Raw genomic sequence first — 144,179 nt, 5'->3', positions numbered from 1 at the left:
TTGGATGACACCCTGGGGTCATGTCTTTTGGGGAGAAAGTATGTGCAAGAAACATACACAGGAATATTCAGGTGACAAAGAAAGAAGGAAAGAGAGAAAAGGAAGGAAGGAAGGAAGGAAGGAAGGAAGGAAGGAAGGAAGGAAGGAAGGAAGGGAAAAGGAAGGAAAGAAAGGAGAAAAAGAAAAAGAAACAAAATAGTACTTTGTGCCACAAATAATGTTTTTTTCTCTTTTCTTAGGAAAAGTAACTCTCAATTTTAGTGGAGCACAAGACCACCTTGAGTAAATACTACATGGCCTAGGATTCCTTGCATTCACATGTGACCCTGTGACCACGTCCCAGCTAATAAGAAGAGGATACTATAGCACTGCGTGTTAAAGATGAATGCTTTAGGCCGGGCACAGTGGCTCATGCCTGTAATTCCAGCACTTTCGGAGGCTGAGGCGGGTGGATCACGAGGTCAAGAGATCGAGACCATCCTGGTCAACATGGTGAAACCACGTCTCTACTAAAAATACAAAAATTAGCTGGGCATGGTGGCATGTGCCTGTAGTCCCAGCTATTCGGGATTCTGAGGCAGGAGAATTGCTTGAACCCAGGAGGCAGAGGTTGCAGTGAGCTGAGATTGCGCCACTGCACTCCAGCCTGGGTAACAAGAGCGAAACTCCATCTCAGAAAAAAAAAAAAAAAAAAAAAGATTAATGCTTTAACTTCTATTTTTTGTAAAAAGGGATTTGTCCAAAACATTCTGCTGGCTTCTTTGTTGCCTAGAGGTGTGTGGGGAGGGAGGGGCAGGCTATTGGTCTGTAAGTTTGGAAAGAATAACTGTACATGTCTGGCTTGATTCTAGCTTTCTTTCTTTTTGGAATAAGATGACCCCTGCTTCTCTACGGGGAATCCGCCTGTGGTCTGGTGTGAAGGTTCAGTATTGTCTGTGGCCACCTGACCAACACGTATGCAGTCAGGATTCTCTGTGCCATTAAAGTTATGTCAGCTTCAGTCTGCAACTCCTTTGAGTTCTTTCTAAATTCATTAAAAATGGTGCAAGGAATAATGTATTAGGTTTGCTTCATAGAACCTAAATTATGTGAAATTTCTAGGATGTGTCCTTAAAGGCCAGAGGGAAATTTGTATATTTCTTCATCTCTTCTTACTTCAAAAGACTACAATGCATATTGGGTGGCTGAATTCACTAAAGTATTTCAGCTCCTGAGGAGAGTTACAGTGTGAGTCTTGAAGATCAAGAAGATGGGAGTGGTAATAAGAAGACAAGAGCAGGCCGGGTGTGGTGGCTCACGCCTATAATCCCAGAACTTTGGGAGGCCAAGGTGGGTGGATCACGAGGTCAAGAGATCAAGACCATCCTGGTCAACAAGGTGAAACCCTGTCTCTCCTAAAAAAATATCTCTACTAAAAAAATACAAAAATTAGCTGGGCATGGTGGCGTGTGCCTGTAGTCCCAGCTACTTGGGAGGCTGAGGTAGGAGAATTGCTTGAACTCAGGAGGCGGAGGTTGCAGTGAGCCGAGATCGCACCATTGTACTCCAGCCTGGGTAACAAGAGTGAAACTCCATCTCAAAAAAAAAAAAAAGAAGAAGAAGAAGACAAGAGCAAAAAGATGGCAGAGGAAAAGATATGGGAGGAGCGAGGAGATGAGGGGGTGAGGAGGTGGGAGGAGTGAGGAAATGGGAGGAGTGAGGAGGTGGGAGGGGTGAGGAGGCGGGAGGGGTGAGGAGGCGGGAGGGGTGAGGAGGCGGGAGGGGTGAGGAGGTGGGAGGGGTGAGGAGATGAGAGGAGTGAGGAGGTGTGAGGGGTGAGAAGGCAGGGAAACAATGAAGTGGGATGATTGCGAAGGTGGGAGGGTCAAGAGAAGGGAGGCGTGAGCAGGTGGCGTGGTGAGGAGATGCGAGGAACCCGTGCTTCTGATTACTGTAGAGCAGTCATGTCAATCCTGGAGTCTTCAAGTTTCCATAAGGTCAAAAAAATGTTATTTTGCTTAGGCCAATCTTGTTTGACTTTTTATTCTTCTTCAGAAATATTGCCAACTGTGATACAAAAGGAAAACTGAGCTTCTATTTGGACAAATTCTTTTTGGACAAAAACTCAGCTTCTCTTTGTAAAGAAAATGGAGATGTTGAGTAGACAGCTGGACATAGACTGTTTTAAAAATCTCATTTATGTCTATTTTCTTTACCAAATTGTGGCAAATGGTTGATATTATCTATTAACAAATCCATTGCATATATATAAGAAGTTAAGTTAAATACATATGACCCAGGAAAAAAAATATTTTGCCGCTCCCCAGAATAAATTATTAGAAGTTTAAAAGTAGTCAGGAATGAGGACTATATAGCAGTATTGCTAGATGTTGATGGTCAGAAATATCAGGACTCTGGGTGTTCAGAGGTGGGAGAGGGTATGTACAGATGCAAAGTGGGTGACCCTTCTGGTGTACTCTGCAAAAGTCAGTATCAGAAATCTAAGGGCACACACTACACTGTGGATGAAAAATGTATCAGTGAGAGTAACTGCCAACCTAAAAATAAATGTCCCAGAGGAGGTAACTCTGCAACAGAACACAAGGCTATTTCATGTTCCAGGAATATTCTTGAGCGGTACCAAGACCAGGGCTAGGGGAAAGAGAGAGGCAGGATACGCTGTCTTGTAGACATTTGAGTAATTCAGGCAGAGGGAGGCTCTGCCATCTTTGGTATGTGGTTTCCAAAGTGAATGTTTTTTCTGTATCTGGTCTATGGAAAGAGCAAAGCATGGCATATTATAAACACAGGATGCAGGCAGGAAAGGTCCAGGCACAAGAGAAAAATAAATGTGACTTAAAGACGGGCCATACCCTGGCTTATCACCACCAAATGTCAGTTTCAACTTTTCCCCTCAGGTATTGAATGTAATCGCTTTTATTCAAGGGCGATGACCAGAGTCCCAGGCAGTCCCTGTATTCAGATCAAAGCTCAAGAATCTTTAGAGGATGTTCATTGCTCTCCAGAGTTCTCAATATGGTTCCCAGGGCTCAGTGACCTCAAAGTTCACTTATCTTCCCAGCGTACCCCTATGCAGTGTAAAAAGAGCAAACAGTGATAAGGAATTTCTCTTTGCAAAAGAGAAACCATGACTGGGGAATTGAATGGCATTTTTACCAGGAAGACATATGAAGAACCCCTGTCTGAAGGTGGGGGGATGCCTTGATGGGACCTCGACTTTGCCTTCTGAGATGAACTTTCTTATTCGCCAGGGTTTTCTAGGAGGTCCTGCCTTTGGCGTTTCTCCCCACGGCCTCCTCTGTTTTGGGGATTGAAGAGTGTGCCGTCCTTGGCTGTTGCCTGACTTCTGTAGATTGTTCTCTGTCCAATTTTGGATTGGGTTTATTTCTGAGGCTAACAAAACTGTTAGAGAATTTTTTAAAAAATCAGCCTCATGGTTTCTTTGGCAACATTTCCTCACAGTCTTTTCACTCGTCTAATCTGTTTGCTTCCTGTGAGTTCTGTTGCCAGTAAACACAAAACAAACAGAGTGTGTCCTTTCCTTGACATATTTTCAGGTCTGCTTTGTTAATTTAGTTCTTGCCATCCTGCTGCCGTCTCCGTTTAGCGGAAACTGTCTTGCTGAAGTCTGCCTACATGGCTTAAGTAGGAAGGCTAACTCCTTGAAAGACTTTGCTACCACGCCTGTAATCCCAGCACTTTGGGAGGCCGAGGAGGGTGGATCACGAGGTTAAGAGATCGAGACCATCCTGGTCAACATGGTGAAACCCCGTCTCTACTAAAAATACAAAAAATTAGCTGGGCATGGTGGCACGTGCCTGTAATCCCAGCTACTCGGGAGGCTGAGGCAGGAGAATTGCCTGAGCCCAGGAGGCGGAGGTTGCGGTGAGCCGAGATCGTGCCATTGCACTCCAGCCTGGGTAACAAGAGCGAAACTCCGTCTCAAAAAAAAAAAAAGACTTTGCTACCAATCTCTTTAAGTGAGAGGTTTTAGTGAGCAACCCCACTTGTTTTTTTCTTTTTTATGTGAGTTTGGATTATTTTCCAGAACTTATAGGCCCCGATCTTATGGACTATTTTATTCTACTCCCAAACAAGGCGTATTTTTCCTGAACACCTCTCGTCCTTGTAATCTCGTAGTATTAATACGCACAAGCCAGCATATGCTCTGCTCCCTTCCCTTGGAACTGAATTATTCATAGACATATTCTGCTTTTCTAGTTCTCATTGTGTTCTAAATGTTTTTCTAGGTTTAGATACACCTCATTTCTCAGATGAATCTTGTCAAGTATTTTTTCTCAAACTGTGGCTTCGCTTATTATTTTTTGACAGTATATTTTGAAGAGCGAATGTTTTTATTTTTGATTAATTTAAATGTATCACCTTTTGTTTTGGGTATCATGCTACCTTGTTTACAAGTTTTGCTATACATAAACATGTATCAATGTAGGTAGGAATCGCCTTGTTTTTTTTTGTATGAGAGATTTACATCTGCAAGATAAATTTGAAGATATTAGATTGCTGGTACAAAACATGAAGGCAATTCTGTTTTGGTTTTCATTTTGTTTTATTTATTTAATATATGCTGCCAATTGCCCTTCTTAGTAATACAGAAGTTTGTGTTCCCACCAGGATTCTGTAAGAGTATATGCTTTGTTTTTACCTTACTAACAGACGATGTTGTCAAGTTTTTGTAAATTTTGCTGATCTAAAAGGAAGTAAGTGGCATTTCAGTGTAATTTTACATTTCCATATCTCTTCGTCTGAGTGGCACTGAGAATGAGAAGTTTCTTGTGAATTTTCTGTTCATAAACAGTTTGCATATGAATTTTCTATGAAAATATATGTTCTTACTTGTATCTTACTCTTCTGAGGTGCAGAAATGTTATCATGGAGATATTATTTCTCTTTCTTCTGGTTTCGTGTGATCAGCCAAGAGTGAAGATCTAGCCCAGAGGAGAGAATTGCCGATTGCATTTCTGCTGCTTCTTAGAAGGCGCTGCTTCCTGCCACAGGCTTCCTTTAGCTCCCTGTGGGGCACTTCCTCCACCACCCTTCCTGTCTCCCCCTGAAGCCCCGCCCGGTGCAGGGTGCTGCCTCTGGCTGAGTGCAGCTGGCTTCCGGTACCTGAGGCAGCTCTCTTTTCCCTGCACTTCCCACCACACCAAAATGTCCCTGCGTCTTCTTCTGCGAATTCTGCCCCCTCACTTTCTTTGGCAACACTGGGTAACAATTTGGAGTTTGCATGTTTTCTCAAAAGTTTCCCCAAAATTTCAGGTGGTTGTTCTTCAGTATATTTCTCTAAATGTTTCTAGGAGAAAACAAAAAACTATTTAGAGCTTAACAATTTAGACCATCTTCCTATCAGCTGTGTAACTATATGTATGTATATATATATAATACACACACATATATATGCATATACACACATACATACATAAACACATATATATATACACATATGTATACACAGATATATATGCACATACATACATATACACACACATGTATATCTTAATTCACCTATAAATCATTTATAAATGCACATGCCATGTTATATTGCTTTCAAGAGGTTTGAATACCAGAGCTGGAGAAATAGAAAAATAAACATTTTTTTAAGTGCAATGATAAATTTTGGGGGGAGAAATAAAAATTTATGTTAAGAGAGTTAGGAGATGAAACACAAAGTTCTTAATGAAACTGCTCTTTAGAATTTCCCAAGATAATAAAGCTACATATTTGTTTCCCCTTTCAACTAGGATGTTTATGGGGAAATAAAACACAAAGTTGATTCTTTATTTGGTACATAAGACTTGTAGGCTTGAAATTTTGTCTTTTGCTTTAATGAGGACACAACGGACTCCAAGGTTTGGAATAACCTGTGATGAACCCTGGAATTAGGACTGCAAAGCCCTAAGTGTGAAGGACATCTCTGTCTTTTTTATGGATTCTCTCTCTGGTTATTTTCCTTTACCCCATTGAAGAAAGTGGTGTCTGATGAGCTTAACTCATGCAGCACTTGTGCTTAGCTTTCACTGGGGGATGTCTATGCACAAGCAGAGGAAGTGACTTTTACACCATTGGTGGGAGTGTAAATTAGTTCAACCACTGTGGAGGACAGTGTGGCGATTCCTCAAGGCCTTAGAAATAGAAATTCCATTTGACCCAGCAATCCCATTACTGGGTATATACCCAAATGATTATAAATCATTCTACTCTAAGGACACATGCACACGAATGTTCATTGCAGCACTGTTTACAATAGCAAAGATCTAGAACCAACCCAAATGCCCATTGATGATAAACTGGACAGGGAAAATGTGGCACATATACACCATGGAATACTATGCAGCCATAAAAATCGATGAATTCGCATCCTTTATAGGGACATGGATGAACCTGGAAACCATCATTCTCAGCAAACTAACACAAGAACAGAAAATCAAACACTGTATGTTCTCACTCATAGGTGAGTGTTGAACAATGAGAACACATGGTCACAGGGAGGGGAACATCACACACTGGGGTCTGTGGGGGGGAAATAGGGGAAGGACAACAGAGATCAGGAGCAGGGGAGAGACAGCATGGGGAGAAATGCCAGATATAGGTGTTGGGGAGGAAGGCAGCAAATCACACTGCCATGTGTGTACCTATGCAACCATCTTGCATGTTCTTCAAATGTACCCCAAAACCTAAAATGCAATAAAAATAAATAAAGAAAGAAGCATGGGTTAAACTTACCTGTGGATGTCACCTGGAATGCAAGCATGTGAGTGAGATTATATTTACATAAGTTTATGCAGTGGGTAAAGTTTGTGGAAAGTCTCTTCTAATTTCTAATTTCTCAGAGAAATAAAAACTCATGTCATCAGCTGAGAGTGAAGAAAAGGGAGAAGGTAAAAAGTTGAAAATGAGATGTATTTTCTCCATGCCCTTATATCTCTAAAAGACCTACCAAGAGTGTTAGTGATTGAAAGGGTAAGCAATCCACCCTCTAGTCTAGGTAAGGTAGACAGAGCATCAGCCTCTAAGCTGTGATCCCCAGGCACACATCCAGTTTCCTGATTACCCCTGAGCTGACAGCTCCGTAGGTTGGGTGTGGTTATACAACTGTGAACTGCTTAACTCTGGAACCTCCATTTTCATTTTAGTCTATTTGGTTGCTGTCCTTTGGAAGCTGTGTGATGCCATATGCCCAAATCTGCCATGCCTAAGAAGAAAAGATTTATGGACGTTGGGGAAAGGGTTGAGCTGAGGATGCTGAGACTTTCCCTAAACTCTCCAATCTGGTGAATACAAAACATTTGCAACTTCCCTTTGGTTTTTCATCAGCTTTCTTTTCTCACTGTAGTAGTCCATTTTCACACTGCTGATAAAGACATACCTGAGACCAGGCAATTTATAAAGAAACAGAAGTTTGATGGACTCACAGTTCCACATGGCTGGAGAGGCCTCACAATTATGGTGGAAGGTGAAAGGCATCTTTACATGGCAGCAGGAAAGAGAGAATGAGAACCAAGCAAAAATGGAAAGCCTTTATAAAACCATCAGATCTTGTGAGACTTACCCACTACCACAAGAACAGTATGGGGGAAATCTCCCTTGTGGTTCAATTATCTTCCACTGGATCCATCCCACAACACATGAAAATTACGGGAGCTACAATTCAAGATGAGATTTGGGTGGGGACACAGCCAAATCACGTCACTTACCTACAAAAGATGTGACGTTTCATGTTTTTCAGCTATTGAGCATGTCCAAAGCAAGACTTTTATTTTGGGGTTTGGTTTTGTTTTTCATATTTCCCTGTTCTGGAGAAGAGACATTAGATTAGAAAATGTTGAGGTTTGGTGGCCTGGAGCTGTGTTGATCTTTGGTTCTGACATTCATCTCTTCTAAGGCCATGGGCAAATGATTCTGTTGCCAGGGTTCTTCACTTGTACATCACAATATATATCTACTCTGCAAGATTGTGAAGATTGGATAGAATTTACATAAAGTGCAAAAGGCTAGCATAAAAATGGTGCTAAACAAATTGTAGCTGATACAAGTTAACATTTATTGAGTGGTCACTACGTACCACATGCTGTGCTAAATAATCTGCACGTGCAGCCATGCACCACTTAATGAAGGAGATGGATTCTGAGAAATGCACCAGGGAACATCATGGAGTGCACTTATACACACCTAGATGGGACAGCCCATCTCACACCTAGGCTCTTTGGCATAGCCTGCTGCTCCAGGCTACAAACTTGTACAGCATGCTACTGTGCTGAATACCGCGCGCATCTGCATCACAGTGGTAAGTACTTGTGTATCTAAACATAGGAAAAGGTCGATAAAAATATGTTATAAAAGAGTTTTGAAAATAGCACACATGTCTAGGATACTTACCATGAAGGAAGGTTGCAGGACTTGAAGTTGCTCTGGGTGAGTCAGTGGGTGAGTGGGGAGTGAACGTGACAGCCGAGGACATAACTGAACACTACTGAAGACTTTATAAACACTATACACCTACGTTACACTAGATTTATACGTTTTCATTCATCAACAAAAAGTAACCTTAGCTCATTGTAACTTTATTGCTTTATAACTTTATTTTTTTAGCCTTTTAGACTGTTGTAATAACACTTAGCTTAAGACACAAACATACTGTAGAACTGGACAAAAATTTTCTTTCTTTATATTCTTATTCTCTAAGCTTTTTTCTATTTTTAATTTTTAAGCCATTCTGTTAAAAAAAAAACTGAGATATAAACATATACATCAGCCTAGGCCTACACAGGGTCAGGATCAACCATATCACTTTCTCCCATCTCCACATCTTGTCCCACTGGAAGGTCTTCAGGGGCAAGACACACATGGAGCTGTCATCTCCGGTGATCACAAAGCCTTCATCTGGATACTTTCTGAAAGACCTGCCTGAAGCTGACAGTGAACTTGTTTTTTAATAAACAGACTCTAAATAACAAGTGTAATATAGTAAACACATAAGCCAGTAACAAAGTTGTTTATTATCATTATCAAGTATTAATGTACTAATTGAATAATGCACTATAGCTTTTTAAGACTTGGAAGGGCAGTAGACTTTTCTACACCAAGTAACATGAGTAATGCGTTACGCTATGACGTTGAGATGACAATGTCACTAGGCAATACAAAATTTTTAGCTCCATTTTAATCTTATGGGAACACTATAGGATGTGTGGTTCATCACTGACTAAATACACATGGGATGCTTGTATTGAATCATTCATACTGGGCAATCAATGATACATGTACTCTTATAATTGTCATTTTACAGGAGAATAAATTCTTACAGGAGAGGAAGTATCACCTCCCTTATAGCTAGTGGTAGTAAAATTAGTTTTCAAACTCAGTTTGACTTCAGGGTCCTTGAATCTTACACATATGCATAGGTGCTACTATCTCCTTGGCTTCTGTCAACAATGCTTGTGCCTGCTTTGGTTTCAAGGTAATGCGGTCTGAAAGTCAGCAAGAAAATAATGCCATCAACTGAAGTTCATGTTCAAAGAAGAACAGCATTTTCATGAATGCCATGTGATTTTATAATATAAGAAATTCAGTGAGAAGCAGTATAATCACAATTTGAAAACTGCAAATTTCACTTTCTTTTCTTTTTTGCTCTTTCTCAGCAGAATCAAGCAAACTTTATTTTAAATTGTGAAACTGTTACATTTTTAAATTTCAAACTTGGAAAATGAAGCTCTCAAACAAGCAAATTATCTTTGGGTATAGAGATGAAAGGAATCAGGGTGAGTTGAACAAATTCATGTGAAATTTTAAAAGCAATCATTAATGTTTGTGGCAATAATTCTTAGTCTGTACATTGTAAATACATGCACAAAAATATCCAACTACAGGAGGGCAAAAGAAAGTATAGTAACTTTGGTTAAAAAAAAGAAACAAGTGCTATGAAACTTTCTTTCTTTTTTTTTTTTTTTTTGAGACGGAGTTTCGCTCTTGTTACCCAGGCTGGAGTGCAATGGCGCGATCTCGGCTCACCACAACCTCCGCCTCCTGGGTTCAGGCAATTCTCCTGCCTCAGACTCCCGAGTAGCTGGGATTACAGGCACGCGCCACCATGCCCAGCTAATTTTTGTATTTTTAGTAGAGACGGGGTTTCACCATGTTGACCGGGATGGTCTCGATCTCTTAACCTCGTCATCCACCCTCCTCGGCCTCCCAAAGTGCTGGGATTACAGGCGCGAGCCACCGCGCCCGGCCCGTTATGGAACTTTCACAGGCTTACATAGAATTTCTGGAGAGTTCTTGAATTTTTAAAGCTGTTTACAAAGTAAAGCTAAAAGGTCTAAAACCTGTGTCCTCTTAGTATTCCACCAAGGCTGTGGGTGCATTAAATAATGAGTTAGAAATTTGCAGGAACCACTTTGTGGCAATCGAGAAGCATAAAGCATATTTAATTAAATTAAGTAATCTCTACTTAGATGAAAATAAATCATTTTAGTGCTTCCTGTTTTTAATGACTCAGGCCATCATTCAAAAAGAAAGCTGATAAACTACTTAGAACTCCATTTATGTGGCTTTTATAGCAAAGTACTAATGGGACTTTTCTTGCCAGGGAATGCCATATTTTATTAATAAACTATTCTCAAACACTCACAATAATTAACAGTGTCTAACACAAAAAATATGCCAAGAAAGGGGAAAAGAAAACCACAAAGATATAAGCATTTTTGAAAGTTTGTAGTACATTTTAAAATCATGCTTATTTAATCAATTTTTGAGTAAATTTCTAGTAAGAACATGAATAAAAATATTTACTAAGGTCTCTCATTTTGTATAACACAATTGATGGCTCAAGACTTTTGTTTAACAAGGCTATTCGTAGACCCCAGAGGTTATAGACTTTTTCATATTTGGGAATTTTATCATGTACCATGTTGAACATATCCATAGGCAATACCTGACTTAATTTTTCTCTAAAATTCTTATTATATTTTATAATTTATCATTTAAAAATTAGAAAATTTAAACTGGCTGTATTTCTTCAGCATTATTTGTACATACTTGGAAATTCTTGAAATTTAAAGAATTAAAGAAACTGATTATCTTCATTTATAATAAAATTTTTATGAATATCATAATTTATCCACTAATGAAGTTGATACAGTACTAAGTTTGGTAGAAACTTAATGTCCATGTCTTGGCTGGTCGTACTTTTATTTCTTAGTTTAGAGATAATAATTTTTTCTTCAGATCTTAAACACCTCTGTAGTCCTCTAATAAACATATAGGTTTAGATGCTGCACCTATATCTGGCTTATACAATTCTCTTCTTAATTTTGCAATGTTTTGAAGATAAGGATAATGACAAATACTTCTTTGATCATTTTCTTGTAAGACATTCTCAATATGTACATGTTAAAATAGTAAAATGTTTAGATCATATGGTCCAAAGAGAGTCCTAGAAGCTACCAGAGATTCCAGAATCTATAGCTTCTCCACCTTCCTTCACTCTAAGGAATGTGAGCACCTGGCATTTTGGTTAATCTAATAGTCTACATGAAGATGATGATGGCTACATTGTTGTGAACACCTGAGACATTTGATCTTTTTCACCTTAGCCATCCTATTGAGCATAGACTACATTATGATTTTAACTTACATGTGCTATTGACATGTGATGTTCAGCATTTGTTCAAAAGTTTATTGGCTGTTTGGATCCATTCTTTGCCCATTATTGTCTGTCTTTTGTTTCATGATTGGAAGAGTTTGTTATACATTCTGGATATTTTCTTTTTGTCATAAATGTCTATTGCAATCCACATTGGTTGTTCTCAGCCCTTCTAATTTCCATATACTTTTAAAATCAGCTTACCAATTTTTATTTTTAAAAACCCTATTAAAATTTTAACTGAGACTCAGAAACTATAGATTAAGCTAAGGAAAAGAAATAAGTTCAAAATACTGAATTTTATAATATCTATAAACATAGAACATCTTTCCATTTCTACTTTAGTCTCAATAATGTTTCACAATATATTTTGTGCATAAAGATCTTGAAATATTTCATTAGTTTTCCCTAAATACAATATATTTTAATGTCTTAATAAATGCTTTAATATTTAAGGTTTTTTTGACTCTTGATGCTTTACAGAAGATTAATTCAAAGCTATATATTGATGATTGTATTAGTCCATCCTCACACTGTTATAAAGAAGTGCCTGAGGCTAGGTAATTTATAAGAAAAAGGTTTAATTGATTAACAGTTCCTTTTGGCTGGGGAGACCTGCAGAAACTTAAAATCATGGAAGGAGAAGCAAACACATCCTTCACATGGCGACAAGAGAGATAAGTGCTGAGCAAAGGAGGAAAAGCTTCTTATAAAATGATCAGATCTCATGAACACTCACTCACTATCACAAGAACAACATGAGGGTAACAGCCCCCACGATTCAATTACCTCCCACTGGGTCCCTCCCATGACACATAGGGTTTATAGGAACTACAATTCCAGATGAGATTTGGATGGGGATAGAGCCAAACCATATCATTATGCCTCAGCTTCTCCCAAATCTCATGTTCTCACATTTCAAAACACAATCATGTCCTTCTAACAATTCCCCAATCTTAACTAATTCCAGCATTAACTCAAACATTCAAATCCAACGTCTCATCTGAGGCAAAGCAAGTCCCTTCTGCCTATGAGCCTATAAAATCAAAAGTATGTTAGTTATTTCCTAGATACAATAGGAGTACAGCAATTGGATAAATAGAACCATTCCAAATGGGAGAAATTGGCTAAAATGAAGGGGCTACAGGCACCATGCAAGTCCAAAATCCAATAGGTCAGTTATTAAAACTTAAAGACCCAGAATGATCTATTTTGACTCCATATTTCACATCCAGGGCATGCTGATGCACGAGGTGGTCTCTCATGGCCTTGGGCAGCTGTGCCTCTGTGGCTTTGCAGGGTACAGACCCCCTCCCAGCTGCTTTCATGAGCTGGCACTGAGTGTCTGTAGCTTTCCCCAGAGCACAGTGCAAGCTGTTAGTGGATCTACAATTCCAGGGTCTGGAGAACAGTGGCCCTCTTCTCACAGCTCCACTATGTAGTGCCTCAGTGAAGACTTTGTGTGGGGTCTCCAAACCATCATTTCCCTTCTGCACTACCCTAACAGAAGTTTCCCATGAGGGCTGCATCCTTTAGCAAACTTCTGCCTGGACATCCAGGTGTTTTCATACATCCTCTGAAATCTCAGCAGAGGTTCCCAAATGTCAATTCTGGACTTCTGTGCACCTGAAGGCTCAACACCATGTGTAAACTGCCAGGAATTGGAGCTCACACCCTCTGAAGCAATGGTCTGAGCTGTACATTGTTTTCTTTTAGCCACAGCTGGAGCTGAAGCAGGTAAAACAGAGGGTACCATGTCCTGAGGCTGCATAGAGCAGGGGGGTCCTAGACCCAGCCAATAAAACAATTTTTCCCTCTTAGGCCATGAGCCTATGACAGGAGTGGCTGCCACAAAAGTCTCTGACATGCACTGGAGACATTTTCCCCATTGTCTTGGTGATTAACATTAGGCTCCTTGTTACTTATGCAGATTTTTGTAGCAGGCTTGGATTTCTCCCTAGAAAATGGAATTTTCTTTTCTATGGCATCGTCAGGCTGCAATTTTTTCAAACTTTTTATGCTCTGCTTCCTCTTGAATATTTTGCTGCTTAGAAATTTTTTCTGCCAGATACTCTAAATAATCTCTCTGAAGTTCGAAGTTGCACAGATCTCTAAGGCAAGGGCAAAATGCCACCCATCTTTTTGCATAGCAAGAGTCATTGTTACTCTAGTTCTCAACAGGTTATTCATTTCCATGTGGGGCTACCTCAGCCTGAACTTCATTATCCATAACACTATCAGTGTTTGGGTCAAATTCCTTCAACAAGTCTCTAGGAAGTTCCAAACACTCTCACATCTTTCTGTCTTCTGAGGTCTCCAAGTCTCTGGGAAGTTCCAAACTTTCCCACATTTTCCTGTTTTCTTTTGAGCCCTCCAAACTGTTCCAAACTCTGCTTGCTACCCAGTTCCATAGTCATTTCCATATGTTCAGGTATATTTACAGTGGTGCCCCACTCTCTGTGGTACCAATTTACTGTATTAGTCCATTCTCATGCCGTTATAAAGAACTGCCCAATACTGAGTAATTTATAAAGGAAAGAGATTTAATTGACTCACAGTTCAGCATGGCTGGAAAGGCCTCAGAAGACTTACAATCATGGCAGAAGGGAAAGCAAACATGACTTTCTTCATTGATGGCAGGAGAGAGAATTGCTGATCAAAGGAGTAATAACTCCTTATAAAACCATCAGATCTCAATGAAATCTTACTCACTATCACAAGAACAGCATGAGGGTAATCACCCCCATGATTCAATTACCTCCCCCAGGTCTCTCCCATGACACATGGGGATTATGGGAACTATGATTCAAGATGAGATTTGGGTGAGGACATAGCCAAACTGTATCAATGATATATGCGACTAACTTATTAAATTAACTTATTAATTCTAATACTTTGCAAATCTTGTATTTTGTATATAGAGCATAAAATCTTCTGCAAGTGATGACATGTTTTATTTTTACGTTCTAAACTTATGTGTCAGTAATTGGAGGAAAAACTGCTTATCTCACAGTGTAGTTTGAAAATTAACTTAGATATACTTTGATATTACTACTGTTACTTCTAAATATAATCTTCATTCCCCAACCTTCACAATATTTCCTAGTATTAAGGGCATATTGAAGGCCTTACTCCCTGAGATATTCTGGTCTGACTGTAGAGTGGGCTATGATCCCCAGCCTTGAAACTTACAGCTATTGTTTTGAGTTGCTCCCAGGATGTTTCTTACAGCAAATGGGGCAATGACTCTTTCTAACTTGTAAACACACAAGGGTTTTTGTTGTTTCTTAATTTCAAGGAGAGACCACATTTGTATACACAAGACTTGTAGAGTGTGTGTTTGTGTGCGTGTGTGTGCATCTGTGTGTGTGTATATGTGTGTGCACGTATGTATGTACTCTGATATTTTCAAAACACAACATAAGAAATATAAATCTAAGCTAAGAATGATGATTACTTATTAGGAAAATAGGGCTAAGGTGGATGGGAGGAAATGAAGACATTGCTGTGTATACCTTAAATGACAGCATGAGAAAATATCTGTATTAATAAAAAATGCACCTTTTCTTTAAGAAAACTGGCTTACTCTCCATAAAAAGTCACTATCATGGAAATACAGAAAGATAGGAAGCATAAGCATACAGTGTAAAAATCCTAAATGTAGAATTAAATTCAGTTTGATAAAAAAAGTTATTAAAATACATTTTTATAACAAATTTGGAAAGTTAAATATAAAGTAGGCATTAGATGACTAATAAGGAATTGTTATTAGCTTTTGCAGCATAATGGCATATTTGAAGACAAATGCTGAAACATTGAGAGATGAATGATTGCAATGCCTGTAATTGAATTTCAAATTGTTTATGTAAACAAACGTATATATTAGAAAATAAATCTCCTAAAATGCTAACAATTTTTAATCCAATGTGTTTATGTATATTCATTGTAATATTTTTCAGTTTTTCTCTGAGAATTTTTTCATAATAAAAGTGTTCCACATGCTCAATCTAAATACATGCATCCATAATGACCCATGAACATTCACACTTGCATACGTTAGTCACTGTTGAACACTGGAGTATACCACACATTCATCCTGTATTGTGATGGGTAAGGTGCAAAAACGTAAAGTAACTCAACTGCAAAGTAGCATTATTTCAAAATTAATAAACTGACAGAATGGGACCGTGCAGTTTCTCATTCAGGAGTGCCAAGGATAATTATAGGTTTCCCTTTGTGATAACTGGAGCTGCTTTCATCATTTAGTTTTGGAACATTAGGATGGTGGAATACCAGGAATGGGGATTTGGGATTAACTGCCATCTCCCTTTCCAGCATTGGACTGCTCTTCATATCAATACCCATAAGAAGATACAAAATTTGGTCCCTGCATGAGCATGAAGATGGGCAAAATATAGGTGCCAATCACCATTGGATTATATCTAGGGTGGAGCTGTAAGTATAATTAGACAAGTTAGTCCTTGCCTTCTTTTTTTCTGGATTTAAAGAGTTTATATTTTAAAATGTTGATTCAAATACTTTTGAAAAGTTCTACAGATTCTATTAGTTATTATATAAGAACACTATAGATTTTTCTGTTCATCATGTATGTTTTCAACATTTATTTATTAACAGCAATAATACACATTGTAGAAAGTCCAAAATTATCTTTGCCTAGAAATCAACAAGCACACCAGCAAAAATGATCAAAATCAACATTTTCAAAATTATGGAGATGAACTGAACTGAACAAAAAACTTAAAAGAAAAGGTTGGAGAGTGAGATGAGATGTTCATAGGGGGCTTTGAAAAGCTCTAAAATATTCCTAAGAATCTAGAAGGCCATAATCACTTGTTCAGCGTGGCACATGGACAAGGCTGTGTATACTTCTAAAAAGACCTAAGGAAGCCCTAAGCTTTCACCTGCAGTTGACCTTGAAGCCTTGTGAAAAAAAGACAGTGAGCACTCAGGTAGAACTGTAAACTGGATGCCTGACAATTGAAGGAGTACCCTACTGTATATACAGAGCCTCACAGAAAAGCTAATTCTAGGCAGTTCTCTGTCTAATTAGCTGACAGTTAAGTTCAGTTCTCTGTCTAATCAGCTGACAGTTAAATTTCACATAAAAATACATATTAAATAATTAGTTAAAACTCATAGCAATAAGAAAAAGAACAACAATAACCAACAACTAAAACAAATCCTGAGAATAAAGGGATATGATTATCAAAGTTGGTATATATTATACAGAAAGTCTGGCTTCAACAAAAAATTATGATATATCAAAGAAACAACGTATACGGTTCATACAAAAAAAATTAGAAACTGTCCCTAAGAAGGCTTCAGCATTGGACTTATTATACAAATAATTTTAACGCATATATTTTACATATTTTCAAAGACTAAGGGAAACATTTTCTAAAGAACTAATAAAACAGTGTCTTACCAAAAAGGGATGATCAAAAAAGACATATAAATTATTTTTTAAAAGTGGTAATTCTGTGGTTGAAAAGTACAATAAATGAAATAAAAAATTAACTGTAGGAGCACAAAAGTCAGTCTGAGCTGGCAAAGAACAAACCTATGTTGTTTTAAATTAAAATGTTAATTACAGTAAACAAGCTAATACTAAAAAAATCTAAAAATAGAATAAAATAAATAATGAGGGAATAAAATGCCACAAGGGAAAATATTTATTTAACATAAAAGATTAGAATGAAGAAAAATAGGGAAATGAAACAAGATATAAGACATATTGAAGGTAAACAGCAAAATTAAACATGTATAGCTAATCTTGGGTAATTATATTAAACGTAAATAGATTAAACCCTTTAATGAATAGGCAAATATTGACAAAACAGAATAATAGAGAAACCTTTCAAGTATATGCTATCTACAAGAGACATACTTTAGATTCAGTGATACGTTGAAAGGAAAAGATGTACCTTCAAACAGAGCTGGTCTAAAGTCAGACAAAATAGACTGTAAGACAAAAATTGTTGCTAGAAACAAAGAAGCATATTTTATAAAGATAAATGGGACAAATATTCAGTAATATAAAAATTTAAAACATATGTTCATTTAAAAACAGAGGCCCAAAATGCATGAAGAAAAAACTGACGGAAGTAAAGGAGGATAAGGTATTCATCAACAGTGTTAGGGAATTTAATACCCTACTTTCAGTAATAAATAGAAAAACCAAACAGAAGATCAACGAAGAAACAGAAGAATGAACAATTCTAGAAACAATTAGACCCATCAGGCATTGACAGAATATTTCACCACAAAATGAAAGACTACACATGCTCTTTAAATGTGCATTGAACATTCTACAACGTAAACCACAGATTAAGCCATAAAACGAATCTCAATCAATTAAAAAGGACTTAGATCCTTAAATTTTGCTCTTTGGCCACAGTGGAATAAAACTGGAACTAAAAAAAAAAAACAGAAAATTCACAATATGTAAAAGTTAACATAATGCTAAATAACAAGTGGATCAAAGAAGAAATCAAAAAAGAAATTTAAAAATATTTTTACGTTAATAAAGACAAAAAAACAAAATACACACAGTTATAGGATGCAAAGTAATGCTTAGGTGGAACTATATAGCTGTAAATATCTGTATTATAAAAGAATAAAGATCTTAAATGAATGACCTACTATTGTATCTGAACAAACTAGAAAGAGAGAAGAAACTAAATAACCCAAGGCAAGCAAAAAGAAGGAAACAGTAAATAATTAGGTGGAAATAAATGAAATCAAAAACAATAGAGAAAATCAATGATACCAAAAATTAATGTTTTTGAAAGATCAACAAAATTGAAAAATCTTTATCTAGAAAACGAGGAGACTCAAATTAGTAAAATCAAAAATGAAACTGTTACAATTACCACCAGCCTTACAGAAATAAAAAGAGGTGGAAGTTATTATTCTGAACAATTATTTGCTAACAATTTAGATAACTTCAAACAAATGAACAAATTTCTAGAAGACATAAACCACTTAAAGTGACAAAAAAATAGAAAAATCCCAGTAGACTTATAAAAATAAAACAGATTTAATGACTAATTAAAATCTTCCTCCCATACAAAGTTCAGGCCCAGTTGGCATCACTGGTGAGTTCTACCAAATGAGTAAAGAAGAACTAACACTAATCTTACAAATAATTCTAAAAAATAGAAGATGAAATAATCCAGTTTATTTTATGAGGTCATTATTGTCATCTCAAAGCCAGACAGATACCACAAAAAATATGGAATCACAAACTGTCTTCAACAAAATTTCACAAAATTAGATCCAGCTGCATGCTGAAGCCAGGATTATACTCCACAACTACTTGGTATTATCCCAAGAATGAAAGGTGTATTGAACACACAAAAATCAACCAGTATAATTTCCCCCATTAAGAGAAAAAAGAAACAAAAACTAAATTCTACATCAACCAATGCCAAAAAGCATTTGAAAAAATCCAACATCTTTTCATGACTGAAGAAAGATGTTGCTAATTATATTATATGGTTTTCAATTAGGTCAATTAAGAATAAGAAAAATAACGTATTTTATTTTACCTTTGTACATTTCTTCTTCCACAGTCTCTCTTTTTAAAATAAAAATTAGATACAATTCCCTGGCCTACATAATATTCCTCTCCTAAATAATTTTTAAACGTCTCTTTCAAGACAGATCCACTGGCAAGAAATTCTCTCATTTTCCAAGAATGTGTTTATTTTTCCTTTATTTTTCTTAATAGGTTTTATATTTTGGAGAAATTTTGCAGGTTCACAGCAAAATTGAGTGGCGTATATATTCCCTGACCACCCACATGTATAGCTTTCTCTGCTATCACCATCCCTCACCAGGGAAGTACATTCATTACAACTGATAAACTTACCTTGGCATATCTTTATCACTCAAGGTCCAGAGTTTACATTAGGGTACACCCTTGATATTGTACATTTTATGGATTTGCATTACAAATTAGTAAATTTGTAATGACATGTATCCACCATGGTAGGTTCATACGGAGTAATTTCATCGTTCTAAAAATCCTGTGTTCCACCTATTCATCTCAACTTTCCTCTTACCCTCTGGTTCTGACTGATCTTTATACTGTCTCCATAGTTTTGCTTTTTCCAGAATGTCATATAGTTGGAATCTTACAGTATGTAGCCTTTCAGATTGCCCTTTTTTACTTAGTAATATGCATATAAGTGTTCTCCATGTCTTGTGGCTGAGTAGCTCATTTATTTTTACCCCTGTATAATATTCCATTGTCTCGATGCACTACTGTTTATTGATTTATCTATGAATTTACCTACTCACGGACATCTTGGTTGCTTCCACGTTTTGGCGACTATGAATAAAGCTGCTATAAATGTCCACGTGCAGGTTTTTGTGTGGACATAAGCTTTCAGTTCCTTTGGGCAAATAACACAATTCCTGGATGGTGTGGTAAGGGTACGTTTAGTTGAGAAAGAAGTACAAGCTGTTTCTCAAGGTGGTTGTGCCATTTTGCACTCCCACTAGCGAATAAATGAGGGTTCCAGGTATTTCACATCCTCATCAGCATTTCATGCCAGTGTTTTGCATTTTGCCCATTCTAACAGGCGCATAGGAGCATCTCATTTTAATTTGCCTTTCTCTGATGACACATGATGCAGAATATCTTTTCATATGTTTATTTTCTATCTGTATACCTTATTTGGTGAGGTATTTCTTAAGGTCTTTGCCCCATTTTTTAATTGGGTTGTTCATTTTCTTATTGTTGGGTGTTAAGTATTCTTTGTATATTTTGGATAAGAGTGCTTAAGCAGATACATTTTTAAAAAATAATTTTTTGCCAGTTTGTGGCCTGTCTTCTTATTCTCTCATAAAGAATAAAATTTTAATTATAATGAAGTCCAATTTATCAATTTTTCATGGATCATGCCTTTGGTGTTGATTTTAAAGTCATTAACAAACATTAGGTAATCTAGATTTCCTACTGTCTTGTCTCCTAGGAATTTAGTTTTAGTCAATTTTTGTGAAGAGTATAATGTCTGTGTCTACACTCACTTTTTTGAATGCGGATGTTCATTTATTCTCATACCATTTGTTGAAAAGACTATTTGTTCTTCAGTGTATTACCTTTTCTATTTTATCAAAGGTAAGTTGATTATATTTATGTGGATATATTTCTAGACTCTATTCTGTTTCAGAGATCGAATTGCCTATTCTTTCACAAAGATCACATTGTCTTGATTAGGATAGCATGACCATAGTAAATCTTGAAGTCAGGTAGTGTCAGTCCTCTGACTTCATTGTTTTTCTATACTGTGTTATTAGTCAGGATTGTTTATATCTTCATATAAACCTTAGAATCAATTCATTAATATCCACAAAATAACTTACTGGAATTTTCTCTGGGATTATGTTAAATCTACAGATTACATTAGAACAAATTAACACCTTAACCATATTGAGCCTTCCTATTTATGTACAGGGAATATCTCCCTATTTAATTCTTTGATTTATTTCACTGGCATTTTAGTTTTTCTGACATAGGTTTTGTACATATTTTGGTATATTTATACCTAAGTGTTTCATTGCTGAGGGGGTGCTAATATCAATTGTAATATGTTTTTAATTTCAAATTCCACTTACTCATTGTTAGTATATAGGAAAGTGATTGACTCTTGCATATTAACGTTGTATACTGCAACCTTGCCGTAATTGCTTATTAGTTACCGGTATTTGTTTGCTTTTGCAGATCGTTTCAGATTTTTATCATAGACCACCATGTCATCTGTGAACAAATGGTTTTATTGTTCTTCTTTTCTTTTTCAGTAGGGTTGTGTGTGCACGTGCGTGTGTGTGTATGTGTGTGTGTGTGTGTGTGTGTTTAAGTTCCAGGGTACATGTCCAGGATATGCAGGTTTGTTACACAGGTAAATGTGTACTATGGTGCTTTGCTGCACTTATCAACCCATCATCTAGGTATTAAGCCCAGAATGAATTAGCTTTTTTACCTAATACTCTCCTCCTCTGCCCACCCCCTGCCCTCCCCGACAGGCCCCAGTAAGTGTTGTTCCCCTCCCTGTGTCCTCTGTACATGTGTTCTCAGTGCTCAGCTCCCACTTATAAGTGATAATGTGGTGTTTGGTTTTCTGTTCCTGAGTTAGTTTTCTGAGGATAATGGCCCCCAGCTTCATCCATGTCCCTGAAAAGGACATACCCTCAATCCTTTTTATGGCTGCATAGTATTCTATGGTTTATATGTATCACCTTTTCTTTATCTATTCTGTCAGTGATGGGTATCGGGGTTGATTCCATGTCTTCACTCTTGTGAACACTGCTGCAGTGAACATACGCATGTATGTATCTTTATAATGGCATGATTTATTCCTTCGGGTATATACCCTGTGATGGGATTAATGGGTCAAATAGTATTTACAGTTTTAAATCTTTGAGGATTTGCCACACTGTCTTCCACAATTGCTGAACTAATTCACATTCCCACCAACAGTGAAAAAAGGGTTTCTATTCCTCCACAACCTCACCAGCATCTGTTGTTTCTTGACCTTTTAATAATCACCATTCACTTTTCCTGGTAGCTAAACATGATGTACTGGGTAACAGGAACTGCTGTAAAAAGGCCTTCAATAATATTGTAGTAAGTTGCCAGGGGTAATCTTTCTATAGGACTATGATCAGGACTCAGTCTTCCCGGGAGACTGTATCACTGAACTGTGAAGTTGATAAGCGCATCTCTTCCCACCCTTCGGTGGAACAGGATGGCTGGCACGGGCTGGAGTTGGTCGGCACCCTTCTCCCAGGTCTGTTAGGCTCTGACAAACCCCAGCAGGTTAGGCTCTCAATAATCCTTTCTCCCGAGAGTGGGCCTTTGTGTGATGAACCAAAGACTCTTGTGAATTTTTTAAATGATTTCTTTTCCCCTCCCTCTCTCAGATAACTTGAGGGGATTTTTCTCCAATATTCATTGGAAGACCTTGAAAAAACTCCACAAGGTCAAACTCACAAAGCTGAGGGTTTCTGCTAGGGACTGGGTCTCCCTGAAATTCTAATTTCCTCAACTTGTCCACCCTGGACCTCCAGCAGTTTGTCAGTTATAGTTTAGGTTTTTCTAGCCCAGCATTGGTCCCTAAGGAGGTGTATTAGTCTGTTCTCACATTGCTGCGGGGAACTACCTGGTAATTTATGAATAAAAGATGTACAGTTGACTCACATTTTCTCAGGCAGTACAGGGAGCATGACTGGGAAGGCCTCAGGAAACTTACAATTATGGTGGGAGATAAAGGGGAAACAGGCATTTCTTCACATAGCAAAGAGGAGAGAGAGAATGGCGAGGTGCCACACACTTTTAAACAACCAAATCTCATGAAAACTCACTCAGTATAATAGAAACAACAAGGGGAAGTTCAACCCCACGATTCAGTCACCTCCTACCAGACCCCTTTCCAACACTGGGAATTACAATTCTACATGAGAGAGCCAAACGATGTCAGGAGGTTTCTGCTCATGGGTATCTATTCTGGACAGTTGTCATTCTCTGTATTTACCTGTCAGTCTTTCCAAATGTGGGGGCAGGGGGTGGCCCTGTGACCTCACTGACATTAAAAACCTAAGAATAAGTGTTAATATGTTAGCTTGTTCAGCCTTTTACTTGTTGTTGAGGTGAAATGGTGACTTCCCAGCTATTTACATGCTAAACCAAAAACGGAAACTCTCTCACTTTGAATGGATAATCTTCATAGATACATAATTCTAGGTGGGTGATTTTTATCTTTCAAAATGTTAAGTATTTTTCTCTACTCTCTTTTGGCTTGTTTGATAAAAGGGAATCTGATTCTCTATATGTAGGATTTCTCATTCCTCTGACCTCTTTCAATATTTTGTCTTTGATTTTTTTTAAGTTTATACCTGTGTTTGTGAGTATACACAAACTACATTTGTACACACGTAGTATATGCTTTTCTGTATAATCTGTATTTATCCTGCTTGTTGTTCTCTATGCTTTTTCTATGTGTGATTTGATGTCTTTTTCTAATTTTAGAAAATTTTCCATATTTATTACATCAAATTTGTGTCTGTTTGTTTCTTTTTATGGTGTTAACCTTATGAATATTTTACAAAATTTGTAATTGTCTCACAATTCTGGAGTACTCTGTTTTATCTCAATTCGCTTTTGACTTTCACTTTCGGTAGCTTCTATTGACTTGTCTTCCAATTCTCTGAGTCTTCCCTTGTTCATGTCCAGTCTATTGCCGAGCCTATCCAAAGCATTCTTCATTTCCATTACAGTGTTCTTTATTTCTACCATTTCTGTTTTGATTCTTTATTATAGTTTTTATCTTCATGCTTACATTTCCCATCTGTTGTTTTTCATGGTGCTCACTTTTCCATTAGAGCCCTTAGCATATTAATAGTTGTCTAAAACTCCTGGTCTGACCATTCCAAAACTCTGCCATGTTTGGTGGTGGTGCTTGTTCTGTCTCTTCCAGTTATTGCTCTTTAGTCTTTAAATACGCCCTTGTAGTTGCTGATCGAAAGTAAGCCATGACGGCCGCATTAAATAACTCAGGTAAATGAAGCTTTAGCATGAGGTTCTGTGTTTAAATGGCTGTGAGTTAGACAGTGTTTACTCTTTTCTGTAGCTGCAAGTGTCATAGGAAATAATTTCCTCTTCTGTCTTTGTTTCCGTCTCCTGTGTCGTGCTTGGGTTCCCTACAGACTTCTTAAATAAGGTCTGAAACATGCACTTCTTTCTGCTGTATTCCCCCTGGTACCAGTTCCAGTAGCAGCTTCTGCTTCGGTAATCTGTGGTTCTCCACCTGTCTCTCTCCTCTCTAATTTGGGAAGCATTAGTTTGTCCTGTGACCTCAGTTCTCCCATGGAGCCAAGAAGAGCTGTTGATTTCCAGTTTATTCAGCTTTTTTTATTGTTATGTAAACAAGATTGATGACTTTGAAGCTTCTTACATGCCAGATCAGATAAGGAGAAGTACTGACTATTCAGCAGAGATTATTCAAGGAGTTCAACCCCTAATTTGAATCCTATCTCCAATTCTTACAGTTAAACCCAGCTTTCTAAGTACGCCTTTTCTTTCAGAGAATAACTATAATAATTTAATAATAAAGCTACAACGCAACTTTTCAGGATGTATCTGAATGATCTTTTCTTGATTTTTCACAACAGACTCAAATATTCTTTTGTCATATTATACTCACCGTAAAATCAGACTTTCAATAAACTTTGGAAAAACAGAAGATATAAAAACATTATCATCAAGCAAGTTAAAAAGGGGTGACATAGCATGTTAAGTCCCACTTTCTGACTTATGTGACTCCAGTTACCACTATGCGTGACCTATTCTTGGATTAGAAGGCAGAGTCCCTTGTGAAATCAGAGGGGTGAGTAATGGGACGCTGGACTTGAGCCCTGTGTCACGGGTTTTACATTGCTGTGTTTGCTGAATGTTTAAATTTTAGCCATGTATTGAATTGAGACAGTATTCATGAACTCTAACTCAACTTTAATATTGCCATTTCTCCAATAAAATTAATTTCAAATCTCATTTATGATAATTACAATTCATTTTTACAGTGGGTTTTAAGGACTATGTGCCATTTCTGATGGAGCTGATTTCTGATTAGAGTATTTTTAAACCTTGACCAATGGTCCAATGCAGTAGATTAAATTTGCACACACACATTTCAGTGATATGGACAGGAGACAGGGAAATACTGTGTAGAACAGGGTGGTTCCCTGGCAAAGGCCCCACCCTAGAGCCTGAAGACCCTGGCTCTAAATCAGGACAGGTATTTCTATTTTTATGCCTTTAAGCTAAAAGTTGCCTTTTGGCTTGCCACACTCCCTATCCTGCCCCCTTGTAAAACTGAGATCTTAATGGGCACACACACAAGCAGCTATACACTGGGACCAGCGTACTAGGGATGTGGACCAACATGGCAGGGAAAGAGAGAAAAGGAGGGACATCTGGACCCCGAGGTGAGTTGAGCCAGGGGTGGTCAGAGAAGAGTCCAGCTACTGGGTGGCCTGATTCCAGGGGAAGACCACCTTCCCACTCCATTCCCCACCTCTGGCTCCTCATCCATCTCCCAGAGAGCCACTTCCACCACTCAATAAAACCTTGCACTCATCCTTCAAGCCCATGTGTGATCTGATTCTTCAGGTACACTCGGCAAGGACTTGAGATACAGAAGGCTGTCACACTTGCCCCCTGCCTTTGCAATAAGACAGAAGTTTCATTGAGCTGATTAACACACAAGCTGTCTGCAGACAGCAAATCAAAGAGCTTGATAACACATACCCACTGATGCTTTGGAAGTCACAGACTCCCTCCCCTAGATGCTGTCCTGGGGCCAGAGCCCAAAAGAGCTTGTGCTGGCCTCTGCATCTGCCTGTCTGCATCCTCCCCCTAGGGGTTTGAGTTGTGGGGCGACCAAGCTGGGGACACCGCTGTCACACATTCTGCAAGGAGAATCAGGGAACTCTCCTGTTTCAACAGTTTGCAGTGAGGTATTTGATAACTAGTTTCTCAAAACAGGTTATAAAGGCAGTAGAATGTGGAAGGGGTAAGGATGATAGATGAGGAGCAAGGAGAGAAGGCTCTAAAGACAAACCTGATGGTGTTGCCAGGGGCAGGCTGGTGCCAAAGAGATGCCATCCCTCACTGTCAGTGCAGCCAGTTATTCAATGTGGTCATCCTTCCTACTGGAATAAGGTCTCACACTGGCCCTAGGAGTCTTGATGTCATTTGATGAGGTGTCTTCACGAAGCATGGGCATGCCATCACTTGTCTCATTCACCCTCTGGCTGCCCCTGGTGCCCACACAAGTTGTCTGACCTGATTTATTCAGCTATGGAGGGAGAACAATGACAAACGAGGGCAACGCTAACAGTGGTTCTTAGTGTAGAGCATTGGATGCTCTTCGGGAAGAGAAAAGACTGTGATTTGGGGGTGGGTAACAGGTAGCTGGAAAAAGGTTTCACTGATTTTCTTCCCCAAATGCTATTTTTAGATAAGGTAAGATTCAAACACTAGCTTTTGTAATTATATGGCAAATGATAAAATGAGAAAATAGCTTCATAAAAACGGAACATAGAAGCAAATCAATATGAAAGAAGATTACTTATTTTTGTCTTCATATGTTATTCAATTATAAGCCTCTGTTTCCTCACTCAAATTATGGGTTCAAGAATCATGATAAAAAAATGTTTTATAGCACAAACAGTTCAATTTTCAAGTTATATTCAGATGTAGCTAATAAAAATCACATACCTGGTGGATCAACTGGGTTATATTATTACACACAATGTTTATAATGATTGAATATTAAAGCAGATGTCAAACATACAAATTAAATTATCTCTTAAAATTGTATTACTTCCTCATTTACAACATTGTAATATACTTATTTGTTTGAAATTCTGTTTTTTACTTAAGACTTGCATTGCTCTAAGGAAAAATTTATTAATTTTCCTAAAAACTATTACAATTTTATGGAAAATTACCTGCCTTGAGTTCCAAAATGTCACATTATTTTTAATTAAAATGTATTTACTATTCAAAATCAAAACACATTAAAACTTGGCTTAAATATTTTGAAAATTTTACATACATTTATAATGATGTGAAAACTTTCTGTTTTAACATAAAACACCAATGTAATTTTTACTTAGTACAATAAGGCTTTGGAATACACTTACATGCACATACCAGAGAGGAAGAGAGAGAAATAAAAAGAGAGACAACATTTTAAGGAACATTTAAGCATAATAGAAAAAATATTATTTTATTAAATAATCTAATAAAGGGTAGATTTTAATATGCAGACATACAATTAAAATAATAAAGTGAAAAATTATAAAACATCACTAATAGAAAAGATATAATTATATGATTAAAAATACTTGATTACCCTAAAAGAAGATCAGGAAGGAGGAATAAAAAAACAAAGAATAGATAAGACAAATATACAACAGATAATGAGATGAAAAAGGAAACAACAACAATATTAAATGAAAATGCACAGGCCAGGCACAGTGGCTCACGCCCGTAATCTCTACACTTTGGGAGGCTGAGATGGGCGGATCACCTGAGGTCAGGAGTTTGAGACCAGCCTGGCCAACATTCTTCTACTAAGCATACAAAAAAGTTAGCCAGACCCAGTGGCATGTGCCGGTAATCCCAGCTACTAGGGAGGCCAAGGCAGGAGCATCACTTGAACCTGGGAGGCGAGGGTTGCAGTGAGCCTAGGTTGCATCATTGCACTCTGGCCTGGGTTACAAGCGTGATAAACTCCATCTCAGAAAAGAAAAGAAAATGCTCCTCACGTTGAAAAACAAAGCATTATTCTTTTAATTGGTAAACCTACATAGAAATTTATAAAATTGCTGATTGAAATTGGAGGGGTGAGAAACTTTGAAAAACAGAGGTTTGGCAATTATCCAAAGAAGCCAATGAAGGAATATGTGAATCAAGAATCTGAAAACTTGGGAAGGAAACTAGGATAAATAAATCTGTGTCACCCATGTCCGGAAAGGAAGGTTTCCAGGAAGTGGGGGAGTTACGAAGTACCGAACGCTGCTGAGACATGGCGAAGATGAGGACTGAACCGTGTCTTTTGGAACTGGGATCATGGTCTGTTCATTTGTGCCCTGATCAAGAGCATTCTTTTTGGAATCTGGGAGAAAACAATATGTACATTGAAGAGCAAAGAAGAATTGAGAAAGTGAGAGAAAAGTTCATTTGTAACACTTTCTAGAATTCTGTACAGAAAAACAGATAAGCGGTGCAGCACCAAGAGGGCTTGAGAAATAATGGGTGATTTTGTTTTTTCAGTGAGAGATAATGGACCATGTGCTTTTACATGATTTTTATGGAAGCATAATATACATACAGAAAAATGCATAAATAACGCATACAGATAGGCATTGCCTAAGTCTTGTAAATCCTCCACTCCTTTTCAAGACATGCACCAGTGCAAGAAACTTAAAAATATGTCCCCATTTCCTACTGCTCTTTACCCCTTCCAAAAGAAAGAAATTGGCAGATTTCTATTACTATGACTTTGCTTTGCACATTATTGAACTTGATGTAAGTGAAATCATACAGCACGTGCTCACGTATGCGGGACTTCCTTCACTCAGTCTTCTATTTATAACTCTTGTTGTCACCCAGTATAGCCATTTATTGACTTTTATTGCTATGTAGTATTCAATTTTTTTTGTAAAACACATTTTCTTTGTGTATTCTTATTTGATAGTCATTAGGTTATTTCTGGTTTTATTTTATTATGAATTAAAATGGTTGAATAGTCTGTAACATCTTTTTTTTGTAGAAAATGTGTTTATTTTTCTTGAGTAAATATCCATGTGTTAAATTGCTGGTAAAAGTTTACATATGTTCTTCTTTAATAGACACTCGCAAACTTTATTTTCTAGGTGGATGTACATTTTACATTCCAACCAAAGGTATGATGATTCCAACTACTTCATGTCGTTGCTAACTTTGGTAGTGTATCTGTCTTTGTTCACCTTAGCTCCCTAATGGTTAGATAGGAATAGCCTATGATCGTTTTAGGTTGCATTCCCTTACTGACAATAAAGTTGAGTGTATTTTTATACGTTGACTGGTCATTTGAATATCGTGTGTGTGTGTGTGTGTGTGTGTGTGTGTGTGTGTGTGTAGTGAAGGATCCTCTCAAATCTTTACTGAAAAGCCTGGTCTTTCTACCTATTCCTAGGAATTTGCACCTTTAGTGTAAATCAGGTGACCACATAAATGCATGACTCTTTCAAACCTTCTGTTCCCCTATTCTGTCTATTCATACGACAATATTAACGTATTGTTACTCTGTTAACGATTGCAGCTGTATAAGTCAGTCTTGATCTCTGGCAGCATAAGACTCTCACTTTGCTCTTCTTGTCTTGGAACTCTGTGTGGCCATAAAAATGTTTAAACCAACTTGTACATTTCCATACTTTTCCATAAAAGATCTGCTGGAATTTTGGTTAGAATTTCCTTGAAAAAATAGGTCATTTTATGTTCAGTTACATCTTTACAACATTAAACCTTTCAATCCATTGAAATCATATATCACTTCATGTGTCTTCCTCAATTATTCTCATAATATTTTGAAAATTTTAGAGCAAAATGCATGCCCATCATTTGTAGATTCACTGTGATATTGTAAATTTTGGGGATGCTGTTGAATAATTTTTAAAAACTTACTTATATTTTATTTAAATTTGTATATTTATTATATAAAAGTATATTTGCCTATTTCTGCTATAAAATCTATCATTATTATATTGAACTTGTATCCAGTAACATTGTTTGATTCATTCATGAATTATCGTAAATTTATCTAAATTTTTAAAAATTCTATGCATACAATTATTTCACATGCAAATAATGACAGTTTTCTTTTTTCTTCCTTTTCTATATCTTATAATACTGTTATTTTCTTTGACATGAGATTTAACTTTCTTTTGGCTGGCAGGAACTGAGACTGAGGCTCAGTTTGGAGTCTGAGTCTCCTGCTTTGTTATGCTGGTATTTTTACTTGGCTTTTACTAAATGGCAAATACCATTCAGAGGTCTTAACAGAAGGCTGAAGGTGATACGAGGCCCCTCCTCTTCCAATAATTCCAAACTCCAATTTTTGTTTCTTTATTTCTGTGAGGAGGTCAAAAGCTCTGCTTAAGGGTTTTAACCTCTTAGGAATGGGTTTCTCCTCGGTTTCTCAATCTTTAACTCCTGAGCATCTAAGGATTTGGCCATGGCTTCAAGGGTAAAAGCCTTGGAGAACACAAGTTATAGGGGTGGAGTTGGAGGTTCCTCCTTCAATAAAACGTTGAGTGTCCCAACGGGAAGCACTAAGAAAAAGGGGCACATGCAAGCAGCTGCTTCTGTAGTTGTGTTGGTTAAAAAGTAGACGGCAGTCATAATGAGTGCTTATTCGCAATAAGGAAGGAAAGCCATCACCTGACATCAGGCTGGAGAAGTTGATAGCAAGATAAAGTGAGGATGCAAGATCATTTGAACAGAAAGGATAATACTCATTAGCACTCCTAAAACCGAGAAAACGTGTATCCTAGAAAAAGGCTGGCGAATTGCCAGGCAAATTACGTAATTGTTCTGTAAGGGAATGTTCTCACCTGCTTTATTTATCCAGCCCATCTTGCAGGGTTGATGCAGCCTCTTAAGAAATAACGACTGCAAAATGACTGCAAAAGCTACAAAGTGTTATAAAATGAATAAAGTGCAAATAAAAAGTAATGATCAGTAAAAGAGGACCAAGAGGTGGGGAGATGTCCTGGGAAGTAGAGTACTGAGTAACACCCAAGTTCTTACTGTCGACCCCCGGGAGAAACAAGGAGACCTGATTCAAGCTATCTGGTTTTAGAAAGGCATTCCCGTCTTTAGCGAGGAGGAAGCGGGAGGTAGGGAGGCTTAGTGGCATCAAGTCCAAGAAGCTTGCTAGTGTACCAGGGAAAGGGTTTGAGCCTAAACTTCTTGCGTGCAATTTTAAAAGATTGTCCATTTTCTGTTTTTATTCTTCAATAATTAGAACATCTGAGCAATTCCGCATTTCTGAAGCAAAGACAAGATGGAAAAACAACAGTTAAGATTCATTACTGTTATTATTGTTATTGTATTTTTTAATAAATGCAGATTCAACCTGCTATCCCCAAAGAGGTTCTGCAATCATGAGGCATTCAGCCAGTCATGCATTATTCATAAGGATGGTTTGTTACTTTAAAAGATCTTCACAGGCTCCTACAGTTGCATATTGCCTCCAACTCTCGGAAAGCATCTGCAAGCCAATGTTTCTTGGACAATTCTTTCCATCTTGAAGCCTTAAAACACTTGGCCCTTACCCTTACGAGGCTTCTGTGATTCCTGTGGCCCAGCCATGTGTGTTCACACTGCAATGTGTCATAGTCAATATTTTTAACAACCAATACAACCACACTGATTGCTGAATACCAATCTTGCCGGAGCTCCCTGTACATAACTCTACTATTGTATGAATCACTTTTGTAAGCTTGTCTCTCCAAGCAGCTTTTGTGTTTATTGAGGACAGGATCTGTAGCTAAAAGCCTTGGAAGGATTCAATATTTTCCGAAAGTTGCCAGTTATGTCCCAGGTATTCAGGCAGTAGGGTTGATTAGTGTTTTCCACAGTGAATGGGGTTGAAAACTATTTGGTTACCTGAACGACTTCTTCCTCGGTCTGGTAATAAATCATCAAGCCTAGTTTGGGCAACATATATTGAGTGGATACAATCTGCAGTGCTTGGTGCTTCTATTACACTTCTATTAAGTCAATGGAGTAGAAAGCATGGTTCATCCCCACCAGTAAATTTTAATTCATTGAAGAGACAATAAATGCATGTTAATAATAATAACTCACCTTGTGGAGAATTTAATATGTTACAAAGAACTTTAATCACATAAGAGCCACATACACCTCTTACAGAGTAAATAAAGCAAGTTCTACAATCCCATTTCAAGAGCACTGAGAAACTGAGCTTCAGAGATACATATACTAGTGAATGGCAGAGCAGAGGCTTCAGTTAATTCCATTTGAATGATGCCCCTGATTTGTGCAGCCAGGGGGCCCTGTCAGTGAATGCGTGAAGCAGCGCATGCTAAGACCCAGTTGTGGGATCGATCCTGGTGTGGCTGATGTTCTGCAGTCCCCATGATTTTGAAAGCAATGGAACCTTGCAAAATAAGTTTGGCCCTGGACTCAGAAGATGGTGTAGGCTCACTGAAAACAAAAGTTGGAGAAGATATGCTAATAACACAGAAAAATGTGAGACCGAGCTTTCAGTCAATACTCGGCTTGACATATCTGATGGACCACCCAGGGCTCTGCCTAACTGAAGCTGAGGTCTGGGTTTTATGTAGATAGAAAATTGGCTAAGAAAACAGTGGGTAAATGGAATTGAGCAGACAATGGGGAGTCATTGCTAGATTTAATCAAGGAATTGACACTGTCAAGAAGGTTTTAGTCTATTCATTGAAAGACGTTTCATTGGAACTTTTGGGGAAAAAAGTGGTTATGTTTATTGTGTCTTACATAGATCATGATACATTATTTTTATAGAATTGTAAAAGTATCTTTTAAATCACCATCTTAGTAGAGGTGTAATTTTACTCAAAACTAGAATAAAAAATGAAACCCCTATATATACATATATTTATCTTAGAAAGATGCAGCTGGGCTTCAAAATTGGCCTCATGCATTTTCCTTGCATAATTTGGCAAAACTATAGCAACCTACTCTCAAACATTGGCCTCCTTCCTTGTTGTAGCACAATGGGAGCTTTCACATTTCTTCCAAAAGGCTTATTCACAATTATACAACCCTCTATGGGAGCTTCCTACAGAAAACCACACAGAGTGATGCAGGCACCCCGGTTGTCTGGGTTCCTGCTGAGAGGTAGCAATTTGATGAAAGCAAGAAAACCAGCCCACATCGTGAGGAAGATTTTAATGCGTGAGCCTGGCATACTAAAAGGGTAACAGCCCTGCTCATAACATTCACCTAAGTGAAAATGCAGTCAGTCTAACATTCAAATGCACTTAATTTCTAAAGTACTCCCCGTTCACACCCATCAAACAGATGCTATGCACTGCATTTTATCTTTTTTGTGTGTATGAACCTAAGATCATGGGCCAAAGATAAATATGCTTTCTGTGCTTCAACTTAAAAAAAAAAACTCCTGCAAATTGCAATGAAATATCATATTTCCATTCGAAGAGACTGAAAATTATTCAAAAATATATATTTAAATAAGACTAGCAATGAAGCATGAAATATTTAGTTTCCTGAGACAGCAGTGCTAACTCTCTTTTACTGTTTTGGTAACATCCTATGAGAAGTTGCATTTAGAAAAACAGTTCAACCCCTTTAGATTTGCTGACTGTTTACTTCAATATTTTTCAATAATTATGTAATTAGCTCATCAACTCTTTTACACTCGGTATTTTTCTCCTAGCTGCTTGGTTTGTTTACTTTAGGGACTGTCTGAAGTTCTGTGTACAGAATTAACAAGTGGAATAATTTATCTCTTTGCCTTTTGCAAAGAGTCATTCTAATTCAGAACACCTTTACCCACTTAAAGTCCATGAAGCTTTGAGGATGTTATGGTTCTTAGTCGTTACTGAGCCAGGAATCAATTTAAAATGCAGTTCACTCTTTATTCTGCTACATTTGATTTCTTAACTAGTAGGTTTTGTATTTGAAGTCATTTCTAAAGAAACTTCCAGTTGAGGACATTCTTTACTAATCAAAGGTTCATAATATGTAAAATATGGAATTGGTGCTGATTTGGGACTGAAAAAAATGAGAGGAACATAGTGACATGCTTCTTGAGGGGATGAAAGCAGAAGCAAATAAGGGGTTCCAAAGTTTTCAAGGAGAATTGGTAGCATTTTTTTTCTTGTGTTTTTCGATGTACTAAGGTGCAGCACAGCTGGGCAGGAACCCCATTCGGCGAGCTGGCCTGAGCAATGCAAGTGGTGAGAGGGGCAGCTGAAGAGAATGAAGATGGGGCTCTGTCCCCTCTGAATGGAATGGGGGTCTCAACAGAGATAATTGCCAAGTGATAAGAAAGCAAGAGGCTCTTAATGGATGTGCCCAGGACTGAGGTCATGGGCAACAAGACAAGAGTCAGGTCTAGTTATAAAATCTACAAAATAAATCAGTGGAAAAAATGCACATAGATTTACTAAGATTCTCCCAAGATCTGGGAAGCCACACTAAAGAAGTACAAAGAGGTATAATAGAAATTCAATGGAAATAGATTCCTTAAAGGAAGAATGCTGAAATAATTCAAGCTGTTCTAAAAATATACTGCCCTAGCAAGGAAAAAGCTTTCTATGACTTAAGGTGTTCAAACACAATTTACCACCATATCTTGGGTTCATTTAAGGACGCACTCAGATGTTAGCTGTATGATTATAAAAAATTACCTAAAAGTTCTATTTTAATACTTAATCCATGTTCTAAACTTTTTTCTTTTACTAACTTACTTTGTAGCTATTAAAAAAATAGACACTATCTTTGCTAGTGTTATAAGAAGGACATAAGAGTAGTCTTCGATTTTGCTACAGTACCATACTTCCTGGCTTGTAATGTAACATTGTTTTCTGTGATATTATTCTGACCCAACAAAAAAAATAAAGAGACCACTTCTTAAAAGCGCGTTTAGACTAATAATTGCTGAAAATGCAGGTGTGACAACCTTTTTACCATTTAACTTCTGAACTCAAGCAGATAATATGAATATATTTTTAGTAGCTATAGCGCACACATCCTAGTATGCAGATGAAAGTAGAGAGAAGTGGGCCTAAAATCAGCATGAAAGGTAAATAGGAATAATAAATAAATGAAGCAATTAAAATATATAAAAATTCCAGTACAGCGACTGGCGCATAGCATGTATTAATGTATGCCATTATCCTGTTCACAACCATCCAATGATAAATCCAAGAATAAAATCTTAAACTTTTTAAAGCAAATAAAGGAGAAAAATATATTCATAGATTGTTGTATTTTCATTCAGTTGTTTATATTGTTTTATTTTCGTTGAGACACTTTCTTTGACCTATGGACGAAGTATGGGTTTAATTTCCAAGTGTTTGGAGATTGTCAGTGTTGTCTGTCTACTACTGATTTTTAGTTTGATTCCATTACAGTTAGAGAACATAGTCTGTGAGACTTATTTTAAATGTGTTGAGATTTGTTTTATAAACCAGAATATGATCTGTCCTGTGACTGTTCCATGGATAATAAAACAGAAACGTGTTTATCACTGTTTTTCTTGGAGTGCTCTAGAGACGTCAATCGGACCCTGCCGACCGATGTTCATTCACAGACTACTGAAAAGCTCCCCTTTTATTATGTGTCACGACTTTATGTCGTAGATGGTATCACTTGTTTAGCTTTTATTTTTAAAAAGTGCAAAATACGTTGCATTCTCCATATGAGGCTGATAGTCTTAATTACAGTGTAGATTCCCACAAAGGCGACTCTCAAATACTGTTTCAAAGGACTTTAATCGTTGCTTAAAGGATTCCATTGTTATGAACAAAGGATCCCATTATAAAATGCAGAAATAGGCAATGTTAAGAGCTTTGCTTACTCCAGTAACTTGTTAGAAATATCTACGTGCTGATGTTCTTATTAGCATGAAAAGCCCCCTCCCCCAGTGACTGCATGGTTTTTTTGTGTGTGTGGTGGTCCATGTAAGGGTAGCAACTTACCTCTCACTTTTGCAGACATATTCTCACATGTACAGCCCAACGGTCACCTAGAACCGGCTCTTCAAAACTTTAAGGGGGGAAAGATGGGAGAGGATGTGTAAGGGCAAAGAAACAAGCTGATATCTCAGCTAGATGAAGCATGCCACGAACTTCCGTCTACCACTGTTTCTCGACAGCAGGAGCTGAAGGCATTAAATGTGCATGGATGCTGTGTCACGCTGGATCATCTCCAGGAGCAACGCTGCCATCTGTGATGAGTGTCTTGCTCTTATCACCTGTGACTTCAGATGGTTTTCTCCTGCCTCGTGATCTGGGGGCTTTTCCTTCCTTTATTAATGCTCAGTAGGCCAAGAGCAAGTTACATGTGTCTGTCCCTTCCTGTCCTCTTTTTGCTTCAGGTCTGAGAAGTGGGAAATGAAGAAAAGAATAAGAACATCTCTGAGGTCTCTCACCTCAGGTCACGATTTGTGACTCTTCTGCTCCGCAGGCCTGTACTTGTGTAAGGTGTCTAAATGTTGAATGTACCTGAAGCACTTCACAATGTGTGAATCAGCAACTTCCCACACAATACCACGTAACAAATCATTTCCAAAGCTTAATGACATAAATAGAAGCCCATCTCATGGTCATGAATATGCAAGAGGAGTGAGTGCCAGTGGCTGATGTGGGAGTGCCTGGCTGGTTGTCCCACCCCAGGTTGTAGGTTCCTACATGTGGCTCCAGTTGCGGTTCAGGAACTGCATCCTCATGTTTGGTCTTGGTCCCAGGCTGAAGATACACACACCGCATTGGGGTATGAATTCCCGTAGTAGATCGTTATAGCCCCGGAGCAAAGCCTTACAGCACAGTATACTTAGAGCCTCTGCTCACCTCACACCCACTAATATCCCACTGGCCTAACCAAGCAGCGTGGCCAACCTCCACGTCAAAGGGCTAGAAAGCATCATCTGCTCTCAGTCACAGGAGGGAGAAGGTACTGAGTACCTGCCGAATAATAATCCAAACTATCATGTAAGCTCCGAGCTGCCCCCTTATTAATAGTAATGGATTATAAGAATACTGACTTCGTGGCCAGGCGCGGTGGCTCACGCCGTAATCCCAGCACTTTGGGAGGCCAACGCGGGTGGATCATGAGGTCAAGAGATCAAGACCATCCTGGTCAACATGGTGAAACCCCGTCTCTACTAAAAATACAAAAAATTAGTTGGGCATGGTGGTGCATGCCTGTAATCCTAGCTACTCAGGAGGCTGAGGCAGGAGAATTGCTTGAACCCAGGAGGCGGAGGTTGCAGTGAACCGAGATTGTGCCATTGCACTCCAGCCTGGGTAACAAGAGTGAAACTCCGTCTCAAAAAAAAAAAAAAAAAAAAGAATACTGATTTCGTAAGTGTATAACATATGTACTTACAATCTTTTTTTCTCCAATACAAATAATGTATTTAAGGGAATCCAAGAAACAAAAATATTACAGTTAAATAGAGAGAGAAAGGGAAATATATAAAGTCTTCTTACAGTGAATATTGATTTATTTAAAACACAGACAACGAATTGACGATAAATGAGAGTTGAAATAAGAATAATAGTTGGAAGGAATTAGGGCACAGATAATGCCCTTCCAAGAGAAGTAACTAGGAGAGCTCGGCTGACTGCTTTTCCTTTGTCCTAACTTGTGGTAAGTTGACTAGGTTAGTGGAATAAGAGTGAAGCACAGTGCTAAAGCAATAAAAACGCCTCTGGTGTCAAACCCATGTGTGCCCGTCTTGTTCTTCTCCTCTGGAATGTAATTTGAATTGTTGAATTCTTTTTTAAGTGCCTTTAGTTAATTTCTTAAGCTGAAATTTGCTCCTGTGTGTTCATTATTTGATTGAATTTACTGCCTGAGGAAAAATAGGTTATAAAAATAACACCTAGGTTGTAACATTTTTAAGTTGTGGAAAGCAGGTAATTTTTTCCATAGAAAGTAATATATGGATTGCTCACGGTGGGTGAATGACTAAGCTCATGAATCCACAAGTCACTTCCTTGCATAATTTCTGGATATAGGGGGAAGAGAATTTTTAGAAGAATAAATAAGAACAAGGGAACACAAAGCACCGCTAGCAGACTCCAAATTATAAGCAATTTCTGAAAGGTAAAAGACAGCTGAAATATGCATCAGGAGAGACCTGCAGGAGGGTCAGGACTGCTTGTGGGAGGAGCCTGTGGGCAGCAGGACCCCCTAGGCAAGAGGCGGCATCCTGCGGCCATTGAGAGTCACGATGTGTGTACGTTGTGTGTGTCAAATCTAAGTTAGTAAATGTATATGGCAATGTGTACTATTTTAGTTTCTTCATAATGTATACATAAAACCTTTTTTTTTCAGACAGGGTCTGACTCCCATCATCCAAGCTGGAGTGCACTGGTGCAATCCTGACTCATGCAACTTTGGTCTCCCAGGATCAAGCAGTCCTTCCATCTCAGCCTCCCAGGTAGCTGGGACTATCAGGGCACACCACCACACCAACTAACTTTTTGTATTTTTAGTAGAGACAGGGTTTCACTGCGGTGCTCAGGCTGGTCTTGAACTTGGGGTATGTATTCCTGTAGCAGATCCTTATAGCCTCAGAGCAAAGCCTCAGAGCATTACTTAGAGCCTCTGCTCACCTCACACCCACTAATATCAATCCTTCCATGTCAGCGTCCCAAGTAGCTGGGACTACCAGTGCACACAATTCTTTTTTTAAGCACCTTTAGTCATTTTTTTAAGCTGAAATTTGCTCCTGTGTATTCATTATTTCATTGAATTTACTGCCTGAGGAAAAAGAGATTGTAAAAATAACACCTAGGATGTAACATTTTAAAATTGTGGAAAGCAGGTAATTTTTTCCATAGAAAGTAATATATGGATTGATCAGGGTGGATGAGTGACTATGCTCTACTGAGGGCCTCCCAAAGTGCTGGGATTACAGAAATGGGTCATCATGCCTGGCCTATAAAAACATTTCTAAGATATTATGTTAAAAACACAACTGATATTAGAATAATAATTATAGAGGGAACTCAGTTACTTTTAATCACACAAAATGATGTATTTGTTTGAATGTAAAATTGAAGTCAGATGCATGGAAAAGATCTGAAAGGAAAATACCTGAGTGAACTCAGACATGAAAAGTCAAAATTTAAGTAATAATTTCACACTATCTATATTATATTGATTCTTAAAAGTGAGATTGGTTTCACAAATATCTTATGTAATTAAGAAAACATGAATAAAAATAAATCAATGCAAACCATTAGAGTTAATACTTCGAAATATAGACAAAGGAGGGAGAAACCCATCGTCTATCCCCACTGCTATAGAAGAATACTCTATTTTGAATGGGTTCTTTATTATGTGAAGATTTTATATAATTTAATTTGTTTTAAAGCAGAGACTGTGCTTTTTACTTTTGTTTTTGCCACTTCCTCAGCCTGTCATGCTTATGATTATACTTGTACCTCTTATTTATTCAACAGTTTTTGTTTTTTACCCCCTTTTCTGTTTAACTTCAATTTTGCCAATTAAAAATGTTTTAAAACCTAACTATGATCACACTAATCCATAGGCTTTTCTTACAAACCATCCGATAATACATGGATTTGTCAGCAATTAATTTATGTGCCAATTATCTTGTCATCCAATTATATTCTCTTGTGAAGTTTTGGCTATATGGAGAGACAGAGAGAGAGAGAGAGAGAGAGAGAGAGAGAGAGAGAAAGCATTATTTTTAAACAGAAGACTCTCAAAACAGGTTCTGTTCTCTGGCTTTTTTAAAAGTTACAGCACCTGGAAGGGACAGAATAGACCATTCTTGATGAGAGCACAGAAGAAAACAAAGAAAAAAAGAAGAGAAGAAGAAAGGAGGAAAGGAGAGAATGAAAAAAGGTGAAAGAGAACTCTTTTGTTTTTTATTTGTGTGTGTGTGTGTGTGTGTGTGTGTGTGTGTGTTTAAGACAATCAGTAGATCACCTTGGTTGTTCATGAGGGTCTGAGGGCAGCAGTGTCAACATACATCCTGAGAATATTTTCCAGGTCACTTGTCCCATGCTATCTGAACCAGAGAATAACGGCATGGGAACCTTACAAGTTTGAAGAAAAGCTCAGAGGTTATTCTCATATTCACTCTCATTCTTCTTTCCATCTTCTCTACCTTATCTACCTTCTCTATCAATATTTTAATGAGATAGGCATACAAAGAAAAATCGATATACAGTGGTTGAAAGGGCACCCTGGGGAGAGAGGATTGTGTTATTCCCTTTGCTCTTTGCAAGAAAAAAAAATGAACAAACAAAAAAAAAACCCAGAACTGTGCTAATTTCTCACAAGAACACCATCAACCAACTTCATTCTTACAGATCAAAGTATCTTTTTCTGTCCAAAATTAAACAGCCTCAAGACTCAGTGATAAAAAGATATCTAAGTAGCCTCCAAATACTTGGAAACCAAATGACAGAACTCAAGTCAAGTCAAAGTTAAAAAGAAAAATTTTAAAAATATTTAAATACAAATCAAAATCTGTCAAAAATATTAGGAGTGAAAGAAGGGATATCATATCAGATACGCAGATATTAAAAGGATGACGTGGGAGAAATTATGAACAACCTTCTTCAATTAAACTGGAAACATACATGAAACAATATTTTGAGGAACATAAATTTCTAAAGTCTACTGAAAATTTTTGTATGGAAGGAAATCATTCGAACACTCCATAACTTTGAATTGTAGTTAAAAACCTTCCCACATGGCATGCTCAAGACTTAGATGACTTTACTTATGAATTGTACTAAATATTTAAGAAGAAAGAACAAAAGTTATAAACAAAAGTTATAAGAAAACACAGAAGAAACAGGCTTTAACTCATCTATCAGGCCACCACTATAGCCATAGCAAAATAAATGACATTATAATAAAAAAAGAACTACAGATGACACAGCTTCTAATAAAAATTAGAAAATTATTCTAAATGTAACATGGCAATATCTATCATGACCACCTGGGTTTTTTTTCCCCAGAAATGCAGGGCTGATTTAACTCTTTAAAAAATATAATTGATCTTATTAAGAAACTAAACAGAACAAAACTTAAGATTATTTCAATAAATGGAAGCATAACAGTTGACAAAATTCAAATCAATTCATAATGAAATTGCTGAGAACGTAGAAAGAGAAGGGAATTTCCTCATCTTAGAAGAAACATTTATTTACCCAAGAGAAATGAAAACATGTAACCACCCAAAGAACTTTTCAAAGCAACTGTACTCATCAAAGCCAAAATCTAGAAGGAGCCTAAACTTCCAATTGGTAATAGAGAAACAAATTTTGGATTTTCTGTACAATGAAATGCTATTGAACAATAAATGGAATGTGGTGTTGAATCATGCGGAAGATTATACAATAAGGAGTACTGCACCCCTGCAGCCGTCTTTCTTCTTAATCTCTCTCTAAGGTTTATGAACCAGATAGTCAAAAAAGCACAACTGAATAGTTATTTAAGCTATTATTTTATCACAGTCACAGTAGGTGCTTCATGGAAAATACATAATATGTACATTATAAAGCATAATAAGGCCAATGTGGTTTCCGGTATGGCTTTGCTGAGACGTTTAGCCCACGTTCTGAAAGATCGATAGGAGTTCATCACAAGAAAGTGGAAGAAAGGTTTTGGTGAGAGGTCTTTAGTATCATTTCACATGCATAGGTCAGGACAGAGAGAGAGGGCTGGTGCATGTAAGGAACCAAAAAGGGGTCAAAGAAGCAACAGCAGATACGAGAGCACTAGACTGGAACAAAACACTTAGGGCGTCTTATTTATTTATTTTTACACAAAAAATGGGAAGCCATTATTTTGTTGTAAGAACAGCAGAGACAATTTTATATATATGTGTTTTGAAAAGTCTATGGACATCTTGTGAATGGGGTTGCAAAGTGGACCCCTTAGGAGATGATTGTGGTAGTGAAATTCAGGATGGAGTGGCGGCACTGGGGACGAGGAAAAGGGTAGGTTGTAAAACAAGTCTCAGCCTGTCATCTTCACAGACCTGTTATTAATTAAATACCACTATTAGATTAATCGAGGACTTGCTTTTTTTTCTTACGTTTTGTAATAACAACTTTTCAAATGTACAGAAAAACTGAAACTATTTTACAGTGAGCATCCATATATCCATTGCCTGGATTCTATATCTAGATTTCACTTTTCCACATATCCATTCATCTTTTCATTCATCTCCCCGTCTATAAACTATTGCTGTGTTTTGAAGCATCTCAAAGTAGGTGCAGAAATCAGCACACTTTGCCACAAGTACTGCAATATACATATCATTACCTGGAATTTAATACTCTGAGAAAATTTTTAGGAATAAAATTTGCAAGCAATAAAAGCTATAAATGTTAAGGTACCGCTTGATAGGTTTTAGAAAATGCATAGGTCCGTGTACCCCAAATCTTTTTCAGGACAGAGTGCATTGTCCTTACCCTCTCAGTCCTCACCCTCAACGCCGTAGGCTTCTACTGCCGTTACAGGATACACTTATCTGGATGAATGGTAAGAACTTTCACAGAGTCTTATTTTGCCATTTGTCTATCATCTTTAGTGAAGTGTTGTTCAGAAAAAAACTGCATTGGGTATTTTATTTTTTAATATTGATTTGCAGAAGGTGTTGCTATATCTTGGCTATCAGTCCATTGTTAGCTATTTATTTTATGAAGATTTTCTCTCGATCTTGCCTATTTATTTTCTTAATTATGCTATTTGATGGATAGTAATTTTCATTGTTTTATTTATTCAATTTAATAATTTTTTCCCTCATGGCTATTGTGTTCTCTATCTTGTCTGAGAAATGTTTGAATACTCTCAAGCAAAAAAGATATTCTGCTATATTTTATTGTAAAATATTTATTCTCAAGGTTTTAGTTTTTATGCTTAGACCTATGATCTGCCTCTAATCAATTTTTGTGTGTGGTGAAAGGCAAAACTTGAGCCTCTTTTTTTTTTTTGACATAGGTATGTTGTTATTTCAGTACCATTTCCTGTAAAACCACCCTCTTTCCACTGTAGAGTTATTTGGTACCTTTGTCAAATATTGAAGGACTCTATAAATATGGGCCTATTTCTGGACTTTCTATTCTATTCCGTTGGCAAACATTAGATTGTCTTGATTGTTTTAGTTTTAAAGTAACTCTTAAAGTCTTTGGTGTGAGTCTTTCAAATTTATTGTTTATTGAGGTTGCTATGGATATCTCATGTCCTTTGCATTCCAGTATAATTTTAAAATTAGCCTGTTAATTACAAAAACAAAGAGGGCTAGCGGGATTACAAATGGGTTTATGTTGAATGCGAAGATCAATTTGAAGTAAAACGGCTTCTTAAAAACACTGAGTTTGCTGACTCACTGAGTTTGCTGACTCACTGAGTTTGCTGACTCATGGTGGCCTGCTCATTTCCTTGGATCCCCTTTAATTTTTTTCAGTAATATTTTACAGCTCTGAGGTACTGAAGGTCTCTTGCTAAATTTATTCAACAGCATTTAATATCTGTGATGCTATTATAACAAAATATTTTTAAACTTTCATCTTCTGATTGTTAACATAGAAAATACAATTTTTTTGTTTTAATCTTCTATAACCAAGCTAAATTTAATCTTCACTTTTGGTTTCTGTTTGATTGTTCAGGATAGTTTACGTAAAATTATGTATATGTAAAATAATATACATACATACATACATATTTCTTCTTTCTGAACCTACCGCCTTTTATTTATTTTTATCTTATTAAAACTTCAGTATTATATTGAACAAAAGTAGAAAGAGTGGACTTCCTTAAATTTCCCCCCATCTGAAAGAGAAAATATTTAATAGTTTATTATTAACCATGTGTTAATGGTAGGATTTTATAAATTTTGTTTCTCAAGCAGAGCGTGTTCTCTCCTGTGACTAGTTGCTGAGAGTTTTTAAAATCATACATGAGAGTAGAAGTTTGCCAAAAGTTTTTTCCTCTTTGTCAAAGTCATGTTATTTTTTCTTCTTTATTTTATTACTTGATGAATAATATATAATGACGGCCAAATGTTAAACAAACACTCCATTTCTGGGATAAACCCAGAAATGGTTTGTCCAAATATATGCCTTTTATATACAGTTATATAAAATTGGATAATATTCTACTAATGATGTTTCAATTATTATTATGAAGATTATTAGTCTATGATTTCCTCCTTCTACAATATCTTTATTAGGTTTTGAAATTAAGGTTATGTTGGCATCATAAAATGTGTTAGAAGGCCGAGGCAGGTGGATCACGAGGTCAAGGGATCGAGACCATCCTGGTCAACATGGTGAAACCCCGTCTCTACTAAAAATACAAAAAATTAGCTGGGCATGGTGGCGCGTGCCTGTAATCCCAGCTACTCAGGAGGCTGAGGCAGGAGAATTGCCTGAACCCAGGAGGCGGAGGCTGCGGTGAGCCGAGATTGTGCCATTGCACTCCAGTCTGGGTAACAACAGCAAAACTCTGTCTCAAAAAAAAAGGAAGTGTTTTTATCCCTATTTTCGGAGAGAGCTTGCTTATGATAGGTCTTGTTTTTTATATAGCCATTCACATTACCTAAGCTGTAGAAGATGTTGGCATAATATTATCATTACTCCCTTTTATCTCTTTGGTGTCTGTAGTCAAACCTGTCTTTTACTCTTGATATTTGTGTTTTAGGCATCTCTTTTGCGTCTTAATAAATCCAGCTTGGAAGTTGTCCATTTGTTGATCTTTCAGAAGAACTAAGTTTTGGCCATGATAATTTTCTCTCATTTTGAAAAGTTTTTTGTCTTTGGCTTTTGTCTACAACTCATTAAGTTTGTTCTTTCTACTGACATTATTTTATTCTTTCCACTTACATTAAATTCACTGTGCTTTCCTTTTTCTAACTTCTCTAGTTGCAAGCTAATATCAGTAGAAAGTGTAAATATTTATTCTCATCAAATATGTACATTTAATGTCCTACTCTCCCCTCTAGGCTCTCACTTAGCCACCTCCCACATTAGGTTGTAGTTTCCTTTCAATTTTATTCAAAATATTTTCTAAATTTCTTCATAATTTCTCCTTTGACTTATATATTATTTAGAAAAAGGTCGTTTAATTTCCAACTATTTTTGGAAATTAAAAAATAAAAATAAACAAAATTTTGAAATAAATACAAATTCTGATTTTTATTTATTTGTTTATTTAATTACATTGACAAAACAGACTCCGTATAAATTAAATCTATTACACTTACGGAGGCAAACTTTAGGGACAAGGATATAATCGATCTCAGTAAACATATCATGTGCCCCTTGAAAAGAATGTGTACTTAGCAGTAGTTTTGTATAGCATTCTATAAATAACAATTAGCTCAATGTGCTTGATAATATTGTTAACATTATTTATGCCTTTACTGTTTACGTAGTTTTCTATCATCAGTTTCTGAGTGAGGAAAAACATTAACTTTCACTGGAGAATATTTGTAGCCTATGGTTATGCAATCATATTTATTTACATGGTGTTCTACGTTTTGTTTTTCCTAAAATATATATATATATGTATATCTGTATGTATGTGTACACATACATACAAGTAAATATACATGTATGATATATAAAACAATATCTAACAAATATACACATATATGGTTAGTACACATAATTTAGGTAATATTTATGACAGAATTATTAAAGAAAACCAATTTATTTCTAGGAAAATGGCAAACATGACTTCATTTTCTTATGTTCTTTCTTTCTTTCTCAGTTACATAAATGTTTGAAAAATCTTGCTGGTTAGTCATGAAACCAGGGCTCTCAACTCACCAGGTGGCACTCTCCAAAATTTCACACCATTTCTTAAGAAATGATCAATCTCCTAAAATCAACATGGCAAAATAAAATCCAAGAAATGATAACAAAATACAATCTTTATTAATTTTCCTCTCAAATAAAAAAATTCATATAGTTTTTCATAACTAAATGCTCCATATCAGAGGTCTTTATTGTGGCTCAACCCTAAGTGACACGATGTGTATTACTCAGGATGTTTTCTTCGTGTTTTAACCATTGACATCACCACACTTTGAATATGTTTTACATGAGCTGATAGCTGTTTAGCAGTGTTATTCATTATTATTAATGTATGAAAAAATATAGTACATTTAATATTCTGTTTATGACCAAATTAAATTTCATCTACTTAAAGATATTAATTTATATACTGATTAATTACGTCAATTTAAAAAGTCATAATTTAGGAGAGCATTCCAGTGGCTTTGTTCTTCCTCTTTTACTTTGAATGGTAGAGGCAGAAGGTTAGTTGAAAATTCTGTATGCAATCCTGCTTTTGTTTCAGACTTAGGGCATTCTTGTTATATATTAGATGTGTTTATTTTATGTCTCTCTGTGAATGATGTAGCTCAGCAGTGCTTGGCCTCTGGGTAAGAAGAAACTATTGAGTTAGTCCTGGCTATCAATTGGTACCAGTAGGATGGACAACTACTTACATTATTATATTATTTTTCATAAGATGCTGTACTCTGAAGTCCTTCCCATTTATCAACCTAATAGCTCAGCGGGTATCTCCTGCAGCCTTTATTGTCTGGGTCAGTTAGCTCTGGAGGTTAGAGTGGTGATTATGAGGGCCAGGCTTGTGGTTTTAATCCCTATATGGGCCCGTTAGTTTCTCAGTTAGGAAAAACCCTTGTGCACAGCAATCACCTGCACTTCTAACCTCTCTGTCTTGTAGTTGAACGCCAAGGGTTATGGAAATGACATGTCATGGGAATGTAGAAGACATGGTGCAATTCATCTTTACTACTAGAGAAATAAATCAAGGCACATATTTCCTTGACTAGATGTTTCTTTCATCCTTAAGTGGAGGAGCATACACATGGATTTGAAGCTATATATGCTTGTGCTTAAATGAATTTTTTTGTTAAACCAAATATAAACTCAAAAGCATCATTGAATTTGAAATATTAAAAGATAAAGCAGCTCAATGCCTGAACTTTGGAACCCTTTGACAGCTCACAATGCAGCACATCCAAACCTCCAGAAACGTATTTTACTAAGCTCAGAAATTCCTTCACAGTAATTTGTCATGTTTTCCAGTCTTTCACAATCATCACATTTGGCCTTTCCCCAGGTGCATTTAATGTTTACCCTTGTTTGGATCGATGGCCCAGTTCTCACCTGTCTAGGGTGGTGAGCCTTGGCACAGCTTGGATTAAATCTTCCATCTCTCATACAGTTCCAATTTGCTGTAAGGATCCACATTCTCTCACCAACACTCCTTCATAATGGAGTCCCCTTTTGACTTCGTTATGAGGGGAAAGAAATTGGGGTCTTCACTCCTCATCTTCCTCCATCCATTCAGTCAAAAATATCTTTTGGCTATCTGCTTTCTTCCAAGTGTTGTATAAGAGGGAGGAAAAAATAAATGAACTGCTGTAAGAAACTTATGATTAGGATGAAAAATAGGAAGTGGGCATACTTAATTTTAACTCAATAAAGATCATGGACCAATGAAACAGTGTGTCTGAGAAAAGTAGAAGCAGGGCTGTAAGAATACTTAAAATCCCGAGCTGTGTTCAGTGTTGAACTTCATTGTCCTGAATTGTATTCACCCCATAAAACAAAGTGAGATTTGAAGGCTAGTGATATGGTTTGGTTCTGTATTCCCACACAAATCTCATCTTGAATTATAATCAATAGTAATCCCCATTCATTGAGGAAGGGACCTGGTGGGAGGTGATGGGATCATGGGGGCAGTTTCCCTTATGCTGTTCTCATGGTAGTGAGAAAGTTCTCATGAGGTCTGATGGTTTTAAAGTGTGGCACTTCCCCTTTACTTGCTGTCTGTCTCTCCTGCCACCATGTAAGACATGCCTTGCTTCCTTTCTCCCTTCTACCATGACTAAGTTTCCTGAGGCCTCCCCAGCCATGTGGAACTGTGAGTCAATTAAACCTCTTTTGTTTATAAATTACCCAATTTCAGGTACTATCTTATTTTATTTTATTTTATTTTGAGACAGAGTCTCACTCTGTCACCCAGGCCGGAGTGCAGTGGCATGAACTCTGTTCCCTGCAACCTCCACCTCCCAGGTTCAAGCAATTCTCATGCCTCAACCTCCTGTGAAGCTGGGATTACAGGCATGTACCACCAAGCCTGGGTAACTTTTGTATTCGTAGCATACAAATTCGTAGAAACCTCAGGGTTTCACCATGTGGGCCAGGCTGTTCTCAAACCCCTGACCTCAAGTGATCCACTCAGCTCAAACTTCCTAAGTGCTGGGATTACAGGCATAAGCCACACACACAGCCTCAGATAGTATCTTTATAGTAGTGTGAGAATGTGCTGATACACTTAGTACAATTATTTTAAAATTGTTCCTTGCCACTTTAAGTTATGTGATTTAAGTTACTTAACACAAATCTTATGTTTTATCACCCACCTGCTTTAAAATAATTTTTAAAAACCTATTTCAGTTATCAAAGCCTGATTTTCTTATCAATATCTCCTGCTATTCCTCTTTTTAACAGAGCAAAAGGAACTCAAAAAACAACCAACTCTACCTATTTACTTGCAATACACATCCTAAATAACCTCATCGCTCACGTGTAATGTGTAGATGGATGGAATCAAAACGTTAATATTTACTAACTTTTGTCATCAGAATTGTCTTTATCATTTGCTGTGGTTTACCAATATTTCTCTCTGTACAGCGTTAATTCAGTTTTTTCTTTCTTTCTTTGTTTAAAAAAGAAAGATAGAATTAATTTTTCCTTGAGTTTTCCTGCCCCAATGATATATGTTAATTGCTGGAAAAATACATTTCCAACTATATTTGTGGTGTAGTGGGTTAAAGTTTGAAGGAGCAATTGTTTTCACACACTTTTTCCTCGGGACATTTTCAGCACTGAAATTCAGGTCATGGAGAGATAAGTTAAAGTGCTGTTTTAGGAAGACCGTCAGGGGACAGATGCAGTGTTTCTTTCGTATGCTTCCCACTTTGTGTACACAGCACTGAGACATGCATAGAAGAGCTCGCCAAGATTACCGCACCTGTGGAAGGATGTTAGGAAGAGAAGCTTCATCTCAGTCGGTGGGAAACCATGCCTCTATGTCCCTGTATGCCTCTTCCAAACGCCACCCAGACGTGCTTGGTTCCTTTAAGAGAAGCAAATATTAATACCTCTCTTTCGTTCCATTTTCTCTTCATGCCCTGTGTCTTTTTGACCTCTGCTGAAAGCCGCGTGTGCCTTGGCTCTCTGTTACAGCCATCATACTTGGTGGTGTAATCGTTAAGGTCACATAAAGAACCAACCTTGAAAAAGATGACTCAAGCTGGATGTTTTTCTATGAAAAAGAAGTGTATGTTAATGGACTCAGAGAAAGAAATAAACATTGTGTCTGATCCTGTGGGGTGCAGTAAAGTTTTTATGCCAGGAGCTGGGAATAATCACATCACTCATCTGTGTCACAAATATGAGTGAGCCAGGAAGGTTTTCTCTGTCAAATTGCTATAAAGCTTTTCTCGGTACTGTCCCAGCCCATTCCAATTTTTATTTATGACAGGTGTTATCTCCAGTTTACTTTCTTTATTTTTCCTTTTTTGTTAAGTTGTGAGCAATGGAACTTATATGCTTAACCTTGATAATGTGATAAAGAATACATAACTAACGTGGAAGCCTGGTTATTTGGTCATTTCAAGGGATAAGAGTTGGGTAGCATGACGGAAATGTAAGGGAGACAATGAGTAGCTAGAGGCACATGGACTCACTGAGTTCTGACTGGTCTTTGTCTGACACCATGAAAGCCAGCATATTTCCAGTGTTACAGCCATTCATTGGCATCCTATGGGGAAGGTGTCTTTGTTGGGATGAAGGGGTATTGGGTCAAGAATAGGTTTATGACAGAATGATTCTGAATCCTCGGAAAGATGTATAGGCAATAAAGGAAGTTTAGGAAACTAAGAAGATAACGCTCTGATTCTTTTATCATAGAAAACATATAATTAAATGACAATGGTAAAAATAGTAAAATGCCATAGAATTTTTGTTTCTGAAAATAATAGAATATCAGGAATTAGATTTAAACTCTTGTCTTGAACAAGCAGAATACCAAACAAAATGTATTAAACACTGGTTTTCAGTACCGGAAACAAACCACACAAGACAATGATACCTGACACCAGACAATGAGTGAAGTGAACCCTGTGGCTGACTCAGCTTACAACCTCAAGAGAATTGCAGGCTGCAGTACAGGGAACCCCTACAGTGCCTGGTTGCCTCTCTAAGTTGAGAAGGCAGAATTTTTAGGCTGATAAGGCAGAATTTATTTATATAGGAAAGTCAGGCAGCTACAAACACAATGTAAAATATTAGCAAAGAGGTAGCTATCATGAAAACTTTGGAGTTTTAAGGATGAGTCGCCTTAAGAGTTCAGCAGAATACAGAACAGTACTTATAACTGGGAAAAGATATCAGGCAAGCAGAACTATCCCAGGAGCTGACTCTGGGCTAAGAATAGTAGCGTGTCCCCCTAGACAGAGTGAGAAGACCCACTAACACACGGAATGGCACTTAAGGAGAGTTCTCAGAAGGGTATGACCTTAGTACTCTGGTCAAGTTCTCTCTAGATTAAGGGCTTCTCTTTTCCCAGCTAAGCATGTTTAAAAACAAGCCTAGAAATAATTGACCGATTCAAAGAAACTTAATTGAATCTTAGAAAATAGCTGAAATATAGTCAAAGATATAAGGGGGAAAAAAATCACCCGACAAGATTCCAATGTTAAGAATCTAATAAAAAATTACGAGGCATGAAATGAAGCAAGGAAAATGACCCTTAGTGATGAGAGTAATCATTCAGTAGAAACAGACTGCAGGAAGTGGAATTATTAGACAAGGATATTAAAGAAGCTATTTTGAATATGTTCCATAGGTTGAAAAAGTAGAGGAATATCTGAGCATTTTGAGGATGGATATGAAATGCAAAAATACTCAAATGAAAATTATGGAGATGAAATATACAATGTCTGCCATAAAAATGTATTGAGTGAGATTAACAGCATATCAGCATTGCAAAAAAGCAGGACAAACGAACTTGAAGATCTAACAGTCAAGACTATCCAAAAGGAAATCCAGTAGGATTAATGATGGAAGAAAACATGAGCAGAGAATCAGGGGGCTGGACAACATCAAGAGGCTAACAATATTTATAACTGAAATCCTTAAGAAATATTTGAACAAATATGACCACTGTTTTTCAAATTCAGTAAAAGCCTACATATATAGGCCTAAAAATTTGTATGAACCAAAAGAAGAAGAAACATTAATAACAGAACAAGGCTGATCATAATCAAATTGTTTCAAATTAGTGGGAAAGAATCTTAAGAAGAAGCTGCCCCAAAAGTTGCCTTATGTATAAAGGGCAAAATGAAAACAGCATAGGAGACTTCTCATTAAAATGCGCTAGCTGTCAGTCCATGGAGTTGCACATTTACAGTAATCGAAGGAAAAATTATCAGAATTCTATATTCAGTAATATTTTAAAAATTTAAGGTAAAATAAATATTTTTGGAATCTATGAAAGCTGAACAAATTCACTTCTGATGGTCCAGCAGAAAAAGAAGAATTAAAGTCCTTCAGTCAGAGGGAAAGGATTCCAGGTAGAGATACTGATCATATGAATGAATGGAATGAAGAATGCTGAAAATAGTGTAGCATTCATTCATTCATAATAACCTGAGCATCCGAAGCATTTTATTAATGGTATTTTATCTCTTCTCATCAGGTAAAGTAAACACTAGAGTAATAAGAAAGATATATTTCCTTATTTTTAAAAAATTATTTGAAACATAACTGAAACATGCAGCCATAAAAAACGATGAGTTTGTGTCCTTTGTAGGGACATGGATGAATCTGGAGGCCGTCATTCTCAGCAAACTGACACAAGAACAGAAAATCAAACACCGCATGTTCTCACTCATAGGTGGATGTTGAACAGTGAGAGCGCATGGACACAGGGAGGGGAGCATCATACACTGGGGTCTGTTGAGGGGAAACAGGGGAGGGACAATAGGGGATGGGGAGTTGGGGAGAGATAGCATGGGAAGAAATGCCAGATATAGGTGATGAGGAGGAAGGCAACAAATCTCACTGCCATGTGTGTACCTGTGCAACAATCTTGCATGTTCTTCACATGTACCCAAAAACCTAAAATGCAATAAAAAAAAAAGAAAAAAGAAAAAGAAATAACAACATAACCGAAAAAACTCAAAGGAGTAACCAAAACTCTCACTTCAAGAAACCAGAAAGGATATAAGAAAATAAACACAAAACAAGTAGAAGGAAGGAAATAATTAAGATTAATGCAGAAATTAATGAAATTCAAAACAGAAAAACAATTTTAAAAAATCAATAAAAGCCAGCTGGGTGTGGTAGCTCATGCCTGTAATCCCAGCACTTAGGGAGGCCAAGGCGGGTGGATCACAAGGTCAAGAGATTGAGACCATCCTGGCCAATATGGTGCAACCCTGTCTCTAAAAAAAAAAGGAAAAAAATTTTAAAAATCAATAAAACCAAAGCTACATTTTTGAAACAATCAAAACAATAAATTTTTTACAAGACTGACAAAGAAATCAAGAGATCAGACACAAATTGCTAACATTAGGAACTGTGTAGAGAGGATACCTCTAGAGACCACAGAGGTATTAGAATTATGGTACTACAAAGAACTATGTGTACATAAATTTGACCAGTTGGATAAAATGGACTAATTTCTTGACAACTACATATTGACAAAGAACAATTCACCAATAACCCCATTAATACCCAGGTGATTTAATTCTACTGAATAATGAAAAAATAACAATAATCTGAAGCAAATTCATTCAGAAGTAGAAGATGGACACTTCTCAAGTCATTTTATGACACCAGCTTTACTTTGATGCTGAAAATAGAAAAAGATAGTACAAAGAAGACAACTTCAGAACATCGCACATGAACACAGATACATCACACTTCAGCAAAATGTTAGCAAATACAATCCTGTTATGAATGTATAAATCTATCTTTCCATCCATCTATTGAAATAATAATGTATTACTAACAAATCAGATTTCTTCCAAAATTCAGAACTTGTTCAACTTTTAAAAATCAGTTAATGTAGTTCATTATATTAACAGTCTAGAGAAAAGGGAAAACACACACTAGTATTAACAGACACAGGAAATACACTTCATCAACTAGCCATTTTCTTAAAACTTTTCAGTGGTTTCTGATAGCTCTTAGAGTAAAGGATAAATTCTGCCAAATGTACTACAGCTCAGTTCTGAGATGGGCCCCTATAATCTCTGTGGTCGTACTCTCCTATACGCTTCTGTGAGCCATACATGCTTTCTCAGGGTTCATGGCTGATAAGATCTTTAATGCCTTGTGTTATCCTGTCAAAATTGTCTCTGCTTTGAAAAATTTTCTCCACCTTTTAATTTCTCCCAATCACTGAGTTTTGGCCTGTGTGTAATATAACCAGTGATACTTTCATGGAAAGGCCAATTCATATAAATTCTTATGCTTTAACAACTTTTTATACCAATTCCTATTTGTGATTATGTTCATATAATTTAAATTTTATCTACACATGTGCATGCTTACTGTTCTCTTCCATCTAATTCATATTAAGCCTTCATAAATAGTTAATAAATGAGTAAATTATCTGCTTTCTTTTTACACCTTCATAATGACTTGATCATCAGAAACACTCTACTATTGGTATTTCATCTCTTCTCATCAGGCAAAGTGAATGCTTGGGAGAAAATAAGAACATGCTAAAAGTATCATACAACCCATTTTATTTTATATTTAAATAGTTTTATTATTTTAACTTTAATGGTATAATAAATGTTTATTAGCATTTGTCATTTATTCATTAAATGAACATTTATTGAGTTCCTTACATGGCCACACACAAGTGCTGGACGAGTGAACCAGACAAACCAAAGCCCCCAAATCTATGAAGGACACAAGTATGTGGGTCTCTATTATTGTTGTTCCTTTCATTTTTAAGAAACACAATGTAATGAATTAAAAGAAAAAGCAGTTTTTGGTCTTCCTCCTTCAAATGAATAGTAAGAAAGATAACTATTCACATATAGTTAAAACATTTGAACCATTTAAGAAGAAAATACATAAAAAGTAAAAGAATCTATCCTCACTACAGCCTTCAGTTTATCTCACTAGAGGTGACTGGAGTTCGCCCAAATACCCTGTGGAAGTGATGTTAATGTTTTATTTCAATAAACATACAAGTTGATCTTCTCAGTCTTAAAATTGAGAAAGTTACATTTGTCTTATCTGAGTTTCTTTCTCAGGAAACCAACCATCAGGTCTCACAGAGAGCTTCAAGGAGCTGAAATGCATCAGGTCACAGCATCTGAACAGTGAAATGCCAGACCCATTACCCTCATGATTGCCTATTTACCAACTACTCTTCCTTAACTATCTCTAATTCCTGTTTTCCCACATACAGTTACATTTCTTCCCTGCTATCTAAAGCCCTAATTTTATAATAGTTGGTCAGGGAAATGGATTTGAGATAGAGCTCCCATCTTCTTGGCTACAGCACCTGATTAAAGCCTTCTTCCTTGGTAATACTTGTTGTCTCAGTGATTTGCTTTCTGTGTGGTGAGCAATAGGACCTAGACTGAAACCCTAGGGTTTTGATAACATAACAGCCATTTTTATTTTTTTATGAATCTTACTGAAAAAAATAAAACATGTATATGTTTATTCTTATTTATTTATAAAAAACGATGCTAATAATTCATCTGTTTTTAACAAATTATACTTTACAATTTCTTGTATGAGCACATGCATATGTAACTCACTTTTGTGGCAATGCAATATTACAAGCATAACATAATTAATATAACTTGTCCCCTACTGAGTAGCTATAATTTTTTATTTTTTCTACTACAAAAGCATTTTGATAAATATGTAAAATGTAATTAATGTTTTCAGTGAGGAATGTCATAGAATGATATTTAATGCATTCCAAAAGAAAAAATAAGACATTATAATATTGAATGTTATTCTGATCTATGACCATTCTGTAAAGGGGAGTCCAGTATTTCAGTAGCTGTTGCTTCCCTATCTAATGAAGGTCAGATTCGTTAAGGACTGACCTTCTTGTCATTCTCCCTGAGACAGGGAGTGACTAATTACTTACTCAAGGTCAATCTCCCTGAGACAGTGAGTTACTAGTTACTGAATCACACTTGAAAAATACTAGGATTTTAAGCAGTTTTCCTCTCTTTGGAGCAGGGATAAGGGTTTTTCCATATGAATACCCATTTTAAAAAGTCACTATTCCAATAATATACATATGTATAGTAAAAAAATTACTGCCAAATGTTTTGTAAAGCTTGTATAACAGTAATGGCAATTTCTTTTGACTGACAATTTGGAGTAAAATTTGGAAATTGCTACTGTCACATCTTTGAGAGTATCTATATTTCTTATGGAGGTATTTTATAGAATATATAGCAGTGATTTCACTCAAGGTAACATCTCCTGCTTCCAGAGTGCTGTGAGAAACAAAGACAGTCCATGAAATTCATCACATATTAGCAGACTGACAAGGAAAGGAGAGCATCCATCTGAAACAACCCAACAGATGCTGCCATGGTATCTTGTCAATACGGTTCACTTGATTCTCTCAAAGCCTTTCCTACAATATGGTTGTTTTGTCTTGTAATTGTCAAAAATACTCTTGTATTGGCAGGCCCAGCAGGTATTATTTTTTGAGCTTTTTTTCTTTTTTTTTCTTCAAAACTCACATGATCTCACAGATTTAGTGAAAGACTGATAAGACTGATCAATAAATCACACAGCCAACCCTTGTTGTTGTTTAAAAATTATGCTAGAGACACAATAAAAGAAACAAATAGTTGGGTCAGTTTCTAATGCATTGCTGCTTATACTGCTTAGTTTCTCCTTTTTCAGAGGTTAGTATTATGAAGTCATATATTTTCTTTTTTTTAATAGCTGGACGATGATAAGGCTAAATGTATTGCATTTGGTCCTTAAACCTGAAGTATTTCTAACTGAACATCTCTTTAAAGGTTGAAAGTAATGTTCTCAGAAGAAGAACACTTCAAAGCTCAAACGATCAATTTGTGGACATAACTGAACAAACCGTAAGACTTAAGTTATAAAAGAGAAGTATCCAACAAACTGAAATATCAGCAACATTGCCACTCGACTGGATGTTGACCTAAAGCAATATTGGCTCAAAATGTGTCAGAAAGTTTTTTTTCTCAAAAATAAAATTCATTTTCTCAGTAGCTAGATTTTTTAAACTTTAAAATTGATATAGTTTAGATTTAAAAAACGTGGCAAAAATAGTAGTGTTCACACATACCCTTCATCCAGCTTCTCAGAGATAACATCTTCCTAAACCACAGTACATCATCAGAACCAGAAATTTGACATTGGTATAACACCAACATATGGGCACACCTAATCCCAAACTTAAACCTTGGCAATTATGGAATTGTCTTCATTATTGTAATTTTGACATTCGAAAAATTTTATAAATACTAAATGATGAAGAATGCTATTTTAACAGGTTAACTGAGATATAATTCAGATCATGAAATTCATCCCTTTAGAAAAAACAACTCAATAGATTTTGATATATTCACAGAGTTGTGCAGCCATCACCACAATCTAATTTTAAAACATTTCTTCACTCCAAAAGAAACTCCATACCTATTACCAGTCAGACTCATTTACCTGACCTAAAACCAACATAGCAGTAGACAATCAAGTGTCTACTTTCCAGCTAGGTATGGTGGCTCATGCCTGTAATCTCAGCAGTTTGGGAGGCCAAGGCAGGAGGATTCCATGAGCCCAGGACTTGGAAACTAGCCTGGTCAACACAGCAAGACCCTGTCTTTATCAAAAAAAAAAAAAAAAAAAAAAAAAAGAATGTACTTTATGTCTGTCTCTGTGGAATTTTTACTCTAGATATTTCAAATGAATAAAATCATGCAGGTGGTCTGTGATGACTGACTTCTTTCTCTTAACAGAATGCTGTTAAAGTTCATTTACATTTTAGCATGTTCAGAATTCCATTATTTTTATTGCTGAATACTATTTTGTGAATATACTACTTGTATTTATGTATTTATTATTTCATAAAAATTGTGTTGTTTCTGTGATTTTACTATCATGAGTAACAGTACTATGAACAATTAATTGTGTAATGCTTTTGTGTGCTACTCAGTTGTTGAGTCATATGGTAACTCTATATTGTCATGTGGGCAGACGATATCTTGCTTAGCTCTGCATTCCAGCTTTTTGTGTGAAGATGTTTTCATTTCTCTATTATAAATACCTAAGAATATAATTTCTGGGTTCTATAGTGTATATTTATATAGTGTATATTTAACTACCAAGCCTGTTCTCCAAAATGGCTATAACCATTTTATAGTCTTGCAAGCAATGTGCTGAGATCCAGATTTTCCACATTCTTACCAGAATTTGGTATTGACAGCATGTAATTTCTTTTTAAATTTTAGCCATTTGTATAAGAGTGTACTGGCATCTCATTGTAATTTTAATTTACACTTCCCTAATGAGCAATGGTGCTAATATCATTTCATGGGGATATTTGCTATTGTATATCCTCTTGGATGGGTGAAATGTCTCTCAAGTCTTCTGTTCATGTTCTAGCTAAATTGTTTTCTTACTGTTACATTTAAACAGCACTTTCTATATTTCCAAAGCAAATACTTTGTCAGGTGTGTGATTTGCTGATGTTTTTCCCTGTCTGTGGCTTACCTTTTTATGTTCTTAACAAGGTCCTTCCTGGAGCAAAACGCTCTAATTCTGGTGAAGTTCCATGTTTCATTTCTGTTTTTAATGATGGTGTTCTTGGTTTCGTGTCTAAGAACTCTGTCTAATATTAGGTCACAATAACTTTCTCCATTGTTTTTGGAAGTTAGTTACATATTTTAAATTTGAATCCATAATTTAATTTTTAAATAAACTCTGAGGCTCAATGAGTTTTTAAATTTACTTGTTTAGATTTTGCCTGTGGATGTCCATTTGTTCCAACAGCATTTGTTTAAAAGATGAGACTTTCTCCAATGAATTGCTTCTGAAAATTGTTGAAAAATCAGTTGGATGTGTTTGTGTTCACATATTTCTAAGTTCTTAACAATGTTGAATTTTACCTGAGCCCTGTGACCCTGGGAAAACAAAGATGAAGGATCCGTCTATTCCTGACCCTGGAAAACAAACGCGAAGGATCCGTCTATTCCTGACCCTGGGAAAGCAAACGCGAAGGATCCGTCTATTCCTGACCCTGGGAAAGCAAACGCGAAGGATCCGTCTATTCCTGACCCTGGGAAAGCAAACGCGAAGGATCCGTCTATTCCTGACCCTGGGAAAGCAAACGCGAAGGATCCGTCTATTCCTGACCCTGGGAAAGCAAACGCGAAGGATCCGTCTATTCCTGACCCCGGGAAAACAAACGCGAAGGATCCGTCTATTCCTGACCCCGGGAAAACAAACGCGAAGGATCCGTCTATTCCTGACCCCGGGAAAACAAACGCGAAGGATCCGTCTATTCCGTGTTCTGCAATATGGCTCACCCTAAAGAACCACCCTTCGAATGTGACTGCAGTGGAATCAAGGATGCCACTTGTTTGACCTAGAACACGGCTAGACATGGAATCCCCAAATTCCTATTCTTTACTTATCAGTGACGAGCTGAACTTCATGTCCCCACCAATCAACGGGAACAAAATGTTTCTTAAGAAAATTTAGTTAAGGTTCCCTTGAACTTTGGCGCATCCAGCCTCAGCCAGTACACCAGTCTTCCTTCAGGACCCCCTTAGAAAATAGACTGACATCAGACTAAAACATGCTCTCATCTACTGTCTGAGCACTTTCTTTCCACTTCCCCATACCCAGTTCCTTCTCATCTGTTTAATCTGCTCTATAATCCTTAAGATGCTTGCTGACTTTAAGATGAGTGTTCTCCCTATTACAATAGCTCATCCCCAAACAATTATTTCTAATAAGCTCATTCCTTACTGAGTCCAAATGTGTTTTTCATTCACTGTATATTCTGTTCTGTTGATCTGTGTCAACACCCCCAACAATATGGCATTGTCTTGACTATGGTAGCTGTATTATAGCTCCAGAATTTGGTCGTGTGCTTCCTTCAACTTTATTGTTCTTTTTCAAGATTGCTTTTAACTCTTTTATTTCCTTTGCTTTTCTATATAAATTATAGAATCAGCTTGTGTATATTTACAAAAGCTCCTGGCATAATTTTGATACTAATCGGATTAAATTTATAGACTGATATGAAAATAATTTTTTGACATTTAATTTAATTTTACATTCCAGGACATAGAGGCAGAACATGCAGGATTGTTATATAGGTAAATGTGTGCCGTGGTGGTTTGCTGCACCTAGATATTAAGCTCTGCATACATTAACTATTTATGGAGAGAATCGACATCTTTACTTTGTTGCATTTTCTAATCTTTAAACATGATGATTTTTTTTTTTTTAAGTTTTTCTCACCATTTTAGTTTTTGACATACAGGTTCTGTACATGTTGGTTAAATGTATAACTTTTTTTTGGAGTCGTTCTAAATGTCACTGTGTTTCAAATTTTGGTTTTCAATAGATTATTGATACAGATAAACAATTGATCTTTGTACATTGACCTTATATTAGTTCTAAAGAGTTTTGCTTTTATAAAAAAACTTAGTATTTTTCTACAAATGATTATTTGCAAGTAAGGTAATATCATTCTTTTTTTCAATCTACATTGTTTTTATTTATTTTAGTGCCTTCTTACACTGGTTAACATTTTAGTACGATGATTGATGAGAATGGGCTTGCTTGTGTGCTCCTAATTTTAAGTGAAAAGCATTCAGTCTTTCACTATTGAGTGTGACGTTTGCTGCCTGGCTTTTTAAATGGATGTTATAACGTTAAAGAATTTTTCTTTATTCCTAGACTAGGGAAGGTAAAATACAGTCATAATGAGATGTCATTTTGCAACCAATACAATGACTATAATTTTGTTTCTAAAACCATGAAAATAATAAATTGTAGCAAGTATGAGAAGCAACTAGAACCCTCATACATTGCTGATGAGAACATATAATGATGCAGCATTTGGAAGTTTATTTAACTTTAGAAAGTTAAATATACACTTACCATATGAGCTAGCAATTCTACTCTGGAATATTTCACACAAAAGAAATGAAAACAATAGATTTGTCCACAAATATTTGCTGCAGTGTTAGTTTTCATAAACAAAATGTAGAAACAATATAATTAGCCCTTAACTGGTCTATAAATGAACGTCATGTGGTATGTCTCACCAATAGAAAGGAACAAAGTACTGATATGCCAAAAACATGGATGAAGCTCAGAGACATGCTCAATGGAAGAGGAGAGACACAAAGATTACATATTATATTATCGTTATGTAAAACAGTAGGAACATAAGCCATAGACACACAAAGCAGACTTTGTGTTGCCTGAGGCTGAGGGTGGCAGGGTAGATACATAGTGCATAGCCAAGTAGGACATTTTTGAGGTGATGGGAGTGTTCTAAAGCTGAGTCAGTGTGAACGTTGCATAACTGTACACATTTTCTAAAAGTCATTGAACCATACATTGCAATCGGTCAGTGTGCAGTATGGTATGCTAATCATACTTCAATAAAACTTCAATAAAACCTGTCTAGAAATAAAGATGTAGACCAAATAGTTCCGGGATCCCTCCTGTCTCACGCATTCAAAATACTAATAATAACAATAATAATAATTATACTTCATGAGGAGAAAACAAAGTCAGCGAATGTTTTCCCATACCTTTGAGACCTCCAATGTATCCCTACAGACTGAATGTTAGTTCATCTCTAGAAACAGAAGGCAGGGAAGACTTGTGACCAGTTTCCAGCTGTACATGGAGAACAGGCAAACAGAAAGTGTCCTGGCCTGTGGCCAGGAAACAAAGGAGCTGGGCAGCATGGTGACTTGAGGTGAGCTGGACTGGGACTTCTTCTTGAAAAAGTGGGAGTGTTGAGGAGATGTGATAAGGGAAGCAGAGGATGCTGGGAGAGTGTTGTTGGCTTTCAATATAGAAAAGAGACCAGGTCCAAGGAATATGGGTGGCCTCCAGAAGCTGAAATAAGCAAGGAAATGCATTCTCTCCCAGAGCTCCCAGAAGGAATTCAATGGTACCAACACCTTGATTTTAGCTTGTGAGGCACATTTTGAATTTCTGATACCCAAAACTGTAGGATAATGAATGTGTATCAATTTAAGCCACAAAATTTGTGCAGTCTATTTTAGCAGCAATAAGAAACAAATGTCACATCTATCTGGTTTACCTCCACCGAAGTTTTTATATCTAATATATGTCTGATAGTGAGAAATTATTGCTTCTTGAACTACTTATTCGTACAACTATTTCATTGGAAGTTCAGACTTGATCCTGATTGACAAAATTGCTTTCTCATAGATACAGAGACAATACTTAATTATAGATAAAATTAAAATATTCTGTAGTTAATAAATAGTGTAAGTGCACACATTATTTTTTCTATCTTAATACCGCACTGAAATATTCACCAATTTGGTATTTGTTCCTTTTTTTTCTCTGAAATGGGGTCTCACTCTGTTGTCCAGGCTGGAGTGCAGTGGCATAATCTCAGCTCACTGTAACCTCTGCCTCCTGGACTCAAGCCATTCTCCTGTCTGAGCCTCCCAAGTAGCTAGGTTTGGGTGCCTACCACCACATCTGGCTAATTTTTGTATTTTTTAATAGAGACAGAGTTTCACCATATTGGCCAGGCTGGTCTTGAACTCCTGTCCTCGGGTAATCCACCCACCTTAGCCTCCCAAAATGCTAGGATTACAGCCGTAAGCCACCATACCTGGCCTCATTTGTTTTCATTTTATCTCCCAAAGTTGATCATCAAAAATAAAATCTTGAGCAATTCCCAACAACACAGCTGTGGGGAGTGAAATGGGAGTGACACTTCCTACTTCCAGCAGCACAGGTGACTCTCAGGATCTGGAGGGTTGGCTGAGTCATCAGGTTTCACCCTTTCTGCTTACAGATAACATCAATGAAATTGTGCCCAACAGAAGACGCAATATATGCAACAGGGAGCTCTTCCTGTCTTCTGTGCTCTGAGGCGTTTTCTGACACCTGTATGGAGAAATCATTGTTCATTTATGTGGACTGCCATACAGTTCATACATCCCACTTTTGTAGAAAATTGCATAATGTGTAATCTTTATTTAATTACATTACTTTTAGCCTGAAAGATGGATTAAGCATATGGATATCACTTAATTATATTTTTGTATTTTTAACCCTAACCATAATACCTTAAATGTAATAGACACTTCATAAAACACCAAACTGCATACGACAAGGCAGTGTCTTTTTGAGCACTGCCTTTATCTGAACAGAATCTGAAGTTTGACAATGGAAAACCATTGAAAAGCCATTCCACCTGCTAACTGCATAGCTTTCGTCAAATTATTAAGTCCATCTTTGGGTCAATTTTTACATCTGCAAAATAAAGATCATAACAGTACCTGCATTGTGTGATCATGTGAAATACTATATAGGACATTGCACATAAAACATGTAGCCTAGCACCTAATATGCTGTTTTATCTTCAAAAAAGCTAGCTAAAGTTATAATCATTCTCAAAAATCAAATTATTTGTAGTTAAAAAAGTTGATATTATTTATTTTCTTAAATGCAAATATTAAAGAACAAAGTAAACTATGTCACCGATAACTTTTTACATTAGATGCTTAATTGAAGGCAAGAGAAATAAAATATTAATTATTTAACCTGACGAGAAATGTACTAAGACAACATGGAATGACTTATAGAGACTCTAGGAAATTATAGCAAAAAAGATTTGGAAGCTGCATAGAGAGAAACAAGACCAGCCTGGCCAACATACTGAAACCCTGTCTCTACTGAAAATACAGAAAATTAGCTGGGCATGGTGTGTGCCCCTGCAGTCCCAGCTACTTGGGAGACAGAGGCGTGAAAATGGCAGAGGTTGCAGTGAACTGAGATCCCATCCATTGTACTCCAGCCTTGGAGACAGAGTGAGATTCGGTCTCAAAAAAAAAAATAAAAGCAAAAACAAAAACAAACAAAAACAGTCGGCATGTGCGGTTACTTGGAGAATCCTGGATTGCATGGCCTGCCTTACCTGCAGGATAGCCTGCGAAAGGGAAACTTGGGCATTCTCAGTTTCTACAGGGGAAGGTGAAGCTCGCTTCCTAAGATGCCATTCCTCAATCACAAAGGAGGTTCTAAAGCCAAGAAGCCAAAGAAACTGTAAAAAATCCCTCTCTGTCTCAATGTGTATGAAATGCAGAATTCATATTATATCAAATAAAGGAAAACATAAGTTCGATAAAGGTACTAGCTTGGGTTTAATCACAGATCAGATTTAATGCTTTTTTAAAAAGATCTTCTTATCACTAAACTAGTCCTCTTCCTCCCAAGAACCAAAACGCCTTTTTCCCTCTCTCTGTGTTATAAATGTTTACCATCCTAATGGTTTCTTCTCTTGGATTGAAACTGTGACGTGGTGACGGGAGTGATGGCTGAGAGTAAAGTTTAGTGATTTCTGGGCTGTGTGTGGCAGGAGAGAGGCATTTTTCAACTCTGTCATGCTCTGAAATTCTCAGAGGAAACTCTTAAGACCAATTCTACATGTGGAGTGTGGCTATTGTATTACCTCCCTTTTGTTCTATATTCAAATTGTCTCTAGATTTTACTTAGAATACAAGCAAATCCTACCTGTGTCTACTAAAAAATAAAAATGGAGCTTCCACCAAACACGCTCAGCAATTGAATAAAGCTTTTACTTCTACAACTTGCTAAAGCAATCCTTTAAACTTTATCACTTGCCTTTTGTATTTCCCAGGGGCATCTTCTTGAATGTTGTTCCAAAGAAATTATGTTTCTGGGTTGAACATGGTAAATGTGTAACTAGAATGGATGTGAAACCTTAACAAAAAGGATTTCTCATGAGTGTTTCACAAGTAATGTAATGAATTCTCACTACAGTCTCCATAAAAAGGCAAGTTTCTTACGATCGTAAAGTATTTCAATTCACTTGGTGTTTGGGCAATCAGGAGAAGCGCGATATTTAAATATGTATGATTATGTGTGCATATAAATATTCATATTTGTACAGTTTATTAGTTATACCCTATGTTACTAAGCCCAGGGGTACAGTAATATAATTTAAAATACACCTTCCACATGTCCATGTTTAAAGCATTTAAAGTCATTATAAAATATCTAGTAACTAGCAAGGTTAATATAATTTTCTCTTGCAATAGTTGTGTGTATATTAATATTTATATAAAATATAACATTTTTCTGTTAAATACGTTCTTCTAAACATGATTTCTATTCCATAAATATCAAGACCATGTTAAATGTCAAAGAAGAGTAGATTGAACTCATTCCTAGTGAGTTAAAATTTAAGCAAAGATGTAGAGATTCTTACATAACATCCTGGCCAGAAACAAAAATAAATCAGGGTGATCGAAGACTGAAGTCAGTATTTTCCCGAGGAATATATGCCAGTTTCTGGTGGCTTAGAACACATTTATAAAGCTGCATATGAGAGACAGGAGGCAGATCCAAGTCACAGAGTAGGGTGAGAAATTTCACTGCTGAAACCTTCCTTCAAGTAAGGACCTCTGATAGGTGGCATAGTTAGTGAATAAAATAGAAGAAATCTTGACTTCACACCCAAGTAGAACATTTAGTTTATGGCAATATTAGATTGGTTAGTTCCACCTGGCTCCTAGAAGAAGAAAAAAATAAATGAAAGAGAGTGTGTACATGAGAGGAGGACAGAGAGAGAAAGAGGAAACCCATTCAGAGGAAGCACTCTTAACACTCAGTTTTTGACTAACAATGTTCAAGGAAGTGAAAATGCCATATCAAATCTTTAAATATAAATGGAAAGAGTCTACAATTGCTTTAAGACATCAGAAAAGGAATAGCAGAAACCCACAATGACTATGAATGCTAGAACCATCAATACAGTGTGTAGATTAAGTACATTTGATACCTAAAGAAATAAAACTGACTAAAAATATGATAAAGAAAAAAGAATATAATGTGTGAAAATAAATTTAAATATGAGTCAAACACAAATTCTACAAATGAAATGAAATGGCCACACACCAAAATAAACACAACAGAAGAGAACGCTGGTGACAGATACAAAGAATGATACAAACAGTGTTAGGAAATTACTCACATGGAAGAGAGAGAGTCCATATTAAAGAAAAACAAAGAGACACATAGGATAGTGTGAGAAGGTCAGCACACGTGCAATCAGAACTTCAGGAAGAAACAGAATTGCAAAGAGAAACAAATTAGAAAATGTGGTTCAAACTTTACAGATTTGTTGAAAAATAGCAATGTGCACATTGAAGAGACTCAGTGAGCCTCCGCCAGAATGTATTAAATATTCATCTAGACATGTCTCACCGAAATTACAGAACACTGAAGACAACACAAAATAATAAAAGCTGCCAAAGAGAAGATCAGCCTGCCTAAAAAGTAAGCCAAAATTACACTAATGGCTGCCTTCTCAGCACTAACAATAGAAGGCAAGGACAGATGGCTGACACCCTCAAAGTGCTGGGAGAGCGCACTGTCAGTTTCGAATTTTGTGTCCAGCAAATCTATCTTCAAAGGAAAATATAAAACTGATACATTTTCAGTCAAGCTAACTTGAAATTGTTTATTCTTCACCTGCTCTCAACTAGAAAAACATTTGAGAGGAAGAAGGAATATTGTCACAGAACAAGTGTATAAGAATGTGAATAGAAGAAGAGGAAGGAAAATCATAAATTATATGAGTGACTCTGAGAAAATAAATACTGACAATGACAATAATATTTAATATGAGGGTTAAATTATGATATAAGTAAAATATGGACAACAATATCATTAAGCATGGGTGGTTATTTTAAGTTAAACATTGAGAGTTCTTACAGAGTTTAGAAAAAGGATGAATAAATTGATTAATTTTGGAATTCAATAAGTAAAATGGAATGGAAAAATGGATTGATTAACTACTAAAGGAATTGACAACACGGTGAATATCTTCTGAATAAATGGAGGGGAAAATGAAGAGGAAAAATTTCTAATTATTTCAAGAGATATAAAGAAAGAGAAAATATGAAAACCAACATATAAACAAAATATAAATAGGATGCTTCCTCCCAATAATTCAGTAATCTCAACAGTGTATTGCAATAGACTCTTCATTAAAACATAGATGAGAAAGAAACATAGTGGTTTACAAAAATTTATTCTGCTTAGAAAAGAACTGCCTCAAACAAGAAACAAATATGTAAAGAAGGATAGGAAAACATACACTAGGTAAACATCAATCAGAAAGGAAACTGGAAATAGAACAAGGTGTCTGCATGCAAGGCAGCAGCAATAATGAGAGATTGATTACTTGCAGAAGAGATCGAGCCAATAAGTAAGTATGTTGGGAATGACTGAAGCCAGGTTTATCATTTTCAGAAAGAAACATTACAGATATGAAGGGGAAGAAAACTAGAATGAACTTTTATTATTAGTTTGGATTTGGAAATATATTGAAGTCTTGGTTTTAGTTATATATGCTTACAACTACTGTCTCTTTCTCTCTTTCTCCCTGTCACACCACACACACACAAACACACACACACACACACCTAGCTTTAGTTATGTCCACAGAAAGGGCCTGGGTACAACAACACTTCAATGTCTGTGAGCACTCCCAGCAACTGCTTCTGTGTTTTCAAAAACCCATTTCAACCAAAGGTTACCAGGATCAGAAATGCAAATTCCAGGACTGGGGGATGGGGCAATATAAAGTGAGGCTGAAGTATTTTATTATGGAAGCAAACAAGGAAGTAGTCAAAAAATGATGGAGCATGTCTAAGCCCCATTGAAGCCTAATTTAATAGTGTTCCCAGTGGCAAAATCCGGCACAATTTGAGCATCAAAATCAATAATAATGGTAACAGTTTATAATCCATCATTATCTATACTGACAAATGAATAAATGAATACAAAAAAGATAACTGTTTTTCCCAGAGTATAATGCCAAGCAATAAATGCAGTAAGAATGATACAGTTAGAAAAAGTACCACTTAGCAAATATCATAGCAATAATATTTTTCAGCTAAGGAGAACTGAGGGATGTTAAAACTGGTAAGTGAATGTTTGAGGTGTATATCAGTGTCAGCCAGGATTCTGCAGAAAAATAGAACCAACAGAATCTGTGTGTGTGTGTGTGTGTGTGTGTTTGAATTGACTCACACAATCATGAGGACCAGAAAATCTGAAATCTGAAAGATAGGGTCATAGCCTGGAAAATTTTAAGGCAGAATTTCTTCTCAGGTAAAACTCAGATTTTGCTTGAGGGCCTACAACTGACTGGTTGGGGCCCACCAACCTTACTGAGAATTATTTCCTTTGCTAAAATAAACTGATTATAGATGTAACAAAGTCTACAATGTAGGAAAACAATAGAGAAAATAAACACAACCAAATATTTTAAATGTCAACCAAATTGATAAGTTTTTTAGTAACTGTGACCAAGAAAAAAAGAAAAGACTCAAATTACTAAAATCAGGAATGGAAAATTAAAATTACTCTTGACCTTATAGAAATGAAAAAAAAGTCAGGGATTACTCTAAATACATGTAGGTCAACAAATTACACAATATACACAAGCTTTTAGAATGATATAAACTACCAAAATTGATTCAAGAAGAAATAGAAAGCCTGAATATGTCCATATATAGAGAGAGATTAAGAATATTTTATTGAATAGTTAAACTCAATATTTATATGGATATATTCCAAATAAACATAGAAATTAAAGATGATCTAAATATATGAAAAGGCTTCTTGTTTGTCGGTTAGAAGACTCAGTATTTTTAAGAAGGCAATACATCCCAAGCTGACCTACAGGTTCAGTGCAATCCCTTATAAAGTGAGTTGGAGCAATTTGTAGCACCAGAAAGTAAGCAAGTGCTAACTTATATGGGTATATTCCATATACATATAGAGACTAAGTACCCAATAAAACATCCCACAAAGAAAAACCCAAGGCCACATGATTTCACTGTGAGTTATATCACTTATTTGAATAAGACTTAAAAGCAACCTAAGACGAAAGAACACTTTTTAACTCATTCTTTGAGACCAGTATTACTCGATACCAATTATCACAAGAAAAGAAAATGATAAACCATTATTATTCATAAACATAAATACAGAAATCTTTATCAAATTACTAGAAAGCTGAATTCAGTAGCTTACTGAAAAGATTACACAGCATGACCAAGTGGGATTTGTGGCAAATTGAAAGGGGAATTCCACATACAAAAATCAATCAATGTAATACACCAGATTAATGGAATAAAAAATAAAATCATCTCAATAGACACATAAAAGTTTAACAAAAGCTAACATTCTTTCATGATTGAAATACTCAAAAACTTTCTCAACCTGATAAAAAGAAACTACCGAAAAAACAAAACCTATAGATAATGTCACATTTAATGGGAAAATTCTAAGACTTTCTTTTATTACCAGTAAACAGACAAGGATGTCCACTCTTACCACCAGCATTCAGTATTATACTACAGGCTTTATCTTGGATAACCAAGCAAGACAACAAAAAGGCAATCAGGTTAAAAAGGAAGAAGTAAAATTATCTCTGCTGACGATATAATCTTAGAGCTAATAAATTATTTCAGCAAAATTACTGTATACAAGATCCAAATACAAAGATCAGTTGTATTTCTGTTTACTAGCAATGAACTTCTTAAACATAAAATTAAGAAAACAGGCTGGGTGCAGTGGCTCACACCTGTAATCCCAACACTTTGGGAGGCTGAGGCGGGTGGATCCCAAGGTCAGGAGTTCAAGACCAGCCTGATCAACATGGTAAAACCCCATCTGTACTAAAAAGAATAAGAAAATTAGCTACACTTAGTAGTGCATGCCTGTAATCTCAGCTACTCAGGAGGCTGAGGCAGGAGAATTCCTTGAACTCGGGAGGCAGAGGTCACAGTGAGCCACAAACACACCACTGCACTCCAGCCTGGGTGACAGAATGAGACTCAAAAACAAAAAACAATTGCACTTACAAAGCATCAAAATAAAAAAAAATACTTAGGATTATATTTAACTAAAGAACTGCAAGACTTGTACATGAAGATTATAAAACACTGTTGATAGAAATTAAAGAAGATCCAAACATATGGGACGGCTCCTTGTTTGTCTGTCAGAAGACTTAATACTGTTCCGAAGGCGTACACTCCAAATTGATCTACAGATTCAATGCAATTCCTTGTAAAATGACCTGGAGCAATTTGTAGCACCAGAAAGGAAGGAAGTGCTAAAATGTAAATCCCAAAATAATGGGAATATGCCAAAAGACACATAAATCAACTGAAAGTTTCATAAAGCCTAAACTAGATTAATTCAAGCAACAAGATTAAGTAGTATTGGATTATAACCCAAATTATGAAATAAATATTCAGCACTCATAATGTGAACAGATTAATGGTTTCCATATGTTTTGGAAAGGAGCAGAAAATGAATTGCCTCTGGCTTTAAAAGTATAGCATAAGAAATTCTTCTGATGAAACTGTTTTGTATTTTAACTGCAGTGGTTGTCACGAGTCTATATATAAGATTAAATTTCATAGAACTACACACACACATATACATGAATGAATGTGAAACTGGTGAAATCTGAATGAGGTTAATAGATTGCTTCAATATCAATCACTTGGGTTGATATTCTACTATATACATGTAAGATGTTATAACCATTAGAAAAAATGAACTAAAGGATTACAGATTTTTATGTTGTATGATTTCTTACAACTTCATGTAAATTTCCAGTTATCTCAAAATGCAAAATTTGAAGAAGTCAGTAAACAAGTTAAGCAACAGTTTGGACATTGTACAAAGGGAATGAAGAAGGCTGAATGAAAATCAATAGAAAACACAGAAATACATAAAAGAACATATCTAAAAATTAAAATAAATCATAAAATAAATATAGGGTGCATTCAATAGCTTTAATATATGTGACACAAAATCTCAGGAAGAGAAGAATAGAGAAATGGGTTAAAACTAATGTGTAAAAAATTGGTGGTAAAGAATTTTCACAATACAATAAAATAAATCTACTCTTTCCTATGTTAAGTAAAACTATCCCGAATACAATGAACATAAAGAAAACTATATGTAGGAAGAATCATTATGTAACTGATTTTAAAAAAATAACAGCAAAAAGAAGAAGACACTATCATCAATGAATGCAGTAGGACTTAGAACAAACCTTGATAGGCATAATGGAAGCCCTTAGTCAACGGAACATCTTTCATGGCTAAAGTAAAATTCCATATCCATATAGTATTTAAACATGAAAATACGTTTAAATAGAAATAAAACCTGGAGGTATTTATTTATTTATTTATTTATTTTTTTGAGACGGAGTTTCGCTCTTGTTACCCAGGCTGGAGTGCAATGGCGCAAACTCGGCTCACCGCAACCTCCGCCTCCTGGGTTCAGGCAATTCTCCTGCCTCAGCCTCCCGAGTAGCTGGGATTACAGGCACGCACCACCATGCCCAGATAATTTTTTGTATTTTTAGTAGAGACGGGGTTTCACCATGTTGACCAGGATGGTCCCGATCTGCTGACCTCGTGATCCACCCGCCTCGGCCTCCCAAAGTGCTGGGATTACAGGCTTGAGCCACCGCGCCCGGCCTGGTATTTATTCTTAACAATTCTTAACTAAAAAACAAAAAAGCAGCAATAATGTTAAAAATGTTCTTCAGTAACAAAGAAAATGATTCTGTGTTGAAAAGAAAGCAACTCCAGGAGGAAATAAAGATAAAGGAAATCGGAACAATGTGAGTAGACGCAGTATGACTGTTTGAAGACAGTACTTGCACTGCCATTTGGAATTTAAGTTATGTTTAAAAATCAAATTCACAACAACAATAAACACAAAAGTTGAGAAAAAAAATGTGATTAGACCAGGCATGGTGCCCGATGCCGGTAATACCAACACTTGGGGAAGTCAAGGCAGGAGAATCATTTGGGACCAGCCTGTACAGCATAGCAAGACTAAGAGCAACATAGCAAGACTCTACAAAATTTTTCCAAAAAAATAAAGTGAATGTTGTATCACACACCTGTAGTTTCAGCTACTCAGGGGGCTGAGGAAAAAGGATATCTTAACATCAGGAGGCTGCAGTGAGCTATGATGGCACCCTTGCACTCCAGCCTGACTGACATGGTGAGACCTTGTCCCCTCTACCTCTGCAATTCCCCCCAAAAATAAATGGAACTCAAATATCCTATGGTTATAGTTGCATCAAGAACTGGCAAAATAGTAAGTTAATTATGCAATAACTGTTAAAATAGTAATGATAAAATACGATTACAAGGAAACAAATAAAAAATGCTGAAATCAATAACAGAAAAATAACTGGAAATTTTTCAACCATTTAGAAACTAAATAATACATATTATAAATAGTGAATGGGTCAAATGGAAATGATGATGTTAGAAAATTGATTGAATTAAAATAAAAATACAACATAAAGCGCATGAGATGCTGCCAAAGCAGTGCTGAGAGAAAAATCTATAGTATTAAATTCTTATATTTAAAAAGAATAAATGTTACAAAACTTTGATTTATATTTTAAAAATCAAAAGGAGAACAAAAACCCTAAACAAGCAAAAAAAAAAAAGCAGAAATCAGTCAAATTATGAACAGAATAATAGAAAAAAGTTAATAAAACCAAATGCTGTTTGTTCTAAAGGTTTACTCAAATAGAGTAAATCAGAGCAGACTGATGAAGAAAAAAAGACTAAAATTACCAACCTGAGGATTAAAGGAAAAGAGCATCACTACAAGATCTGTAGTTGTTAGCTGTGTAATAGGGAGTATTATGAGCAGCTCTATTCCTACGGTTTCACAATGAGGATGAAATGGAAAAAAGTTATCACAAGGATATAAACTGGCAAACCTAACTCCAGAAAAATAAACAGAACACCCCATATCTCTTAATTTGTAGGTAAATATCTGCAGCAACAACAAAAAAGATCCAGATTGGCTCATGCCTATAGTCCCAGCACTTAGAGAAGTACCAAAGCTGGAAAATTGCTTGAGGTGAGGAGTTTGAGATCAGCCTGGCCAACATGGCAAAACCACATTCCTACCTAAAAAAAAAAAAAAAAAATTAGCAGAGTGTGGTGGCACATGCATGTAATCCCACCTACTTGGGGGTCTGATGCATGAGAATCACTTGAATCCAGGAGGAGGAGGTTGCAGTAAACCAAGACTGGGCCATTGCACTCCAGCCTGGGTGACAAAAGCAGATCTCATCCCCCCACCAAAGAAAAAAAAAAAAAATTCTAGGCACAGATGGTTTTGCTATTGAATGGTAAAACAAATTTATATATGGCTTCATATGAAGATGGTATTTTAGAAGAGTTAGCAGTTTTTTTCAGTAGGAATGTGGTTTTGCCATGTTGGCCAGGCTGATCTCAAACTCTAATCATATTGGGACATGCCATTGCTACAAGAAGAGAACATTGAGAGAGAAAGAGAAAACAGAATTTAGATAAGTAATAAAAGATAAATAATGTTTCACAATTTTAGAAGTGATAAAACTAAAGCTTAAGTGCACTGATTCAAACTTGGCAATATTTTCTTTTTCATTTCTATTTATTTTGATCTTTATTCTTTCTCTTGATCTAGCTAATGCTTTGGTGATTTGTTTTTAACTTATAAAAAGCCAAGTTTCTGCTTTGTTGATTGTTTTTGTATTGTTTTTCTGGTCTCTGTTTTAATTAGTTCTGCTCTGATCATTATTATTTGTTTCCTTTGAGTAATTCTGGCGTTTGGTTTGTTCTTGTTTTTCTAGGTTTTTTATGAGCATTATTAGGTTGTTTATTTCAAATTTTCCATTTTTTTAATATGGGACTTATTGCTATAAATTTTACTTCTACTACTGATTTTGCACTAACTGTTTTGGTATGTTGTGTTTCCATTTTCATTTGTTTCAACAAATTTTTTGATTCCCTTTTTAATTATTTTTATGAACCCATTGATTGTTCAGAAGCCTGTTAATTCCCACATGTATACAGTTTCCAGAGTTTCTCTTGCTATTTATTTCTGGTTTTATTTCCTTGTGGCCTGAGAAGATAATTGATAAGATTTTGATTTTTTTATATTTGTTGAGATTTGTTTGTGTCCTAAAACATGATTTATCTTGGACAATATTCCATGTGCTAATGAGAAGAACGTGTATTCTTCAACTATTGGATGCAATGTTCTGTAAATTTCTGTTAGGCCCTTTTGGTCTATAGTGCAGTTTAAGTCTTATATTTCTTGATTGATTTTCTGTCTAGATATCTGTTCAATGCTGAAAGTGTGGTGCTCAAGTATCCAACTATCATTATATTATGATCTATCTCCCTCTTTAGCTCTAATAATATTTGTTATATATATCTTGATAATTTGTGGTTGGGTGCATACATATTTATAATCCTTATATTCTTGCTGAATTGATCCCTTTATTATTATAAAATAATTATCTTTGTCTATTTTTTTCACTTAAAATCTATTTTGTCTAATATAAGGATAGCTATTTCTGCACTCTTTTTGTTTTTCATTTACATGGAATATCTTTTTCCATTCCTTCACTTTTACTTTGTGTGTCTTCGCAGGTAAGATAAGTTTCTTGTAAGCAGCATATAGTTGGGACTTGTTTTGGCAGCCATTCAGCCAGTCTATATCTGTTAATTAGGGAATTTAAACCATTTATGTTCAAGGTTGGTAGGTGAGGATTTACTCCCATCATTTTGTTAGTTTCCAGTTGCTTTGTGTATATCGTTCATTCTTATCTTCCTTTCTTATTATTTATCTTTGCTATTTGTTGGTTTTTCTGTAGTGACAACTTATTCTTTTCTCTTTCTTATTTTTATATCTGCTCTAACAGTGAGTTGTATACTTTTGTGTGTTTTCATAATTGCAGACTCTATACTTTTTCATCCAAAGGTAGTACTTCCTTTAGTATATCTTGTAGGATTGGTCTCATTGTGACAAATTCCCCCAGTTTTTGCTTGTCTGAGGAAGACTTTATTTCTCCTTCATTTCCAAAAGATGGCTTTATTGTATATAGTATTCTTGATTGACAGTCTTTTTTTCATTCAGGCCCCTACCATTGCTGAGACTTACTAAGTTCATATTTAATATGTATACTTATTAAAAGATTACAACTCAAGCCACCAGAATGTTACATAAAATATTCTCTATCCTTCTACCTTAAAAAATATATCTTCCTAACAACTAGGGTAAAATTGAGATTCCTCAGAGATTTTCCCCAAGTCAATGGTTTAACACAAACTTGTCTTATTTTCACATTTCAGCTGCACTGTAAGGAGTATTATGTGTGTGCACATGGAATACGCACCTGTATACCCAAGCTGACCCACCGAAGAGTCAAGCACCAATGGAACTGAGGTGAAATCCGTGAGTAATATGGTCTGCCCTTAGGAGAAGAAAAGGCCCATATTGGCAAAACAATTAGGCTGTGGTCATTTGGTGAGGGCTGTGGTCCTGGATACATGGAACATGGACTACAGTAAGGAGTAATGGCCCTATAAAAGGATATTCTTTTACTACCCAAGACTCATTGACAGTAGACTGAGCTGTGGTTACAGAAGGACAATACTTTTGTCCTTTTTGGGCATAGCTGGCACTCTAAGGTCCAATTGCTTTACATGCTGCCACTGTTAGTCCTGTTTGCTCTCCCAATTAACCTCTTGTATTGGGGGTAGGAACAAATTCATATAGTATATACTTTAAAAATTATAGTTTACTTGCTTTTGAAAAAGTCAATAAACGTGATATGGAATTCATTTAGTTGTAGCAACAAGGCTTAATGAAGAGCATTGAAGTACAGGTGGGAAAGCGAAAACAACTGTTAAGGTTTTCAATTTGTCTCCAACCAAGTTTTCCCAAAGTAATAAACTAATACATGTTTTTGTAGGTTCCTTTTTAATGAAGAATGTTTACTGTCTTTAACCAATGTTTCTATATCATGTGAATATATTCTAAAATAATAAAAACATATGGCTATGCATTTCTTATTTTTTTAAATATGCATAACATGTAATACATTATTTTATTTATGTAAAGATAAGTTTCACTGATAAATAATTCAGTTTATGATTTTTTTTGAAAAGAATAACCACTTAATATTACAACTTAATAATAAATGTAACAGTCAAATCTATAGTGCTGTATGTGAAAAAACCTTTTATCTTTCTTACTATTCTTATAAAACACATAAAGAGGAAAATGATTAACACATCACAAGAAGCCCATTATTTCTACAAAGTTTAAAGTTGAAAATGAACTAAAAGTATAGCTCAACTTAAAAAAGCAACAGCTGAAGTATAAAAGTGTATGATTGCTTATCTATGTTTTTGACTCCATACTATATTAACAGAAACTTAGAAACATTTCTCAGATACGGTTAGGCTAATGTATTCTCTGTTATTTTATAAGCATTTTATTACATATACATTCATATATGTTATGAGTGCTTCATCCAGAAGAAACTGTAAAGACCTAAGTTAAAGAGCTTTAAGAATGAGAACGTAGTATGGGAATCTACATCTTTGAAAAAATAAAGTTAAAAAAAGACCATTTTGGGTAACTGAACATTGAGAAAATGTATCCCCAAATAGACTGGATACAAGACATACTGAAAACAGTTATTCAAGGAAAATTATACCAGATTGAAAACCCAGAGCTGCAGGCAAAACAAAATAAAAATAGTCATGTATGATATGGCTTATGATATGTGAAGAAGTAAAATACGCATCAATAAAAACAAAAATTATCAAGGAAGTTAATGATAAGTAACTATTAGCATAATCAACTATAATCAGTTAAGTATGTGTATTGTAATCTTTAGGACTACTATTAAAAATATAATGCAGAGGTGAAACAATAATGCAAATAGAGAATATTAGAAATGATACCAAAACAATTCTCGATTTATCTAGAGAGAATGTGTAAAATAACCAATAATTGCATTAAAATTAATGGACTAAATAGCCTGAATAAAATGCAGACATTTTTAGCCTGGGCGAAAATCAAAAGAGATAAAACCAACGAAACACGAAGTGTAATTTATAAGAAGCATTTTTAATATAAGATATTGGAAGGTTTAAAGTAAAAGAGTGAAAAATTATATGACATGCAAGTATTGAGCCTGAGAAAACCTGGGTAGCTGTCATGAATCTCAGACAAATTATAACTCTAGATAAAAATCATCAGAAATAAAGGGGGCCATTTTTTAATATCATAAAATTGCTAATTCATCAGGAAAGCATATAAACAATAACCATTTATTTATCAAATTATAGAGCTTCAAAATAAAGAAAAAATAAAACCCTAAAGGAGCAATAAACTAAGTCAATAAATTTAAATGATTGAATTAATACTGAGAGATTTCTGGTTTCTGGTCTGGAATGTCAGAAGTTTGAAAGTCGTCACTGCAATTTCACAACAACAAAAAGTTGAGAAAAAAAATAAAAAATGACCACTCCTCTTAGAACCATGAGGTGAGGATACATGAGGTCACAAAGTGAAAAACTGACTGAAATGTTGAAGAGGAAGATAGGTAGATGTAGAGAATCACGGGATCCTGGAGCAGAATCCCAGGAACAAAACTGTGGGATCCAGGACTGGGGGTAGAAAATCCTTAACTGCAGTTGACAGATTGCCGGAGGTTCACTGTGGACAAGTTTGAGAGTTAACTCTTGCTGAGGGTACTGGAAAAACAGGCAGATAGGGTACACATTGTATACATTCCACTGACATCTATCCTACATTCCATTTATGCTAGAACAGGAACGATTCATCTGTGGTGACAGAAATCAGAGCAGTGGCTATGAGAATTGGGTGAACTAACTAATTAGACAAGCTCATGCAGGAACTTTCTAGGGTGAAGAAAACTATAAAATTTATCATGGGTGTAGGTAACATGGGTGAATATACTTTTGGCAAACTTATTAGTATACTTAGGATCTTTGCATTGAAAACTATATAAGCTGTACTTCAGTAATAAATTTTTAAAAATTAAATAAATACACATCGAACTGTATTACTGCTTACTCTTTCTATAAGTAAAAATGTTAATTAGTCAAAGGCCTAATTCCACAATGCATTACCCCACATGGCTCTATGTAAGTGTATGTATGTGGTTGTGTACCTGTGGAAAGAGAAAGAAAAGGGGAAGGAGGGAGGGAAGGAGAGAGAGATGGGCAAGGAAGAGACAGGTAAAGAGAGAAATATACTGTAAATAGAAGAAAATATTTAAAAATAGAAATGTAAAACAATTTTGTCATATTGCTGAACTTCAGGAAAGTTACTTAAGTCTTCATTCTCCCACTGGGGAAAGGCAATGTACTTATTAATGAACCCAGCAGTACTATCCTTTTCAATCAATATAGCAAAGCAGAGAAATACAGTCAGAGGTGAATGCAGAAACTAAAGGTAAGGAATGTTGAATTCGAAATGCAGGGTAATTGACCAACATAGTGAAAACCCGTCTCTACTAAAAATGCAAAATTAGCTGGGCATGGTGGTGCATGTAATCCCACCCACTTGGGAGGCTGAGGTAGGGGAATTACTTGAAACCAGGAGGCGGAGGTTGCAGAGAGCCGAGATCGCGTCGTTGCACTCCAGCCTGGGAAACGAGAGCGAAACTCCGTCTAAAAAGAAAACAAAACCAAAACCCACAAGAAATACAGGGTAACTGATAATACTCTCCACAAAATACCTGAAAGCTTTGCACCAGTTTCCCTTCCATTTTACGTGATCTTCCTCCTTTCTGTAACAAGATTTCCCAGCTAGATTTTAAGGAAACAAGGCACAGCGGAAGTTGATAGCTGCATTAGCTTTTCTATTTCAAGCTGTCACAGCTGCAAAATTGTTCAATGTAACTCCACAGGGAGTGCTACCCAGCTATGCAAATGAATTCCAAATGTGACATTTGCCAGCATGGTGGTGGTGGCTGTGAAGGCTGGGTGACTGCCATCATTCTGTCTGATGGATTGACTCATATCACTGAGGAGCCAGCCATCATTGATTTCTGCCTTTCCATCACATCAGAGTGACCTTCTCCCTGCAAGGAAGGAAAGGAAAAAAAAAAATGAGTGGACAACATAAAAGAAGTACAGAGTCAAAGAGAAAGTTACAGTGTTCCTTCCTTCATTTATCTCTCCTACTCTCCAGTGCTTTCATTATTCTACTATTGCCCTGCCCCAAGCCATTTCATTTTACCCTCACCATATTCCATACTTTTACAGTAGTAGAACCAGATTAATAACTAGCCCTCATTCTTCCTCTGTCCTTATTAGGTGATTTGGTTTATCGTTGTTTAATTTGTATTTTTGTCATATTTTTAATGCACTGATTAAAAAATAGAGATTAAGCAAAGAATGATATTCTAGCATGATATGAATTCTAAACCATGTAGGTAGAAAGATAAAAGTATTGTCAGTACTCTTTCACCAAGAAAATTACCCCTGTGTTATGTTACTTTCGCTTTTGTCAGAAAAAGCCCACTTCTGCTAGTAAAATAATCTCTGTTACTGCATGAGACTATTTGGTGGATGGGAGGTGACAGGAGAGAGGAGGTAGTGTCAGAAAAGGGGATAGAATTAAGGGATCAAAAATGCCCCAAAGAGGTTGATGTACCTAGAATCAAAAGTACAGTTTGTTCTAAATGTTTTTGTTCTCTTAATCTTCTCTATCTGAACTGGCCTAGGTCATCGTCCTATAGAGAAATATATTTTTGTAGAAAAATTGTACAGCATAATAGTTTAAGAGTTATTCTTTCTTATTAAAGAGTTACAGAAGAAGGCACTAATTCTATGTTAAGTCAGGACAGATGTTCAAGTACATTTCGGCTTTTTCCTTGGAGATTTACACCGATGCCTATGACTCCTTTGAAATTCTTGACTGGGTTTGTTTAGAATATCCTTTCCTCAGTGGTGTTCAGTTGGTAAGTAAAATATAGTAACAACAGGTAACACTTGGGGTAATTTGGTTTGAGAATTAAATTTTAAAATATTATTTTTTTTTATTTTTCTTTTTTGAAACAGAGTTTCACTCTTGTTACCCAGGCTGGAGTGCAATGGCGTGATCTCAGCTCACCGCAACCTCCGCCTCCTGGGTTCAGGCAATTCTCCTGCCTCAGCCTCCTGAGTAGCTGGGATTACAGGCACGCGCCACCATGCCCAGCTAATTTTTTGTACTTTTAGTAGAGACTGGGTTTCACCATGTTGACCAGGATGGTCTCGATCTCTTGACCTCGTGATCCACCTGCCTCGGCCTCCGAAAGTGCTGGCATTACAGGCATGAGCCACTGCGCCCGGCCAAAAATATTTTTATGCTTAGAAGATTCTCTAAATAGAAGAAGCATTCATGTACAGTTGAAATGTGGTTGTGGCTATAAGATACACGTTAAAGGACTCAAAGACGGACAGCAGCGCTAAGTAGCCTCTTTCAGCTAGAGTTATCAAAAGGGCTTCCAGGAATCATTGGGCCTTGTCTGCAACCATCTCATACAGGACCAATTCAAAGAATCTACTTCAGAAAGAATTATGGGTCTGGCTTTGGGACATCATGTGAATTCTGATCAGATTCATAGGAAACTCACAGAGATTTTATAAACGTTGTATGAAAGAAAACTCCACAACTAGCTTGAACTAAAAGGGACAGAGATTGTTTGTAATAAAAAGGAGGGTCTGGGCCTTCAAACTTTTCTTGTCAGGAAGCAAAATGAGAGCACTCAGTGGCAAATTTAAATTGTTTTTCCATCTTTGTTTTTAATCAACTTTATTGAATGTGTATGTATATATAAACGTGTATGTGTGTATATATGCCCCTTATACTTGAACAATTAACTGAATGTTGTCAACAGTATAGACCCCTAGAACCACCACCACAATAAAGATACAGAACATTTCCATTTCCCTAAAAGTTTGTTTTTGCCAGGTAATCTTCATCAATGGTGAATTAGATAAAGAAAACATGGTACATGTACACCACTGTCTACTATGAAGACATATAAAAGAGTGAAATTATGTCCTTTACAGCTACATGGATGCAACTAGATGCCATTATCCCAGGCAAATGAACACAGGAACAGAAAGCCAAATACCACATGTTCTCACTTATAAGTGGGAGGTAAACATTGAGTACACATGGACACAAAAGAGGGAACAATAGACACCTGAGCCTACTTGAGGGCAGAACGTAGGAAGAGAATAAGAGTCAAAAACTCATTATGGGGTATATGCTCACTACTTGAGTGTCAAAATCATTTGTTCATCAAACTGCTGTGACATGCAATTCACCAATATCACAAACCTGTACATATACCCTCTGAATCTAAAACCATAGCTGAAATTATTAATAGATTAATAAGTAAAAACAAAAAGGTAAGTAAATAAGTAAATAAATGTTAGCATATACAATCAAAAAAGTCCAGTTTTCAAGGACCATAGGTTGAAAGCCTACTCTTTTCCCCATTAAATTACCTTAGCTTCTATCCCCTTAAATATCTTTGAGTGAAAACACTTGATCACGTATATGTAGGGCAACTTCTGGGCAGTCTTTTTATTAAAATTAATTGACCCATTACATTTAGCTCTATTTCTGAACTCACTAGTTTTGTTTTTCCATTGGATTACTTGTCTATTCTTGGCAATGTAACACTATCTTCATTACAATAGCTTAATTTTGTTGTTATCCTAAAGATTGTTTTTCATACATTTTGTACTGAATCTCATAATTTCTTTACCAAAACAATTGCCTGTTGGGGTTTTAAAATTTTAAAACGCCATTTAATATTTACATCTATTTGGTCATAAATTACATCATAACAGTTTTGAGCCTTCCAATACATGAATATAATATATTTTACATGTACTAAATTCTTTTAAAATTTCTCATACCAATATTTTAAATGTTCATTGTATACAACTAATAAAATTTGGTCAACACATTCTAATATGTGTAAGTTTTTGAAGTTATGATAAGTTATCTTCAATTCTATATTGTTTATTTTTAGTATACAGAAATACATTTAAGTTTTGCATATTGATCTTATAACATGATTCAGCTAGAAATGCATTTATAGCTGTTTATAGCTGGCTATAGCTGTTTATGTGTTTGCTAAGATATTCTACACATGTACACATAAGAGCAGTGAATAAAGAGCTAACTTCTTTTGTAATCTGTAAATATAAGGATTTTTCTTTTCATATCACACTGATTAAGAACTCTAATACAATGTTGTATGGAAGTGTGAACATAGACATCTTGCCTATAAAATAGAAAAAAATCATTCAGTCTTTATAGTATGATGTTTCATACAGGTTTTGTAGATGAATTTTATCTGGTTAAAGACGTGTTTATTTTTTATCTTACTGAACTTTTATGTAATAAATTCATGTTAAATTTTGTCAAATGTATTTTCTTAATCTGTTCACATTATATTTTTCTCCTATAAGCTTTTATCTTGGTGATTTGCCTTTATTGCTTTTTAGAACATTGAACAAACCTTGCATTTCTATGATAAACTGCCTTGATTGTAATATATTATCCATTTTATGTATCAGTGACTTCAATGGGCTAACATACAGATAAAGATCTTTTTCTTTTATGCTAAGAAGTCATCTAGGCCTGAAGTTCCTGTGTAATGCCTTTATCTGGTTTTAGAGTCAGAGTAATATTTGTTTTATAAAAAGAATGAGAAGTGATTCCCTCTATTCTCTCTTCTGAGAAAACAAAGAATGAAAAAATTAATACCTTTTTTCCTTAAGCATTTAGGATAATTCACCAACACCTCAGCTTAAAGTTTATTTGGTAGAACAATGTTAATTACTTACACAATTTTCATAGATATATGGCTATTTATTAACAGATGTTGACTATTTGAAAGCTTATCTTTTCAATAAATTCGTCTACTTTATCTAAGCTGTTGAATGTGTTGTCCTAAAGATTTCCATGACATTTCTCTTTCTATTTTTGATATTCATACAGGCTACAGCAATATTCCAACTGTAATTCCTAATATTGGTGTCTTGTATCCTTACTCTTATTTTCCTGATCAGTCTATACAGATATTTGTCAATTTTATTTATCTTAATCGGATATTAACGAAAACTGTGCTTCTTTGTTTTCCTTATTTTTTCTTTTCATTTCTTTGACTTCTGCTTTTATATGTTTATCCAATCACTCTTTTTAATTTTTTTCTTCCTTTTCTTATTAGGTGGAAGGTTAAATTATTGTTCTAATGCCTTCATAATATTATATAACTATGATGAACTTTGAATTAATTTTATTGCATAATGTGCAAAAAAGTCAAGGCTTCTTTTTAAATATTTTTCTATGTAAATGTGCTGTTTTCCAATGACCACTTTTTCCCCTCATTGCTTTCTTGGCTCCTAGTGAAAAAAAGCTTGACTCTATATGTATGGATAGTTTCAGTTGTTCTATAGGCAAGAACTGTACTGTGTTTATGGAAAACAGGTCCACCTAAAGAAAAATTTGCCTTCTAAGCACGCAAGGGAGTCCCTGTTTTTTGGCATAAATCATGTCAGGACTCTGTCTTTTCTATTCTGATTGTTATTCATTTCAGAGTTTTCAAACCAATTTTTTTTCTTCTTTCTGTACCACATAAGTTGAAATCTTCAAATTGTTTTAAGAGAGAGAATGGTTGTGTCTTTGATATGGGTGTCTTCCTGTAATGTGACTAAGTATGCATAGGCAGTGGGAATATTGCTCTAAATTTCTGGCCCAGCCCTCAAACCTCCATAGGCCCATCCCTCAGATAATGTTCCATGGAATACATTATGATGCCCTTGGAATCTTTTAGATTTTAATTTGCCACTTTGCTTATAACATTATCAAATGTTATTGTTATTGTATAATATGAATGGTATCATTTTGCTTAATTATTACCCTCGGTGACTACATATATAGTTAAATATATCATTTTTGTCATAAACACTACATAAGTGAAAAAAGACAATAAAATTGGAAGACATCAATTATCTGAAGGATAACTTACCCAAGAGCCTAAATTTTGGTAAATTTTCTATTTTATAAAAGCCCTCTGCATCTAGTAAAGAATAAAGCTAACAATCTTGTACATCCACATGAGACCCATGACCTCTGAGCCACAAAATAAGTGTTACAGTGTAAATTCCTTAGAGTATATGCACTTTACTTGTATTTTTACTTGGCTTTTTTTTCCACCCAATTCTAGTTGGTTTACACATATGTTTGAAAGCTCAGAGTACAACTGAAGTTATAGTTTAAAAGTAATTATTCCTATAGCAAGAATTATAAAAATAAGAGCTACCAGAATCTGATATTAGCAAACTGAAGACTAAAATGCCCCAGCCCTCACTCCCTTACAAATTCAATGGTTTAACAACTGTCCATGGAAACAAATAGCTCTGAAAGAGCTCCAGTATATAATCAAGAATATGTTTCAATTCAGTGAAGCATGAAAATCATAGATGGTGACATAGAAAAGTATGTAAACAAAAATTATCTGTGTTACCCATCCCCCAAAGCTGGAGAGCTCAGTGCCAAGAAGGATCCCCTCAATTATGACTCACCTTTATGGGAAAAAGGAAGATCAGGAAGACCCTGGCACCCTCTGCAACTGAGTATCCCAGAAGCAGCTGACACCCCCAGGGATATTCACAGCCTTTGCCATTGAGGTCCTCAACATTTTTTGCTAATGCTGATTTCAGGTCATGAAGATTTCCAGAGTCCATGAAACTGTACCACACAGAGAAAAAGACACCACTGTGCTTCCTTGGATCCAGAAACATGATTGAACATTTCCCCTTCCCCAGTGCAGAAGTTGCCACTGCACTCCTCAGAGACAAAGCCACACCAGTAGCCCACATACACCAGAACCCACTGCCATGCCCCCTCAAGCTGTAAATGCTGCAGTGCCCATCTGACCTTGGAATTGATGCTGCTGTGCATCTTGTGGAACCTGCAGTTCCTCTTGTCCCTGAAACTGGCATTCTTGTAAGCCCCTGGAACCAACATCCCTGTACATCCCCGGATCTGACTGTAGACCTGGCACTACCACAAACCCAACTCAGCTGGAGACCTTTTATCCACTATTAAGTGAAGGTATTTTTCCACTGAAGTCAGTACGTAAACACTGTAAGAGGTCATGAGTCCTTTAAACGTGCAGACACTGACACAATGCAACAGCAAACACAAAAAATCAAGGAAACATGACACCACCAAAGGAACACAAATTTCAGGAAACTGGCTCCAAAGAAATGAAGATCTATAAATTGCCTAACAATGATTTCAAAACAATTGTTTTAAAGAATCTCAGTGAACAATCAGAGAGAACAGATATAACACTCAATAAGATGAGAAAAAATCCATAAACAAAATGAAAAGTTCAACAAAAGGGTAGGAATTATTTAAAAAGAACTGAACAAATTCTGGAGCTGAAAAATGTAATAAATGAAATGAAAAATGCAATAGAGAGGTTCAACAGCAGACTCAGTTGAGTGGAAGAATCAATGAACTAGGATACAGGACATCAGAAATCATCTAGTCAGAGGAGAAAATTTTAAAAATAATAAAACAATAGAGGAAAGGCTATACAAGCTTCATGGGATACCATCAAGTCAACCAATGTACTGGATTCACAATGTTTCAGATTCTGGAACATTTTAAATTTTGGATTTTCAAATTAGGGATGCTTAACCTCTGCTAAAATAATGATAACAATTTAGAAAAATTGCTTACTCTGATTGCTATACATGGAAAAACTATTATTTAAAAATGAAGGAGCTTGGGGGTAAATGGGGAGGGCCAGTGGGAGGGGGAGGTGGGGAGGGATAGCCTGGGGAGAAATGCCAAATGTGGGTGAAGGGGAGAAAGGAAGCAAAACACACTGCCATGTGTGTACCTATGCAACTGTCTTGCATGTTCTACACATGTACCCCCAAACCTAAAATGCAATAAAAAATAAAAAAATAAAAAATAAAAAAATTAAAAAAAATAAATAAATAAAAATGAAGGAGCAATAAAGTATTTTTCAGAAACAAAACTGATGCAATTCATCACCACTAAACATGTCTTACAAGAAATGCTGAAGAGAGTTCTTCAAATAAAATGAAAATGCACTAGACAGCAATATAACAGCGTGTGAAATCATGAATCTCATTAGTAAAATAAATGCATAGAGAAATACAAAATAATGTGATCATATAATAGTGGTGTATAAATTACTTTTAACTCTAATATGAATGTTAAAAGATAAATATTTTTAATGGATAACCAACATAAAAAGAAGCCAACTCTCATGGCAAGAACACTAATCACCTAGGGAGGGCATAAAAGTGTAGAGCTTTGTATTTGACTGAAGACAAGTTGTGGATAACTTAAAATAATGGAATATAACTACATAATATTTTATACAATCCTCGAGGTAACTTCAAAAAATCCATAATACATACCAAATAGATAAACAATAATCAAAGTAAGTCTACAAAAAATCATCAAATAGTGAAGAAAGCAAGAGAGGAAGAGAAAAGCAAAACAACTGGAAAACATGCAGAAAACTAAATACATGCATGTGAAAATCCTTAATAAAAAATATTAGCAAACTAAAGCAAACAATAGCACATTAAAAGCATCATACAACTGCTAAAAAGGATTTGTCCCAAGGATGCAAAGATGATTGAATACATGAAAGTCCATCAGTGTGACATGCCAGAATAACCAAATGGAAGAAATAAAAAAGACATGATCATCTCAATAGTTGCAGAAGAATCACTTGCCAAAACTCAATATTCGTTCATAATACGTATGTAGAACAAAATAGGTACAGAGTGATTTACTCGACATAATATTTGAAAAAATCCAGTTATAAAAAGACAAATACTGTGTGAACTCTTATTTGTGGAACATTAAGTAGTCAAATTCACAAAAGCAGAGAGTAGACGGGTGGTTTCCAGGAGCTTGAGACAGGGACATATGGGAAGATACTGGTTAAGGGCACAGCATTTCAGTTATGCAGGATAAATACTTTCTAGAGATCTATTGCACAGGATTGTGACTACAGTTATAGGTACTGTTTTATATTCTTGCAAATTGTTAAGAGGGTCAATCCTAAGTTTTTTTTCAACCATTGTGTAAGACAGTGTGGCAATTCCTCAAGGATCTAGAAATAGAAATATCATTTGACCCAGCAATCCTATTACTGGGTATATACCCAAAAGATCATAAATTATTCTATTATAAAGACACATGCACACGTATGTTCATTGCAACACTGTTTACAATAGCAAAGACTTGGAACTAACCTAAATGCCCATCCATGATAGATTGGATAAAAAAAATGTGACACATATACACTATGGGATACTATGCAGCCATAAAAAAGGATGAGTTCATGTCCTTTGTAGGGACATGGTTGAAGCTGGAAACCATCATTCTCAGCAAACTGACACAACAGAAAACCAAACACCACATGTTCTCACCCATAAGTGGGTGCTGAACAATGAGAACACATGGACACAGGCAGGGGAACATCACACACAGGGGCCTGTTGGGGGGTAGGGGGTACTAGGGGAGGAATAGCAAGGGGTGGGGGAATTAGGGAGGGATAACTTTAAGAGAAATATCTAATGTAGGTGACGGGGGATGGATGCAGCAGACGACCATGGCATATGTATACCTATGTAATAATCCTGCACAATCTGGACATGTACCCCAGAACTTAAAGTATAATAATAATTTTAAAACAAATGAAATAAAATGATAATTGTGAGCTGATGGATAAATCAAAGTATGGAGTGGTGATTATTTCACAATGCATATGTATTTAAAAATATTAAGTTTGACACCTTTTATTGGTTAAACATACCTGAATACTACTGGGAAAAAATAAAAGCTGGCTGGGCACGGTGGACCATACCTGTAATCCTAGCGCTTCGGAGGCCGAGGCAGGTATATCACCCGAGGCTGGGAGTTTGAGATCAGCCTTCCTAACATGGAGAAACCTTGTGTCTACTAAAAATAAAAAAGTTAGTTGGGCGTGATGGCACTTGCCTATAATCCCAGCTACTCAGGAGACTGAGGCAGGAGAATTGCTCGAACCCAGGTAATGGAGGTTGTAGTGAGCCAAGATCATGCCACTGCTCTCCAGCCTGGGAGACAGAGCAAAACTCCATCTTAAAAATAATGTTAATAATCATAATAATAATTAAGAGCTTTTATTTATTGTACATCTACTGCATACTAGGCTCATTGCTTATATTATTCTCATTTAATTCTCCCCTAAGGATTCTGAGGTAGGAGTTCTTGAAAATGCAAAAACTGAGGCTGATAGATAAGAAATAACCAAGAACACAAAATAATAGGCATACTAGGCTGACAATAAAGGAGAGTTATAACCCTGACCACAGAGCACACTGCCTTGATTCTTGTAGTGCAGGAATCTAGGGTCATTTGCTGTGGGGTAGCAGCTCCCTGCTTTTCTGTTGAACTCCTAGATGCCTCAGTTCAGTAATTTTTGTTCATACTAATGTGCCTTAAAATACTAAATTAAAAGGTAAAATTGTATCTAATAAGTCAGAAAACTATGAAATGCATTTTGGAAATATGTAGTTATTTTCAGAGTGCTTTGCTTGTATTATGTAGCAGTTAATTTTAAAAATCAATCTCATATGTGAAAAATAAAAATATAAAGTAAAAGCAAAGTCAACATGAAAATATATCCAACTTTGCAGACATTAATAAGACCAGTATTACTTTTTGTGTATTTTCTGCAAACTTTCTATTTGAAAATTAGAAGAAAATTAAGAAAAATAAATTTTCTTTGAGTTAGAAAAAGTAAAGTGCACTTATAAATATCTCAGTTTATCATTTGACATCTACTGGTAAGACCCTTGTGCTTTTTAAAACAGATATTTTGTCCAGATAATTGTGGTATGACTTTTCAATAACTCAATCATTATTGATCATTACAGTTTATAAATAAAATTAATAAGACTTTTAATTTTGTTTTACAGAATTTTTCATGACAGACTGGGTGAAGTGGCAGCAACCACCAAGTCCACAAAATCTCAGTGACTTAATGTCAAATGTACTTCTTACTCATAAGAATCTGTGCCGATTGGGTTCTCAGTACCTGTGGTCTCAGCATTATAGATTGCCTTGATTGATCTTATGGTACTTCACGCCCAACCCTGCTCCACACAGCACAGGTAAGAGCACGCTGGGGAGTCCAGCCCTGGAGGTCAGGGGCACTCACCAATGATGCCCACTTTTCCTAGGTCAGCGCAAGTCACTGGGATGTGCTTTATCTTGGGATGGTGGAGAACTGCCACAACCTTATGGGTGGAAAGAGTTGAACAGAAAATATTGGTGAGTAATATTAAAATCTACTACCAATATATATTTGAAAAAGTAAGTAAAATGTTTTACTTTTTCCTTACAAGTAAAGTTAAAACTTTTACTTACAAGTAAAATGATTAGTGATTATTTTAACCTGTCAAAATGAACTATGCTGGGCCAGGAATAGCTCATTTCCCCAGAAAGTAGATTTCACAAAAACACTGAGAACTTCATTCTAGGGCTACTGGTATAAAAATCAAGTACTGATTATTTAAAACATTCATTGATTACATTGATGTATCATATGCAATTATTGACTTAATTTACATGATAATATGTTAGTTAATAACTAAAACTAAAATAATAACTGATTCGATTCTTTATAGAGTAAAATGTATATGGCTATTATAAACCATATTATAATAAATAGAAATTTCCTTTCATATAAATATTATATAATATTCAGTGGACTAGAAAATGCTTAACTTGATTATTTGAGGATCTTAAAAATATAGCAAATGTCTACAGTTACTAACATGATGAGAAGAAGTATTTATAGTTTGGCAAAACAACTCACTCCCAATTTTACATGCATGCAATATTGAGAAATATTGCTCCAGTTATTTAAAGACATAATAAAAATAATGTAAGTGGCAAGTATTGCACCATTTTGAGTAATAATTCACCGTTCTAACTTTTAACTTTACTAAACTAAGTAATAAGCTTTAAAATACCGTTTGGAATCATACACTAAACAGATAAATTAAAATTTGGGGAATCTTTCATTTAAGATAAAATTTCCCAGAATTATAGAATGTATTTTAATGCAATGATAGTTTGAATTAATTGACATGTTATTTTCAATGAACTGAATAGACCCAACATGTTCTCATTTTCTGAACTTTTGCACTCCAGGGATGAAAAATAAATGCTGAGGCAAGAGCATTGCAGGGATCAGAAACAGCAAGTATAAAAGTAAGGAGGCAGTCAAGGGTTATAAGGTTATATTCAAAGCAGCAGAGGAGGCCCTAAGGAGTAGATCACAGGAGTGAAGAGAGGACGGGGCTCAGGGCAGGTAAGGTCAGCCGGAGCCGGACTTGCAAGGGCTTGCGGGTTTAGCAGCACATTACAAAATGTCCTTATCATATTTACAATTCTTTCTTTTATCTTAACCTTAAACAAAAGTCTGCCTGCCTGCATTATCTTGCAAATTATAATCACCATTCCGACACAGTTGGAAAGAGAACTATTGAAAGGGAAGACTTGCTTCTGAGACTTTGGGGAATAAGCCAATGTTGATACTGCATTACCTTGTCTTCAAAACACTGTGCCAAATTAGGGGGAAGTTATTCAAGGGATTTCGTATGGTATAGAGAAGTTTGATTTTAGCAGCGTTTCCTGAAGGTCAAACGAAGACTGTCCTTTTCCAAAAGAGTGTGTGTGAATACACACAGCGAATGAACAAGCACATTTAAACTTGCATAGCACACTGAATTTTTGGTAGACATCAAAGCAATTCTAATGAAATATGGATTTCAACTGTTTTAGAGAATAGAGGGTGTGGTAAAAAAATTAAGGAGAGTCTATGTGTATTTTAATAGTCATTATTACATTGATAAAGAGGCAATTGTATCTCTGTTCATGTCTGTGTCCATCTAATAATAATAATTAAATTTTACATGGTGCTTTCTTTGTGTGAGAAACTCTTACACACTAAATACAAGTTGCCATGGGCTTACATCGTGAATACTATTATGATTTCTGTTTTATAGACTCAGAATGGTTTTCACGCTTTGCTGATATTAATTGTTGCAGCTTAATTTCTATATCTCAATATATTAAGTACTGCAAATACTTGGAAACATAGGATTTTTATAAATTTATTACTGTCTTTTCACTTGTTTGGTAAAATAATTTTCTAATGGGATTCCTTTTTAATCTATTTAGTTGTCCATTGGTAAATTCATAAAGAGAAAAAAACATAAATGCCCAATTTTAATAAAAAATGAATGCTTTCCTAACATTTTCAGAAGGTGACTAAATCATTTTATTTAATACCATTCATCATTTGAGTGTATTCGGTGGGCCACAATCCACTGCATAAATTATTGTTATCATATTTCTAATTGCCCCATTTTGGGTAGTGAGTGCATTTCCAAATTAGTCCTTTGTTCTTTGGATATGAACCTGACATCAATATGAACCTAACAATATTTTTATTTACATGTTCTCTTTGCACATTTTTTCTCAAAATCTAGATTAATCTGTTTCATCAAGAAGCTCTGATTGCTTTAGATTTAAAAAATGGTATTTGAAGACCAAAATCAAAACTCTATGGGAATAAATGTTGACCATTGCTTCTTGGCTTTTAATTCTAGGTCTTTTTACTGGCGTGCACCTGGAATTTTACTGTAAATATAAATACTCACACCCACATATATTCTATTGTTCCATAGCAAATAAACTACAAAATTAAAACGGCATACACATATGTCAGAGAAAGCTTAGCTGGGTCTTCCATTTAGGGTACTACAAGGCTGAAACTGACATGGGCTGCATTCTCATGTAGAAACTCAATCAGAGAAGCTCCCGCTTCCCAAATCACTCAGGTTGTTGGCAGAATTCAGATCCTTGCAATTGTAGGACCAAGAGCCCTGATTTCTTGCTGGCTGTTGGCAGAAGGCTGTTTTCAGCTGCTGGTATGTAAAACTGCTTTGCCATGTGAGGGTCCCTAATTTGGCTGCTTATATCAAGAATGAAAGGAGAGTTCTGAGAGTTAATCCACTAGCAAGTTGGAATCTTATATATTATTTTAATCCCGTATGTGACATCCAATCTCTGCTATAGTCTATTGATTAAAAGCATAACCCATAACCCACAGTCAAGGAATAAAGATTGCAAAAGAATATGAACCTCACCCTCAAAACCTAAAACACAATAAAATATATATTTTTTAAAAAAAAGAATATGAACCTTACAAGTCAAGGATCAGTGGGAGCATTCCAGGATCTGTCCACTGTATATATACATCTATATGTATACACACACACACACAAATATATTCACACACTTACATATTTCATATCTTTTTTTTTTTTTTTTTGAGAGAGTCTTGCTCTGTCTCTCAGGCTGGAGTGCAGTGACCCGTCTCTGCCTGCTGGGCTCAAGGATTTCCTGTGCCTCCTGAGTAGTTGGGATTACAGACATGCAACACCATATCCTACTAATTTCTGTATTTTTAGTAGAGATGGGTTTTTGCTATGTTGGCCAGGCTGATCTCGAACTCCTGGCCTCAAGTGATCTGTCCATCTCTGCCTCCCAAAATACTGGGATTACAGGTATAAACCACAGCATCAAGCCTCTTATCTTCTGTATTGTATGTGTGTCTTCTTTTTTCATACGAAGAATTCTAGTTGTCCAGGTCATAGGAAATGATCGTACTAGATAATTTCCCATTCATGTGTTTCAGAGTAACAATACCAGTACTACATCACTAATTATGATTACTGAAACAATTAACTTTTTATATTCTATCCTCATGATCTCTCCATTTTTATATTTGTGCTCTATCCACATTTTCAGAGGTATAGCTACTAAACACTCTTACCTCCCATTTGTTTGCCTCCATTTAATCTTAGTTCTACTAATAATTATGCAGTATATTTAATGTTAACTACTAGTCCTCATGCAGACAACTCTAGCTATTTTGGATTTCTGATGTGAAATCTTCAGTAGATTCCTTGCAAAGCATTCATGGGAGTAATATTCCCTTGAGAGTTATTGGATGTGACATCTTGTCCTTGCCCTTTGTATTCAAGGTCCACTTTCAAGGTTTAGGTAGTTATTTGGGAGTCTTAAATATGATGCTCCATTCTATTTTGGATAAAGTATTGCTGTTGAATTTGGATGATATTCTAATTTTATTTCTCTTCATGTCACATAGTCTTTTTTGCCTAGAAACATGAAAGATCTTAATTTTTTTAATCTAGTAATTTTTTCAGAATATACTTTATTGTTGGTTATTCTGGAGCAGAATTATCATGTTCTATATTCTTTTTTTTTTTTTTTTAAAGACGGGGTTTCACCATGTTGGTCAGGCTGGTCTTGAATTCCCGACCTCAGGTGATCCACCCACCTTGGCCTCCAAAGTGCTTGGATTATAGGCATGAGCCACCACGCCAGGCTGCCAGTATTTTTTTTTCAACTTTTGTTTCAGTTATTTAAAATATGTATCTAAAAATTTACTTAAATTATAACTGAAGAACTTTTTTTCCCCTTTGCTTAGTTTTTATCTTCAGGGCTCCTTATTCTCTCCATGTTGAATCATCTTAGCCTGTCTTTCATTTGTGTCCCTTTCCCCTGAATGTTATTTGAATCGTTTGATTGCATTTTCATCTTTAAAATTTTTTTCTTTTTACCTTCTATTAGTATTGGTAATTTTTGTATGTTTGCTCTTGTGTTCCTTAGAATTTTTTTCTTCACTATTAAGATTATATTTGCCTTATATGCCTACCTTTCTTGAGTTCTCACATCTAATTTATTATTCTAAATTATGATCTTATTTCATGTCACATATTTATGTCTTTTGGATTATTCTGAAATCGCATATTAGAGTTATTATGCATTTATTTCTTTTATTCTTTAGGGGGAATCATTTGTCTCCTAAATAATTTTTTGTTAAAATTACTGCTTGTGAAATCTTACCTTTAGATAGTTTATTGCTCATTTTAATGAAATTTTACCTCACTTAACTTGTAGAAATATGCTGTTTAGATGCTTTTCTAACTTCAACTAACTCTTCCTCTGTCATTTTTGTGGAGTTTTAAAATCATTGCCATGTGTCTCATGTTTTCTCCTTTATTTTTCTAACTTTGATCTGCATATATTATTTATTTCTCTTACCTTGATTCCAACCAATTTTAAGTTCACTCTCAGTAATCCTTCTCAGTGTGAAGTCCTGTGTGGAAAGGGGGCTCTTGCCAGACGGTGTTTTCAGTTCATGGCAGCTAGAACTCTCCGTTCGCCTTAGTCTTCAGTGCGGGGCTCCTAGAATTGACCTTCTACTGAATTGGACAAAACACTTCTCATTTCAGAAGCTGTCTTCAGATTATTATGGGGGGGAATAATAAATAATTTTACAATGCACTGAAAATTCTAAAAATATTTTATTACTATAAAATGTATACTAAAATTGATTTCAGGAGTCTAGACAGTTTTTTCAATTGTATTCAGAAGCACGATTGTACACAATTTTTTAAAAGTCCATTTGGAAGAAAGATAGTGATATTTATTCTTCTCCCATATTTATGCTTCAACTGACAACTGGTTTCACTACATTTGGCAAAGATGAGCAATTTATTCATTTAAAACAGAAAAAAAAAAAAAAATGAATACATTGTGTGACCCATGGCCTGATTGAATAGAAAGGCATTTACTCTACTAAGATGTGATCATTCACCCCAAACCATCCCTCTTGCTCTAATCATCATTCATCTCTCATTCAGTTATTAAGCAAACGTATTGAAGTACCATTGTTAATTAGGTACTGCAATAACATACCATGCAAGGTAAGAAGCAGGCTAGTTAACTGAGAATTTAATAAAATCTCATAAATCCTCTCAGAACCACAAGCCCACATTTCTAAAGAGATCAAAATGTTTCTCAACTGTTTTAACTTATTTCTTCATATTTTGTATTATGCTTTTGTGCTTTCCTTTATAATTGCCTTAAATCATTGTTTTTAAAATGCCATTAAAGATAGCAACATTTTATTTTATTCAGAAAATAGGAATGGAATACATTTTAAAGAGAATCTGGAAGAGGCACTGAAATGTACAACCAACTCTAGTTTGACTTTCTGGAGGTATCTGAAAAAAATAGTATTAGAGAGTGTGCAGGGTATTTTTAGCATATTAAGTCATGTCTCCTGTATTCATCTTGAAATATACCATTCTGGTAAAGATGAAATGCTGAGCTATAGTCCAGAGAGTATTATCTGCAAGAGCTGTGTTTGCTAAATTTCCTAAGCAAGTGGAGTAGAAAGAATCAGAACTATGTGGGAATTGACCTGGAAATGCATTACATTCAGGAGGTGGAGATGGGAACAAGAGAGACGTAATACCTCACTTAGGAGAAGTTTTCCAATTATGCAAAATGTTTCAGTGGAAAACGTATTCCTTCAGGAAGTACCATTAGGTTCTGAAATTGAATTCCTGACACAGCCAAATAAGTTTTTATCAAAATTTCTATAACTGAAAGAGAACAGAGATCCTAAGAAACTATATACCAAACTGTTAATCTATACTTCTGTATTTATATTTAAGTGTTTTCTTAAACTCGGGTTATCAGAGGTAGAAATTTCAAAGAACGGGGGGTGCAAAATATATTTTCCACAAGGATGGCAAAAGACTTGAGGAGAAACTGGTTTCTCTTCCTCTTGTAATTCTGAACCAATCCATTTTCAGGATCTGAGTATATTACTAATAATGTAATGAAAATAGATAAGGTCACCAGAAGCTAAATGTGATTTAAAAGCAGATATATTAATAAGAAAACTAAATCCTTAGGAGAGCTTCCTATTATAATAATAATCAAGATGTATGATGAGTTGAAGCGGATAATTTAGAAAACTACAAAATAATTTTTAAAAGATACAGATAATTCCAAGCTTTAAAAAATTTATTAAAGCTTCTTAAAGCTATAAAAGATTTTTCATAATAAACAAGAATTACTGCATAATTATAAGCATCCACAACATTTCTGCAGCATCTCTGAAGGCTAATGTAGAGTATAGCTGAATTTTCTGTGACTTTTTAATTCCATCCTCATCCGATTCTCCCACATCACGCTTTTCTAATTCCAGGGTTTATAATATTCTCTGCTAGTAAAAGGCTATAAAAATCCAACAGTGGCAGAGCAGACCCTCAATAGATTAAAATGTTTCCTCTGTCTCATGCCTTGAGTCTTTTGAGAAAGGTTAATAGTTTATTTTCTTTTCTCCACAATGGTAAAGAAGTTGTGATTACTTTTTTTCATTCCCTCAGCATATTTAATATGAAATAGAAAACTAATTTCTGGATTAGTCTTGATTCAGTCACATTCTCAGTGGTATATGACACAATGTCACTATCACAGACTTTAAAAAACCCAAATGTCTCTTGCTTTGTGACTGATAGTGTGGATACAGAAATAACAAATTGAAAAGCAGCCAGACAGAATGCACATTGGGCGTGGTGTACGGAGTGGAACCTATGACATTCTCATTCTTTTCTTGTATTCAATTAAACCCCCTGGCAGCTTAGTGAAGAAGGAAAATGTGTTTAACCCAAAGATACATATATTCCAAGAAAAAGGACATTGTCCAAGGAAACAATTCATCTCTGTCCAACTGGAGGTTTGTTCAATTTTTCAGTAGAAAGAAATAATGATTTCTTCTAAAGGACAAAGATTGACAACAATTGAACAGCAGATTAAGTACTTGCATCTGTTAAAAAAAAAACACTGTTTTTCAATTTCACTATGGACCATGAGAAAAGTAAAACATAAGTATTATTTAAAGGCTTGTAATCTGTTTAATAATTTTAATTATTTTATTTCTTAATTATATGTATTAATACATTGTGAACATAATTTTTAGCATTTAAAATCATAAATTTATCTTGAGAGTCTTTCCCTATATAAAGTATACTTTTTGTTTTTATATTTTTAATAAACACTACAATTTCTCTCCTTACTGAAACTTGAGTTTGAACTCTTTGTTATAAATGGGAGCATATATCCAATATCCTTGGGGAAGTAGGTTATGAATGACCACCTTATCCTTAAACTATATTCATGACTTTTGTTGAATAAAAATTTTTAGAAGTCTGATGATCATGACATTTTAACCGATCCTTTCTTCCAGATCAGAAAATGCCATTTAAAGTGTGGAGATACAATAAATGCATTGCACAACTCATTTCAGGTTTGTTGTTACTGTTGTTACTGTTGATTTAGGATGCCACTGGCTTTTATTTATTTATTTATTTATATTGCATTTTACGTTTTGGGGTACATGTGTAGAACATGCAAGATAGTTGCATAGGTACACACATGGCAGTGTGTTTTGCTGCCTTCCTCCCTTTCGCCCACATCCACTGGCTTTTAAAGTACCGCTAGTTAAAAAATGAAAGTCTGAGGGACATTTTTTAATTTGTAGCTTGGGATGTTCTTCACTGAATGGGAAAAGTTTGGAGGCCATGCCTGCACTCAGTATAGTGACTACACACAAATAGTACAGAAAAGCACAGTTTTGATTGCCTCACTCCCGAGCAGGGGTCTTTCATTTTATTTTCATGCATCATTTACAAGTTGCTGCAGTGATTCCACAAAGTCAGCATATCTCACCAAGTTAACATAAAGTGAATTTGAAGGGAAGAAATACATTCTGTGATATCTAGGAAAGTTTGTTTCTGTCCATTGATTGAATTTAAAACACAAGTCAATCAGAAAGAAAGATTAATACTGTGGGTAGGTGTTAGCAAGTGTGCAGCTCTGCACAGTGTGGAAATGTTCACTGAGCTCATTTCAAAGGGACAACATGACAAAATCAAGCTTTATATTCCAAACATGGAACATCAAGATGCAGACATCACGTTATTTATGTAAACCTGTGCAAGAAAAAGCATGTTCGTAAAGCAATTATATATTTAATGATGTAACTGTAATTTCAGGTGATTTAAAGAAAGCATAATTTGGAAATATAAAAGGAATTGTTAAATCAATTGTCTTAACAGAATTCAATCTAGTTTTAGAGACATATAATCTATTAATTCAGATTTTTACTAAGCAAATAAAAGGGTGACATTGTAATTCTCCGAGAAAAAAAAGTCAAAGAGACTTGCAGATGCTATTTTTTAGATGGAGGTAACCTGAATGAAGGAACATCCGGGGATATTCCTGCAGGACATGAAAAGACCTCAGATTCGTGTTTAGCGTTTGTCAAGGGATTGGTGGCATCTAAGCTATAGGATTGGATGGAAGGGCTATGGATAGAAAAACTAGTTTTAGAGCCAAGTTCTGGCGAATTTCATGTATAGAAGCTGAACAAAAGAGGATAATCCTGTAATGCGAACTGTGGTAAAGTATCTAGTTAACTAAGGCAGAATGCAGTGAAAGTGGAGCTCCAGAGTCCAAAGGAAGAAGTTCTCTTAAGAAACACAGTGGGCCGGGCGCGGTGGCTCCCAGCACTTTGGGAGGCCGAGGCGGGTGGATCACGAGGTCAAGAGATCGAGACCATCCTGGTCAACATGGTGAAACCCCGTCTCTACTAAAAATATACAAAAAATTAGCTGGGCTTGGTGGCGCGTGCCTGTAATCCCAGCTACTAGGAGGCTGAGGCAGGGGAATTGCCTGAACCCAGGAGGCGGAGGTTGCGGTGAGCCGAGATTGTGCCATTGCACTCCAGCCTGGGTAACAAGAGCAAAACTGCGTCTCAAAAAAACAAAGAAACAAACAAACAAAAAAGAAACACAGTGATCTGAAATGCTGCTTTTGAGTAGTTAGGTGAGAACTGAGGATTGGATTTAGCAATGAGAAAGTCAATACACACACACGAAGAAAAGCAAATTCAATGAAGTCACAGAAGCTATGTCTTAAGGGCACAGGTACAAGAGAAAATAGATAGAGACAGTCAATATAGGTAGGATTTACTGCAAAAGGGAGCAGAAATATCCGATTCTAACTTGAGGGAGTTACATGAGTTTAAGGGAGATTGTGTTAAAAAATTCATAATAAGAAAGTAGGTTTAATCTAATAGAAAGAGAAATAATAATACGTATTAAAGACGTTACGAAAAGCCTTTAAAGAAGAAAATGGAAAAAAAAAAAATACAGAAGCAAGGCCTATCCTAAAATGTAAAGTACTAATGAATGATATAAAATAGAATAGATAAAAACACTTGCCACTGGAAAATCCAAAGGAAGAAACTGAAAAATCTATGGAATCTAAGGCAGTAATCTTGGGAATACATCACTCAGGGAAAGAAGAAAGCCTTGGAAAGAAGCGTTAAGGAAACTGTTATAAAATCAGGAAACACTTTAAATCTCTTTTCACCTTCAAGAAAAACTATTGAATAGCGGGCGCGGTGGCTCACACCTATAATCCCAGCACTTTGGGAGGCCGAGGCGGGTGGATCACGAGGTCAACAGATCGAGACCATCCTCGTCAACAAAGTGAAACCGCGTCTCTACTAAAAATACAACAAATTAGCTGGGCATGGTGGCATGTGCCTGTAATCCCAGCTACTCAGGAGGCTGAGGCAGGAGAATTGCCTGAACCCAGGAGGCGGAGGTTGCGGTGAGCCGAGATCGCGCCATTGCACTCCAGCCTGGGTAACAAGAGCAAAACTCCGTCTCAAAAAAAAAAAAAAAAAGAAAAGAAAAACTATTGAATAAATCATACCTTACTATAAGAATAGAAACCATGCTCCAAGCCAAGAAACTGTAATCATATAACCAAAATCTTAACCACATCTGTATACAGTTGTTATGGAAGGTTCTTATAAAAATGTATAATGTAGAAAATGTCAGATGACGTCTGTATTGGTCAACTTGTGCTGTCAAGGCAAAATATCTAGGGTAATTTATAAAGAATAGAAATTTATTTCTCATCGTTATGGAGACTGGACATCCATGATGAAGGCACCGTAGGTTCAGTATCTTGGTGAGAGTTGGTCTCTGCTTCCAAGATGGTGCCTTGTTGTGCATTCTCTGGAGGGAGGAAGTGTGTTCTCATATAGTAGAATGGATAGAAGTGGTTAAAACAGAGGCAGAGCTGAATTCTTTCTGTCAAACCCTTCTATAAAGATGCTCAAATGAAGTCTTGAATAAAACAAACAATCAAACAAAAAGCCCATCTTGCTCTGAAAAAAACAAGGGAATTCTACCATTCTGAACCCCTTTGAACTTGAACTACACCAAGTTCAATTACCTCCTAAAGGCCACACCTTTTAATACTGTTGCATTGAGGATTCAAGTTTTAACATGAATTTCAGAGGGGACAAAAACGGTGAAAACATAGCAACATACACAGAAATATACGCATTCAGATCACTGGAAAACAGGTTGACTTGGCCATATCTTATACAGTTAGACATGAACTTCACCAATGACTCATCCCTAGGTAGTTACCCAAGACAAACATAAGCATATATCCACACAAAGACCTGTATATATATTTTAACAAAATCTTACACCAAATGTAAACAACTCAAATTTTCATGGTGAATGGGTGAATGAATAAATGACTTGCAGTACCCCTACTCACTGGAACACCACTCAGCGAATAAAATAGAAGCAATCGTTGATATATACAACTTGATAAACAATTCCTAATAAAAAAAATCCTGCACAAAAAATGACTACATATTCAATGATTTCGTTTATATACAACATTTGGAAAGGCAAAATTATAGAAATACAAAATAGGTGAGTGGTTGTCAGGGAATGGGGATGGGAGTAGGTGATTAACTGCAAATAAGCATGAAAGAAGTTCATAGAGGGAAGAAAACATTCAATTGCTTTAACATGTTGCTGGTTTCTTGATTTGTTTGTCAAATCTCATAGAACTGTTAACCTTAAAAAGGTTAATTTATTTTATGTGAAATGTACCTCAATAAACCCAATGTAAGATATGTACTGTGTGTGTGTGTGTGTGTGTGTGTGTGTGTGTGTATAATTTAAATATATAAAGAATAGATCAGTGTTTCCCAAATGTGCATGGACATCGCTGGGGGATTTTATTTAAAATGCAAATTGTGAAACAGTAGATCTGTGGTATGTCCTGATATTTGACATTTCCAGTACTTTCCATGGAATGCCCATAATGCTCACTTATGGATCACTCTTCCCATAGCAAGGGATTAGAGTGGTATAAATCAAATTGGACCATATTCATGGAGTTAAAAAATTAAAAATAATTGGAATAAATTGTATCCTATCATTTGGAACAGATATTGAGAAGTTGGAGAGTTGGAGGGGCCCGTGTAGCTCAAAGTTTTTAACAAAATAGAGTCGGTGAGGAAGGAAGTCTTGATTTTAGCCAGTTACAAGCTGATGGCATTCGTCAGTTGATTTTAATTGACATAATCCCTGTTAATGATCAACAGGATCTGAATTTTTAAGATTTCATTCATAAAATTCTTGTGAAATTTTGAGCCCAAGTCCACTCTCATCACAAGATACAACGGGCAATATTTACTTTTTTATACTTGAACTTTTGGAGGCGATGTGATATGTTTAGTTGAATTGTATTTGGAATTGGCATAGCACGTCTCTGAGAAGGTCAGTGATTGTTATTCAGCTTTTGCTTTATATTAGTACTCTAAGGAAAGTTTTCATATCAGTGCTTCCTTCTAAATAAGTAAAGAAGATGTTTCAGATTATCAACTACGGTGGAAAACTTTCACAGTGTCAAGTCATATTCTATTTCTTATTTTCCTTGAGGTAATTGGTTGCAAAATGAGACCTTAGCAAATTTACATAGTAGACACCAGAATATAAACGACTTGGCATGATTTATGCCATAATGCTAATTTTATCTAATTTATTAAATGATAACAATGATACAGTCAAAGTGTTTGTACAACATTGGGAAAGAATTTTCTTCCTGGGGGATAATTATAAATGCATCATGTTCTAGATATTTTATTTTCTAGGTTCAATAATTTATAAACAAGACATGTTTTTAAATGCTTCCCTTGACCTCATCCTGGTTAATGGTAAAGATGAAAGTGTGGAACGTCATCAAAAGAGCTTTTCTCTCTTGACAGCATTAACACTTATCACATACTCCAAGCCACCTTCTTTATTTCTGTTTGTTCTGCAATCTTGTCACATAATTTGTTAACTCTTTTCTAGTATCCAATTTTGTTTAAATTATCTTTCCAAGATATAATATATAAAACTGGAAACTAAAATCCAGTATCAAATGTGGAAGGAATTAATGTCAACACTTGTTACAGCATGAGGAAATATGCCTGATTTTGTCATTCAGACAGAGTTCTTTTTTTTTTTTTCTTTTTGAGACAGAGTCTTACTCTGTTGCTCAGGCTGGAGTACAGTGGTATGAACTCAGCTCACTGAAAACTGTCCCTCCGGGGTTCAACTAATTCTCCGATCTCAGCCTCCCAAGTTGCTGGGATTACAAGTGCGTGCCACCATGCCCGGCTAACTTTTGTATTTTTAGAAGAGACTGGGTTTCACTATGTTGACCAGGCTGGTCTCAAACTCCTGACCTCAAGCCCACCTTGGCTTCCCAAAGTGCTGAGATTACAGGCATGAGCCACCACACCTGGTCTTAGGACAGAAGTTTTTAAACAACTTTTTAACACCAAAATGATTTGTATCAAATTTATCAAATGATTTATGTTAAATGCAAAAAAATTACCATTCTCAAGGGTTACCCTTATAACTATTAGATGCTCAATTGATTCAAATACTGAAATATCCTAATGGCTATTTTATGGACTATCTTATTAGAGAGAAATTGGATTGGCACTTACTTCTTGTTAAACAGTAAATGAGCAACTATACTGCCTACATAGAAGAAGTACAGTATACTGACTTTGCTTTCTGTCCACAGAATATTTTCTAACTGAACTTTTCTTATGGTTTTGTTTTATTTATTTGAGTCACTAGCAACCCTATAACAATTTAAAAATCCATCCTAAATATGGACTTTCATCTCAGATAGCTTTGTAACACAATATCTGTTTGAGATGCACAACTGGAATAGAGAGTCTTATGATATGTATCACTTCCAGAGCTGAGCCAGTCGAGATTAATTAGATCAGAGTTCTTGCTACTCTGTAGGACACCAGGACACTCCAGGCTTAGCTCTTGTCAAATCTCATCAGTGAAACAAGGCATTGGTCAATACTTAGATTAGATGACTCTAAAGAAATTCAACAAGAATGATTGCTGGCGGCACAGTAGATGGCACTACTTCCTTTGAGGAATACCATTGGTGGGAGATCACTACTTCTAAAATATGGAGCATTAAAGCCACCAGGTAGAATCATGAAGCTACCTAACTTTCTCAGTTCTTTTGTCAATCAAGTGAATGTCAGAGTTGCATTTTTTAACGACTTACAAAGAATACAAAAAAGCTTTTCCACAGTACCCCTCCCTCCAAAAGCAAAGCAAAAAGAAACATCAAACACACACACACACACACACACACACACACACGAGAAGCTTCTATCAGTCCCTGATTAGTAGAACACTGAAGAAAATTAGAGAATTCAACTGCAGTTACAGGTCCTCTCGCCTCCTCTCTCTACTCACTCTTCATCTCATTAATGTAGTTCATTAATACTTTATCTCATGTCATACTATAGCCCAGGGCATTAAAGTAACCTCTTACTATGAAACTTGGATGCCCAGATTACTGTGTTGGAAAAATGTTTAAACGACTCATGGAAACCATGGATTTCTATCACCGTTTATGATCACCATGTCTCCTCTACATTTAATGCCAGAAGTCCCAGACACAGCACATTTCTTCACTGTGCAGCTTTGTCTGTGAGAAGGTGATTAGATTCTGTCAAAGTGTATCTACATGTGTATCCCTATGAATCCTAACCTGCAGGGAGTGGGCCTGCCTCTTAGGGCCACACAAAAGTCTGGTTCTCTTTATGCAGCAGATTTTCACATTTCATTGTCTTCCAAAAGTTGTCTTTTTTACAAATGAAACATTTAAATATTTTCTTACAGGACAAACTTGAGTTGCTCCATCATTCTAGCATTGGTATTTATACAATGTATTCCATTTTTCTATCTTCATGTTAAAATACGCTCTGCAACAACAATTTTTAACAATTATTCAGTATGCCAGGATTTCCAAGAAAACGTTTATGAGTTCTGTTTTAAATCTACTCAATGAGGCCGGGCGCGGTGGCTCAAGCCTGTAATCCCAGCACTTTGGGAGGCCGAGGCGGGTGGATCACGAGGTCAAGAGATCGAGACCATCCAGGTCAACATGGTGAAACCCCGTCTCTACTAAAGATACAAAAAATTAGCGGGGCATGGTGGCGCGTGCCTGTAATCCCAGCTACTCAGGAGGCTGAGGCAGGAGAATTGCCTGAACCCAGGAGGCGGAGGTTGCGGTGAGCCGAGATCGCGCCATTGCACTCCAGCCTGGGAAACTAGAGCAAAACCCCGCCTCAAAAAAAAAAAAAAAAAAAAAAAAAAAAAAAAAAAAATCTACTCAATGATCTGATAGTTGATGGTTCATTTCCTAGGATAGATTTCTCCCTAGAAAAATTTAAAAAAAAAAAACTGAGAGAAGGATTTCATTTTCCAGAACAAGACATTGCATTCCTTTAATGTATATAATGTTGCTGTGATTCATCTTCTTCTAATAAATTCATTTATTTATTCATTAACTGTGTGAAAGGCCATATGCTAGGTTTATAAGTTACATAAAAGAGAATCAGTCATCAATCCCGGTGGCAAGGGACTATAGTCATTGAGAAACATAAGCTACATTATGTAAGTTGTAACATGCAATTAATTCCTCAATATTGAATATAACGGTACTTCAAAGACGTGAAGACTGTTTTTAAGTGAGGCCCAACTTTATTCTCTTCTTTAAAGATTTTTTAAAAGTAATTCTTTTAGAGATAGAGTCTCACTACATTGCCCAGGCTGTACTGGAGCTCCTGGGCTCCAGCAATCTTCCTGCCTCCACCGCCCGGGTACTTGGGACTACAGGCACACACCATTGTAGTGAATTGTCTTGGCATACATTTTAGTCATTATGACATCCCAAATATGGACCATTTTAATACATTAAATATTACATTATAATTGGTGTAATATGCTTACTTTATAGTTGTTAGGATGTTTGGATTGAGCCCAACAAACCTTTGGAATCTATGATTTATAATCCAAGCAATTTCAAGTTGTATCAGGCAGATATCATGTGCTTTCTAGGCACTTAAATAGGCAGATTCATATTTCTTCTTCTCAGAAAGCTTGCAAAGTAGACATTAGACCCAACACTACAAAGAAAGTTACCAAATTCTGGATATGTTAAATCGCTGGCTCTATCATATAGCTAATAAATCACAGATACTGTTCTGATATGACTGTAGACAGACACGGGTTAAATATTTTACACCCTTCAAATAACATTTTCATTTTCATACTTACCAAAATTGCTTGTCTTGACAGAAGAACTGAGGAATTGTAGATGTGACCAGAGAGGGAACCGTTCACAGGGGCTTCTCAGTCACAATGATTATAGTGATCAGTGTACGTATTTAGAAACCAAGAGGCTAGGAAAGGTATATGTTGTGGTTATTACTCTTTTTCTAGAGTTTCTAAAGAGGGGATGATTCTGGTCTTTCCTTAAAGACATACGTCTGAAACTCACTTACCCACCAGAGTAAATTTGGAGGGCTTGACTCAGATTTTCTTCTAAAGCTGCTCCAATAGGAAATTACTGTAAGGCATTTTAATGCACAGAATTTTTGAAGTTCAAATGATAGTTGTGAGAAGAGCAGTATGAAATCAGTATAGCTCAGGTTCCTTCTTTCTTTAATGTATTAGGATAATGAAGTTAGTGTCGATGTTTCAGGAAAATGGATGATGACATCCACTATTGATCTCTGGACAGGTTGAGAACAATATTATAATAATCCATACCAGTCAGCTTGACCTTTTACTGATTTGGCCTTTTCCTGGAGTGGGAGAGAAAATAGAGAATAAGATAAAGGTTTCTATATGAATCAAGGATAACATAAGAATTGTCACATCCCTGGACTTTATTATTATTTATCATTAAAGCACAGTGATCCATCAAGCCATTTATCTCATTAAAGACATATAAAGTCAAGAAGATAGGCCATGGTGCAGCTTCATAAGATCTGTTCAGCAATCAACTTTTAATGTGTTTCAAGGTCTGTACGAGAAAATGGGCCGGAAAAGTAATAATGGGGGCTGTAAGTATCTGTCACAGCTCAAATATCACCTCCGTAAAGGTTTCTGGGATCTTCCCACTTAAAATCAATTTCTTCTTCCTACATACTGTACCTCTATTATAGGTCACGGTTTATAACTATGGAATGTTACGGTTTTGGGAAGACCCTTAAGAATTAAGTGATGGCGCACACCACAAAGCTTGTTAGAGGAACAGAGAGCCTTTTAGAGACTCTGTCTGCTTCACTGGATTATAGCTCCTGGACATTAAACCAAGTCCTCCCAACTATCTTTTTAACCTACACTTCACATCTCAGAATACGAGTGAATGAGACTGTCCAGGCAATAAAAGCTGATCAGGGAAAGAAAACAGAATAGTGACATAGTGTTGCAGTAAACACGGGGGTGCACGTGTCCCTCTAATATGCTGATTTCTTTCCTTTGGGTAAATACCCAGTAGCAGGATCGCTGTGCCAAATCCTGCTTTCCATAGTGGCTGCGCTAATCTGCATTACCTCCAACACTGCTTTAGAGATCCTCCCTCTCGTCTGCATCCTTGCCAGTATATGTTTGTTTTGTCTTTTTAATAATAGCCATCTAACAGGTATGAAGGAATACCTCATTGTAGTTTTAATTTGCATTTTCCTGATGATTCTTGACATTAAACATCTTTCATATACCTGTTGGCCATTTGTAAATCTGCTTTTGAGGAAGGTTTATGCATGTCCTTTCTCACTCTTTAGTAAGATTTTTATTTTTACTGTTGAGTCATTTGCATTCCTTACATATTCTGAATATTAGTCTCTTGTCAGATTAATAGCTTGCAAATATTTCATCCAACTTAATAGTTTATCTCTTCACTCTGTTGATTGCTTTTTCTGCTGTACAGAAGCCTCTTTTAGTTTGACACATTCTCATTTGTCTACTTTTGGTTTTGTTGCCTGTGCATTTTAGGTCTCATCCATAGAATCTTTGTCCAGACTAATGTCCTGAAGTGTTTTCCTTAAGTGTCCATCAATGATTGAATATATAAAGGAAATGGGTTAAATATTATACATAATGGAATAATATAGAAAATTACTTGGCCATAAAAAAAGATGGAAATCATGTTATTTGTAGCAACATGGACCAAACTGGAGACTTTTTTGTTAAGTGAAATACACCAGCACAGCAAAACAAGCATCGCATGTTCTCACTCATATGTGGCAGCTAAAAGAGTTGATCTCATAGAGACAGAGAGTAAAATGATAGATACCAGAGGCTGGGAAATATATGCAGGTAGGGGCAGGAGAAAGAGACTTCGGTTAGTGGGTACATACAGTTAGATAGAAGGAATAAGTTCTAATGTTCAATAGCAGAATACGGTGACTATAGGTAATGACAATGTATGGTATATTTCAAATTTTCAAGATGAGAGAACTTGAATTGTTCTCAATACGTAGAAACGAAAACATTCGAGATAATGGAAACCCTAGATAGGGTGACTTGATTGTTATACAGTCTATGCATACAATAAAACATGACATGTACCCCATAAATATGTTCAAATGTTTATATCAGAAAAAAGAGAGAATGACACACCTGCGGGCAGCATTTCATGGATCTGAAATGGAGGCAGGGTCTACCGACATAGCGGTAAGACGAGAATTTAAAATAGATGCCAGACAACCGGAGAAGGGAATGTTCGTTTTGCATAAAAGCAGCAGTAAATATTCAGTGCAAAGTCAGGATTTTTGAAGATGTTTAAACTAGCTCTATTTCCATATTCATGAGGAGTGCGTGAAGAGTAGAGATGGTTGCCTAGTATGTTGATTTCTAAACTGCACATCTGCGTGATTACTGCCGTTTCTTCAATCTCGAAAATGACATATATATGTTTAGAGCAGATATACAGTGTGAACAAAGCAGTGTTGAAAGGTGTAGGGGCGAATGCTGGAATGCCTGGTTTCAAATGCTGGCTCCACCAGTTACTCGCCATGTGATTTCTGCCTGTCACTGACATCTCTAAGCCACGTTTGTGAAACGGGGAAAATAATAGTATCAACTAGAGAAGTAAATCTGAGAGCCAACGTTTCTATGGGAACATTCTTATGCTGCGTACTGGTCAAGATTTAGATATAGCACCAAAAGTAAGATCCATAAAAGAATTAAAGACAAGTTGGACTTCATTAAGATTTAGAATTTTTGCTCTTCAAAAGACACTATTTAGAAAATGAAAACTAAGTGACAGACAGGGAGAAAACATTTACAAAGCCAAGAAAAGCAAAGACACTATCAGATCTTGTTGCCTCTTTTCTGTTTCTTATACTTTTCCTGACTTATTGCACTGGTCAGAACATACAGGTTACTGATCAATAGAGACGGTGGTATAGGCACCTTAGTGCTGTTTGTAGTTAAAAGTGTTCCTAATAGGTTGTAATAGGTACCTCTTAGTGTTTCTGTTGGTTTTCGTACATATCTTTCATAAGACTGAAAAAATGCCCTTCTACTTCTAGTTTGGTGAGAGGTTTTATCACAAATAGAGTTGAATTTGGTCAATTTATTTCCTGCCTATATTAAGATGATGTTCTCTCTTATCTATAAATGTCGTAAGTTAAATTGATAGATTGTCAATTATACTTTTTATTTCTGAAATAAACCTATTTTTATGATGAATTGTCTGTTTATGTGTTAGTAGAATTAGTTTGTTTACCATTTTATTTCGTATTTTCAGAACTAAGTTTTCAAGTGAGTTTGCCCTGTAATTTTCTATTATTGCATTCTTCTTGACCTGTGAATTTCAGTTATTTTCAGTTATAATAATGTGTAGTTTCACAAAGTAATTTGATGGATATTTTTATTATATGTATATAATATACACATTTTAAATATATATGTGTATGTATATATAACTTATATATACAACCTTTATATATTTAATGTTATCATTATATAATAACCTAGAATGTGTTATTAAAGTTTATATATATATATAAACTTCATATATACGTACACACACATACATAAAGTTTTCTCTTACTGCCATGACAAATGATCACAAACTTAGCATCTTATAACAGCACAAATGCATTATTTTTCAGTTGTGTGGGTTGGAAATTCCATGCATCTCACAAGGCTAACATCAAGGTGTGAGCAGGGCTGAGGTTCTCTCTGGAGACTCTAAGGGAGAATCCCTTTCCTAGATCACTCAGATTGTTTGCAAAATTTAGTTCTTTGCAGTTTTAGGACTCAGGTTCCATTTCCTCGCGAGCTGTCAGCTGAGGGATGTTTCCAGCCTCTAGCAGCTTTCCACATGCTTTGGTTCTTGCCTCCTTCCTTCGTCTTCTAATCCAGCAGTGGTGGGTCAGAGTCCCCCTTACGATTTGAATCTCTCCCGCCTCTTGTTCCACCAGCAAGTCTCTCTGATATACTCTTCTGCCCTCCTCTTCCACTTTTAAGGAACCAAATGATAATACTGGGTCCACTCTGGATAACCTAAAGTAGACTCCCTATTTCTATTTCATCTGCAAAGTTCCTTTTTAGCCTGTATGATAACATATTCACAGGTTCCAGGGATAAGGGTGTAGCGATATTTGGCGGCCACATACTCTCTACTATCACAGCATACTTTTAGAACATAACTTACATGCGCTAAATATATCACACACATTTATACATTTATTTTATTATATATTAATATTTTTACTAAACTAGTGTTACATTTATCCTATTTTACATTTGTGATTGTAACATTTTCACACTCCTAATACAGTGTGCTTGCATCCTATTGCTTTTTCTCTTTGCTCCATCATGACTGTTTATCTCAGTCTATTTATCTTGACAAGAAAGATCATTTGTGTCTGTGGTTCCATTCTTTTGTTTCAGTTGCTCTCGTTTCACTCCCTTCACTCATTATTTGCATTTATTTTTTCTTTCTAAATATTCCCTCATGGTTGAGGCTTAGCTTATTGCATTTTATCATTTTCTAATACAGCACTGAAAGATATAATTTTGCTAATAAACACTTTACATGCTGTTAAGTATTTTCACTGATGTATTGTTCTAGATTTTTTTATTTTTATTAAAATTTCTCCCTTAATTTATGAGTTATTGAGAAGAGTTTCTTAGTTTCAAAATGTGTGTAAATTTCCAAGATATAGAGAGAAAAGAGATGTGATCTACATAATGCTAATCCTTGGGAATCAGTTGAGATTGCTTACTAATCCAAAAAATGAGCAATTTTATACAAAAGCACCACTTAAACTGATTCAGATTTTCACTATGCAGTTGTGGAGTTTAAGTGCATATGTACTTATGATCATGCTTCTTACCATATTATTTAAATATTCCATGCCATTACTGATTGTCACCTGCTTTTATATTAGTTACTAAAAGAGGTCTATTATACTCTCCCGCTGTCTTTATTAATGTGTTTATTTCTAAGAGTTCTGTCGAATTTTGCCATATCTTTCTAGAATGTGTTATTAAATGCACCCTATCCTTACAATTATTAATTGTATTCATATACTACAATATTTATTATAATTATACATTCCAAATACACTAAAATTTATCACTATGATATATCTAGCACTGTTTTCCTTCACATGCTATTTTGTCCAGTATTAAAGAGCAATACCAGCTTTGTTTTAGTTGGGATACTTCCGTAAAAAACCTGTCATTTCCCTTTTGTCTCAACATTTGATATAATTATATTTCAAGTGTGTGTCTTGTAAACTCTATAAAGATAAACTATTATTAAATAGTTTATAACAACCTTTGTCTTTTAATTTCATCAAGTTCATTGACATATATTGAAATTAATGATTTATTTGATTTGATTTCAACTGTCTTCTTTTGTGCTTTCTATTTTTTTCTACAAACGTTTTGGTTGTCTATTTTTTTAAATGTCTTTCTACCATTTGAATTTAGAATTTTATTTTTTGTAAAGTTTTAATATGCCAGTTTTCAAACTACACTCTTTATTTCCATTTCTTTGGTGGTCATGCTACAAATCCAACATCAATCAATGTCATCATCCTTCTCCAACCACCAAGTTGGAACAAATTGTTCCTATCCATCCCCTCTTGGATCATATGTTATATTTCATATATATTTATAATATGTCATTTAATTACTAAATCCATTAGGTTTTTTTCTCATGATTATAGTTTTTTCTTTTAATTACAATGTAGTTTAAATTTGTTCACACTTGGTTTGTGGTTGATCTTTTTCCTGAGGCTGCTCTAAAAGTGTCACCTGTCCTACATTTCAGGGTGATATGTTTTGATGTGTGTTGCATTTTATTCATTCTAATTTGAATTATTTTGGCTCCGTCAATCTGAGCTAGAGAATTTCATCAGTTCTGGAATATTCTCAGACGTCTTTTCAAACCCTTCTCTGCCTCATTTTCTATAACTTCCCTTTCTATTACTCCACTGAGTTGGATATCAGGCTTCTTTGCTTTTTGCACTTGATCTTTCTTTTACATTAGATCTAAATTTGATGTTATTAGTTTTTTTCTTCAGTGAAGTCTAATTTAAATTCAAATCTATTTAAAATTCCCACTGTTGAGTTTGTCTTTTCCAGAAGTTATGTTTGTTACTTTAAAATAATCTGACTGATGATTTTTTTTTTTTTTTTTTTTGAGACGGAGTTTTGCTCTTGCTACCCAGGCTGGAGTGCAATGGTGCAATCTCCGCTCACTGCAACCTCCGCCTCCTGGGTTCAGGCAATTCTCCTGCCTCAGTCTCCTGAGTAGCTGGGACTACAGGTATGCACCACCATGCCCAGCTAATTTTTGTATTTTTAGTAGAGACAGGGTTTCACCATGTTGACCAGGATGGTGTTGATCTGTTGACCTTGTGATCCACCCGCCTCGGCCTCCCAAAGTGCTGGGATTACAGGCTTGAGCCACCGCACCCGGCCCCGACACTCATGTTTTCAAGATTGCATTTTGTTTCCTTAAAATACATTAAGCCTAGATATTTAATACTGTGCATTTTATACACCAACATATTTAGCATTTGTGTGCCTGTTGGTTTGTTTTTTATTCTTATTATTGCTTCCAAATGCTGAGATTTTTTGTGTTTTTAGTAATTTTTAAATTTCAAATATTCAGTTACCAATATCCATATTTGTAGAAAATTCTTAGAACCTGAAAAAGAAGTGAGTTTATTGATATGATATCTGCAATCAATATCTTCTGCCAGGCTGTGAATAGCACTACAATTCTGACAAACTTTTAAACTAAAAGAATACTCTATGTCAAGCTACAGAGTCTTTAGCCCTGATTTGCATAATAAGACTAATGTGAGAATTTGAACAAAAATACAACCCGTCAGTAACTGACATGGTCATTTTGGAGCTGCTAGAAGTGTTATTACAATCTTTCTGTATTAGTAGTAATCTCCACAGCCACTTCGGGAGGTAGTCACTAGCGTGATTTTACAGATAAGACAGGTGAGGCTCACAGGTAGAAAAAGTAGGGTCAGAACTCAAATGCGTGTTTCATTGGCTCCAGAGGAGATGTAATTTTAATTTATACTTTTGCATCTTATGGCATAAAGCATTTAAGTGTAGACCTCCTTTACCTCTATCCATCTGATGAGTGTAGTTATTTTGGGATATATTTGGGATAAATATATGGGACATAAATGGTTATATTTGGGATATATTGAGTTGAATAATCTATGGCATTAAAATAATTCATTTTCATTTTTTAAAAAACCCATGAGACACCCACATTTAAAATATACACGCATGGTGCATCTGTGGCTCCTGTTGTTTTTACTTGACAGCACAGCTCTAAAGTGTCTCATCGAGTTCCGGCTGAATCTGGTCTCACTCAGCAAAGAGCACATCTTGCTTAGTTAGCTTTTTCCACTTGGCTTACCTTCCCTATGTTCTCACAAAAGCGTTCCTCAAATAAATTCCTTTCACAAAGATCTCTGTCTTTGGCTCTCCTTCTAGAGAACCTGACCAATGACAGGTGGTGGTAGACGCTGTCTGGAGCAAGGTTCTAAGGATGGAAGTGTGGAGCTGGACTACTCACTACCTAGTTGGCCATGAGGATGCCCCACGGCAGGTAGATGGAATACTTAGAATGTGGTGACCTTGCAGTTGATAAGATTTCCGTTTGCGGGACTAGGATGGGATACAAATGGAAGAGGGCACACTGGCTCATTCAGCGTCTTACCCATTGGAGAGACGTGGGGAAATAATAACTACTGTATTATAAAAGTGAAACTGGAGACCCGTTTCTACTTTCCACTGACTTGTGGAAGAAAAATGGGAGGTTAAGATCAGGAACCCGTAACTAACACCAAACATAACAAAACAATACTTGTAGCACCTCCATGAGTCAGGAAATTACAAGGGTGCCAGGAACCAGAGATGGAAATCAAATACAATTCACCCTCTGTACCTTTGGGTTCTGCATCTGTGACTTCAATCAGCCAGGCGCTGAAGATATTTGAGAAAATATAATTGTGTATTGACTGAATATGTACAGACTCTTTTGTGCTATTATTTCCTAAACCATACAATATAACAACTATTTACACAGCATTGACATTGTATATGGTATTATAAGTAATCTAGAAATTATTTAAAGTATATGGGAAGATGTGCATAGGTTGTATGCAAATATTGCATCATTTGATATAGGGACTGGAGCATCTGAGAATTTTGGTATCTGCAGGAGATTTTAGAACCAATTCCCCAGGGATATCAAGTGATATATATATAATTTCTTATTGTATCACAATATAACATTCTACAATGTAGAAAAATAAGCATAACAAGCTTTTCCCATTCTTTTTCCATTCCCACATGACTCGCAATTCTCAGAGAGAAATAGTAATCTTAATAAGCTGCTTTGTGTGGGAAAAATTGTCTTTCTATTAATTTGCTTTTGTTTATAATTATGATATTTGGTAAACTGTGTCTTCTTATTTTTACTTGTATTTCTTATGTTATAGTAGTTAAATCTTAAAATACGTCAATTTTATGGCAGATTTAGGATCATATATTTTCTAGAATAGGAGTTCAAAAAGACAACCTATTTTATTGGCTGTTAACAAAAAATGAATACATAAAACTAGAAAAACCAAGGTGAAGCCAATTGATGATACAAAAATTAAAAAGATTGATAGACAAGTTAAATAATCTACATTATTCAAAAGTATTACCAACGAGGAGTAAAAGAGAATGACAGTTATGTATAGTGAATGGAAATTTTGCTTTAAGTCTTGAAAACTGTTTATTAAGCAAATTGCTCTTTAGGTGTCTTTGATGAGAAATCTTGATATTTGAATTGTAACATAACAGAAACATACAAGGTTTTCATTTCATACAGTGCTGCTTATTCCATTAAATTAACTATATTTTTCTCAGTTTTCTTAATGTTATGAGCCACAATAACAACAATGCCGCAGTTATGGGTGGAGTTGACTCTCTTTCAACATAGTCCAATAAATCGATCTCTGCACTGTTTCCTACTGTCATTGTAAACGTTTGCTTGTATATGAAGTTAACTAGGGTCGAACTAAATGTCCCTTATAGGTTCACAGTATAACTATGTACACTCTGGGTGGTTAATTTATCTATTTCTCTTTCACCAATAGGATTCTGTTTTCCATGTTAATGTGAGTGTTTGCTTCCAAGAAATGGAGAAGTGAGTTTCTGAGGTCAGGTTCCCACACTAGTTTCTTAGATTTAATAATATCTGTTATTCAGGAAGAGCATATTATCATCAGGTTCATATATATATATACACATACAGTCAGAAATATTTTAGCTTAATAAATTATCCTCCCTCTGGTGAGAGGTTTCAAAGGGTCTGAATTTATCCAGTTACAAAACTGGAATTCATTTCCTATGCAATGTTTTTGTTTTTATACCCACTCACTCTGTGGTGGAGATTTTGGCTCATCTTAAAATCAATCTATTAAACTACATTATTTCCTGAGCTCCATGGATACTAATATTTTCCTAGATATTAAAGAATAGAGTTTAGTGTAAATAATAAGCCACTCTATTAAATATATATATGTGTGAACATATATACGCACATGTGTATATATAGTCAATATTATTTATATATTCAAATAGTAATGCATATACACATGACAAAGAATTCATGTAGTTCGTGTATTGAAAAGTAACTGTCTTCCATAATTACAAGCTACCTATTTTAAGGTTTTTGAATCCTTTCAGAAAATATAGATACATATTAATTTCTATACTTAATTTTTACACTCATGTTCTTCCTGTACACCATATATAAGTTTTACAAGATAATACATGCTACATGCAGCTTTAAGTAACTTGTTTTTCCACTGAGGAATATATGTTGGAGGTCTCATATTAGCAAATATTATATTGTTATATGTCTTCTTTTTTTATTTTTTAGACAGAGTCTCACTTTGTCACCCAAGCTAGAGTGCAGTGGCACCATCTCGGCTCACTGCAACTTCTGCCTCCTGGGTTCAAGCAATTCCTTGCCTCAGCCTCCCAAGTAACTGGGATTACAGGCACCTGCCACCATGCCCGGCTAATTTTTGTATTTTTAGCAGAAATGGGGTTTTACCATCTTGGCCATCTTGGCCAGGCTGGTCTTGAACTCCCAAAATGCTGGGATTACAGGCTTGAGCCACTGTGCCCAGAACACATTTCACTTTTTTTTTTAGCATTTGTAGAGTGTTGTATCACAAATATACCACACTTCAATTATGTTATGTGTCAATGATAGCTTTATAAACGGTTTCCAATATTTTACTGTTTTATAGTAAACACGGTATGATACATCTTTCTGTACACATGGAAGTATCTAAGTTGCCTACACATATGAGAGTAGAATTGCAGAGTCAAATAATGTGTGCATTTTAAATTTTGGTAAGCATGGTAAGTGTCTAACCTACTAGATATGTAAATTGTTGAAACAGCTTTGAAAGACTTCCTACACCTAACCAAGATAAAACTCAATGATGTCTAACTGCTTGATCCTTGATAATCTAGCGGTTTTAAAAGTTCTCCACTGTTACTTTAATTTTATTTATTTAATTCTAAAGTGAGATTGAGCATACCTTTGAAATGTTTTTAAGTGAGCTTCTGCATCAGGAGATAGTCTGTTCACATCCTTTGCCTAGTTTGCTATGAAATTTGCTTTCATTATATTGATTGGTAAGGGTTTCTTATAATGAAATTTGCTTGCTATAACTGTTGGAAATTTTTGTACTTGTTCATTATTTTTTAAAAAATGTGCTATTATTTTCTATACAAAATGAAATAATTTTTATCTATACAAGGATAATTATCGTTTCCTCCAGAGTTGATTGGTTTTACTATTGATTAATATCTTCTACAAGATTGTATATGCAATACATTATTTTTCTCCTACACGACTTCAACAGTTTCATTTTTAATGATCAGAATATTGATTTATCTGGAATTTATTTTGGGATTATGAGGGCCTACTCATAGATGTGCAACCTGTGTAATTAAACAGAGCCCACATTTAAAAAGATCCATGCTTGCTGTAACACTGCTGCTTCTGTCTTTCTATCTGGAAATTCTTGATAATTTTTGAATGTGAAGCCCCATGATTCATTTTTCACTTGGCTTTGCAAATTATGTAGCCACATCCGCTTATGTCATTAATTTAAAAAATCCACCTTATCCCACTGCTTTGAAATATGGACATCATTTTTTAAGATTTCTATATGCGTCTAGTTTTCTTTATGAAACATCTAGTCTGTTTCATTAATCTATTTATATATTCAGAAACTAATCTTAATTTTTGAAAATACTGTATATTAATATCTCTAGTATCTTGTAGATTATATTTTTGTCTGCTCCTCTCATCTTCCAGAAATTTCTTAATAATTGTTTCATGTTTGTTATAGTAGTAGCACTTTATTAATATCACTTATTAATGTCATAGCCTCTTAAAACCAGCCTGATCAATTTTTTAAAAAGTCAATTTTAGATAATAGCATTCAATCTAAAAATAATCAAATAACAATTGATTATCATTTTTATGTACAATATATAAATATTTGTATAATATTCTTATTCAGAGACATATTTTATATTTATTCATTATTTCTTATTTTTTTGATAGAATATTTTTGTTATATTTCTCAAGTGTTTCTCCTTTACATATAAGGTTGAGAAATATATTAAGAAACTCATATTTGTTTTAAGAATTTTTATATTGAAATCATAGTTTCTCCCTATCTTTGGACACATTGACATAGTCAAATTTGTACTAGATTTTCAGACAGACTGAATCATTCTTGCACTCCCGGGAGAAATTCAGTCTTAGTGACTTATGTCTTGAATGGTCTGCAGATTCCTTCTTTGTTATCTTCTTCAGGATTTTATGGAAGTAGTATATTTGCTACATAAAAGGAGCCTAGTGGTTAAATGTTCCTTGAAGTTTTGATAGAATTCTCTTGTGAAACTAAATAGTTCTGGGTGGTTCGCTGTTCTCTCACAGCTTCTAAATTTCTCACATAGTCATTGATCATATTAGACTTCTTACCCAATAGGCACTTGGTTTTCTTAGGCTATATTTTTCTAGAAATTTTTTCATTTGACCAGTTTCTTAAATATATTTCAAAAATATTAATCAACACAGCTTCCATATTTGAATTTCCTCTGAAACTTTAGTACTGCCCATTCTCAGTTACAACTTTATAAAATTATGCTCCCCTTTTTTATTATGATGGTTAATACCTTCTCCTATTTAAGAATTACTTTTCTACAGAAAAGTAGAAATTGCATTTACTATTTTAGTAGTAATTAAAAACACCCAGTTTTTAATCAATTTATCTCCTTCTAACATCATTTAGTATTTTTCCTTTGACATATCTTACAGTTTTTCCAGTTGTTTGAAGTAAATATCTAATTCTCTTAAAATCTTTAAGTGTTTAGTAATTTATGGATATAGTTTTCTATGTTTTTACATGACTGATTTCTTAAAAAATGTTTTGAACATTGGCTTTGAATTAAAATTTCATCTAATACTTGATCAATTTTATTGTAATAGTCACTTTGACACTACTTATATTTTTATTATTGATTTTTCATTACAAAATTTGTATGTTTATATTATTTGTATTTTTGGACTTTATTGTTAGTTATTTTCTTGTTTTACTTAATACGTGATTAATTTTTTTGGTGCATCTTGTGGACATTTTTTAAAGGTGTAGCTTTTTATTATAAAACATACTACTATAAATACTATATACATACATAATATATGGATTAGACCTTATGTAAACTTATATGTATCTTATATTATGAGTTCATATTTGCCCCATTTATTTATTACTCATGTTTTCTACATTATCGCATAATTTTGGACTTTTTCCTCTGCCTTTAACCAAGAAAAGTTTGGCCTCAGGAGTCCACATTATTGTGTTTTTCTCAGTTTATGTTTGTATTTCATTCAATTTCGTTATAATTTCAATTATATTTGTAAACTGTTATGCTATACGATGAGCTTCAACCTTGATGTTCTATGTTAAACTACATATTATGACTGTATTTTTTTTTAAAAAAAACAAGTCTTCTTTACTTTGTTATTGCATTATTATTTTATTTTACTCATTATTATTAACTTTACTGAAATTCAGTTTTCTGACATTGATATTTTTTGCAGTCATTTATATGACATTCACCTGGTGTGTCTCTGTTTCCTTTCACTTTTAATCATTTTTGAAAACTATATTTTGGGTACCTTCTGTTACCATAAAAGTCAATTTTGCTCTTATGTACTTTAGTTTGTTTTAATTTTCATAGACTAATTTTCGTGATTTACACATACTTGAGTTTTTATTATTGTATTTTATGATATTCCTATTAGTAGTACTTTCTTTGTATTTTCAACTTTTAACGTGATTTATGCTGTTTCTATTGTGTTTCTCTTATGAAACATTAGAATATTAACAGTTGGAATTTTTGTTTTTTTAATTAATATTTATTATATATAATGTTTACTCATCTCTTTTTGTTAATATGTGTTACTTCCCTACTTTAAAACTGAGAAAAGTCATGCAGCTATGTTTTTTTCTATTCTACTGTTTGATTTTGGCTGGTTATGTTGTCTTTCAAGAGTTCTTCTGAAGGCATCACTCATCTTTTACCACGTGCTGTGGTCCTCTAAGGCACATATCCATTGGGGAATCTTGTGTGGGTAAGGGGAAGGGAGGCTGAAGCAGAGCATAGCTGCCTGTCTGGATTTTAAGCAGAATTCTCTGAACATTTTCCCATCATGTGTCTGCCCAAGGCTATGCCACCATTCAGGCCCCAGAAAGTCTCCTGGCTCACCCTGAAGCTCTATATTTTGCTTATTAGGGGTGATTACAGAATAACTTCAGGTGACGAAGATCGCTGGCTGCCTGCTGGTGCCGTTCAGTGTTTTCTCCTTTATGTGCCCTGTCACGCTAAGAGCAAAGATGGTGCATTGAGAATTCATGTCTCCATGACCCTTCCTCCTACAGGGAATCAAGTATTCCCTACAGTCTTGAACCTTTGTATCCTAAGTAATGCATTGCTTACTGGACCCTTTAGACTAGACATCCTTTAAGGAAGATGTTCGTGCCCAATACACCTGCAGATAAATGAGTCTGATATATGCTTCCTTTTTAGACATCAGGGATTGGAATTGAAACTGAATTCTAATTGATTTGAAGGTGAAGTTCTTTTTCATTCTTCTCATTTTCTTTCAGTTTTAAATGAAGAGAATAATAGGAGAACTAATTTTGATTACTGTAGCCTTGTAGTGTAGTTTGAAGTCAGGTAGTGTGATGCCTCCAGCTTTGTTCTTTTTGCTTAGGATTGTCTTGGCTATGCAGGCTCTCTTGTGATTCCACATGAAATTTAATGTGTTTTTTCCAGTTCTGTGAAGAGGGTCATAGGTAGCTTGATGGGGATAGCATTGAATCTATAAATTACTTTGGGCAGTATGGCCATTTTCACAATACTGATTCTTCCTAACCATGAGCATGGAATGTTTTTCCATCTGTTTGTGTCCTCTCTTATTTCCTTGAGCAGTGGTTTGCAGTTTTCCTTGAAGAGGTTCTTTACGTTCCTTGTTAGTTGTATTCCTAGGTGTCTTACTCTCTTTGTAGCAGCTGTGAATGGGAGTTCACTCTTGATTTGGCTCTCTTTTAGTCTGATATTGGTGGATAGGAGTGCTTGTGATTTCTGCACGTTAATTTTGTATCCTGAGACTTTGCTGAAGTTGCTTATCAGTTTAAGGAGATTTTGAACTGAGATGATGAGGTCTTATAGATATACAATCATGTCGTCTGCAAATAGAGACAATTTGATTTCCTCCTTTCCTAATTGAATACCCTTTATTTCTTGTTCTTGCCTGATTGCTCCGGCTAGAACTTCCAAAACTATATTGAATAGGAGTGGTGAGAGAGGGAATTCTTGTCTAGTTCCAGATTTCAGAGGGAATACTTCCAGTTTTTGCCCATTCAGTATGATATTGGCTGTGGGTTTGTTGTAAATAGCTTTTATTTATTATTTTGATATACATTCTGTCAATACCCAGTTTATTGAGGGTTTTTAGCATGAAACGCTATTTAATTTTGTCAAAGGACTTCTCTGCATCTGTTGAGATAATCATGTGATTTTTGTCTTTGGTTCTGTTTATGTGATGAATTACGTTTATAGACTTGCGTATGTTGAACCAGCCTTGCATCCCTGGGGTGAACCCTACTTGACCATGATGGATAAGCTTTTTGATGTGCTATTGCTATTGGTCTGCCAGTATTTTATTGAAGATTTTTTCATCTATGTTCATCATGAATATTGGCCTAAAGTTTTCTTTTTTTGTTGAGTCTCTACCCGGTTTTGGCATCAGGATGATGTTGGTCTCATAAAATGATTTGGGAAGGGGTCCCTCTTTTTGGATTGTTTGGAATAGTTTCAGAAGGAGTGGTACCAGCTCCTCTTTGTATGTCTAGTAGAATTTGGCTGTGAACCCATCTGGACCTGGGCTTTTTTTGGTTGGTAGGCTGTTAATTGCTGCCTCAACTTCAGCCCTTGTTGTTGGTCTATACAGGATCTCAACTTCTGCCTGGTTTAGGCTTAGGAGTGTGCAAGTGTCCAGGAATTTATCAATTTCTTCCAGGTTTACTGGTTTATGTGCATAGAGTTGTTTGTAGTAATCTCTGATGGTAGTTTGTATTTCTGTGGAATCAGTGGTGATATCCCCTTTATCATTTTTTATTGCAACTATTTGATTCTTCTCTCTTTTATTTTCTATCAATCTGGCCAGCAGTCTGTCTATTTTATTGACCTTTTCAATATTTCTCTAATGACCAGTGATGATGAGCATTTTTTCATGTTTGTTGGCCTCATATATGTCTTCATTTCAAAATGTCTGTTCATATCCTTTGCCCACTTTTGAATGGGTTTGTTTGTTTCTTGTAAATCCCTTGCTGTTTGAATTATTTTCTTTATAAAATATAACTCCCTAAGGTTAATGAAACTATTCTTATACACATATTTTTAAGTGTAATTTAATTACTTCAGAAAACCAAAGTAGCATTCTCAATATATAAATAATAGTATAAATGATCAGTTATATACTTTTTTGGTGTAGACATAGTAGAGAAAAGTAGTGGCAGTATACCACAGCATGATCAGCAATTTAAATCTGAGCACATCTGAGAGACTTCGTATTAATCTGCAAGAAGATTTCAAAAAAAAGAGTACAATTCTCTACAAGAACTATTGATTAATTTTGTCAAATTATTTCTGTCAGTCTAAATTGGCAACTCTAATGTTGTTTTGGGTTAATGCAGTAATTGATTCAGTAGATGGCATTCTTCCTCAAGTTCATATTGAACCAATGCCCAAGGTAGCACTTAGGAGAAATTACATTATTAAAACTGACATGGTTGTAATATTGGGCACATTGTATAAATGTTTGCTCATTTATTTGCACCAATGTATCAGTAGTCATACTGCATTGAGTTGCCATATTTTTTTCTATAAAGTTAAACTTTAGACCAAATTCTTAGTACCTTTTTGTTATTTTTCCTGGTCCTGGGGAATAATGTTAATTTTTTCACAATTTAGGGTAACTAGATAGCACCTCCAAAATATAGCCCATTAAACAACTGCTGACAGAAACAGACTTTTAGCATGATATTTATTATGTTGTGCTGTAAGTAACATTCATTTTAAAATTTAGATGGATTTTAGTGGTATTGTGTTTATTGTAATACTATTCTGAGTTGTCTGGTAATATCACATCCAACCTTAGGAAGATAATTCATGCTTCAATATTTTACTGTCAACTGATGTATGAAAGCTACATGATTTAAGAACCCAGTTATGTAATTGAAAGAACACTAGATATAGAATAGGTAAACATGAGTTTTAGAATAAGTTGACACAGCTAATCCTCAGCAGATCTAAGGTTCAAACTTACATTCTGTCTCTAAAGACTATATGGTCTTTCTACTGCAAAATAGTACTTCTCAGTTTAGAAAATGTTATCTATTTTTCCATCCATTTGTGTCCTCTCTTATTTCCTTGAGCAGTGGTTTGTAGTTCTCCTTGAAGAGGTCCTTCACATCTCTTGTTAGTTGAATTCCTGGGTATTTTATTAACTTTGTAGCAATTGTGAATGGGAGTTCGCTCATGGTATTGCTCTCTGTTTGTCTGTTATTGGTGTATAGGGATGGTTGTGATTTTTTCACATTGATTTTGTATCCTGAGACTTTGCTGAAGTTGCTTATCAGTTTCAGGAGATTATGGGCTGAGATGATGGGGTCTATTAAATATACAATCATATCATCTGCAAATAGAGACAATTTGACTTCCTCTTTTCCTAATTGAGTACGCTTTATTTCTTTTTCTGGTCTGATTGCCCTGGCCAGAATTTACAATATTGAATAGGAGTGATGAAAGAGGACATCCCTGTCTTGTGCATGTTTTCAAATTCCTTGCTCATGGTTAGGAAGAATCAATATCGTGAAAATGGCCACACTGCCCATAGTAATTTATAAATTCAGTGCTATCCCAATCAAGCTACCATTGACTTTCTTCACAGAATTGGAAAAAAACACCATAAACTTTGTATGGAACCAAAAAAGAGCCCTCATAGCCAAGACAATCTTAAGAAAAAACAAAAACAAAAACAATAAAAACCCACAAAGCTGGAGGCATCATGATACCTGACTTCAAACAATACTACAAGGCTATAGTAATCAAAACAGCATGAACTGGTACCAAAACAGAGACATAGATCAATGGAACAGAACAGAGGCCTCAGAATCAATGCCACACATCTACAATCATCTGATCTTTGACAAACCTGACAAAAACAAGTAATGGGAAAAAGATTCCCTATTTAATAAATGGTATTGGGAAAACTGCCTAGCATATGCAGAAAGCTGATACTGGATCCCTTCCTTACACCTTATACAAAAATTAACTCCAGATGGATTGAAGATTTAAACATAAGACCTAACACCATAAAAACCCTAGAAGAAAATGAGGCAATACCACTCAGGACACAGGCATGGGCAAGGACTTCATGACTAAAACACCAAAAGCAATGGCAACAAAAGCCAAAATAGACAAAAGGGATCTAATTAAAATAAAGAGCTCCTGCACAGCAAAATAAACTATCATTAGAACAAACTGGCAACCAACAGAATAGGAAAAAGTTTTTGAAATCTACCCATCTGACAAGGGGCTAATAACCAGAATCTACAAAGAACTTAAACAAATTTAAAAGAATAAAAAACAACCCCATCAAAAAGTGGGCAAAGGATATGAACAAGCACTTCTCTAAAGAAGACATTTATGCAGCCAACAAACATGAAAAAAAGCTCATCATCACTGGCCATTAGAGAAATGCAAATCAAAATCACATTGAGACACCATCTCATACCAGTTAGAATGGCGATCACTAAAAAATCTAGAGAAAACAGATGGTGGAGAGGATGTGGAGAAACAGGAACACTTTTACACTTTTGGTGGGAGTGTAAATTAGTTCAGCCATTGTGAAAGACAGTGTGACAATTCCTCAAGGATTTAGAAATAGAAATTCCATTTGACCCAGCAATCTTATTACTGGGTATATACCCAAAGTATTATAAATCATTCTTTTATAAAGACACATTCACAGATATGTTTATTGGAGCACTGTTTACAATAGCAAAGATTTTCAACAAAGCTAAATGTCCAATGATAGACTGGATAAAGAAAATGTGGCACATATACCCCACGGAATACTATCCAGTTATAAAAAAGGATGATTCATGTCCTTTGCAGGGACATAAATAAAGCTGAAAACAATCATTCACAGCAAACTGACACAAGAACAGAAAACCAAACACTGCATGTTCTCACTCATAGGCGGGTGTTGAACAATGAAAACACATGAACACAGGGAGGGAACATCACACAAAGGCATCTGTCAAGGGGTGTGGGCTAGGGGAGGGATAGCAGGGGTTACAGGGATAAGGCAGGAAAAGCAGGGGGTAGGGTGAAGGGGAGGGACAGCATTAGGAGAAATACCTAATGTAGATGACAGGGTGATGGATGCAGCAAACCACCATGGCACCTGTATACCTATGTAACAAACCTGCACGTTCTGGACATGTACCCCAGAACTTAAAGTATGATTTTTAAAAAGAAAATGCTATCTGTTTCTGTTCTTTAATTTTATCTGCAAGCATTTAATGTAATAAAGCCTGCCTATATCCAGTCAATAATCTACATCATTTATTAGACTTTTATTTTGCAATGATTATAAATTCACATGCAATTTTAAGAACTACTACAGGGACATCCTGAATACCTTTTACTCAGTTTTCCCGAATGGTAACATCTTGCAAACCCATAGCACAACATCACAATCAGGACGCTGATGCTGATGATGTATCCCAGATACAGAACATTTCAGCACCATGAAGACCCCTTATCTTACCATTATAGCCACACACAATTCTCCTCCACCTGTGTGCCCTGCCCTTAAATGTGGCTAATCCCCTCTGCATTTCTTTAATTTTGTAATTTAAAGAATACTATAAATGGAAGCATATAATATTTAGCCTTTGAGAATAGCTCTTTTTTACTCAGCCATAATTCTCTGGAAATTCATTCAAGAGTTTGTGTGTGTTGGTAGCTGACTTTTATTATTCGTAAGTATTCCACACTATGGCTGTCCACAGTTTCATTATCCCTCTACCTGATGAAGGACACCTGTATTACTTCCAGTTTGGGACTTTTACAAATAAACCTGCTATAAATATTGATGTCCAGGTTTCTGAGTGTCATAGTGCTCAATTACCTGACCCCAAATTTCACTTTCTGAGTTTTATGGTAGTCGCCTATTAGCTTTTTAAAACTTTTGCCAACTGTTTTCCAAGGTGGCTGCAGGAATTTACATTTCCACCAGGAATGTGTAAATTATCCATTTCCTCCTTACCTTCACCAGTGTTTGATGTTGTCATTAGCTTTTTGTTGTTGTCTTTTGTTTTAATTGTAGCTATTTTCACAGATAAGTAGTAACATCTCATTGTGATTTTAATTTATTTTCCTAATGGTTGGTAACACTGAAGATGCCTTCATGTACTTACTTGCAAACCATATGTCCTTTTCCGTGAAATGTCTCTTTCTGTATTCTGTCCTTTAAATTGTTTTTTTTTTTTTATTGTTGAATTTTTAGCCTTCTTTGTGTATTCTAGATATTATTACTTCGTTGGATGTATACCTTACAGATAGATACGTTCTTCTACTCCTTATCATTTCATCCTCAACCGAATGTTCCACAAAACTAAGTTTTTAATTTTGGTGAACTCAGATTTATTGATTTTTCCTCTTATGGATTGTTTTTGTGAGAAGTCTAAGAAATCTTTCCAGTCCTAGAAATTTTCTCCTATGATTTTTTTCAAAACTTTTTATATTGCCTTTTTCTGTAACTCCACAATCCATATTGTGTTAACTTTGCATAATATGAGGTTTCCTTTTTTTTGAATAGGAAAGTAGTTTATTTTGCCTGTGGATGTCCAATTGCTGAAGCATTGTTTGTTAAGAAGGTGATTTTCTCTCCACTGAGAGGCTTCCACCAGTGCCAAATCAGCTGGGCATATCGTTGACGTCTGTTTGGGGGTTCTCTGATCTATTTAATAGACCTCTGTGTCTATACCTTCCTCCCTACCACACAGTCTTGGTTAATGCAGCTATGTAATACATTTTGAAATTTGGTAGGCTAATTTCTCCCACTTTTTTATTTCTCTTCAAATTGTTTTAGATTACTCTAGAAGTTTTAAAGTAATCTGTATACCTATACAAATTTGCTAAATTTTGATAAAAACTGTGTAAAATCAGTATATCAATTTTAGTAGAATTGACATTTTTTCTTTGTTGAGTCTTCTGACCCATGAATACAGCATGTCTCTGCATGTATTTAGATTTTCTTTGATTTATGTTATCAGTACTGTGTGATTTTCCACATACAAAAATTCTGCATATGTTTTGTTAGATTTAAACCTAAGTACTAAGTATTTTAAGTAACTGTAAATATTATTTTTAATTTTAGTGTCCATGTGTTCATTGCTAGTATACACAAATAAAAATTGATGTTTTTATGTTAATCTTTCAACTCACTTATTAGTTCTAGATTTTTTTAGATTCTTTGGGATTTTCTATGTAGATAACTATATTATGTGCAAGTAGGACAGTTTCATCTTTTCCTTTTAATCTGTGTACTTATTTCATTCTGTAGTCTTATTTCACTGGCTGTCACTTCTAGCATTATGTTAAATTAAGAAAGGTTAGAGCAAACAGCCTCGATTTATTCTAAATCTTAGGATGTAAACATTGTCTTTCACCATTAAGTATAATCTTATCTGTTCAATTTTTACTATTTTTTAAGTTGAAGAAACTCCCTTTTATTCCTATTTCCTAATATTTTTACCATGAATAGATGTTGAATTTTGTCAAGTGCATTTTTTGCATCAATTAATATGATTGTTTGACCCTTTTTGTTTAGTCTATTGATATGGTAATTTTTAAATATTGACCAGCCTTAAATTTCTGCAATAAACTTTCCTTGGTCATAATGTATATTTTTTTAGATTTCATGAATTATATTTGCTAATAGTTTATTTTAATTTTTTTTTTGTCTCTGTTGATTATTTGATTTGTCATTTCTTCATATGTACTATCTTTGTCTAATGTTGTTATTAAGGTAGTACTAACTTTGTAAAATAAATATCAAGTGTTCCCACTTCTAATTTTTGGGAGACACTGTATAGAATTTAAACATTATGTAGAATTCTGTAGTAAATTCATCTGGAGCTGAAGGTTTATTTTTGGGAAGAGTTTTAAAATCAAAACTTCAATCTCCCTAATAGAGGACTGTTAAAATTATCTATCTTGTATTGGGTGAATTGTGCTTGTTCGTATTTTTCAAGTACTTGTTCCATTTTATCTAACTTGTCAAATTTATTTGCATAGAGTTATTCACAGTACTCTCCTGTAATTCTTTTAACGTCTACAGGGTCTGGAGTAATGAAGTCTTTTCCGTGCCTGATCACTGTCCTGTAAGTCCCATCTTGGCCTTGACTGGCGTGCGTGAAGGTGGGGCATAGACTTTCCTGAGTATTCACCTGGAGTCAGTGCACGTTTTCTACCTTGCTCGGCTGTTTCTTTCCAAGTGTTTTGGCTATAGAGAGAGCACTTCTTTGGAGGTTATTGTTGTCTATGTTCATTATTGTTTCTAAATTTCAGACATCTTCATCAGCATGACTGGGGTAGATGAGGCAAAAAGGAAGTCCAAGAAAATTACAATGAGTTCATGTGCACGAATTCAGAGGTCCCTATGAAGTCTGTGTTATCTCTAACTTCCAAAAATGTCTTACGTGTGTCATGTGCATAATATCTTAGCAATACAAAAGGAAGAGTGTGGCTACCCCATCTGCAAATAAGCAGAAGTTCCTATTTTGAACTAATGGTGGTTTAATTGTCACTTATTTGGTTATTTACACCAGGCGCTTATATTTTCTCTAAGACATTCCTCTGACTAATGGCTTTGGATTGGCTATTGACAGAAAACCTGTTGTATCTTGGAGTAACCTCTCATTAGAATAGTCTTACCTATGTTAGTAGAAATTTTAACAAGGAGAGTTGATTTTTTTCATATTAAAAAATATGAATGGCCGGGTGCGGTGGCTCAAGCCTGTAATCCCAGCACTTTGGGAGACCGAGGCGGGCAGATGACAAGGTCAAGAGATTGAGACTGTTCTGGCCAACATGGTGAAACCCCTTCTCTACTAAAAAATAAAAAAAAATAATTAGCTAAGAGTGGTGGTACATGCCTGCAGTCCCAGCTACTTGGGAGGCTGAGGCAGGAGAATTGCTTGAACCCAGGGGCAGAGGTTGCAGTAAGCTGACGTCGTGCCACTGCACTCCAGCTTGGCACCTGGCGGGAGAGGGAGACTCTGTCTCAAAAAAAAAAATCAGCTGGGCGCGGTGGCTCAAGCCTGTAATCCCAGCACTTTGGGAGGCCGAGGCGGGTAGATCACGAGGTCAAGAGATCGAGACCATCCTGGTCAAAATGGTGAAACCCCGCCTCTACTAAAGATACAAAAAATTAGCTGGGCATGGTGGCGCGTGCCTGTAATCCCAGCTACTCGGGAGGCTGAGGCAGGAAAATTGCCTGAACCCAGGGGCGGAGGTTGTGGTGAGCCGAGATCGTGTCATTGGACTCCAGCCTGGGTAACAAGAGTGAAACTCCGTCTCAAAAAAAAAAAAAAAAAAAGGAACAATTTTTATAGCTAGTCTCATTATTGCAAATTTTAAATTAGAAAATTTTCTAGGGTGAAATTTTAACATACAAAACTATTTGATATAAAGTTTAAGTAGTTGCGGTTAGCTTATTATTATATTTCTCAAAGTGAAGAGTTCTTTTATCATCTGCTTTATGCATAAAAGAAATATTCTATGAGTTCTCTTCTCGTTTGTATGTGTTGATAGAGAAGCCAGGTAATCTCGGCATAAGTAAAGTTAGGTGGCAAATTATTTTATTCATGACTTTATAAATCAAGTGACAGAATGTATGTTGCTTGCCCTCCTAGTACTTCATGTTTATTACAATTTGTTATTACTTCACGACAAACGAAGTTTAATCTCCCACTATACCTTCCTCTTTATAGCACACTCTGTAATTCTGTTCAAGACTACGTGTGGGTGTGTACATTGTTATCTGCCTTTCACCAGTTAAAAATAAAAACTAAGATTTTCAGTAGCCCAGTTCCAGCTTTTACAAGTTAAAAGCTATCATTGTTGATCTATTTTTATTCTTTTTTGTCTTTCCTAATAGTGAGTAACTCTATCAGAGTTGATATTCATTTGTAAAGCAAAGAATACATAAAAATAAGCTCTACCTACTTAAAGAGGTGCGGAGTGATATATCCCACAGCAGGAAATATGAAGCTTTCTCTGAATTCTGACAATAAAATTTTGACAGTAGTTTGCATAAGCTACACACAAAAGTCAAAACCAGAAAATGTCACATGAAAAATGGCATGGCACTTTATTTTGTGTAGAATTAAATTCAACCTCTACCCCAAAGGCAATGCAAATTAATGTGGTTGCAGGTGGAAAAGGAAAAAGATAATTACGGGATTGCATGTAACACGTTGTCATATTACACAGGTACTCTCAAAATGATGGAGAACAGTTCAATCAAGAGAAGAAGGCTCCACTGATAACAGTGATTGCTAATGACTGAATTTTTAAAAACTCAGCTCTAAGGCTAGTGCTTAGTAAACAAATAGAGGATCTGGAAAAGATTGAGAGAGAAAGCAATGAAATGTTACATAATACGGAAGCCACCAAAACCATTAGAAAATATTCAAAGTTTAGTTAACAAGAAACAGAGTGGTACATATTCCTTCACTGTTTCCTACCATGAATTCAGGATTTCACACTAGTGGAAGGCTCACCTTATTTGTGCTGTCTTCTCAGGTTTCAGTCCTTTCCTATCTGTGTCCCAATATGAGAAGACAGTTTTTCATAAGTTTTGTCCAGTTTTCTAGTTGTTTATGGTGATTCTCATACCAGTTACTCTGTCATGACATTCTAATTTGTGATGTCTGCATTGATTCTTACATTCTACTCTGGAGTTTTGTGATTATAGTTAATTTTTACCACATACTTACTTCCTTTAAACTTTGCATATTAAGTAGATATTATCATTTTAATTTTATTGATTAAAAAACTGAGGCAGAAATAGTTTGAGTAATATAACTCAGATCACACAGCTAATAAATGTTTGAACCAAGATTCAAATGTGTGGATGTCTTTTGAATTACTAACCTCTGTGCTATAATAACCTAAAGTGGGGTGCTCTCTTATACAATTGACTTAGAGAGCAAAACTCATGTTTCATCAAAGCTACAATTTCACACTGGAAACTCTGTCAACTGTAGAGCATTATAGAAATGTTGAAAAAGGTGATGGTCATGGAGAAAATGACAACTCACGAAAGAGGGTCTTGAATGGGTGATGCACTTTTATATGCTCTCCTGCCTTAGACGTATTTACACATAAAGAAGCATTTTCTCGTCTGGAGTTTTATCCAGTGCAGCCACTTATTTTCCATCATTCATTAAATATCTACTATGGTAGCCTCAAGACACAAAGAGAAAATAAAACATAATCCCTACTCTGCAAGAGGGTGACATCTTGCAGCAATGCTAATTGGGGCCTCTAATTTATCAACATAATTCCCAAGTGGGCCTTTCTCACTGCTTGGCAGTCCTATAAATTTCTATAGTTAAATTACACTCCTACTCTCTGACACATCTATTGTACATCTTCTCCTCCCGCCTCCAAGGCCCAGCAGCCCTGTTTCCACCTCACTATTAGCTTGTGACATCTCATCTCATTCCACTTAGAAAACAGAAGCCACTGGAAAAGAAACAGCCAGTCTCCCTGGATCCTGAGCAGCTCTGCTTTCGTTCCTGAGAAAATGGATGAACTGCTCATGTGCACGTCAAACAACTCTATTTTTGCTCTAGATTTCATTCCTTCTTGCTTTTCCCAGGACTTTATTATTTCAGTTATATCTTCTTCCTTCTGCATTATTATTCTGTCCCTCTCTACTGGATCATTTTTTAGCAAAGAAACATGCCCTTATTAAAGAAATCAATAGATAAATGCATGAAAGTCTACGAGCTTATAATCTGCTTCAACTCCTGCACCTTTTCCTCTTATAGCACAGCTCCTTGGAAGGTTTGCTTCCTGTCCCTGGCTTCACTCCTCACCTCTCTTCACCTACCCCTCGAGATTTGAGTTGTACTCCTCCAAAATTCCGTTCATGTCAAGGAAACCAATAACTTGCATCCTTTCACGTACAGTAGTCAATTTTGTGCCATTTCTTAAGGATTTCTTCTTTCCTAAAACACGTGATTTACGTGGCTTCCATCATACCACAATCCTAGCTTTTCTTCTCTTTGCTCTACCCCTTCTCTATCTCCTTTATTGGGTCATCCTCTCTCTAGTCTCTAAGGTTTTTTTTGTTTGTTTGTTTTGTTTTGTTTTGTTTTGTTTTTTGAGACGGAGTTTCGCTCTAGTTACCCAGGCTGGAGTGCAATGGCGCGATCTCGGCTCACTGCAACCTCCGCCTCCTGGGTTCAGGCAATTCTCCTGCCTCAGCCTCCTGAGTAGCTGGGATTACAGGCACACACCACCATGCCCAGCTAATTTTTTATATTTTTAGTAGAGACGGGGTTTCACCATGTTGACCAGGATGGTCTCGATCTGTTGACCTCGTGATTCACCTGCCTCGGCCTCCCAACGTGCTGGGATTACAGGCTTGAGCCACCGCGCCCCGGTCCCTGGTCTCTAAGTTTTAAAGTTGCTCATCATAACTCTGTTTTGAACATGTGTTTACTACCTGGGTGACAGTCAGGTTTACATTTCCAGCTCAATCTCTACTGCGTCCAAAATTCTTCAACCTACGATTCTCCTCCTTGATGCTTCGCATGCATATCCAGATGAACCCAGCCACAGAGAACTCTTCACGGCACTCTTTCCCACATTAATGCCTTCTCCATCCTTCCATTTCATGAGTTTCACTGTTGTTTGATTGCTAAGGTTCAAAACCTAGAAGTCATACCTCATATCCTATCAATCATCAAGTGTTACCTGCTTTTCCTTCAAAATGTATCCTGAACTAATCACATTTCACCATCTTAATAAGTATAACTTTACTGCAAGCTACCAGAATCTCTCAGCTTAGCAACTGTTCTCCTATCTGATTTTCTAAAAATCTCTCCTCCATGTGGATCCAGGGTGGTATTTTCAACAGTTAATTGAAATCATGTTTCTTGCTGAAAACACTCCAAATACTTCTATCACACATCGTGACCTCTATCACTTCGGGGTCACCACCAGAGACCTCGATCACATCAGGGTCACCACCTGAGACTTTGTTCACCACCTGTGGAGGTCTGCCCTGCAGACCCTGACTCAACGATGGATGAATGAATGCACTCTCACACCCATTACAGATTCAAGTGGGCTGGGGATGGTTGTTGGCTGCTTTCAGAGGGCGATTGCAGCCCACCAACCAAGACTCCCTGTGCTTCCTCACATTTATTCAGTAAAGATTTAATAACAGAGGTTCTAAGTCAACATGCTTGTGGATAATTAACATGGTTAAAAGAGTGGTTTTACAAATGATAAAAGCTTTTGGTTCTGGGGCCCAGAGTGAACACCATTAACAGGTAATTCCTCTTTGATTTCTCCCTGAGAGGGTCACCCAGCACAAAGTTTACATGAGCAACAAATTAGAGTAGAGACCCAGGAATGTGAGGTAAATAGACCTAACTGGGAGAGCCTTTATTGTCTCTTTTCCTCTATGCTAATGCTATGAACTGGCTGCGTTCAGCCCATTCCAATAAAACCTTTCCAAAAGGTTTGAGACTGTAATCTGCATAACTTTCCCTAATATCACCCTAATATTTTGCCAGCCACCCCGAGTGAATATCAACAACACATAAGATTAAATCCAAATTCCTCCAGGCCCTGGCCATTGTCCACCATCTGCCCTCTGGTCCCACCACTCTTGCCCGAGCTTCCTAATCTGCTGGCCAAGGCTTCTTTGGGCATTGCCTAGACTGTGCCTGGTCGTATCTCCTGCCAGGGAGCCTCTTTATATAAATTCCATGGCTTTGCTTCTCTCTTCAGCATCATGTCCCATGAGGCTCCTTAGCTGGATGACCTCTGACTATTTTAGTGAAGCTGTTCCCATCGACACATTTCCTACCTCCTATGACACTGCCCTGTTTTGTATTCTCTTAGCAGGTATCACTGCATGAACTTATTATCTGTTTTTTTAGTCCTTTGCTCTTGCAGATCTATGAGGAAAAGAACAGTCTTTTCTTGACCATGGCTGAGAACTCTGTGGCCACCAGTCCTGACGAGGGGCCTCTGTGGCCTACATAACCCATCCTCTTTGTGTGAAAACTGGATGGATGCTGCCTGTCACCCCTGCCAATGCTGTCTCTGTCCACATTTTCACTGCCCACCAGCCCCAGGAGAGTGAGCCTCACTCCTCCTGTTTCTTACAACAAGCTCCGGAGTCAAAAGCGACTATATCGCATGTGCACATGCTGAGTGTAATGAAGATGTGGAAATCAAGTGTCTAAAAGTTTCAGTTTCCATAGAGAAAGACAATTTCTGCCTGTCGACAAAACATAAAATGAAGAATCCCGGCAACCTCAGAAGAGGGTTCAGATGCTTGCCTTCTGACATGTAGGAACAAGAGGGTTCAGACACTTGCCTTCTGACATGTAGGAACAACACTTGCCTTCTGACTTGTAGGAACGTCCCCTAAAAGATCCGAGGAGAGAATCCTGAGCTTTCATCACAACTAACTCGTGGATGGAGGAACAGACAGGCAGGCTACAGATCGTGGTGTCATTGAAGATGCAAAGAAGAGAAATTTTAAAAAATTGTAAGGGACAGTTAATTTTGAGTGCTGTACAGAATGAATAGTCTAAGAACCAAAAAAAATGTTGACTGAATCAAACTATTTGACCGCTTGTGATCTAAGGAATAACAGCTTCAGTAAAATGATAGATTGCAGTGTATTAAGAAGGAAGTACAAGAAACAGCAGTGGGTTTTATTTATACAGCTTGATTGAAGAGAGGGAAGAAAAGGACAAGCAGTAGGGGAGGGGGGTCAGGGGAAGGCTTTTGTTTTGTGCAGGAGAGATATGACTGTGTTTACTGTGAGGAATGGAGTAAGAACCAATACAGAAAGAGTGTAGATCTGGAAAGAAGCTGTAATCGTATCTAATGTTTGGAAACATTCCCAAAGATATTATAAGGGACTTATTTTAAACAAAAAGAAAGATTAGCTCATAACTGGAAGAAACTCATCTTCTCCTGAAACTAGAAGGAGAATAAAGATGAATCTCTATAGGATCTGGGTGAAGGCTGGGTTTTTAAAGTGATACGGGAGAAAAAAATGTGTGTAATTTTTCACCTCCTCCACCTCTGGCCTCTCTTCTGTCTGAGGTAAGAAACATTACCTTCTGAGCATTTTAGGAGAGGTAGAAGTAAGCTGACCAGGAATACATAAAAGAGGAGGAATTCAGGTTTAACAATCACCAGAGGCTGAACACTGTGAATTTTCAGTGGTTGCATTCTGTGAGTTTTCATTGTCCAGCAATCTTGCTATAGGAGTCAAAAAGATGGATTTTTTATAGCTTCAGGTCTAGGATTTTGACAGACATATGGAATACATGACAAGGCTTCCACCAGAAATAAAAGTAGTGACAAGGATGATTTTAGTGTCGACCTTGGTATCTACATTGATTAGAGAGTGGTGAAGCCAAAATGGAGCTAAATGACCAAAGACGGGACAGGAAATGTTTATGCTGGTGAAGAATAGTGGTTAGTACCAACAACCAGGTGAGATAACTGCAAGCACCAGGAGTTGAGCAAGACACCAAAACTTAAATGAACTTTAAGACTGCAAGGAAGCTGTCATTCCAGGTAAAGAGATGGTAAAAAAAATACAGTCATATATTTAAGTGGCTGAAGGTGAATGTTTTAGAAATTTTGTTTGTTTGTTTTAAATGTGGAATAGTATCCAATGGGCAGAGTTCAAAGGGTTTGAAGAGGTCAGAAGGTGAAACATAAAGGAAAAGCCAAAAGAAATATAAAAATGAAAACCCTGGTAAAGGGAAAATAAGAGTTGACAAAGAATTGTGTTTGACTCAGTCCCCAAGCAACACAGAGAGAGGAATGGGAAATTAGCTAAGCTTCATGTTTACAAAGAGAGATTTGGTTAAATTAATTTCAGTATTAGTATTAACTGAGTCTCCTGTAGTCTTTGGAGTTATAGTCTTATTTTCCATAAATAGTTTCAACCAGCTTCAGACAATGGAATGGGGGGTTTCTGAGTTGCATTATGTTGTTTTAAAAACAGTCTACCAGCCTGGCTGAGGAAGCTCAGACGTCTCCCAGAGAGCCAGTCATGACCTGAACTGGCCATGTTGGCTTTGCAGTTTCTCTCCTACCCTTTGGAACTCAACATCCTGCCTGGATGCAGCACTGAACTAGACACTGCCTCACCTGGCACCATTGTGCTCATGTTGCTTGTCACTGCTACTCAAGCACTTGAAAGGCTTTGAAAAGCATTTACCAGATGGGATCATAGGACTCTGACTATGTGAAATACAAAATTCTAAAACGTTTACAATTGCCTTATGTAAGAAAGATTGATATTCACAGTTAACTACTTGTTCAACTAATATTCAATAGAACATATTAAATGTCTATCAGGTTATTATTGGTTAAAATTATAAATACTAATAACACATTGAAATATGTTCATTGAAACATAACCAAATTTTACTTTCTTAAGGTTTTGTTATTTATAATCTGTTTTTCCTCGTGAAATTTGAGGTTATATACTCAACATTGTTTAAATGTTCCTTTAAATTTTAAAGGAAGAATATAGTGAATGTATTGTAGCTTTCACCTCCACTACAGATATTGCCATGAAATAATATTTCAATAAAATCTATGTTCAGGAAATGAAGCTAGCATATGAATCAGCAAATGAAAGATATTCTTGGTTACCCAAGGGAGTAATTTTTCTTTCAACATGCAAATTATCTGAACATTCAGAGTTTGAGAAATGGAATTGCACTGGATTCCTATTACAGAAATAATTGTAAATATTTTGGAGTACATTATCCAGAAAAATCATAAGACACACCCCTTACATTCTCATTGTCATGGTCAATATTGTGTTTCAGTATTTGTACTGCCCAGGTAATCCAAGGCAAATGACTGCCACACCATTTCCCTGGATAAGTAAGTACCTGAATTTTCTCAAAGAGAGTATGACTAGGTTAAAAGATGGAAAGTTTGCAGAAGTTTTAAAGTCATTATGAATGCTACAGAATATTTTAACAAATATTCTGCAAAGAAAACCCAGTGATTGTTTCTATAGCACTTCTCAAGTGGATTACAAGCACTCTGAAGGCAGAGTCTGAGTCTTCTTTATATTTCTTCTCACCGAGAATGAATACAGGGAGTTCTGGGCATGTATTCCTGCTGCCGCTTGGTCCAACCTCAGTCAAATTCTGGTAAGAGTGGGAAGATGTCATATGTCCACATTTGCCTTCATGATTCCAAGTTTTGAGCTGGAAAAGCTGGCAAGGTCACCCGTGTGATCGTCCCCTGCAAATTTTATCAGCTTCTTTTCTTAGGAAGTGTAACCTTGACATGTTAGTAACTGTCTCAGTTTTGTCATCTACAAAATTAGGTAAAGTCGTACATACCTCAGAGAGATACTGTGAGAATTAACTGAGGGCTCATAACTGTGCGTGGTGTGTTGCACCTGATCAGCCATAAACCCCAACATGCATTACATAGCTATGATGGCAGAGAAGTTGATGACAATGATGACTCTTCAGCTTTAGGCCACTTAGCACCCAGGACCTGGTGTCTTGAGGATTTTCATCCTCCCTATTCTGGCATCTAAATGGCATGAAACCTCTCGCACAGGTGGTCATGGTGTCTGTCCTGCCATCGGCCTCTTCCCCACTTGAGACAGGCTGTTTCATCTCATGTCTATGCTCACTCTGACTGTCTGAGTCTAAGCAGAAGAGAGAAATCATACAGTAGATAAGTCTGAGTCAAAATAATTTTGAGTAATTTAAAGACCATTTAGAAGTCCACCTTTCTTGTCCAACTCTTTCTCTGGCTGTAATAACAATCATAAGCTTGTACATTTATAACTTTCTTGGACCCCAAAATAATTTTGAGTTACTAAAAAAGAATACCGATATTTAAATTGAATATGAGTTGAATCATATTTGAAATCTCAGCCATACAATTGAAAATCAATAAAATGTTAACTGAAATTTTAATGTGAAAATTAGGAGTCTATTAAATGGAGGGCTTGATGCATCCAAGTGCTAACATTTTGAAAGAAAAACTGAGTCAAATTTGTCTGCTTTCTTTCTTTTCTCTTTTGTAGTGATTAAGGACCTAAGCCAAAAAAAAATTTAAGCAAAAAAGAATTGCATTTATTAAGTGTTCATGGAGCTACTTTTATGTTTAAAACATTGCTGTTGCAGTTTCTGTAGCAAAGAGTTTAAAATCTATTTTAGGGTACAGTATACATTCTCCAATCACTGTAGCAGAGAGGAGGGTAAAGTATATCTCAAAGATAGTAGGGAGAGGCAGGAGAACTCCCCACTGCTTGGGGCCATCAGGGAGGGGACCATGCAGTCAATTATCAGCAGTGTCTTCTATGACGTCTTACACATACCCGCTCCATTCTTTTTTCACAAGTTGGAGAGAGAGTGGAGGAGCTCGGTGAAAATAATACTGAAATTAGTTAGAACATAACATTGTGGGAAGAATCCTCTAAAGAATAGTTCCTAAACTAAAATATTTGCAGCTGGCTGCTGGTTTATGAATTTTCAGGTTCTTGCATTAATAAAGTTCCCTGGGTCCAGGACCATAAACTTTCCTAAGACTGGGAGATTTTAAAATCCACAAAGTGTGTCCAGGGCACTGGGTCACTGCACATTGCACAGGGGGTCGACGTCTCAACAAACAGAGACTCTGGGAAGACTTGTGAGAAAACCTCCAAACAATATCCATTTTCTATCACATTTTCTTTCTTTATTTTTAATATCAGTTTTCTAGAGATAAGTCATTCTGCTTAATGTTGTAGCTATTTAGATATTTTAAATAAAGAAGTATGAATCTGTCCTACAGGCACCTCCAGTTACAGACGTGAAGTGGAGGGAGCTGGACACAGTGCAGCAGCTCGCCCAGGGGTTTTCACAGACTGGACAAACCAAGGATGGTTGTCATCTATAAAACTTCAGCAGAGTTCTTCATGCACAGGCAGACCTAATTGCCACTTGCTCTTTAGAGGGCCTTAATTAAATCTGTATCACAACACTGAAAAGTTAAATTTTCTAAGGGATTTTATTTTTTTCTAAGGGATGAAACATTCTCTTTTAAGTTTTGAGATTTCAAATATCAAGTAACAAAGTAGTAGCAAATATCAAGTGTGCGCATGTGTGTGTGTGTGTGTGTGTGTGTGTGTATTGCATATATATGTGATATGGTTAGGGTTTGTATCCCCACCCAAATCTCATTTTAAATTATAATCCCCATAATCCCCATGTGTCAAAAGAGAGACCTGGTAAAGGTAATTGAATTCTGGGTATGGTTTCCTCCATGATGTTCTTGCAACAGTGAGTGAGTTCTCATGATATCTGATGGTTTTCCCCCTTCACTAAGCAGTTCTCTTTCCTGCCACCTTGTGAAGAAGGTGCCTTGCTTCCACTTTACCTTACTTCATGATTGTAAGTTTCCCCAGGCCTCCCAGCCATACTGAATTGTAAGTCAATTAAACCTATTTCCCTTGTAAATTACCCAGTCTTGAGCAATTCTTTATAGCAGTATAAAAACTAATACAGTAAATTGGTATCACAGAGAGTGGGGTGCTACTATAAAGATACCCAAAAATGTAGAAGTGACTTTGGAACTGGGTAACAGAGAGAGGTTGGAACAGTTTGGAGGGCTCAGAAGAAGAAAGGAAGATGTGGCAAAGTTTGGAACTTCCTAGAAACTTGTTGAATGGCTTTGACCAGGTTGCTGATAGTGCTATTGACAATGAAGTCTAGGCTGAGATGGTATCAGATGGAGATGTGGAACTTGTTGGGAAATGAATAAAGGTGATTCTTGCTATGCTTTACCAAAGAGACTGGTGACATTTTGCCCCTGCTCTAGGAATCTGTGGAAATTTGATTTTGAGAGAAATGATTTAGGGTATCTGGCAAAAAAAAATTTCTAAGCAGCAAAGCATTCAAGAGGTGATCTGGGAGTTCTTAAAAGCATTCCGTTCACAAAAAGATGTTTGGAATTGGAGCTATGTTTAAAGGGAAGCAGAGCATAAAAATTTTGAAAATTTATGGACTGATAATGTGACAGAAAAAAAAACCCATTTTCTGAGCAGAAATTCAAGCTTGCTGCTGAAACTTGCATAGGTAATGAGGATTCATATGTTAATTGCCAAGACAATGGAAAAGATTTGTCCAGGGGATGTCAGATGTCTTCACAGCAGCTCCTTCCATCACAGGCTCAGAGACCTAGGAGGAAAAAATGGTTTTGTGGACTGAGTCCAGGGCCTTGCTGCTTTGTGCAGTCTCGGGACTTGGTACCCTGCATGTCAGCCACGGCTGAAAGGGACCAATGTACAGCTTGGGCAATGGCTTCAGAAGATGTAAGCCCCAAGCCTTGGCAGCTTCCACATGGTGTTGAGCCTGCAGGTGTACAGAAGTAAGGAATTGAGGTTTGGGAACCTCTGACTATATTTCAGAAGATGTAAGGAAACACCTGGATGTCCAGGCAGAAGTTTGCTGCAGGATTAGAGCCCTCATGAAGAACCTCTGCTAGGACAGTGTGGAGGGAAATATGGGGTCAGAGCCCCTTCAGTTTCTTCACTAGGTCACTGCCTAGTGGACCTGGGATAAAGAGGCCAAAATCTTAGAGACTTCAGGATGACAGATCCACAGACAATTTGGACTGTGCACATTAAAAAGCCACAGAGACTCAACACCAGCCTATGAAGGCAGCTGGGAATGGAGCTATAACCTGCAAAGCCACAGAGGTGGAGCTGCCTAAGGTCATGGGAGCTTACCTCTTGCATCAGTGTGATCTGGATGTGAGACATGGAGTCAAAGCATATCATGTAGGAACCTTAAGATTTGAGTGTGCTGGATTTGGGGCTTGCATGGGGCCTGTAGCCCCTTTGCTTTCACCAATTACTCCCATTTAGAATGGGTATATTTATCCAAAGCCTATACCTTTATTGTATTTAGGAAATAACTAACTTGCTTTTGATTTTACAGGCTCATAGGCAGAAGAGAGTTGCCCTGTCTCAAGAGAGACTTTGGACTTGGACTTTTGGGTTAGTGCTGGAATGAATTAAGCCTTTGGGGAACTGTTGGGAAGGCATGATTGGTTTTGAAATGTGAAAGAGACATGAGATTTGGAAGGGCCCAAGGTTGGAATTCTATGGTTAGGCTTTGTTTTTCCACCTTAATCTCATCTTGAAATGTAATCCCTATAATCTTCATAATTCCCATGTGTCAAAGGAGAGACCAGGTGGAGGTAATTGAATCATACGAGTGGTTTCCCTCATGCTGTTCCTTGTCACAGTGAGTGAGACCTCAAGAGATCTGAAGGTTTTCTAAGCAACTCTTTCCCCTTTGTTGGACACTTCTCCTATTTGCCACCTTTGAAGAAGGTGCCTGCTTCCTCTTCTGCCATTATTATAAGTCTCCTGAGACCTTCCCAGGCCTTAGGGTTATATATGACATAGGCCAGGAGAAGTGAGAGAGAGGCACTCCTATTCCAAGCTCTGCCACAGTCGTGTGATAACTGGTGCTCTTACTTAGCTTTTCAGGAAGATTGTTGACTCATCTGAAAAACAAAGTGTTAGAATTTTATAATCTCTCATATCTTTTTTAGGTTTGACACTATACCAACTACTTGGTCGTTTAAGATGAGGAAAAGCAGGCTGGGTGCTGTGGCTCACGCCTGTAATCCTAGCACTTTGGGAGGCTGAGGCAGGAGAATCACTTGAGGTCAGGAGTTTGAGACCAGCCTGACCAACAAGTAAAAACCCTGTCTCTACCATAAATAAATAATAAAAATAGCCAGGCATGGTGGTGAATGCTTGTAATCCCAGCTACTCGGGAGGCTTGAACCCAGGAGATGGAGGTTATAGTGAGCTGAGTTTGTGACATTGCACTCCAGTGTGGGGGACAAGAGCAATACTCCATCTCAAAAAAAAAAAAGATGAGGAAAAGCAGAGATGCTGTGTTTATCTCAGAACCCCCCAATTGTGCTAGCAATACCATCACATTTTTTCTTTATTGAGAGAAGAAAACTGTAGATGTGATGCAAGTATATTTCTAATTGATTTAAAGTGTTCTGCGGTTTCTAATTGATTTACAGCCATGAGCATGCGTGGGGTAATAAAGGGATGTGGCAAGTTTCATTGGTCCATGTTCCCTGGTTGGGTTCTGTTCTGTACTTATGTATACCCCTGAGCACAAAGTGTGCTGAAATAGACAGCAGACACATCTCCACAGTCTGAGTGCATGCTTTTCATGCTGGAGGACTTTCATTTTAGGTTGTGAACTTAAAAAATTGACAAAAAACAGAAAAATCATACTTGATTTAATCCATGAAAATGTGTATCAAAACATAATACCAAACCTGAAATATCAGCACAGGAAAGGAAAAAGAGTTAATTTGAGTAAGGGCATTATTAATCTCTGCCATATAATCGCTGTATTTCCTGGCGTTTGGCTGAATTTTATAATTTCAGTGCCTCTTCCTGCTCTGACATGTTCAACCCCATCTATTCTCGTGTTCTTCTGGTCATAACATTAAATTACAGATGATCTTTTCCAATCTTATCTTTACTTCTCTGGAGAGAAGAAGTCATTCTCTATATCCATTGTATTCTGAGAATTCTAAAGCACAGCCATCATGTGTGGAATAAGTAGCTGTGAAAAGGCAATGGATGATACTTTCAAGTTATCAAGAATTTTTCTTCTCAATTTTGTGAGTGACAGTGGAGAAGTGGGAACTGTATGTCTAGAGACTCTTATATTTATCTTATAGTTGACAAATGCAAAAGTAATTAAAAGCCATGCTCTTATAGGACCAACAGATCAATACTGATCATTATCCTTACTAACAGTACCTGTTCAGTGACACAAATTGTGCTGTTTCATATCTTTTTTTAAATCTTCATCCATTCTCAAATTCATCAACTGAGATTAATATTTATGCTCTCATTTAAGATGTGAGAAAGTTGAATATTTTGGCTTTGTTTTGTTTTGTTTTGAAACAGTGTCACTCTGTCTCCCAGGTTGGAGTGCAGTGGCACAATCTCTATTCACTGCCACCTCTGTCTCCTGGATTCAAGTGCTTCTCATGACTCAGCCTTCTAAGTAGCTGGGACTACAGGTGCACACCACCATGCTCAGCTAATCTTTGTAATTTTAGTAGAGACAGGGTTTTACCACATTGGTCAGGCTGGTCTTAAACTCCTGGCCTCAAGCAATCCACGCCTCCTTGGTCTCCCAAAATGCTAGGATTACAAGTGTGAGTCACCATACCTGGCAAAATTGAGATTTAAAAAGATTTTTTAATTTGCCCCAAATCTCATAGTTACTTAAGCGAAGATTAATATTTCAATCTAGGTTGAACTAGATCAAAATATCTGAGCTCTTCAACACTGTAAACTTTTTACATCATAACAAGGAGAACCATTGGTGAATATCAACATGCAGGATTTGTTTAAACACAGTAATGATTTTTGCGAGACCATTATTGCAATGTTTCTCCAGTGTAATGTATCAGAAATTATAGTTCCTGAAAATAAGTCTTAATTTAATGAACAAATATATGTATGGCTGCAGTTTAATTTAGTAAAGTGAAGCAAACCTGAAATGGGCACTTGTCATATATAATGCAAGCAGCAGAGGGTAAAGAACAAAGTCAATAAGACAGTCTGTCCCCTTAGGGAATACTGCTCTGACTACTCACTATGGTCCAGCAGGGAATAGTGCTTCAAAAGGAAAACAAATAAAACATATTGTGAGCAAAGAGAATGAGGTACTGCGTAATGACTGAAGGGAAGGGCACCTTCGTAGAGCGGGTAGCATTTGAACTAACCTTTGAGATTATACTTGAAGACCCTCTGTCTTGGTTAATTAAGTGTCTTGGTTAAATTTCAATCTGATCTCTTCAAGCCTCAGGAAATAATAAAACATAGAAGAGTGACGATGTTATGGTGGCCAACTGGATCTACATCTTACCTACGCCTTTACTTATGACAAACCTCTGACCAGTTTTATAACCTTTCCTCATCTTGTCTAATCTGTAAAGTGGGGAAAACAAATCTGCCCATCTCACCGTGTAGACAGAACTAAATGAGATGATGCATCCAAAGCCTTCAGCAGATGCCAAGCAGTGTACAAAGCTTCCAGAAACGCTCGTTTCCAATAGTATTTGTTAAAAAGCCATTTGCAAGTTAAATTAGTCTGGGAATTCAGTTCCTAATATAAAAATGGAGATTAGGTGCAATGATTTTATGATATTGTGTTTCATGCCTTGACACAATAAAAAATATTTCTGAGGTACACTAAATATGAGGTTACTTGTTTCAGCAGATATATTCAGGGGAGAATTCCAGGACATAGTTGTGATTAAAAACCTGATTGCTCAGGGCCACAAAGTTCTATGTTCTTGCAAATGATTGAAATATACAAAACATGAATGGACTTAACATATATTTGTAATTATAATAATTAATAAGTTCTAACCAAAATCTTATAGCACATAGAATTGCATTGTTTGAAATCAGTAAAAGTTGTAGACAGTGTGAGTCACCATACCTGGTGACTTGAATTTGAAAGAGACTTGAATATGTGATCTTAAATATTCATAAAGAATATACTTTACTCTCAGAATTACAGGGGTCAATGTTTTTAAAAGAATCAAAAGATATCGTGTGTTATCTGGAATGAAAAATTTAAGAAAGAAATTTTTAAAGAGCAAAATAGCATTAGCTTTTGATAGAATTACAATATTAGTGGGTTAAAAGTAAGTGCAAAGATATACAAAGGGCCAATAAGCACAAGAAAAGATACTCAACTTCGTTGGCCATCAGAGAAAGGTAAATGACAACCATCGTGAATGCTACATCACACTCATTTTGGATAACTATGTTCAAAACGACTTTTACTAAGCAATGTTGGCTGAAATGTGGAGATATTAGAACACTTATACATTCTTAGGGGGAATATAAAATGGTGCTACCTTTCTGGAAAACAGTTTGGCAGTTCTTCAAAAATTAAACGTAGAGTTACTATGTGACCTAGCAATCCACTCCTAGCTGCACAACGAAGATAGATGAAGCATGTGTCCACCCAACAATCTGTACATTCGTATTCATAGAAGCATTATTC

At 36.0% G+C, this 144,179-nt stretch overlaps 1 long non-coding RNA gene across 1 annotated transcript; it reads right to left on the bottom strand.

The window, feature by feature from the left end:
* Positions 1 to 45,181: 45,181 nt before the first annotated feature.
* LOC103792717 (uncharacterized) lies at positions 45,182 to 129,711 on the bottom strand. The gene is made up of 7 exons (XR_619598.6): positions 129,579 to 129,711; positions 104,836 to 105,365; positions 103,394 to 103,478; positions 88,560 to 88,638; positions 78,018 to 78,362; positions 49,065 to 49,169; positions 45,182 to 47,403 (listed from the first exon to the last, which is right to left on the bottom strand). It is a non-coding gene; the product is annotated as an uncharacterized LOC103792717 (long non-coding RNA).
* Between the last annotated feature and the right edge of the window lie 14,468 nt (positions 129,712 to 144,179).

Source organism: Callithrix jacchus, chromosome 4, assembly GCF_049354715.1.
Source record: "Callithrix jacchus isolate 240 chromosome 4, calJac240_pri, whole genome shotgun sequence".
Taxonomy (NCBI): domain Eukaryota; kingdom Metazoa; phylum Chordata; class Mammalia; order Primates; family Cebidae; genus Callithrix; species Callithrix jacchus.
This window is presented reverse-complemented; position numbering and strand designations above follow the sequence as displayed.